At 48.1% G+C, this 144179-nt stretch overlaps 3 protein-coding genes across 3 annotated transcripts; 2 read left to right on the top strand and 1 right to left on the bottom strand.

Moving 5' to 3' along the window:
- The first annotated feature begins 1705 nt into the window (after positions 1-1705).
- Positions 1706-17641, top strand: Steap3 (STEAP3 metalloreductase). Its single transcript, XM_051147272.1, has 4 exons — positions 1706-2206; positions 4222-4749; positions 10631-10795; positions 17322-17641. The coding sequence occupies exons 1-4, from the start codon at positions 1715-1717 to the stop codon at positions 17601-17603; spliced, it is 1467 nt and encodes a 488-aa protein (XP_051003229.1). The 5' UTR covers positions 1706-1714; the 3' UTR covers positions 17604-17641.
- A 39350-nt stretch (positions 17642-56991) lies between these two features.
- On the bottom strand, positions 56992-118331 carry C6H2orf76 (chromosome 6 C2orf76 homolog). The gene is made up of 6 exons (XM_051147269.1): positions 118288-118331; positions 88077-88220; positions 79315-79365; positions 76249-76286; positions 69329-69410; positions 56992-57134 (listed from the first exon to the last, which is right to left on the bottom strand). Exons 1-6 carry the CDS (start codon positions 118322-118324, stop codon positions 57058-57060), a joined length of 429 nt encoding a protein of 142 aa, XP_051003226.1. The 5' UTR covers positions 118325-118331; the 3' UTR covers positions 56992-57057.
- Positions 118332-118546: 215 nt separating this feature from the next.
- Dbi (diazepam binding inhibitor, acyl-CoA binding protein) lies at positions 118547-126126 on the top strand. Its single transcript, XM_051147271.1, has 4 exons — positions 118547-118555; positions 119552-119669; positions 123182-123244; positions 125881-126126. Exons 1-4 carry the CDS (start codon positions 118547-118549, stop codon positions 125952-125954), a joined length of 264 nt encoding a protein of 87 aa, XP_051003228.1. The 3' UTR covers positions 125955-126126.
- The last annotated feature ends 18053 nt before the right edge of the window (positions 126127-144179 follow it).

Genomic DNA, 144179 nt, shown 5'->3' with positions numbered 1-144179 from the left:
AGATAGCAAGCAAAGACAGAAGCTCATGGGCTAACATAGTGTATGCAAAGGAAAAACAATAAAGAAGCCATGTTTCAAACATGGTAGACAGTGAGGACCGACGTGCAAGGCTGTCCTCTGATGTCCACACTTATATCCAGACTCATACACAAATGTGTACACATATGTACATCACACACACACACACACACACACACACACACACACACACACACACACACACTGAAAGGACAGTGCACAAACACCTGCACCTGTGCTAGTGGCCGGCTTTAGTGCCACAGCTAAGCGTTTTCATGCTTTCTTCTTTGCCAATTTTTATGTGCTAATTTTGTAAGCTTTCGCATAAAGCCTTCCCCAGCCTTCTGCTCTCCCCTGTTCTCCTGCCCCAGCAGTTGAGAGTAGAGATGGAAGACATACTTCCATTTATCCAGGCTACAGATGGTAGCAAATGTGGACTCCCTAGTCTGGAAGCCTTGCAGGGTCAGCAGCGGTGCTCCCAGGTGGCAGGTGGCTGGACAGAGGGTCTCTGTTGCCAAGCGGCAGAGCACTTGCCCCTGACTGCCCCTTGGCCCAACTCTGTAATCTCTAGGGCCTGAGGGGTGCCTGGCATTGGTGCAGAGAGGCTTCTACAGTCAGTGTTTGCTCAGTTTTTACTAATGACACCTGCGAGTGTAGGTGTGCCCAGCCCTATTCTACTTACTGCTGCATCATTGTAAGGAAGCACTATTATCTCTTTGTGTGTGTGTGTGTGTGCGCGCGCGCGCATGCGTGCACGTGTGTGTATATGTGTGTGTGTGCATGCATGCATGTGTGTGTGTGTGTGTACATGCATGCATGTGTGTGTGTGTGTGTGTGCATGTGTGTATGTGTAGGCCAGAGATCAATGTCAGGTGTCTTTGAGACAGAATCTCTCACTGGGTTACCTTGGCAGGCCAGTGGTTTCCATCTGTCTGCCTGGCTTTTGTACATGGATTCTGGAGATCCAAACTCAGCCCCTCATGTGTGTGCAGCAAGCGCTTTATCCACGGAGCCACCTCCCATCCCAGGCCACTGCTGTTTTACCACTCTTCTCTATAGAAAATGCGTATAACCTGTGTCACTGCAGAGGCCATTCATTGTGCTGAAATTCCTCCTTCTCAGCTGGTGAAAGGCTTCACCCCGACTCCCTCCTTTCCCCTGTCCCCTTACGGTTGCCTGACTTCCCCCATGTGTCTCCACGTGGGATATGTGCACGTGTCTGCACATGCCTGTTGGTCTCCGCCTTGTTCAATGAGACAGGGTCTCAAGGCGAACCCAAAGATCACCAATATGACCGGTCTGAGTAATCAGCTTGCTCCAGGGATCCCCTCTCTCTGCCTTCTGAGTTCTGGGCCCACTCAGCATTTATGTGGGTGCTGGGGATCCAAACTCCAGCCACTGGGCTTGCACGGAAGAGGTCTTTACATGATGCGCCATCTTGCAAGGCTTCCTCAGCAGCTAGGAGTTCCCCCACTCCACCCCCATCCTCAGCCTGTGCATATGTGACGTCATCCGGGCAGGGGCTGCTCTTCCTCATCTTGTTCCCTGTGTTTTCAAGTGGTAAACTCAGTGATGTCCACTGAATGAAGGACCAGCCAGCCATGTTTGACACAAGGTGAGGAGGTGAGGGCTCAGATACACTGGAAGCCTCCAGTGGTGACCGGGTCTCTGCATTCTCTCTCTTTCAGCCACCGCAATGTCAGGGGAGATGGACAAGCCGCTGATCAGTCACCGCCTGGTGGACAGTGATGGCAGCCTGGCCGAGGTCCCCAGTGAGGCCCCCAAAGTGGGCATCCTGGGCAGTGGGGATTTTGCCCGCTCCCTGGCCACACGCCTGGTGGGCTCCGGCTTCAGCGTGGTGGTGGGGAGCCGTAACCCCAAACGCACAGCCAGCCTCTTCCCCTCCTTAGCCCAAGTGACCTTCCAGGAGGAGGCTGTGAGCTCTCCAGAGGTCATCTTTGTAGCCATGTTCCGGGAGCACTATTCCTCGCTGTGCAGTCTTGGTGACAAGTTGGCTGGCAAGATCTTAGTGGATGTAAGCAACCCCACAGAGAAGGAGCATCTTCGGCACCACCAGTCCAATGCTGAGTACCTGGCCTCACTCTTCCCAGCTTGCACTGTGGTCAAGGCCTTCAATGTCATCTCTGCATGGGCACTGCAGGCTGGCCCAAGGGATGGGAACCGGCAGGTAGGTCTGGGGAATGGCAGCCAGTATCTATCACACCACTATAAAAAATCTCTTACACAGCAGGATGTTGAAGCTTGGAGACACTGATGATCTTAACCCAGAGCTGGCAAGTTGAGGTTTGAACCCTATTTATACAGACATGGGATCCATGTTCTTTTTGAAGTGGGAACTGGCCTTCCTCAGAGCAAGGAGGAAAAAGATGATGGCTGGTGACTTGGGAGTCAAGAAGGAGATATTTTAGGGTCAGGGACATGGCACAGTGGGCAAACATGTTCTATACAACCATTAGAACCTGACTTTCGATCTCTAGCACCCACATGAAAACTGTATGTGGTGGCTCTAATCCCAGCACTGGGGGGCAGAAATGGGGATACCTGGAGCTTGGTAGCCAAGCAGTCTAACCAGAAAAGGCAAGCTGCAGCTTGAGTGAGAGAACCTATTTCCAAAAATAACGTGGAAACAGAATAAGACAACTGACTTCACTTCTGCCCTCAGCATGCACATGCACACGCGCACAAGCACACACACACACACACACACACACACACACACACACACACACAAACTCACATGCACCCACATACGTACGCCCTCACAAACACCACACACAGCCAAAAGTAAAAAAAAAAAAAAAAAGAAAGCGGTAGAATGTCCATCAACGAAACTATCCAGGGCCCGTCTCTGGGAGAATCTAGAGGTATCTGGCTAGCCCCCAGTGCATGGCCTAGAATGTGGCAGTGCCATGGGACTTTTGGGTGGAGACTACACAGGGACGGTGGACAGGGTTTTACAGGGTGTTTTATATGGTGTCCTCATTTTCTTTCTGTTACTGTGATAGAACACTCTGTCTGAAAGCAGCGTAGGGGGCAGCGGCTTATTTTAGCTTACAGGTCACAGTCCATCACTGGAGTAAGTCAGGATAAGGACCTAGGCCTGTCCATTGTGCCACACAGCCTCTGTGCAGGGAGCTCAGCCAAGGAAGCACAGCAGAAACCACGGAGGAATGACTGCAGCTTGCTGGCTCACTCAGGCTCGAGGGTCTCCAGCTTTCTTACACAGCTCAGGACCACCTGCCCAGGAACAGCGCTGCCCACAGTGGGCTAGGCCCTCCTGCATCAATTAGCAGTTAAGACAATCCCCCATAGACACGCCCAGAGGACAATCTAATCTGGGCAGTCCCTTAATTGAGGCTCTCAGGTGACTTAATGGCCATTGTTGACAGTTGAAGCTGACTAGGACAGAGTTCTCGAGGGGACAGAGCAAAGGACTTGCTGGGGAAGTCGAAGGCCCTCAGCTGGTCTTAGAGTCAGGCTCGGGAGGCAGAGAGGACACCCAGGCTGATTTGACAATCTGCAAAGGAACCAAAGTTAAAAAAAACAAAAAACACCCCGAGGCTCTCAGACCTTAGTCTGCTCATCTGAAAGATGGGTGTAGTACTCAGTACTGACCTGCAGGCCGTGTAGGAGGTTGAGATCACTACTCGGTGCTCAGGTATTGTTGGAGACTAGATGGATCTCAGCTGTGTCAACAATGGCCCACAGGGTCCTTGGGCCCCCAGAGTCACCAGTGTATCTTCCAATGGCATTCAGGAGGCGTGGTGGACTTACAAGCTGATACACAGGCAAGGCTGGAGGCTGGGGTCTCCGTGGAACCAAGAGGTAGCATCCTCTGCACTGAAGGATGATACACCTGCAAGTAGCACGTGTGAGCTGTGGCCACTGAGCAGTTAGCCAGCTGTTCCAGAGGCAACAGGGGCTGTTGGACTGAGCATCTACCATGACAGTGATGTCATCGAGCCAGCAGGACACCCACAAGGACAGCTTTGTCTCTTCCAGTGGTGCGGAAGCCACAGAGCCTCAGGACCATCCTAGCTTGAGCATCAGAGCCATCTCATATTCCCAGTTGTGTGTCCGTCTGTGCCTCGGTTTCTTCAACTCACCGTGGAGCTTGACACGGATAGTCACCGTGGCCATGCCATACTTGCCTCTGGCCAACTGTCCCGTTCTCTCCCACAGGTGCTCATCTGCAGTGACCAGCTGGAAGCCAAGCGCATCATCTCAGAGATGGCCCGTACCATGGGTTTCACACCCCTGGACATGGGGTCCCTGTCCTCATCCCGGGAGGTAGAAGCCATACCCCTGCGCCTCCTTCCTTCCTGGAAGGTGCCCACCCTCCTGGCGCTGGGGCTCTTTGTGTGCTTCTACGCCTACAACTTCATCCGGGACGTCCTGCAGCCATTCATGCGGAAGAACGAGAGCAAGTTCTACAAGATGCCCTTGTCTGTGGTCAACACCACACTACCCTGTGTGGCTTACGTGCTGCTGTCCCTGGTGTACCTGCCTGGTGTGCTGGCAGCCGCCCTTCAGCTGAGGAGGGGGACCAAGTACCAGCGCTTCCCAGACTGGCTGGACCACTGGCTGCAGCATCGCAAGCAGATTGGGCTGCTCAGCTTCTTCTTCGCCATGCTGCACGCTCTCTACAGCTTCTGCCTGCCACTGCGCCGCTCCCATCGCTACGATCTGATCAACCTGGCTGTGAAGCAGGTACCACACACACCATCTTCCCTGGGAGCTGGCTGGGTACCAGTGTGGTTGTCCTCAGTTGTGCAGACTGAAACAAGGCAAGGCCAAGGGAGAGCAGGTTCTTGAGCACTGAGGAGGAAGACATAGCTGAGAGAGAGGTGCCAAGGTATGTGTCTGTGAGTGGGGGTGTGACTGCAGGTGATGTGTGTGCGTGTGTGTGTGTGTGTGTGTGTGTACTTGTGTGCATGTGTGTGTGTGTGTGTCCGTGTGCACATGCTGCCTATAAGTGTGGGTATGTACCTGCCATGGAACACTTGTGTATGTGTGTACGGGTGTGCTTGTGTGTGTGTGTACTTATGTGCATGTGTGTATATATACTTATGTGTGTGTGTGTGTGTCCATGTGCACATGTTGCCTATAAGTGTGGGTATGTACCTGCCATGGAACACTTGTGTATGTGTGTACGGGTGTGCTTGTGTGTGTGTGTACTTATGTGCATGTGTGTATATATACTTGTGTGTGTGTGTGTGTATCCATGTGCACATGTTGCCTATAAGTGTGGGTATGTACCTGCCATGGAACACTTGTAGAAGTCAAAGTTTGTCCTTTACTTCTAATTGTTTGAGCTAGGGTTCATTGTCATTTGCCTCTGTGTACCCTGGACTAGCTGTCACTCACGCTTCTGGACACGCACCTGTCTCTGCATCCCTTCTCTCCTCATGAGTGCAGAAACTGCACATGTGAAGCACTGCAGCACCCAGCATCATGTGGGCTCTGGGGAGCTGAAGTTAGATAGTATGGCTTGCACAGTAAGTGAATTGCCCACCAAGCCTTCTCCCAGCCACACCTTGTTTTTCAAAGCAGTCTCTCCGTGTCCTGGAACTCACCATGTAGGCCAGGCTGCCTAGACAGTGGGCCCCAAGTGTCTACCTGTCCCCACCTCCTGAGCACTGGGATGACAGACACCGCACCACCATGCCCAGCTTTTTTTTTTTTAAGATGAATGTATTTATTATGTATGCAGTGTTCTGCTTGCATGTGAGCCAGCAGGCCAGAAGAGGGCACTAGATCTCGTTATAGATGGTTGTGAGTCACCATGTGGTTGCTGGGAATTGAACTCGGAACCTCTGGAAGAGCAGCCAGTGCTCTTAACCTCTGAGCCATCTCTCTGGCCCCATGCCCAACACTTTAGACTTGGGTTCCGAGGGACTGAATCAGATCCTTGTGCCTCATGACAAGCACTACCAACTGAGTCATCTCTCAGCCTTGGGTACATTCTAAAGGTGGCAAAGGTGGCTTTGCTGCTGGGGTGGCATATGGACAGAGGTGAGCCAGACAGGTGTTATGGGCTAAGGGCAGCAAGAGCAGTTCTTTCAGGAGCAGCTGGGAGGCCAGGGAGCCAGAGGCAAGGAAGCCTGCTGAGGGCAAGCCATGGAGTCAGCAGCCAGACCTGGGCCCTGAAAGGCTGGGGAGGAGCCTCAGCATAGAGCCCCCAGGGGAAATGGAGCCAGGGGACAGTTTGGATTTGAGGAGTGAGGATCTGGCTGCTGGGTTCCAGATAGACAAGAGGGGTCAATGGCAGACAACTGGAGACGCCAAAGGAAGAAAGAGTGGCTCGTAGCCCTACTACATGCTTGGCACTGGGGACATGGAGTAGGATGAGGGAGGCTGTGGCAGGGGTAGAGAGGGCGTATTTTAAGATCAAACACACAGAAGCTGAAGGAATAGATGCTGTGGGGGGAAGCGGGGTGGGGGTGAGGTTTACAGGTAGGTCTGGGTTTTGTGTCTGTGCCCCTAGAACATGGAGTTGTCACTTGCTGAGAGGGAACAAGGTCAAGGAAATAGTTTTGGTTCATGAGGTGTTGTTGGCTTGCTTGTTTTCTCTCTTGTGTGTAGGTCTGAGGATAGTCTCAGGTGCCGTTATTTCACGTACCGTCTGCTTTTCACTGGCCTAGAATGTGACCACACAGGCTCGACTAGGTGGCCTGCAAGCTCCACGGATCAGCCTGTTTCCATCTCCCATCTCTGCATGCCTGGTGTGTGTGTGTGTGTGTGTGTGTGTGTGTGTGTGTGTGTGTGTGTGTGTGTGTGTGTGACCTCACGCTTGTATGGCAAGCACTTTACCCACTGAACCATCTCCCCAACCTATGCTCAGCTCACTCATGGATTCTGGGATTCGAACTCAGACCTCCACGCTTGCAAGGCGAGCACTTTGCCAGCTGGCACTTTTAACTGAGATGTGGTCTAACTCCACCCCTGCCCACCTCAGGCTCCTTCTTCCCTGCCAGTGGCTTCTCAGAGGCCTCCATCCTTCCATCCACAGGAACCTGGCAAGCGCCAGACTCAGGCAAAGGAGCGAGGTCCTGGGGAAAAAAAAATAAGAGTCGTGAGTTCTTCCAAAGGCGCTCACTGTGCTCCATGCACACTAGAAGAGCTGCAAAAACTCATGGTGAATTCCTCTGCCCCCTCCCCCACTCATTCCTTAAGGCAAGTGCTATACTGTACTGACCTTTACAGATGAGAAAAACCAAGGCACTGAGAGGTAATGTAACTAGACCAAAGACCCACAGCAGCATTAGGATCCTGAGCTTGCCATTCTAAACCAGAGCTGTACTGGTGCCCATATTATTTTCTACGGAAAAACAAACCAAATTATCAGCTGAGTAAATGATCTCATTCATTCATTCACCAGGCGCTTTCTCTCTATAATGCCCGATTGCCACAGAAATGAATAAGAAAGGCACATTCTTGTCCCTGGCCTCAGCTGGTGGTGGCCTCACAGAGGCCTGAAGGCCAGGGCCCCCTCTCATCCTCTACCGCTGATTAGAAGCCACCACTGCTGGTAAGGATGACTCAGCCAGCAGAGCACTGGTCAAGGCCTACCTGGTTTGAGTGCCAGCACCACATAACCTGGGGGTGTGGTGAATGCTTGGAAGAGCCACTCTCAGGAGGTAGAGGTAGAGGCAGGAAGATCAGGAATTAAAGGCCATCCTTGGCTGCTTCCTGAGTTGGAGGCCAGCCTGAGTACCTGAAACCCTGTCTCAAAACAAAATAATGAAATAGTTAATATAAATAATCAATACAAACAAAGCGATCGATACAAGTCTCAAGACCTTTTGGCTTCCGGGTCCTGATGTGTAAACTCTTGTCATCCTTAGTGTTAACGGTTTTGATGCTTTGTGCTGTTGTTGTTGTTTTAGGAATAAAACCCAGGGTCTCCCATAAGCTAGACAGGTACTCTGCCACTGAGTTACACCCCCAACCTCTTTTTTGTTTTGTTTTGTTTAATATATTGAGACCCGGTCTCACTAAGTTGCCCCTAAAGAGGCGTCAGCTGTTTTGCTAAATTCTCAAGAGGAGAGCCAGGCTGAGGGGGGCTCCTCTGAGGTGACACTCAGGGCAACGCTGGGAGGGTAACATGCTGAAGGCTGGCAGTGATGAGTGGGTTCAGCCTGGATGTGTTTAGGCAGGTGACCGGCTGATTGATCAGCTGCACCTTTGGGTCCCAGGCCTGGACACTGTTGAGGAATGTGGTATCCAGTCCCTAAAGCCTGGCCTGCAGGAAGCAGCCACCCTCGCCTGCCTACCGTTGGCTACCTCAGACAGCGCCTCCCTGTGGCCACTGCGCACACTGGCTGCTGCGCACTAGGGAGCGCATTAACATTAACGCAAACACAGGAAAGCCACCAAACATTTTCCTGAATCCCAAGACAGCGCAGGCTGGGAGGCCAAAGCCTTCAAGACCGTGTGTACTAACCGCACCATTACTATCTCTGTGTCTTATTTGCCTGTGTTGTTTGTAGAGATACGTTTCCACGTTAGTCAGAAATCAAGGTCAAAAGCAAAATTTGACCCACAGGCAGCTTTCCCTGTCAGCCTCCTTCCAAAAGCTAACCAGTGTGGGGCCACCAGAGAAGGGGTAAAACTTAGCTGACAGTGGGCTTGGGGACAGACATTCAATGAACGACTTGCCTTGGAAGCCTGAGGAGCTGAGTTTGGGAGTGATGGCCGCCGCCCGCCCTCCCTCCCAGCGCCTGGGAGGCAGAGACAGGAAGCTCCCTGGGGCTCTCTGCCTAGCAGCTTAGCCTACTTACCAACTTCCATATTTGGTAACATTCACACCCCAAAGGTATGTTCCCTGCCCTTCCCTGCTCATCTCTGCAGGGGGAGGAGGGGGAGGGGCACCAGCTTGCAAGCCACTGTTGACTACACTGCAGTCATGCAAAGCCGGACTTGTAATATTACCACCTGAGCTCAGTAAGCGGGTGAGTAATGAGTGAGCAGCAAAGCACGTGGAGATGACTTGCTCCGCTACCCCACCACCAGCCCTGAGTCAGTCTTGCCCGGGGGCTGCTAAAGCAGGGACCTGTGCCCTTTGCAAGGTCAGATCAGTCTCTTCCCCACTAGCAAACGCTGCTCTAGCTAATTTCACCATGTGGTGATTACCGGCAAAATCCCCGGATCTGTCAGGTAAAGAAACTAAGGCCCAGAGATGGCATTTCGAAATCGCACATGGCTAGTGGCCGGGAAAGAAGTGGGTCTCCCAAACTCCTGGTCCTTTTGTGGCTTTCAGAAACCAGTATGAAGAAGCCTGAGCCAAAATACTACAGAGTGGGAAACTGGGCGCACAGCTCAGTTGGTGGAGTGCTCGCTTAGCGTGCACAAAGCCCTGACTTCCACCCAGCACCACCTACAACCTGGCAGTGTGGTGCGAGCTTGACGTCAGGGCACTTACTTGGGGAAGTGGAGGCAGGAGGATCAGAGTTCAAGGGCATCCTTGGCTACATGGTGAGTTGGAGGTCAGCCTGGGCTACATGAGACCCTGTCTCAAAAACAAAAGACCAGGCCAGGCAGTGGACATTGGTGTCATTTTCTTGGTTTCTTTGATAAGCTTTGTATCCATTTTTTTGCTTAGCCCCTGGATTCATTTTTAATATTTTATGCCAGTACCAGCAGGCTTACACAAATTTTGGTTTTTTTTTTCCCTTTGCTAAAGTAGTTACACACACACACACACACACACACACACACACACACACACACACACGTACATCTGAGTCACTCTGTTAGCAGCCTGCTAAGTCCTCTTAGGCTGTATTACTTTTCTGGTGGCAGATTAAAGCCCTAGCATTCAGAGTTGAGCTAGAAATGATGACAGTCCCAATGGAAGGACCCTGATTCAAATTCTTGCCTATGCAGGTTCTGGGTCCGGGATGGGTGACGAACGAGGGGGTGACCTGAGGTTGGCAGAGCACTCCTGATGTGCCTGTGTGTCCCTGCAGCTCAGTGGGGGCACCAACTAATTGATGGCAGAGCTTTTCATTCTTTGCAGCTTAGGGTGCAGCGCACAGTAGGTACTTCCTGCGTGCTTGCTGAACTTGTTTCTGGGTTTTTTCCAAGACAGGATTTCTCTGTGTCCTGTAGCTGTCCTAAAACTCATTCTGTACCCCAGGCTGGCCTCAAACTCCCAGAGAGCCACCAACCAGCCTCTGCCTCCTGCGTGCAGGGATTAAAAACTTATTTTTATTTGCCTGTATATGTCCATGTATGGGTTTGTGCACATGAGTGCAGGCCCTGAGCATGCTGTCACTGCCACGTGGTGTCAGAGCCCCTGCAAGTGGGCTTTATAGGTGGTAATGAGCTGCCAGGCATGGGTGCTAAGGACCAATCTTGGGCCCTCTAGCAGAGCAGCAAATGTTTTTAAGTGCCAAGCCACCTCTCCAGGCACAGTTAATGGCTTTCAAGTACCGGGGTCGTACGAAGAATGCTCGCAGCACATGGGAGCTGTCCACGGGAGCATGAACATACTGTGGCTTTCTCACTCTGGTCCTTTGGTGCTTATTCACACATGCTCTAGGGTGGCAGCCTTTGCTTACAACGGTCATGGTTTTCCTTCCGTCAGGTCTTGGCCAACAAGAGCCGCCTCTGGGTTGAGGAAGAAGTCTGGCGAATGGAGATCTACCTGTCCCTGGGTGTGCTGGCCCTGGGCATGCTGTCACTGCTGGCCGTCACCTCACTTCCGTCCATTGCCAACTCACTCAACTGGAAGGAATTCAGCTTTGTGCAGGTAAAGCGCACCCCCCACTTGAGAGCCAGCCGCCGTGTGGCCCTGGTCCCCCCTGGCTTTGTACTCTATGAAATATTTCAGCGTGGTCACTGGGTCAGGTGTTGAGGACTCCCCACCTTGCAGTGTCTCCCAGTCTCTTGATCTTTCTTCAGCTTGCTCAGGGGAAAGTTAATTTTCCTGACCCCCAGGAAGTCCCTCACATAGAGGCTCTGACAAGAATGGAAGACAGAGCGTGGAACCCCAAGGCTTCACTTGCTTAGGGTCACAGCACTTCCACAGAGAGTCATTGCCGGATCCTGGTGTACACGGGAGGCAGTGAGCTGTGTCTGAGCTAGAAACTCCAGCAACACAAACCTCAGCTCAGCCTGTGCTAAGTGTGAGGCTTGCCATTGTGGTGGGAGGAAACAGTGTTTATTTCTTGGACAAATCCAGAGGAGAAACTACAAAGACTGGAGTGTCACTTACGGGTAGAATGCTTGCTAAATGTGGGCAAGACACGTGCTTCAGTCTCTGCAAAATAGAGATGATAGACAGGTAGATAGACAGACAGACAGATAATATTAGATAGATAGATAGATGATAAACGATAGAGATAGATAGATGATGGATGGATGGATAGATAGATAGATAGATAGATGGATGATAAACGATAGAGATAGATAGATGATGGATGGATGGATAGATAGATGGATTCGTGTTGATACAGGTGTATGGATGGATAGATAGACAGATGAAGGAATGCATGTACAAATTGATGGCGATAGGTAAACAGACAGACAGACAGACAGGTGATAGTTCTCCAAACAGACAGATAATAGTCCTCCAATAGATTATGAATTTACTTTTTGTTTTGTTGTTGTTGTTTTTGTTTTGGTTTGGTTTGGTTTTGGTTTTTTCGAGACAGGGTTTCTCTGTGTAGCCTTGGCCATCCTGGACTCACTTTGTAGACCAGGCTGGCCTTGAACTCGCAGCGATCAGCCTGCCTCTGCCTCCCGAGTGCTGGGATTAAAGGCGTGCGCCACCACGCCCAGCACGTTGTTGTTGGTTTTTAAAGACAGGGTTTCTCTGTGCCACCCTGGCTGTCCCGGAACTCACTCTTGTAGACCAAGCTGGCCTTGAACTCACAGAGGCCTGCCTCTGCCTCCTAATTACTGGGATTAGAGGCGTGCACCACCCGATTTACTTCCCCTAAGAAAGTCACAGTATAGCACGTCAGAGATTCTAGACAAGCAGGTATCTGTGAACACTGCCACCTTGGTTCTGTTTCTCAAGCGACAGCTGCCAACACTCAGGGAGGCAGTGCTGCCAGGAGAGGGTCTCCTTGCATTCTTCAAGGCAGTGGCCACGCCGAGCATATACCAGGTGTCACTCTAGTCCCAGGATGCAGTCAGGGTCAAGGTGAGCAGAGCTTGTAAGGGACACAGCCTACCTGGGGGATATGTGTCCAATTCCCTGGCTCCTCTCTTTCTTCTTCCTAAAGTACAGGAGGGTCAGGGCTCGAACACCAGCTCATCCCTCCGGTGGATGGAGGCTGACTCATCTTGGCTCCTGCCTGTTGTATTGTATCGGGACAGAGAACATCCGTCATCTCCACCCCCACTGTCAACCAAAATCTGTCGTAGCTTCTCTGTTCAACAAAGACTCAGAGGGACAGGGACAGAATACTGCTCTTATATAATCCAAATTAATTCTTGGTGACTGGGGACCCTTAGCGCACCTTAGACCCAAACAGTTGTGGCTGGTTTTTAATGCATGCCTGTGAATCTCAAGGGCTCTGCTTCTCCCAGAAGGCCCCTGGAGGAGGGCTCAGGCCTAAGAGGGTGGGGGGAAAAGGGATTTTCTTGATCTGCCACTAATCCTTGTTTGTCTCATACCCAAATCTCGGATTTTTCTCTTCCCGCCTCAAGTATCCTGGGTATGTGGTTTGGCCACAATTAAAACAGACTGTGGGTCGCTTCCCTTTCCAGAAGGTTCTTCCCCTTAAGCAGTTGTAGATTACATGCTCCGGCTCTGGCTGCTGGAGGAAGCCTGTGGATTTGATTTTGTTAGCAAAAGCTGGCTAGGCCTCGAGAGTCACGCTTTACTCTATATATTGAAGCAAGTGAAACGGCAGAGTGTCATTTGTGGGGATCTGATGCCTGCCTGCGCTCCAGCCTCAGAAACCGCACGCTCCCTCTCCCGAGAAAGCCATAGTTGGAAGAGAGTCTGCCAGCTCCCCACCCCCCACCCCCCACCCCCCAAGCCAGTTCCAGCACCACCCTATCTGGGTATGGGCAGTTCATGTCCCCGCCCACCCAAACCTCAATTTACAGTCCTGAAAAATGAAATAAATGTGGTCAGAGAAAACTTTTGTGAGACAGGTAAAAATTGTGCGGGGGGGGGGGGGGGGGGGGGGGCGGAGAGAAAATAGAAAGCACATTGCTATTTCTCCTTGCGGTGTCTGGTCACATCCCTACTGTTTCTGAGAAGCATCAACCATCTGTTTCTGTTTTGGTTTTGGTGATGACAGTCTCACTGTGTAACACAGGCTGGCCTCAAACTCCTGAGCTCAAGAGATTCTCCTAGCTGGGACTACAAGTGCATGTGACACACCTGCTTCTCTCTCTCTCTCTCTCTCTCTCTCTCTCTCTCTCTCTCTCTCTCTCTCTCTCTCTCTCCTGCATTATGTCTGCCTGTCCACTGGGCATGTGAATGCATCAATGCACTTCTTATTGTCAGCCTGTCAGCCAACATAAAAAATGTTTACAACGGGAGTTGGGGAATGTTCTAAAGCCACAAAGCATTTCCAGAGTGCTACAGACATCAGGCATCCCCTCTCAGATGCTGAGGGACATCCAGAAAATCCAGGTGCCCCTAAAGGTGCATGCTGCCCTCCAGTGGCAGGAACACAGGTTCCGTTCCAAGGCACCTACTGGCCTCCCTGCTCCCTAGACACTAGTGTCTTGGAGCTTCTGTCTCATCACCAGTACCTGTTCCCACCTAGGACCACCACAAGAATGTGAGTGGGACATGTGTAAAATGCAGGATTTCTGTGTTCAATAACAGCTCGGGGGGGGGGGGGTGAGTGAGGGAAGGTCGGGCCTTCTTGATTGCTGTCAAGTTCACAAGCCATGAAGAACTGTTAGATTTACAAAACTATTGGTGTTTCAGAGAGCCTGGTCCAACCCCTGGGCCTAGAATGCTTTGTTTAACTGAGCCATTAATATTGAAATATTTCAGTATTCCAATATTGGAATGCTGATCCCATTAGAAGGCCTCTTATGTCTACATTTAACCTTTTGGGGGGGGGGGCGTTGTTTGTTTTGTTTTTCTTGTTGTTTTGTTTTGTTTTCCTCAAGATAGTGTTTCTCTTTCAAGCTCAGGTTGTCCTGGAATTCACTTTGTAGACCAGGTTGGCCTTGAACTCTCAGCGATCCACCTGTCTCTGCTTCCTGAGTCCTGGAATTAAAGGCATGTGCTACCTAGTCCGGCACATTTAACTTTTTGTTTCCTGGCTGATTTTGGTGCTGCTGTTTTTTGCATTTAGCTTAGTTTGGGGCACAGGGTCTCGTTTAGTCAGGACTGTCCTCAAACTTGAGCTGTGTAGTAAAGGAACACATTACTGCCTGCCTGATGCTTCTGCCACAACCTCCCGAGTGCTGGGATGCCAGGCATGTGCCATAACACCCATTTCTGTGGTGCTGTGATGAAAGCCGGGGCTCTGTGCATGCTAAGCAAGCATTCTACCAGCTGAATTGTATTCTCAACTCTTGGTTTGTTTCCTTTTTGAGATTGGATCCCATGAAGCCCAGGCTAGCCTCAAACTGGCTATACAGCGGAGGATGACCTTGAACTTCTGATCCTCCTGCCTCTGCCTCCCAAATGCTGAGGCTACAGGCATGCACCACCATGCCCTGTTTATGTGGTCTTGGGGATGGATCCCAGGGACTTGTACATGCTAGACAAACAGTCTACTCCTGAGTTATGTCTGATAAACATTCTTAAAACAGCGATGTGAACTAATTAATGCAAGGCAAGTTAAAGTATATAAATGCAGGTTTACCGGAAGCAGACTCGGCTGCCATGGAGTGGGGCGGGGGCCGGGGAGATGCAGAAAGAGAGCGAGAGGAACCAATACGTCTGGATTATATAGCGAAGGGGCAGCGGAAGCCCTTGCCCCTGGACCAGAAAGTTCAGGGTAGAGGGCGGGGTATGCTAGCCACGCCCTGCATCAGGTAGGGATCACTGAGGGATGCTGGGAGAAAGCCAACAATATCTTCAACCCTCCAAAGTGGTTCCCAAAGTTTTCAGTTTGGGTTTGGGTTTCTTTGTTGTTTTTGTTGTTGCTGTGTTTGGTTTTTTTCCATTTGGCATTGGCTATATTGGACCTGCCCTATTCAGTTATACTCCGAGGTGCAACCTTGAAAGCCCAAGTTCTGTCCCTGAGTGACAGGAGCTTCCTCTGACCTTGCTCGATGCAGCCACTACTTGCAGCAATGACAAGGACCAACTTGACCCCACACTTGGTGAGCGATGGCCAAAGCCCTTCGTGCTGTGGTAATTGAGTGCCAGCAGGAGCCACAGCTAACGAGCTTCTGTGTAATAAAAACGGCCCCGGCTTGGGGTGGGGGGTAGGGGGTGGGGTGCGCGCGTGGGGGCGGCCGTGGGATGGGGTTATTAATAATTCCTTGACAGCCCTTTTCCTATGGTCACTGTAGGATTTTTAAAGCTTGCTTCCAAGGACAGAGAGAATTTTAGGAATAACAAATTCGCTGAAAACACTTGGCTCCCCAGCAGGACTGGAAAAACTAAAGGCTTTCTCTCTCTCTGTGAGCCCTGGCTCGAAACGACTAGCCCAAAGTTAGGGTTCCTGCCACGTGTATCATGGGACTCAGAAAACAAAGAAAAGAGGGGAAATGAGGTGCTGCTGGCTGTGGCTGGGGGACCCTGGGCCAGTGTGCTCGTCCTTCAGTCTTCAGATGCAGCGCCCCCATGGGTCAAACTCTGGAAGTACAGGGCGTATCACCAGGAGAGATATTGGACTTCCCTGGAGGTCACACCCTAAGCCGGAGTGGGTTCTTATGGTGGCTGCTTTTGCTGTGGCCCAGCATGTGGCCAGTGGTTGTTTACTGAAGGGGAGCTAGAGCTGGGTCCTCACCAATAAAACAGCCTGGGTACCGGGGCCCTGCATGGGCTCTTCAACCTCCAGCTAGAAGGGTGTGGGTGAGAGAGTTTCCAAAATTAGTGGCTTAGTTCTGACACATTCGAATCATCTGCTGAACCCTGAAAAACAACAGATGACGGAGCTCCGCCCTAAACCAGTCGGATCTGAATTTCTGAGGGTGGGTCTGATGCACTCCTGTTCCCCCCCCTTCCATCCCCCCACCCCAAGCTTTCTGCATGATTTTAACATGCAGCTTTGGTTTGAAAGCAGCTTCTTATCAACCCGTCGTCAGAAATAAAATGAGATGGAGAGAGACTGGGGTTCTCATTGTGTGTCTATGTGGGTATGTGTGGGTATGTGTGTATGTGAGTATGTGTGTGTGTGTGTGTGTGTGCATGTGGATATGTGTGTGTGTGTGTGTATGTGTGTGTGTGAGTATGTGTGTGTATGTGAGTGTGTGTGTGTGTGTGTGTGTGTGTGTGTGTGTGTGTGTTTGGTGACAGGAATCATCCTTGATCACTCCTCCACCTTATTTATTGAGGCAGGGTCTCTCAATCAAACCCAGAGCTCGTTGATGAGCCTAGTCGCCCTAGCTAGCTTGCTTAGGGTTCCTGTCTCCACCTTCTGAGGTTGGGGCTACAGATAGGCCACCATGACTTCTCAGCATTTATGTAGGTTCTGGAAACCAAGATTCTAGGCCTCAGGTTACATGGTGAGCATTTTCACCAATGATCCATCTGCCACTACATTTTGTGTCATGCATAGCCAGAGCAGTGGGCTCTGAGGGTGTGGCTCAGGGAGAGGGGTTGCCTTCCATGCACGAAGCCCTGAATCCCCTCTCCAACGGAGCACTTATGAGGTAGAGCTGGGAAGATGAGGAGGACAAGGTCATCCTCAGCTACACACTAAGGCTGGAAGAGAAGACCTGGTCAGAAGAGAGGGGCCGGATGGCCAGGGCCGGCAAGATGGCTCAGTGGTAAAGGCAGTTGCTGCCAAACCTGACAAGCTGAGGTCCATTCCTGGGACTTACAGGTGTGCGTGTGCGCGTGCATGTGCACACCACGCCCCCACCCCCAGCCCCACCCCCTGAATAAAATGTTAAAAAAAAAAAAAGGTTTAAAAGAGAAAGAGGTGGGCAGGGCATGGTGACGCACTCCTTTAATCCCAGTACTTGGGAGGCGGAGGCAGGTGGATCACTGTGAGTTCAAGGCCAGCCTGGTTTACAGAGTGAGTCCAGGACAGTCAAGGCTCACAGAGAAACCCTGTCTCGAAACAACAACAACAACAAAAAGGGGGTGGGGAGGGGGAGAAAGAGGTGGGGCTGGGTTTTGAACACCTGGCCCAATGGCCCTCCTCTCATTCCTGCCTTCTCTCTTCCCACAGTCCACGCTGGGCTTCGTGGCCCTGATGCTAAGTACACTGCACACGCTCACCTATGGCTGGACCCGTGCCTTTGAGGAAAACCACTACAAGTTCTACCTGCCACCCACGTTCACACTCACGCTGTTCCTGCCCTGTGTGATCATCCTAGCCAAGGGGCTCTTCCTCCTGCCCTGCCTCAGCCGCAGACTCACCAAGATCCGCAGGGGCTGGGAGAAAGGCAGCGCTGTCAAGTTCACACTGCCCTCGGACCACACACAGGGGGAGAAAACAAGCCATGTGTGAGGCCCAGGAAATGGAGACAGGCACAGCTTGCGGAGAGGGGGGGGAGCCCTGAGCTGAGTTCGGGTCTCTTTTCTGGACGGATGCCGCACAATGGAGTGATGGCTTAAGCATGGGTGGTTGAGATCTGAATTCCTGGGGTGCAGGCGTATGCCGTGATATTCAGAATGACACAGCACACGCGTGATATGTATTCACACATATTTCATATATAATAGGATTTGCTATTATTCTTACTTAGCTAAAAAAAAAAAAAGGTGGGTCCCTGTATTTCAACTTCTGCATTTCAAAGCAAATGCCACACCATAAACAGCAGATCCTAACCCTTGTGACATTTGCAGAGGTGGACAGTTTTGGTATAGGAGAGACAATTTTGTTGGGTTCTACCCTTTAATCCCCATCTCTATAATCCCTGTAAGCTACATGCTGAAGTTGGTGCAGAGCTGGGCTAGGAACTGCCCAGGCGTATCCTACTCCCATGTCCAGGACTGAGAAAGTGGCCCTGGTGAACAGAAGGGCCAGGTCTGGACCCTCCCACTTCCCCTGGCATGTATGAGGAGGCTCAGCAAGACGGCCCAGCCATCTGTGCAGGAGCCTCTGCACGTCTTTCCTTTCTTCAGCAAAGGGTCTGAAGCTGCCCCATCTGATCTGATCGGAGCTGAGCTGAGGAGACTGCCCCTCCTCCCTGAAAGTCTGGAGTCACCAAGGAGCCTGCAAATTGATCCTTCTGCCAAGGTGTGAAGTCACCTCCTCCCCGGAGCCATTAATGAACCTGGCCTTCAGGAGGAGTATAATTGTTTTCCCTCCATTAAGTTGGTGGTGACCCCTCCTTTAAACCACTGTGCCTTCTCGCCTTTTCCATCGCTCACTTGGACATCTCCCTGGAAAGCCTGGAGTGAGCTCTTGTCAGAGAGGCGCAGGGGGAAGGGAAGCATCAGAGTGTGCCGAGACTGACCAGCAAACCCTCCCCTTGCACATGTCCCAGGCCTGGGGGGCTTGTCTTTATGAAAGTGGTCTCTAAGGAGAATAATAGGGACCCCTTCCGGTTCGTTCTATCGCCTGTGGGCGGAGAGCCTACCTTCTGAGCACCTGGAAAGCACATTGGGCCCATGCTCCTCCACAGGGAGTTCCCCAGCTCCCCTTGCCCATGCTTTTGCCTCCCTCCCTCCTCAGTTACAATCAACCATTAAAGTCTGCAAATATTGGGTTTTTTTTTTTTTAATTCTTAAAGAGACCACATCCTCATCTTATTACAATAGTTATAATTGCCCTTTGTTGTTATTACTCTTATTAATCCTCCTGTGCCTGGTTTATTAATCAGACCTAACTATGGGTGTGTATAGGGGAAATATAACATGTGTGTGAGTGTGTGTATGTGTACACAAGTGTATATGTGTGTGTGTGCACATGCACACACATGTGTGTTTCAGTTGTATGCAGTTTCAGGAGTTCCTAAATAGACCTCTGTATTATAATTCAGAACAACTGGGAGGGTGCTTTTCTGCCAAAGCTACAAGTATTCAACTTTGCTGCTACAAAGCACAGGCCAGACTATAGCCAGGGCAAAGGGCAGGGCTTCTATCCTCCCGGCTTGGTGACATCCATCTGGGTGGAGACAGCTATTCAGCCAGTCCCCCCAAACCCCGCAGGCCTTGAGTGACCCACTACCACTACATAACAGAGACTCTATTGGCGCCCTGGGCAGGAAGCATCTTTTGAAATAGGGAAGGAAGGACTGGCCAACACACAGGAAGAGATGTCCCCCTTCCCACCAGGGAGGCAACATCGTGGTCCTTAAGTGAAAAGGGGTCAGAGCCCAGGGCAAGAACCTCCCATTTGGCCTAAGATGGTCAGAGGTGCCACACTGGAGAGTCTGGGGGCTGCTCACAGGTGAGGGCAGCCAATACCAATATTCCATGCTAGGAACAGGGCTTATGACCTGAACTGGCTCTGCCCATGGCCCCCAGAGAGGACCACCAGAGCCAAAGCAGAGATCCCGACACAACGGGCCAGGGAATTCCCTGCTGACCACAAGCAGGAAGAACGCTGCAAACAGCGAGTGGAAGCCATCAAAGGTCCCAGCTAGTGGGGATCTGCCTTCTTGTAGCAAAGGTACCCACAGGGCGGGGGGGGGGTGCAGGAGGGGGGCAAGGAAATGGTGGAACTTCCTGCCTTTCCTCCCCTACTTCTGCCACAGCTGCTTACCAGATGGGAGTGAGTGCTTATCAGTCAACACGTGGGCAGCAAGTGGGCTGTGTGTTTGGCCCTAAGCTTGCATCTGTCCCTGCTTCTTCCCTTCCTCCCTTCCAGGAGGCTGGTCACTCCCTAAGCCTGGGTTAAAGTCTTTGTGCGATGGGTCCCAGGAGTACCGCAGCCCGGTGCTCTAGAAACGGAAATGTCACAGGCAGCAGTGGACATGCAAAGCCTACGGTGGGCACGCTCTCTCTGTCTCCTCTTACAGAGCTCTCTCAGAAACGGCGACAGTACACAGGCACCGCGTGGACTCTGGGTTTTCCTTTCTGGCAATAGGGTCACAAGGGCATTGGTCCCTCTGTGGCTGGAGCCTGTGCCAACTCTGCCATACAGCAGATGGCAGGAGGGGGGTGCTGTGGAAGGCTTGCCTAGGTGAACAGCGGTCTGCCAGAGGTGGCCATTGAGGAATGGCAGGTGTGTGGAAGAGTGATAAGCCAGTGATGGAGCTGGCAAGGTCCTGACAACCAAACAGACCAGGATGTAGAAAACAACACAAGTGCCCAAGGAATGACAGTCAGGGTTGTCCTCTAGCACGCACGTGCACTCACATATACACAAAACTTTTTTTTTTTCTCCCTCGCAAGTTTCGGTAATTTCAGATGGTTTTTCTCTGCTGAATTAGATCTTCGTAGTTGGAGATGCACTGGCCATTCCAGCCCTCCCCTGGGATGCACTGGCCATTCCAGCCCTCCCCTGGGATGCACTGGCCATTCCAGCCCTCCCCTGGGATGCACTGGCCATTCCAGTCCTCCCCTGGGATGCACTGGCCATTCCAGTCCTCCCCTGGGATGCACTGGCCATTCCAGTCCTCCCCTGGGATGCACTGGCCATTCCAGTCCTCCCCTGGGATGCACTGGCCTTCCAGTCCTCCCCTGGGATGCACTGGCCGTGTGAGCCCTCCCTGTCCTCCCATGAGGTGAATAATGAACGCTGTTTACCAAGTGCTGCTTTCATTTATTGGACCAGAAACCTGGCTTGTTTCTCTAAGTTCCTGTCATAGGCAGAGCCTGGTTTTCAAAAGACTGTCTTAGACAATCATAAAAGATTTCCCCACACATCAGGCTTCTGCTTCCAGAGGTGTGTGTGTGTGTGTGTGTGTGTGTGTGTGTGTGTGTGTGTGTGTGTGTGTGTGTGTGTGTGTGTGCGCGCGCGCGCGCGCTCGCATGCACACAGCAGCTCAGGAGAACAATTTGAAGGAGGCCGTTTTCTGCTTCCACCACGCAGGCTCCAGGGATGGATCCCAGGTCTTAGAAGCAAGCACCTTTACTCATTGAGTACTTGAAAGTAACTCACTGGCCTTGAAAACATTCTGTTTAAGGCTGCTCTGAATTCTCAGGAAGCCAGGCAATTCGTGGGGCTGGAAATAGATGGGACATACAAAGGAGTAGAGTTCTGCCCAGCTACTAGCTGCTTTCTGGTGAAAAACAACCTTGTTCACACCGGCTCACTAGGAGCTCAGCATCCACATCAATAAGCCACACAGGAGACAGCACAGGAAGACCCCCTCCTCTCCCCCCTTTCCCTCCCCGCTCCCCGCACCGAAGGCTTCAAAGGCAGCACAGGTGTCTTCTGGACATGACAGAACCACTGCTCTCATAACCTACAGCATCTGCAGCTGCCTGACCAGGATGGAGCCACCCAATATGCTAGCACAGAGTGTACTCCACCTGCGGCTGAGCAGCTGTGGACAGCTGATGGCTTTTGGGGTAGGGAGAGTCAGTTTTCTCTGAGTGTAGCTGCTGGTAGGCTGCCCATGTTCTAGAGGTTGGGCCCAGCCTCGTGAATATACAGGTAGCACAAATTGAACTCAGTGGGCCTTTAAGAAAAAAAAACAAAAACAAACCCAACCAACCAAAAAACCAAACCATGAAGATGATAGGAAGTAGGAAGTGATTTGCGAGATGTTGGGGGAACCAGTTGGAGGTAGATATGATCAAAATACATTGCGTGCAACACACACACACACACACACACACACACACACACACAGAGAGAGAGAGAGAGAGAGAGAGAGAGAGAGAGAGAGACAGAGACAGAGACAGAGATAGAGACAGAGACAGAGACAGAGACAGAGACAGAGACAGAGTGTCCAAATAAAAGTCTTTAAAAGGGGGAGAGGCTAGAGAGATCACTCAGTGGTTAATAGCACTTGCTGCTCTTGTGTAGAACCCAGTTTGACTCCCAGTGCCCACACGATGGCTCACAAACCTCTGTAGCCCCCATTCTAGCAAATCTAACAGGTATGCTAATGTGCACATACATGCATAGAGGCAAATATCCAAATACATAAAGTAGATTTTAAAAATCCTAAGAAAGAAAAGAAGACTCACATCCCAATTATTGGAGTTGCAGAAGCAGAGAATTGTGGGCAGACAAATTGTGGAGAGGTGAAAACCAAGGTTTTTCTAAAGCCGGTAAGACTGGGATCTAACTGAAGCAGAGAGCAAAGAGTAAAAGTTAAAAGTAAAAGAAGTAAAAGTTAAAAGTAAAAGCAAGCCACACGCAGACCCAGCAAGCAGCTCTGAAAAGCAGCAAGAAAAGACAAATAGACAGATCACCTACAGTAGTTAGGGACACTTGCTGATCTTCCAGAGGACCCACACTGAGCAGCCCACAACCACTGTAACTTCAGCTCCAGGGGTTTCCAGCAACCTCTCCGGCCTTTCCAGACACCCGCACCCACATGCACATACAGACACAGACATACTTGCATACACATAATGAAAAATATAAATAAATATTTTAAAAATACTTAAAGAAAGAGACACACACCCTAGCTTGCTTTCTAGAGTTTATTTCCTCTTACCCTCACATTACAAAGGGAGTCGGGGCAGAAACTCAAGGCAGGACCTCCAGTGGAGGCCAGGGCTGAAACAGAGGCCACGGAGGAGGAGTGCTGCTTCCTGGTTTGTTCCCCATGGCTTGCTCAGCCCAGGGCTGGCACTGCCCACAGTAGGCACGGAGTTGCCTGCAGGCAATCTGATGGGAGCCGTCCATTAGTGGAGATTCGCTCTTCCAAGACGACTCTATCTTGTATCAAAGTGATGACAACAAGTGGCCATCACAGGACGGAGTGAGGCAGGAAGGACAGACAGAGGGAGAGCGAGGCCATCACCATACTAAGTCCCAATGGGCAAACATTACATGTGTGTTTAACGATAGAAGCTGGACATCACAATTCTACTCCCCCAAAAATGCATTAGGCTATAAAGCAAATCTTTACAAATGTTAAAAAATAAGTATCTAGAACACAGTCTCTAAATTCAATGAGAAAAACATTAGAATTCAAGAACAATGGGCTATTAAAGCTCCAAACAGTTGGGATTTAAAATACTCATGTCTAATTAGGTCATTTATCAAAGAGAAAACTGTAATAGAAACTTTTCAAAAAAATTTAATTTGATTATTATTAAATGCTTTTACCAAAGAGTTTGAGATGCAACAAAAATACTAATGAGAAGGAAACCAATAGCCCTGACAGGAATCACACACCAAATAAATACATGAAAGTAAAAAAAAAAAAAAAGAAGAAAGTTTAAATCCGAAGTACCTAGGAGGATAAACAGAACATAAGAGCAGAAATTTCTGAAGCAGGAAACAAAGACTCAGTAGAGAAAACTGTAAACCGGAACATCATTTTTTTCAATTAAACTAATCAAATAAATGAATCATTGATAAGATTGATCATGACTAGGAAGACAAAGACTCAAACAAGCCATTGAAAACTTACGAAAAGACAACAGTACAGATGAAACAGAATTTTAAAGAGACCACACGTGGGCTGGAGAGATGGCTCAGAGGTTAAGAGCACTGGCTGCTCTTCCAGAGGGTCATGAGTTCAATTCCCAGCAACCACATGGTGGCTCACAACCATCTATAATGTGATCTGATGCCCTCTTCTGGCCTGCAAGTGTACATGCAGACAGAGCACTGTATTAGTAATAATTAATAAATAAAGTTTTAAAAAAAAGAGGCCAGAAGCACAGTCTAGAGAGGCGGCTCAGTGGCTAAGAGCACCTACTGTCCTTCCAGAGGACCTGAGTTCAGTTCCCAGCATCCCTGTCAGGTGGCTCACAACCACCTGCAGCTCTGGTTCCAGAAGATCCTCTACCATGGCCTCTGTGAGCATAGTACACATACTTACACAATACACATAATTTAAAATGACAAAAATAAAATTTAAAGAGGTCACATGTTGAGATTATACAAATAAGTTTGGAAATTTGGACAGAAAGAACAAGGTTATAAGGATGTGTGTGCTCAGAGAAGCCGGAAGAGAACGTTGGATCCACCGGAACTGGAGTCACAGACTGCGCTGAGCTGCCAGGTGGCTGCTGGGAACTGAACCTAGGTCCTCGGCAAGAGCAGCCAGTGCTTTTAGCCACGGAGCCACCTCTCCAGACTCCTAAAAAGATTTTTTTAAAAAACAAACTATTCTCCAAGTTACACTATGAGACAATGAGGCATAGAAAAAGGTAATATATGATCAAAGAAAAGTGTAGTCCGCTCTTACTCCTAACATAAGGGAGAAAATCACAAGCAAAACAGGCTTAATCCTGTGATGTGACCAAGGCCATACATGTGATTAAGTTTGGCTTATTCTAGGAATACAAGCACATTTCAATGTAGACTCTATAAATACCACTGACCACCATCAGCACATGGAAATTTTGGTCATCTCAATAGAAGGAAAAAAGGAAAAAGATAAAATTTATCACGTGTTTGCTATGGTATGGATATAGTGTAAATATGTCCCCCACAGACTCCTGCATTGGAAACCTGTCTGCTGTGTGGCATTATTAAGAAGTGATGGGACCGTTTAGGAGTGACACACGTTGGGGAAGGTGACTAGGTCATCACTGAGTGTTGTCCTTGGGGGAGAATTTAACATAGCTCTCAAGGGTCTTAAGTAGCCTGTAAGAGCTGGTTGATAAAAATAAAAATGCAGCAGAAAATAAAAACAAACCAACCAGAGCCAGAGAGGCAATCCAGTTGATGTCTTAGTTAGGGCTGCTATTGCTGTGATGAGACGCCATGGCCGAAGCAACTTGAGGAAGAAAGGTTTGTTTGACTTATGTATCCTGAGTCACAGTTCACTGAGGGACGCCAAGGCAGGAGCTCAAACCATGCAGGAGCTGACGCAGAGGCCAGGAAAGGATGCTGCTTACTGGCTTGCTCCCCCTGTTTTCTTATAGAACCCAGGACCACCAGCCTAAGTAAGGGTGGCCCCACCCACAATGGGTCATTGTCCCCCCCCCCAGCATAAATCACTAATTAAGAAAATATCATGCAGGCTTGCCTACAGCCTGACCTTATGCAGGCAACATCTCAGTTGAGGTTCATTCAGACGACTCTAGCTTATGTCAAGTTGACACAAAACTACCCAGCCAATTGGGAAAGCCTCACCTTACAAGTATGAGGACCTGAATTCGTCTAAACAGAAGACACCCTTTATGCGTGCACGTACACACACACACACACACACACACACACACACACACACACACACACACCTGTTTTTGTTTTTTAAAGCCAAGCATGGTGGTGTGCACTTGTCATCTCAGTGCCAAGGAGACAAGACGATCCCTGAGGCTCACTGCCTGGGCAGCCTGGCCTACCAAGCAAGTTCCAGGTCAGTAAGAGGCCTTGTCTCTAAAAACAGGGTGAACAATACCTGAGTCCTCCTCTGGCCTCCCTATGTACACGTATGCACATGTTCTCAAATAACACAGACACATGGAACTGCACACACGCACACACGCGCACACACAGCACATACATACACACACACACATGAAAGAATAGCTTCTTCTTGGTGCCCTGTTTTCTGTCTCACATGAGATCTCTTGCTCTACACATATTCCCACAATCATGATGCTATCTACCAAAATACAGAAAGACGTCCGGTCGTGGGCCTTCAGCCTCCAAAACTGTGCACAAAACCTGTTTTCTTTACAGGTTACTGAACTTCAGGTGTTTTGTTACAGCAGCAGAAAATAAGACTAATATATATGTGTTATATATAATAATAATATAATATATATTAATGTAATATATAATTATATATATCACTCATGATGTGTGTGTGTGTGTGTGTGTGTGTGTGTGTGTGTGTGTTAAAGGAGGGGGAGAGAGAGGGAGGGAGAGAGAATTTTTTTTAGAAAAGAGAAACCCAAAGGATTTTTCTTAACCCAATACGCATCATCTATAATCACTCTAGTGCTGACACGTTTCTCACAGTGCACTTTAAAATCAAGAACCAGGGCTGGGGGTGTGGCTCAGGGACACAGCGTTGGCTTAGCATGCTCAAAGCGCTGGATCCCATCCTAGGTGTTGCCAAGATTAAATTAATGAATTAAAGAACAGGACAAGGGTGCTCAGCGTCACCACTTCTATTTCAAATCACATCCACCACAGAGATCCCAGCCAAAGCAGAAGACCAAATGAGCAAAGAGGCAAAGCCACCGGTGCCAGGGAAGATGCACCTCTCTGTCCTTCCACATGACACAGTCAGATGAATGCGAACATTCCTGTAGCCACTGCGAGGCTTTAGCCAGCCTGCTTCTTATTAACATAAAGATCTGCTGAAGCAGGGATTTGGCTCAGTCAATAGTGAGCTTGCCTCACATGCATGAAGCCCTGAGTTCTGTCTCCAGCACAGAATAAACTAGAGCTGGTGAGTCGACCCAGCTTTGGATGGAGGCATGAGGAGCAGAAGTTCAAGGTCAGCCTCCATGGCTTGGGAGTTTGAGGCCATCCTGGGCTACCTAAGTGAATGGATAGGTAGGTAGGGAGAGAGAGAGAGAGAGAGAGAGAGAGAGAGAGAGAGAGAGAGAGAGAGAGAGAGAGAGAGAGAGAGAGAGAGAGAGAGAGACTATTTAACTTTCAAGATCCTGTCTCAAGAAATTAAAAATACTGAATCCTCATATGCTAGCAACAGTGGTAAACAAAACACTTTAAAAGTGGCTTTTATGCCTGGCGTGGTAGTTAGTGCACACCTTTAATCCCAGCAGTCAGGAGGCAGAGAGGCAGGTGGATTTGTGTTTTAGGCCAGCCTTGTCTACAAAGCAAGTCCAGAATAGCCAGGGTAAAAGCAAAAACAACAACAACAACAACAAAACAAAAACAAAAACAAAAAAACAACAACAAAAACAAAAAAACAAAATAAAACAAAAACCTTTTACAATGACAACAAGAATATAAAATGCATAGAATAAAAATCTAATACATATGGGGAAAAACTATAAAGAAATTATGGAAATTTATTGAAAGCATTATATATGATCTTGGGAAGGAAAATTCCATGTTAGAAAGTCGTTATTTTCTCTAAATGTATCTATATATTCAATGAGATAAAAGCCCAATATTTAAAAAAGAAATTGTCTAGCTATCTCAATAGGTTTTATTATTATTTTATTATAGTGCTCGTCAATCCGCTGATAGAGATGCCGCCCGCTGCATTTGTCCACACGAGGGCGCACTGGAGTCAGCTGGGAAGCAAGGTGAGGGGCGTGGGAATGGGCCTTCACCACAGTGTCCACCAGAGGGAAAGGCTTGGTAAAAGAAGCAGGTTTAGGAGAGCAGCGGGCTCTGAGAATACAGGTTGTGTCTGGCTGTTGCATGGCTGTGAGGTGATTATGTGGGTGCACAGAGACAAGCAAGTGAAACCCCAGCACAGAAGTGGCACATGCTGAGGATTTTATTTCGAAAACGTAACCTGCAGCGATGGCTTGGTGAGTAAGAGTGCTTGCTTTACGAGGGCCTGAGGTCAGATCCCAGACCCACACAAAGAGCTAAGAGTGGGGGCTGGAGAGATGGCTCAGCAGCTAAGAGCATGGGTTGCTCTTCCAGAGGACCTGGGTTCAATTTCCCAGACCCACGTGGTGGTTCACAGCTGTCTGTGGGGGATCTAACACCATTTTCTGGCCTTGTTGTAGAACAGGCACCCTAGTGGTGTAGAGACATCCAGGGGAAACGCCCATACACATAAAGCAAAAATAAGTAAATTTTAAAAAATACAACCTTGCCTGTGTGCTTCTGTAACCCTAGTCCTATAGGGAGGAGGAATGGAGGATCACTGAGGCTCTGAAGCCTGGCGCCATGTACAGTGCAGGATAAAATGGGATGCCCAATGTTGTCCTCTGACCTCTGCATGTGCACACACACGCACACACACACACACACACGCACGCACACATGTGCGCGTGTGTGCCTGTGAAGCCTGGCACCATGTACAGTGCAGGATAGAATAGGATGCCCAACATTGTCCTCTGACCTCTGCGTGTGCACACACATGCACTCACACACACGTACACACATGCATGCACATGCACATACACATGCATGCATGCACACACATACATGCACGCACACATGCACACAGTGCACACACACATGCACACACACATAGTGTGTACCCTGAAAGAAAGTGGGTGACAGAGAAGCAAGGGGCCAAGGCAAGGTGTCTTGACCAAAACAAGGTGTGCCTGGCAAACACACGTAGGGTGGGTGTGGAAGCACAGGCTCTCCAGAAGCTGGAGCCATAAACGCAGAGGCTGGTGCCAACATCTAGGCAGAGAAACCGAAAGCCCAAGTCAAGTTAAGGTACTCGTGACGAATCACATGTGGAGATGCGCCCGACCAAATATCAAGATGTATTTTAAAGCTCTCCTAGTTAACACAATGTGGTGGAAGCCCAGGAATAGATAGAACAGAAAACCTAAAAACAGATCCACACAGATACAGAAACCTGATACGCCGCATTTTATTGATTCAGAGACATGCATTTTGTACATTTTAATTTCTCTTAAGTCAGAACGTTTCTTGCACCTGATAGCCTCTGCAGCACCACTGGCTAGCAGTTACTCCACTGTTACCACCCACCAGCCTTTAGGTTTTTTTCTTTAATTATACAATTATTTATTTGTTCATGCATGTGCGAATGTGTGTATGTGCGTGGGTGCACACATGCCACAGTGCACATGTGGAGGTCGGAGGCAGTCTTGTGGGAGTTGGTTCTCTCTCTCCCTGTGGGGCCCCGGTATCGAACTCAGGTCGTCAGGCTTGGCAGCACGCCTCTCCACCTGCTAAGCCATCTCGCCAGCCCCTGTATTAGTTTTTGACTCCCTTTCTTGTACTTGATTTTTCAGGCAGGAAGCGATGTAAGGAATAGTATAAAAAGAAGCCAGAGGCACAGTGGTTCTCACGTTATAGCTACCCGCTGGTAAAGATCAGGAGAGTGACACTGAGGGGGCATAAGGTGACACAAGATTGTGATCCCAGCACTTGGAAAGTCAAGGCAGAAAGATCAGGAGCTCAAGGCTATCCTCTGCCACACGGCATGTTTGGAGCCACCCAGAGGGCAGAAGTCCCCAAAAAATCAAAGAGAGGGAAAGAAAGCAACCAAGGAAGGGCAGGAAGAAGGAAATGAGAGCAGTGCTTTTACTACAACTTTTTGAATAGTTATCCACAGTATGGAGGAAATTTCCAGGGGGGAAAAAAAAAACCAACTAGCTCATCAAACTGGCTATCATCCTTCTGAATGTCTTGCATAATAATAAGAACATAAATATTGATCCATACAACTATTGGGTCACCAACAAAGACTGTATGCAGAGCCAGTGGATCCACGCATGCTCGAAGAGGGCAAAGTGGAGGGACAGGACAGAGAACTCAGTAACAAACAGGAAGAGTGGTCCCTGGACATGGGCACCTTTTGGGGATGATGGACATATGTGGGTCATATCAGCAAGAGGGACCTATAGAGGGAGAGAGAGAGAGAAAGAGAGAGAGAGAGAGAGAGAGAGAGAGAGAGAGAGAGAGAGAGAGAGAGAGAGAGAGAACTGTGGGGAGACTTGGGGTAAATATGATCAAAATACATTGTATGCATGTGTGGACTCTCCAGGAATTAATAAAAGAAGTATATTTAAAGTCAAAGTGTATCCTCCCTTCCCCCACCCTCCAAGAATGACCTGGAGATATCTAACATTCAAAGGACTAAAAGGAAAAACATCTGATGGCTAAAGTAACTGTTGATGCAGGCGAGCATTCAGTATAAAACGAGGTAACTGTTAATGACAGAGAAAGATGAACACTTGAGGCAGTCCATGGGAAAGACACTGCTCTGACCCCGTAAGCCTGCTCCTCCCTCTCCCAAACACAGTGTTCCCTTCCCTTCCCTTCCCTTCCCCTCCCTTCCCTTCCCTTCCCTTCTCTTCCCTTCCCTTCGCTTCCCAAAGCAACCCCCCACCTTTGCAATAATCGCTCCAAATCTTTTCTGTGCAGCAGGCCTCCAGTCTAATTACCGCAGTTCCGCCCTCCTTTTTCTTTCCTCCCTGCTGTTTTCTGTTTAGATCTACTGTGTCTGGAAGGTTCCTGTCTTCTGTTCCTTCACAGGCCCTTGTCACTTTAAGCACTGTTCCTAGTAGGTTGGTGAGATGGCTCGGCTGGCAAAGGCACTTGCTGCCAAGCCTGATGACCCAGGTTCCATCCTTCCAGAACCCCCACAGTGGAAAGAGAATTCACTCCCTTAGGTTGTCCTCTGACTTCCACATATATACTGTGGCACATGCGCGCACATGTGCACGCACACACACATGTATGCACACACACATAAACAAATAAATATTTTTAAACATGCATAACATTATTGTGCATAATTGCTCCAAACTGGAAAGCAACTCAAATTCAATCTATAGGAGCCTGCATGGATAAACTGTGCCATGCAGATGATGAACAACCTATAGCTGAGTGAAACTTGAAAATAACATGGGGGCGGGGGTGGCTGGAGAGATGGCTCAGTGGTTAAGAGCACCGCCTCCTCTTCCAGAGGTCCTGAGTTCAATTCCCAGCAACCACATGGTGGCTCACAACCAACTATAATGTGATCTGATACCCTCTTCTGCAGATAAATCACTCATATGCAATAAATAAAATAAATAAATCTTAAAAATAAATAAAAATAACATGAGGTGAGCAAAGGCGAGTAACAGGACACACAGTATGTCATAAGATGTCAGTTGCATAAACCTCAGAAGCTAAGCAAAGCAAAACATGCATAATTACATGACTTCTAAAGTTGTCTTTCATGTTTGCTTTTAGGCTGGGTGTGTTGGCACACACCTTTAATTCTAGCTCTCAGGAGGCTGAGGCAGGCAGATCTCTGTCCATTACAGGCCAGCCTGTTCTACAAATTGGATTCCAGGACAGCCAGGGCTGTTACACAGAGAAACTCCATCTTGAAAAACCAAGGGGGAAGGGAGCAGTGTTTCAAGAAAGTGTGAGAGCTAAAAACAAACGTAGGGTAGATTCTGTCCTTTTTGATAGTCTTTTTATAGTTAGACACAACAAGCTCAACATTAATATTTGACAGTGTGACAACATATTTAAATTACATTTATTTTTTCATTTCTTTAAATGTATTGTGTGTATGTAACGTGTGTGTGTGTGTGTGTGATGAAAACAAAATCCAGGCTAGTCTCTGTTGTTTTATTTGTTAGTTTGAGATTAAGAGTTTCATGTATCCCAGGTTGGCCTGGAACTTGCTGCGTACCTGAGACCTTGAACTTCCTCCCATACCTCCCACCTCTACCTCCCGCGTGCTAGGTTTACAGGTACGTGCACAGTGCCTGGTTTATGCTGTGCTGGGGATCAAACACAGAGCCATGCATGTTGGTGAGCACTTTACCAAATGAACTACAACCCCAGCCCCAAGGCTAGTCTTCACTTCTAGGGAGCTACCAGTGCACCAGACAGACATGATGCAAGCTGAGACAGCCTCTTCCCTCAGCCAGGAGAGACCCATGAGAGAACTCAGAGCAACTCCCCCACTCCACCAGCATTACTGGAGCAGTTAGAACCAGAGCTTGGGTCCCGGCAGTGAGGCTCAACTTGAGAACCTGTCCTCAAGAGGCCAGCTAAACAGACAGTAGTGAAAAGCAGCTACCTTGAGAAATGGACAAATGAAAAGACCCTGTGCCCTGAAACTCTAGTTTTAGGGTCCTGACCCATCCTTGTCTCACTTTCAGTCCCTCCTACAAGGTGGTATGACATGTTGTCAACACCCTGGGACCTCTCTTCCAGGAGACATGCCCCGCCTCTGGCAGGTGGCTGCTCCAAGTCTTTTCTTTCCTCCAGCAGGAGACTCCTGGGGATTTTCTAATTTCTTGGGGTCCATTGATAATCCAAGTGGCAGGCACAATGTCTCTTTAGAATGCCTTCATGCCTTCCAGGATGGTTACACATGGCTGCCCATGTCCCGGAACATTCTGGAAAGGCCATTAAGATGTAGAAAGTTGAGGAAGCTGGAGGTGTCCTGAGTAACCCTGTGGACATGCAGTCATCCTTGAGCAGAGAGAAGGCTCTCACAGCCTGCTTTACTCCCATGCAGGAATCTGTTTTCACTTTGATTTGAGGCTTTGTTGTCCTGGGCACAGCCAGGACTGGGACTGTCACTCACCTCTTTGCTGTCCTTCATCTAGGGTGAGTCAGCGCTTCCCGGGAGGGAGGTGATTCCGGGTGACATTTGCACAGCCAACTTGCTCGTTCTTGATTTCCATGCATTGACCACTTGAGGCAGAGGCTAGGGGGTAGTAATCGATCTGGGATCTAGGTGCCTCTGAGCCTGCTGCCCGGTGTGGTTCGTGTGACAGGGCCATGTAAAGTGTCAGTCTCTGGGTCTCGGTGGACAGGGTGAGCAAGCACGGAGTGCATCGCCGCCCTGTGAGAGGATCAAGGGGATGGTATGAAAGCGGAGCTTTGTCTCCGTCCCCGGGGAACAGGTGCAGCAGGAGTCAACAGCATGCTGCAGTTCTGCATAATCAGGTCCAGCAGCAATAACAAAAATAGGAAAGAAGATTAAAAAGCAATCCAGGTTTGCTGTGCTGAGGGGCTGTGAGGAAAAGCAAATCAGATGAGAGGGGTCATAACCTGAACTGCCAGTGTGTGCAGGTAAACATGCATTCATGTATGTGTGGGGATCACCTCAGATGCCATTCCACAGGCACTGTCTAGTTTAGTTTTTAATGTGTTTGCTTTTTGAGACAGGGTCTTTCACTGGCCTGCAAGCCGCAGGGTTCTTCTTGGCCCTGCCTCTTTAGTGCTGGGATTGCAAGCATGTGCCGTTGCACCTGGCTTGTATGCACAAATGTATATGGACATCTATACATACATGTATATGGGTTTATACGATGAACTCAGGTCCTCATGCTTGAAAGGCAAGGGTTCTACTGTTGGGGGATGGTCTGGTGCATTTTAATGTTAATTACTGCTTTCTGTCTGTGACCCACCTTTTACTTAATAAAAAGCCATCCCACCTGGACAAGATAAAAGAGATAGGTGGAGCTAAGAGAAAAAGAAATTCTGGGAAAAAAATAAAAATAAAAATAAAAAAGGACTGCCATGGAAAGAGAAGGAGAGAGACCTAAAGTGAAGAGAGGAAGGCTGCCATGGGTTAGATGGAGGAGAAGCACATGGCAGCGTGGATGGAGAATCTGGCTCAGATGAAGAACGTTAACAAGTATTTGGGATTATGGATAGGAGGTAGCTTAATAAAAGTTATTAAAAACAGATGACATGAGATTGAGACAGGGATCCCATGACTGCCCCACAATGGGAGGTAGTTTAAAGGATTGATATCTGCCCTGCCCTAGGTTAACTAAGGCTATTTTAAAATCTAACAAGTGTCTGTGTCTCAACTGATCGTTAGCCGGGCCTACTGGTAATACAGATAATTTTAAAAACAATATTCTACCAATCATCCCATCCCCCCAGCTGCTTTCACACTCTTCCTACCTCAGGACTTAGGTAACAATCTGTTTGCCCTTGGGAGAATTCACCTAAGTCTCGCTTGAAGAAAGTATTTCATGTTGACGCTCTCTCTTTGAGGATGTACACAGAAGAAACTGTGAAAGTCCAAGTGCCTTGGAAGGGTGCCACAAATTGTCAGCATCCCTCGGCAGCTGGGGATACAGAAAAAGTTCTGTGCAGGCTCCCTGTGCAGGCAAGGGGCCTGTGGTGAATAATACTGATCATCAACTTGACAGGAGCTAGAGTCACCTAGGGAACACACTTCTGGACATATTATGGGAGACTTTCTAGATTGGGTTAACTGAGGTGGGAAGACCCACCCTTGATGTCGGTGTCACCATCCCATGGGCTGGGGTCACCATTCACCATTAGGCCCCTATATTAGCTACCTTTCTCCTTGCTGTGACAAAGTACCTAACTGTGGTGGTCTGAACAAGAGTGGCCCTCAGCTCTATGTGGACCTCACTCCAACATCTGCTGGAACACATGAAGGGACCAGACCTATAGACTCAAAGACTAAGAATCTCCTTGACACACAGCAACAATGGGATATCCGACAGCAGTCCCAGTGAAGATCCGGTAACGATAGTGTAGGCCTCCAACCAGACCCAGGACTCGTAGCAATAAACATTTGAAAGTAAGCATATGTGGACAAAAGGCTGTACTGTGTGGTACACTACAGCTTCTGTGACAAGATTTTCTGTTTTTCCATTTGTTTTATTTTACTAGGGGGAGGAGAAGGATTTTGGTACATGACATGTAAATCATAGACATTTAATAAAAGTTAAAAAAAAAAAAAAGAGTGGTCCTCAGAGGCACATATAATGGGATGCTTGGTCCCCAGTTGGTGGAACTGTTTGAGAAGGATTAGGAGGCGTGTCACTAGGGAAGGGCTTTGAGATTTCAAAAAGCCTATGCCGTTCCTAGTTAGCTCCTTTTCCCTCCTGCTTGAGGATCAAGGTGTGAGCTCACAGCTAGGGCCCCGGCATCCCGTCTGCCTGCCTGCCGCCATGCTCCCCACCACAACAGTCATGGGTTCTAACCCTCTGGAACCATGACCCCCCAAATTAAATTCTTTTATAGGCTGCCTTGGTCATGATGCTTTATCACAGCAACAGAAAAGTAACTAAGACATTAGCCACAGTTACTTAAGGATGCAAGAGTTCGTTCTGGCTCACGCTTTGAGGGTACCATCCATCAATGATGCAGAAGCCATGGCAACAGGAGAACAAGACACCTGCTCACCTTGCAGTCAATGAGGAAGCATGGGAGAAGAATGCTGGTGCCCAGCTCACTTTCTCATGGTTTAATCAGGCTGGGACCCTAACCCATGGGATGCAGACACCCATATTTAGGGTGGGTCCTCTCACCTCAATTAACCCTGTCTAGAAACCCCTCCACACATGTGCCCAGAGGTTTGTCCCTTAGGTGACCTGGCTTCTGCCAAGTTGATGATCAATATTATTCACCCCGGGCCTCTTGCCTGCACAGGGAGGCTGCACTGAGCCTTTTCTGGCTCCTCAGCTGCTGAGAGATGCTGAGAGCATCTCTTTTGAGGCTTTGGCTGGATGCCCACGATGGCCTCAGTGACTTGTAGTCGGGGAAACACAGGAGCTAAGCCAACAGCCTGGGTGGCCACCCCTACCCTCCTATTCTGTGCTTATGTAATATGCTTGGCAGGCGAAGCCTCGTACTGCCCCCTCCCCCCGCTACAACCTCCTCTCCCCACACTCCTGGGAGCCCAGCCCAGCCTCTGCACTGGATCCAACTTCCTCCTCCCTCTGTCATCCTTCTTGCATTCTGTTTTTCCGGTCTCTCTCCTCTTTCCCGTCTTGCGTCCATCTCAACCTCGCAACATTTAAGAATCCGAACTTGAGGATCTTTCTATTGTTATATACCGTTCCAAAATCGAAACCGATACTTTGACAAATGGGACTGAAATTTGTCAGTAGGGCTCCCCCAAAAAGTCCAGCCTCAGGAGACCACAAGTTGAAATGGCCTATACCTTCATAGTGTGATGAAGGTGATTTCTTAGATGCCCTGCTAGTCCAAGAAAGGAAAGCAGATTTTTAGACACCAAACTTGAGGGAGGTGTGATGGCTCAGTGGCTAAGGGCACCGGCTTCCAAACTTGATTACCTGAGTTCAATCCCAGGGACCCACATGGTAGGAAAGAACCAATTCCCCAAAGTTGTTCTCTAATACACACACAAATACTACACATTTGTACACACACACACACACACACACAGACACACACACACACAATTTTAAAAACATCAGATTCATTTCACTCTTTAAAGCACACTGTTTCCTCCTCCCAACAGCCCCCAGGACTGACTTCAGTTGCTTGCATGCCTTCACTGTTCACAAGCAGAAGAATACACTCTGTGAACCATGTTGCTTTCACATTCTAGAAACATTCTCTCTCTCTCTCTCTCTCTCTCTCTCTCTCTCTCTCTCTCTCTCTCTCTCTCTCTCTCTCTCTCTCCACCCCAATAAAGTATTCTCCTGTTTTAAAACCCAAATGAACACATGAAGCCAGCATGATTTCTCTGGTAAAGGGTCTTGAGCCAAGGCTGTTGAGCTGACTTTGATTCCCAGGATCCACATGGTGGAAGGAGAGACCCCTCTCTTACAGTTGCCCTTTGACCACACACACACACACACACACACACACACACACACACACACACACTATGGCACAAGCATCCACATCTACATGTGCACAAAGATACATACACATATACAAAATACACAAAACATAAAAATAGTAAACAGATGAAAGTAAAATGCGGCCTGAACTCCAGCCAGCTATTGCTCTGACCACAACAGCAGTATACACTACCCATCATGGTAGTACAGAGCAGCGGGTTCTGCTTTGAGTCCACGGATAGCTCTGCATGTGTGGGGAGACTGGGCACCACAGCAGCCACAGCACTCTGTTTCCATGGCTTCCTATATCCTAAAAGAAGAGAGAAACAGGTTCACTGCTTCAGGGCTCTAACCCCTGTGCCTTTGAGATACTCTGTAGTTTTGGTACATGTTAAGTTTTTTTTTAAGTGGCCAGCTTTAAAGTTTATTCCTCTTTATTTTATGGGTATGAGTGTTTGCTTACATGTATGTATGTGTACTACATACTTGCCAGGCACCCCTGGGGGCTAGAAGAGAATTCCTTGGAACTAGCATTATCAATGGCTGTGAGCTATTTCATGGGTCTTCCACAGAAGCAGCTAACTGCAAAGCTCTCTCTCCAGCCCCTAAGTGACTTAGGTTTAAAAGACCTGAGTGTGGGGCTGGGGAGATGCTCAGCCAGGCAGTGTTTGCCTTGCAAGCATGAAGACCTGACTTCAATCCCCCAAAACTCACATTAAAAAAAAATCCTTGCACGGTGGCATCCATTTGTCATCCCAGCTCTGGGTGGACAGAGACAAAAGGACCCCTTGGCTTGCTGCCTAGCCAGTCTAGAAGAACTGGAGAGCTCCAGGTTCAGTGAGACGCTGTGCCAGAGAAAAGGCTGGAGAGCACTCGAGGAAAACACTGGATGTCAGTCTCTGACCCACACACACACAATCAAGCACACCTGCGTGCACACACACACACACACAGACACACACACACACACACACACACACACACACACAGAGAGAGAGAGAGAGAGAGAGAGAGAGAGAGAGAGAGAGAGAGAGAGAGAGAGCACTGAGTAGTCTTCAGTCTTTAGCTATCATCTCCCGCTTGTGCTCTGTACAGCTTCAGTGTGAGCTCAGTGGTGAGGCTTTTACTACCTACTTGCTCCCTTAGATGCATATCTCCACTGTTGATGGGTGGTTGAGCTGTCAAGGACTCTCCATCCACCCAAAGCTACCTTCTTGTTAATGTGGCTGTACTGCCCTTCGCAATGTCTATAGAAGAACACAAGAAACCTTCACTTTTGCTACCTAGGTATAGCAGTGGATTATTATGTGACAGCATTGGACTACATTGGTTTATTTATTTTTTTAAATACCCTTTCATAAGAAAACCTGAAATACACATGCGTGGATCAGTGTGGCTTCAAAAATAAACATACCATAGGTATTTACTTACAGAAACTCCCAGATGTCAATTTTCTAAAACACTTCATTCACAATTTCACGTGAGTGAATTTAGACTGTACCACATGAACTCTTAGCCTGTGGTGCAAGAAGAACACATAAGGAAGACCCCTGGAGCTACTGGCTAGACAGCCTAGCATAATGTGTGATCCCAGGTGACTGAGAAATTCTGCCTGCAAAAAAACAGGAAGGGCACTTCCTAAGGAATGACAGTCATAGTCAACCCGTGGCCTCTACGTGCACGTGCATATGCATGTACCCACATGAACTCTCTCTCTCTCTCTCTCTCTCTCTCTCTCTCTCTCTCTCTCTCTCTCTCTCACACACACACACACACACACACACACAGACACACACATACACAATGAATCGATCAATCAATAGAAAATGTAGATCTATTTACAAGTTCTCTTTTTAAAGTTGTGTGTGCCTGTGGTGTCTGTGTATGTGTTTGTGTGTGTGTGTGTACCGATGTTCATGTGAGTGCAGGTGCCCACAGAGGCCGGAGGCGTTAGAACCCCTGGAAGTGGCATTACAGGTGGTCATAAGAAGCCACTGCCCTTGATACTTGGAAATGGACTCGGGTCTCCTGCAAGAGCGGGACTCTCCGAGCCACCTCTCCAGCACTGTTTATGTGTTCTTACCAGATTCTCTAAAAATTGACAGTGGAGTCAAGTCCAAGCCATACACGCACAGTTTCTAGAGTTATCTGCGATGCATTCTGAAAAGAATGACAGGCTAACGATCGAGTGACACTTTATTTAACATGATGTAGTGCTGTGGTCTTGGCGCAAAGTGACCTTAACTGCTTCCAGACTCCTTTTTTATTTTTACTGCAACAAGTCACAGTGGTGAAACCAGCCCTTGATGGGGTCACACGACTCAGAAGGGGCAGCTGTAGCTGAGTGTCTCTGGGGACAGGGAACAGAGCCTCCTTAGTTAACTTGGGTGGCTGCTGCACACGCTAACCTACCTCTTTTTATGTGTCAGGGCTCTCAGTAGCTAGGGCCCTGCCTCTGTCTCTTGTATCACACCCCAGACTCCCAGCCAGCTTAAGTCTACTAATGAAATTACAACCAGGCACCTATCCCAAAGTGTGGCAGGGAGTTTGTATGCAGAAAGCGTGGCCCCCAGCATGAGGCACAGATAACGCTGCTGAGCAATTTGTGCAGCAGCTGATGCATCGGGAGATTATTGCGGGTATCTGAACCTCCTAATGTAAGTCTGGGAAAGCCCAGTAAATTCAAGAAGGATATACAATGAGTGATGGAGAGCCGTGACTCATCCATACACAGATAAAACAGATGCATACTTTTGTTAACTCCCAGTGCGTGGCCGGAAGTGGAGAAGTAGAAAAAGCATAGCCCAATAGCAGAGGCTTGACCATCATGTGTCAGGTGCCGAGTCCCATCCTCACCACGCAAAACAAATAAGTCACAGCTTTACCACCAGTGTTCTGATAAACTGGCAAGGTCACAGTTTTATGAGAGAATTCCTAGAAAGAAGCGGTATCTGCGAAAACTAACTGATGGGAAAGAGGTTGCAAGGTGGTGGGTCTGGGGTCTAATTACAATTTATCCTGGGCTATCTTTAGGCCTCTAAATAGCCATTCGTTGCCCACGTCTATCAGACCTAACATCCCGTGACTAATGGGTCAAAATTTTTTGGGTTGTATTAACAAAAGCCCCATTCTCCATCAATCAAACGGCTAAGAATCCGGAGGCCTCCAGCTAAGGCATCTCTGCTTGGCTGTAACCCACCCACATACTTAAAAACTAGCATGATTTATGACTGTCCAGTCAACATAAAAACATCACGAAATGACGTCCACACAGGAAGACAGAGTCTGGGGTGACCTAAATGTGTTCCTGAGCCCCAGTCACTCATATTTGGCTCCAGAATAAACTCTGTCTTATGCCCGTTCAGGTGAGAGCTGTTTGGCGCTCACAGTTGTTAGGGTCAGAGCCTGGCAGCACGAACACGCTACGATCAGCCACCGTCCTCCACAGGCCAACTGAGGAGACAAGTATTAGTGAAAAGTAAAGAAAGGAGAGTTAGTCATTGTAGCCACAGGAGGAAGAGAACCAGTGAACCCCCTGAGCCCAATTCTGTCTTTGGGGTCCTGACATGAGGTTTCGATCTAAACGGCAGGCAAGATCTCTGCATAGCTAAGCAGCCCTGGCCAAGCTGTGGTCCTGCCCATCACTGACCTGTCATGGACTGGGATCCTGTCTGTCCGACTTCACAAGTTGGCCTGTACTGTTTGAAATCTCTCCCTGGGAGACAAGCTCCCGCTTCTGGTGGGCATCTGTTCCCAGCAGGAGATTCCTGGGGGAGATTCTAATTCCTTAGTGTTTGCTGTGTGGGCATCTGAGGCACGGGGGGGGGGGGCACAAGAGCCTCTTTAGAACCTCTTTACTCACCGGGGCATGGTGGCACAAGCCTTCAATCCCTGCACTTGGGAGGCAGAGGCAGGTGAGTCACTGTGAGCTTAAGACCAGCTCACAGTGGTCCAGGACAGCCAGTCCAGGACAGCCAAGGCTCCACAGAGAAACTCTGTCTCAGAAAACCAAAAGAAAAAAAAAAGTTTTACTCCTGCCAGTATGGCTACACTGAGGAAGCAAAGGATAGCAGAGCTTAGTCTGCTGACTGGAGATGGTAGTGGAGTCGGGTGAGGGGTGGGGTAGGAGGGTTGAGGATAGGCAGCGGGACAGGCAATGTTTTAGGGATGTGTTTCTGGGCAATAAATAACTCACAAGGAGGAAAGGATCTGGAGAAAGACTGGGGAGCTGAGCATCTTGAGAGAGAGCTGAGAGGATTCTGAGCAGTGTGGTGACCTGATGTGTCCAGGGAAGGCAGCAGAGGCAGTGGAGGCCTGTGTTAGGCAAGGAGGGGCAAAGCAGATAGTGTGACAATCAGTGAGAGATGCAACTAGGGACAGCATGGGTCCCCACAGCAGAGAGTGCACTTTATCAGGGGGAAAACAGGCTGCACATTGAGAGGGACAGAGTCAGACTTGGATTTTGAAAAGATCCCTTTTCAAGCTGGGGAGATGGTTGCCGCACAAGCATGACCAGCTACCTGAGTGATCCCAGAAGCCGTGTTGTTGCTTTGGTTTTTTGTTTTGTTTGTTTTTGTTTTTAAGAGCAGGATATGGCGGCATTCCTTTGTAATATCAGCTCTGGAGAGGTGGAGCCATGCAGATCTCTGGGGCTTGCTGGCCAATCAGCCCTTGGTCATCTGAGGAATGACACCAGAGGTTGTCTTCTCACCTCCATACACACATGTGCACTTGCACACCCGTGAACATGCACACACATGTATATATCATACACATTTAAATATATTTATGGGGATACATGAAAATCAAAGGCAGCCCTGACACCATTTGGTAGAAGACGCTATGGCATCCTGGGCTGGCAGCCACAGGTCCTGGAAGCAGCCTCCAAGGTTACGGTGGACAGACGTCTATGCTTTCCCAAGACCTGGCAGAGTAAACGGTCCACACGCACTGCCTCTTAGTCTCCCCTGAGAGCTTGCTGACTCTCGTTGCTGGGCAAATCAAAACTGTGACGTGTGGCCTTTGCTGCCCATGGAAGGTCTACTGAGGGCCATTGAGCACCAGCCAGAGCCAGGCATGGCACCCTTCCATCCACACCGTGGCGTAAGATGTGAGGTGTTCAATGCTGGGAGTTAAGTGGTTCAAGAGGACACTGAAATGGATTATTGGGGACTAGAAGATTATCAGAAGAGTTATTAATAACATAGACAGACAGACAGATAAACGGGCAGAAACATGGCAGGGACTCCAAGGAGAGTTCAGGCACCAGCACCAGCACCAGGAAGGGAGAGGGAGAGAGAGAGAGAGAGACAGAAAGAGAGAGAGAGAGAGAGAGAGACAGAAAGAGAGAGAGCGAGAGCCCACATGGCAGAAGTGGGATCTGCTCTTCCATCTTCTGAGAGTGGGGGTGGGGAGACTTACAGCCCAGCCTTCTGACTCCCAGGCAGGAGGCAGGGAAGGGAATGGGAAGCAGGAGGGTGCCCGTCAGTGTCTGTGACATCAGTGTCTGTGACAGGACTGCAGCAAAGCAGAAGCTAGACCCCAACCTTAATTTTTAAGGTTACATTTATTGTTTCTTGTTCTGTGGGGGGAGGGGAATGCATGTGCACGCTTGCAGAAGTCAGTTCTTTCCTTCTACCATGCGGAACCCACAGATCCCATTCAGGTTGTCAGGTTTGGTGGCAAATGTCTTTATCCACTGAGCCATCTCACTGGCCATCTTCTCAACAAGTTTTTAAGTGACATAAGATCCTGTTGGTTATGAGGGGACCTGATGTTCTCAAAAGCCTCTCTAGAAAACAGTAACCCTTCTCATCTCACCCCTAAAGGATATAACTAATAGTCGGTTGGTTTTTTAAATGTATGTGTGTGTTCTTGTTTACATGTGTACAGATGTATGTGCATGTGTGCGTTCATGCATGTGGGAATCCGAGGAGAGCTCTGATGCCATCCTCAGGAATGCTGGCCAGTTCCTTTGAAACAGAGTCTCTCATTGGCCCGGAGCTCACCTACTTGTCAGTGTTGCTGGCGGTGAGCTGCAGGGATCCTCCAGTTCTCTCTGCCTCCCCAGTGCTGGGACTGCACCCACGTACATTGCATTTTGATGTAGTTCAGGGGATTAAACTCAGGTCCCTCTACTTGGAATTCAGGACCTAGAAAATGCTACCTAAGCCATTCTTCCAGTTTCCATAGTTTAAAAAAGGTAATCAATTCTTACTGTTTAAATCCCACCATCTTTAAAAAAAAAAAAAAAAAAAAGTTAAAGCATGTTTATGTCTGTGTATGCTTGTGTATGTGTTTATCTGCGTGAGTGCACTGCCCACAGAGGCCAGAAGGGGGAGTACAGGTCCCCTGAAGCTGGAGTTGCAGATACCAGTGAGCTGCTATAGGTGGGTACTAGGAACTGCAAACACAGTATGCACTTCTAACCGCTAAGCCCCTCCCACTTCTCAATATCTTCTAATAAAACTTGTTCCTCCTATCTGGAAGCATCTCCAGGTGTGGTACCCATATTAAACATCTACAGACTGGTTAAACATCTACATAGCTTGGTTGGACTGAACACGCTGGGGGAGTCACTAGACCTCTCAAAACAAAACCCTGACCCAAGCCACACTCTCAGGCCCCACTCTTGGCCCGCCTCCACTCCCTGTCATCAGCCAGCCAGGGACTTACCACAGGGACACAGCACTTGGATTTTATTCCATTTATTCCAAATTATGATGGCTAATCCAACTGACAACGCAATGGGATCTGGAACCATCTAGGAGACACACCTCTGGGGCATCTTCAAGGGTGAAACTGGGGAGCAGAGGGAAAACCCATCCTCAGAGCAGGTGGATTTGTGAAGAGGTCCATGGCATGGTGTCATAGTGCCTCCTAAATATTTATGGCTTTGCTTATACATTGGCCAGAGAAGTTTCTCTCTGCAGTGGGCAGCTGTTAGCCCAGAGACTCTGAACTGGTCATTGTGATAAGAATAAGTAACTATGGAGTGTTCAGCCCTAAAAAAGGACATCTGTGACAACCTGCCCAAGGCTCAGGAAACATCTCTGGGGAGAAATTGAAAGAATGAAGGGGGAACGGAGGAGGGCTGTGAAATGCTGTCTTCAGAACATGACGTGGCCAGGACATGGGCAGTGCACTTGTGAACTCACTGCAGCTGTGGTAGCCCACACATGGTAAGTCAGCATTCCCACAGGCGCCATTCATTGGAAACAGTAGGCTGCCAAACCTTCCTCCCCCTATAAAATCAAATCAAATCAAATCAAATCAAATCTTAAACCAAACCAAACAAAAACAACAAAACAAAAGAAGCAATTGAAGGCTGGGTGTGGTGGCACACGCCTTTAATTCCAGCACTCAGGAGGCAGAGGCAGGCAGATCAACCTGAGTTCGAGGTCAGTCTGGTCTACAAAGGGAGTCCAGGACAGCCAAGGCTACACAGAGAAACCTTGTCTTGAAAAACAAACAAACAAACAAAGAAGCAGTTAGAGAGGGAGAGAAAGATAAAGGGAAGTCATTGTGGGGGTGTCTGAGGGGAGTGGAAGGAAGAAGTCAGAGTACAGATAATCAAGATAAATTATTTACTTGTATAAAACTGTCAAAGGACACAGAAAATATTCTATTAGTAAATAAATAAAAAGAGGTCCAAAGAAAAAGCAGCGCTGCTTGCCTGCCTCTGCTTCTTGCTGGTGAGTGCATCTACCTGCTGCTGCTGCTGCCTCCACTCCATGCCACACCAGAACCCAGCATCTTCAGCCTTCCAGTGTGCAGGAAGACCAGCACCTCTCCAGGGATGCTCCAGAGGAGGTGTCCAGTGAGTATCTGCTGGGTTCTCAGCTTCTCCAGGATGTAGGAGCCATTGCTGGACTACCTAGCCTGTCATGTCTATGTTCGCTCTTGTCCTCAGTTCTAATACACTACCTAAATGTGATGTTTCTTTCTTTTTTTATTAATTTATTCAGCTTACATCTCAATTGTTATCCCATCATTTGTATCCTCCCATTCCTCCCTCCCTCCTGCTTTCACCCTATTCCCTTCCATGTGATGTTTCTTAACCTTAATGTTTGAAGTAATTGGGAAGCAAGCATGGAGTCTTATACAAGGTATAAGTCAGCCGCATGGCCCCATCTTATATGAGAATATGCAGCCTTCAGGGTGAAAAGAGAGATGCTCCCTTCTTCAGAGCAATCTCCATATTCCTGTCCAGGTATCCAGTGCCCACAAAGCTCTGGCAGTGCCCAGGGTCAAGAGGGCAGCTCCCAGCTCCCCTGCTGAGGCACTGGTTAGGGAAGCAATTTATCTTAGGACCTCACTGGGCTAAGCAATGGAGTCTGCAGTGAACCAGGAGGCATCAGGGCGAGGAACTTTCAGAAGGTGCTCACGACCTTCAGTCCTCAGCTTTGAAAAATAACCCTCAGCATATAAGCAGGGGGCATTCAGTGAAGGGTGAGCACGTCCGTGGCATTCTGAAAGGGAGGCTAGGGAGATGGCTCAGTGCACAAGCACTTGCTGTACTCCTGTGAGGGCCCCGCTTTGATCCCCAGCACCTGTGTAAAGTCAGGTATAGTGCTGCACACCTGGAACCTCAGGACAGGAACTGAGGTAGAGACAGGTGGATAACAACTTCCTGGGCAGTGAGTCTAGCCAATCAGTGACCACCAGGTTCAGGGAGAGACTATGTCCCCCAAAATAGAGGAAGGCACCCAATGATCCTCTATATACACCAGCACACAGACACACACACCTGCACTCACACCTGCACACACACGGTTGCACGTGGACACACACACTCCAGCAATAACAGAGGCACAATATGGAAGTTGTGCTGTGACTTTTAAGAGCAACCAGGTCCTGACTTTTAAATTAAATCAAATGTTAAGACACCAGCCATCCTACCATAACTTCTGAGCACTGGCAAGTGCCACACCAGTCACACGTTTAAGGATTTGACTTTGAGCTAAAGAACTCCAAGGCCAGTCACCTTCACGTGGGCCAGCCACCCACTCTAGGTCATGAATAGATGACTCAGGTTCTGCCCCCAGCTTCCGGCCCTTGGCAGACTCTGCTGCCACCTGGTGGCTGACAGAGGGCAGATGGGTACCAACTACTGTCTGGACTCCCAGTAAGGAACGCAGGCTACAAGCATCTTCTCATTGGAAGATGCAAGATCTATGGATCAGTGGCAGGGCAGTCATCAGCTGGTTCTGAGCTGCGTATCTCAAAAATTCAAACTGTAAAAACTGACCTTGCTAGACTATTCTAGGCAGAAACCATGTTTGGCCTCTCTTTGCATCCATTTGTTCTGCACCTGAACTTGAAGCAAGTTATGCCCAGAGAACAAAGGAAGTATAAATTATTCTGCTGGTTTGAAGGAGCCTACTTTCCCCTCCTGGAAAACAAAGCAAGCAGGAAAGGGGGCTATGTGAAAGGGACAGGTCACATGCTCTGGGTTGCCTGTATCCAGGTATAAGGCATCTGGTGGGAATGCAAGGGGTTCTTGGAAAAGAGTCCTTCCTGGGCCTGAGAACACCTGGGCCACCGTTGCAGAGCTGAGGGTTTGACTAGCAGACGCTGGCAAGCAGGGTGGCAGATGTGCCCACCTTCTGGGAAGTCCTGGCACCGTGAGTGCTTACCTGATGTGGGGCACAGCATTTTGTTCAGCATCTCCAGCTTTTTCTATAGGTGTATATACGTGTGTATGCATGTAATGTTCATGTGTGCGTGAGAGTGCACATTCACATGTGTGCACATCCATGTTCAATGTCAAGTGTTTTTCTCAAGCACTCTCTACCCGACTTTCTTTTTGAAAGATTTAATTTCTTTAAAAAATTTTTTTATTAATTCATTCATATCACATCTCAATTGTTATCCCATCCCTTCTATCCTCCCATTCCTCCCTCCCTCTCGCTCACTCCATACTCCCCTCCCCTATGACTGTGACTGGGGGGGACCTCCTCCCTCTGTATATGCTCATAGGGTATCAAGTCTCATCTTGGTGGTCTGCTATCCTTCCTCTGAGTGCCACCAGGCCTCCCCATCAAAGGGATGTGGTCAAATATGAGGTACCCAAGTTCGTATGAAAGCCAGTCTCTACTCTCCACTCAACTGTGGAGACTGTACTGTCCGTTGGCTAGATCTGGGTCGGGGTTCAAAGTTTACTGCACAGCACCAGCCAAGGACAATGCGTGCAGTAAACTTCGAAAGATTTAATTTTTTGTTTAGGTATGTGCACATGGATACAGGAGGCCAGAAGAGGGTGTCGAATGCCCTGGAATGAGAGTTACAGGCACTTGTGAGCCGCCTACTATGGACATGGGAAGCAGATTCATATCGTCTGTGAGAGCAGCACATGCTCTCGACGGCTGAGCCATCTCTCCAGACAGTCCACTGTACTCTCTGAAACAGCATCTTCCTTTCACTGAAACCAGAGGTCACCTATTTGGCCAAGGTGGCCGGCCAGTGAGCTGCAGGGACCTTTATATCTCTGCCTCCCCAGCGCTGCAATTACAGACATACGCCACCATGCCCAGCTTTCTTATGTGGGTGCTAAGCATGAGAACTCAGGTCTTCGTGCTTGAGTGACAAGTCCCCTAACCAACTGAACCACATCCCCAGCCCCAGCGCGTGCAAATTGGTGCAATGTTGTTAATGAAGCCTGGATGTGCTAGAATAACACGTGTGTGCTCCACGCCTTGCTAGGTCATTTTCCTGAAGCCCAGGGGCAATCCTGGGGTCAGCACACACACCCCCATTTAATGGAGCAGAAGTCCCGGGGCTTCTGCTCCCCCCCCCCCCGTGTCAGACCTTTAGGTTAGTGGTGGTGGGCGCTGGCTCTTCACGCTGCTGCCACCTGACTGCAGAGCGGGTGTTCCCGCCTTTGCCTCACGCTTGTCTAAAGCAAACACAGTAAGACAAACAGCTCACCCCCAACCTGAAGTGCACCATTTGCCTTCTGTAATTTGTATAATTTTAAATGTCACCACAAGTTCACTTCTAGGTCACTTCTACACAAGGTACTTTGTGTGTACAGTTCTAGAGGCCACTGTTGAGCTCTACCCAGTTTTCCAGGGTCAGTTCAAAGGGAAGCAGATGACAATCTGGGACGCTTCCCTTTCCTATGGTGGATAATCAGAATAGTGTTTTGTTTTCTGGCTAAGCGGGGGAAGAGTCCTTGCAAGGCACAGAATCGCCTCTGGGCATACAGGGAACCTCCAGGCAGAGAAATACATCTGATACCCAGAGATGCAGATACAGCCGCTCTGGGAGGGGATGGACACCAACCGCGGTTCTCTGTCTCTCTTTTGTAGACGCCTCATGTAGCCCAGGCTGACCTTGTGATAAAGGGTGACTCTGAACTTCTGCTCCCCCAGCCTCCATCTCCCAAGGGCTGACGTATTGGCAGGCACCACCATAGGAAGTGTACCCTGGCTTCCTGCATACTGGGCAAGCAGCCTAGCAGCTCAGCCGCCATGGCACCAGCCCTTCACACATCTAATCATATTTTCTCAACTCCTTTTGAAATTCGTAAGCACTCAGGAACACTGGGCCTTTTTTTTTTTTTTCCAGAACCCAGTCTATACAAGTTTATGAAGCTGATTATATTAATGTATTCCCTATATACAGAGCCACTGAATTTATTTTGCTATAATATGAGTGTCGGGGACTTGCCAAGCTTTGTTTTAAAATCGAAACACAATCTCCGAGTCATTCACTCATGGAAGAAAGAGTTGATGTCAAAGGGCTGGTCTCCTAGGACTGCTAAGCCTCCTCAGCTTTGGCTGAATGTGGTGTGTGTGTGTGTGTGTGTGTGTGTGTATGCCACAGAGTGTATGTGAAGGTCAGAGGATGAGGACATTGTGTAGAAATCAGTTCTCTCTTTCTACCACGTAGGACTTGGTGATCAAACGCAGGCCCTCAGGTTTGGCCACACACACCTTTATCAATGGAGTCATCTCACTGGGCAACCTGTTTTTTCCTAAAACAAACATTTACTTTATGTATATGTGTGTATGTATGTGCCTACGTGACTGTATGTGCACCACATGCATACAGGAGCCTATAGAGGTCAGAAGAGGGTATCGAATCACTTGGACCTGGAGTTGTGGACCATCGTGAGTCACCGTGTGGGTGCCGGGGACTGAGCCCAGGTGAGCCAGCTCTCCAGCTCATCATCTGCTTTTCTCAAGTGAGTTCTGGGAATCTCCACTCAGGTCCTCGCTCTTGTGTTACAGGCACATTACCCACTGAACCTCCCTCTGCCTTTACTTATTTCAAGAGTCATCCGGCAGCATCTGGGACCCAAAGCGGATTTTCTGCATCTTCAGTCTGGCTGCCAATAAATGTCACTATTGTCTGAGAACTCACTCAGAGCAGCGGAGAACAGATGTACCAAACACAATGTGAGCACTGTGACACGCATCCCGGATGCCTCTCTTACACCATTGTACATTGTATGATCCCTCACTGACTAACGACCACGAAAAAGAGATGAGTCGCCAAAGGCCATTTATCTAAACTCTTATGTGCATGTTTTCAGCCAAATGCGAGTTTGGGAACAGAGGCTGATCTCAGGTCTGAGTCACTGAATAAGTGTCTCAGATGGGAAGAAATGACAAGTCACGCTGTCTCCTCCACACCTGCACTGCCCAGAGGTGCTGGAAATGCCAAAGCAAGGGAAGAGGAGAGCCAGGGTCTCATATGGTGGGGTCACTGTGAGGTAAGGGGACGTTGAAGACCTAGGTCACTTGTCCTGATGGCGGAGTTCAAGTCACTGCTAAATCAACTAAGGGACCATTTTCCTCTTTAGTTAACACTCCTAAGTGGACTCCTCAGGAGTTTCTGAGAATAGCGTGAGGTGAAACAGTCAGTGAACAGTAGCCACGAGCTGAGCTTGTCCCCTCAGAATGTATACCCAACGAGAAAAGAACAACAGAAGTCCAGGTTCCTGGGGGTCAGAGAGATGGTCCAGCCAGTACCCCAGGACCCATGTAAAGCTAGTGGCTGTATAGTCTGTCCACAGCCCAGCAATCATGCAGTGAAATGGAATACAAAGACAGGAGCATTTTCCAGAAGCGTGCAGGCCAGCCAGCTCAGCACCAGAACTAGCAAGCAACAGGGACCCTCTCAAAATATGGTGGACAGTGAGCACTGACACCAGAGATTTTCCTCTGACCTCCACAGATGCACACACATTCATATCTATGAACACACGCATACATAAAAATAAGAAAGAAATAAAAATTTTTAAAGGACAAAGTACCTTGAGTTCAAAGCACGAGCTACATAAAAGGGCCTCTAGGGAAGAGGAGGCAGGTAGATTTCCCAGGACTCCATGGGCAGTCTAGGCATTAAGTTCTGTGGGTCAGCCTGGTTGAAAGCCGCCCACTGGTGCAAGGTGGACAACACTCCTATCCTGTCCCCTGAGGGCCCGTTGCTGCTATTTTCATAACATCTCTGAAAGTGAAGGTGGAAGTCAGAACCAATGTGTATATTTGTATACGTGCAGATGCACATGCCACAGTTTTGCGTGTGGAGCTCAGAGGACAACTTGGAGGAGTTAGTTTTCTCCTTCCGCCATGTGGGTCCTGGAGACCAAACTCAGGAAAGCAAGCTCGGCAGCGAGCGCCTTTACCTGTTGAGCTATCTCGCTGGCCCCGAAGTGTACATCCTGTTGACCCAGACAACTCAGTTCTTGCAATGTAAACAAAATAAAACTCTCTAATCAGATTTAATGCCCTGGCAAGTGGCTCAGTATCTAGGAGGGCCAGAGGTCTTTATTCCAAATTTCACTACAAGAACCGTGATGGGTGTGATGAGAGCTTACTTTGGGTCAGGCCCCAGCTAATAAGGGACCTTCAGGCAGAGTCTCATTTGACACTCATTTGTATACATGTATATCGCCCAAGTTATGTCTTGTTACTGTGACAACTCTGCAATGTGGCCTGTGTTATTTTCTCCATGGGGAAGGCAAGATCCACTGATGCTCCTTCCCAGCTCTGCTGTGGGGCTGAACGGCTGATATCTGACTGCAGCACCTGAAACAAAACGAGACCTCTCAGCCTTATGGTTACTCTCCTTGGATGCTGAGATGGCTCAATGGGTGCTTGCTGCCAAGCGTGAGGACCTGAGTCGGATCCATTAGTCTCACATGGTGGAAGCAGAGAAGTCCCAAGAGTTGTCCTCCGATTTGCACACATGTGCCACCACACACACACACACACACACACACACAGAGAGAGAGAGAGAGAGAGAGAGAGAGAGAGAGAGAGAGAGAGAGAGAGAGAAGAGAGAAAAGGGGGAGAGAGAAAATATATATATATATATATATATATATATATATATATATATATATATATGGATATGGATATGTACAAAATGACAAAAATATATGTATGCTTCTCCTACCTCAGCCTCCTAAGTTCTTAGGACTATAGACACATGCAGTGTACCTACATTATGCCTATATACTTAAATTATATGTGCAGAAAATGTCTCAAAATATGTACAAAAAGGTAATTGAAGAACTTACCTTAGAATTAGGGCATTTAGGAGCCAGGCATGTGACCCATGAGACCTTCTGTTTCGTCCCCTGCAGCAGTATTACCTGGGTATGATGACATATGCCCAGAACCCTAGCACTTGGGAGGTAAGGGCAGGAAGATCAGGAGTTCGAGTTCATCCTTGGCTACAAAAGAAGTTTAAGGCTAGCCTAGGCTACAGCATATATCATTTATATTATCTCCAAGATGGTTTTCTTTCTTTCTTTCTTTCTCTCTTTTTTTTTTTTTTTTGGTTTTTCGAGACAGGGTTTGTCTGTGTAGCCTTGGCTGTCCTAGACTCACTTTGTAAACCAGGCTGACCTCCAACTCACAGAGATCCTCCTGCCTCTGCCTCCCAAGTGCTGAGATTGGCTATTACCTCCAAGATGGTTTCTAAAAAGTAAATGTTACTTGTAAAAATTAAATACATAAAATAAGATAAACACTAAAATATTAATACAGGGAAGAACAATTCAGATGGAAATAATACACCAGAATGTTCGTATGTTTATGGCATTTACCTGATGGGCTTTTTCTTCCATTTCTCTTTTCTTTCTTTCTTTTTTATCTTATTTTATTTTTTTATTAATTTATTCTTGTTACATCTCATTGTTTATTCTCTTTCCTTTCTTGCTATTTTAAGATTGGCTATAAATGTGTTAGGTTTGTTTTTGCTGAATTTGAATGCAGATATATTCTGGTAAAATTAAGCCTTCTAGATAAGACTTTTTGTGCCTTTGCAACCCAATCCTAGCTTCCACCTGTGTGTCCTTCAGTGCGCATGTGTGTTGCATAAGTTGTCTTGTTGCTGTGACTAAATTCCCAGCAAAAGCAGCTTAGGGGAGGAAGTGGGTTTGGGGGGCTACGTTTTCAAGGGTGCAGTCCGTCTTGGTGGGGAAGGCAGGGCGGCAGTAGCATAGGCGGCTGGTCACATGGCACCCACAGTCAGGAAACAGAGAGGTGAGTGCTATGCTCAGCTCTCTTTCTCCTTTTTACTCAGTCCAGCGCTCAGCTAGTGTGGACCTTCTCATCATAATTAGCCTAAGCTAGAAACTCAGCCACGCCCAGAGGTTTGTCTCCTAGGTGATTCTAGAACCAAAGTGAAAATGAGCGTTGTGCATCATATGAATCACCGTATGTGCATGCACACGACTTGTGGGAGCCAGCTCTCTCCCTCCCCTGTGTGGTCCCAAGGATTTGACTCAGGCCAGCAGGCTTGGCAGCACCTTTGCGCATCACCAGGCCTTATCTCATGGGCCCAATGTGCTTCTTAACAACTGTATCGCATTTGTGAGAGACCTCTGTGATTTCATCCATCATTATGTCTCAGAGTCCATGACACTAAATGGCATGATGTCCTCATTGCTCATCAACTGGAATCTAGAACTCAGAGGCACGCAGGTTACCCAGCCTTTCTATTACTATCTGTTGGGCTGGTTGCAGTCTCCCATTTTAACACTCCAGTGAATTGCTTTCTTAGAGATTTCTCAGGAAAAGACTCCAAGGATTGGAACTTCTGGGTCCCTATACTTCGCAGTTGTTTTAGCAGACACTCCCCCAAATGCTTCATTTAAAATGGCTGTGCAAGATTTACACTCCTATCAGCAGTACAGGCAGAACCACAGGCAGGGCACTGACAAACCTTTCTCTTTTTTTGTCAATCTGTTAATGGAAAGTGATATCTTGTTATTTTAACTCCAATTTCCTTGAAAAACAGGATGTGTAGCCTCTTATTTGTCATACATACTTGTGTGTTCCTTTTATTCTCTCCCCCCCCCCCCATGTGTGTGGGTGAAGACCAATAGCAGCAATCAGTTCTCTGCTTCCACCTTGTCAGTCCTGCGGATCACATTCGGGTCTTCAGGCTCAGCACCTAGTCCTTCAACTGCTGAGCATCTTGCTGCCTTCCCAGCGCGCCCCCCGCCCCGCCCCCGTTTTCCTTTTATACAATCTTTGTAAAATTTCATTGTATGGTTATCTTCTTGTCATTGATTTGCAAGAGTCCTTATAATATTCTAGAAACCAATCCTTCATTTTATATGTGCAAGTAGACTCTTCCAGTCATTGTGATGTTAAGGCTCACTTTTTAATTGTATGTATGCATGTATGCTTGTGTGTGGGTTTGTGCACAAGTGCAGTACCCACAGAGGCCAGAGGGGGGCGTGAGATTCCCTGGAGATGGAGTTGCCAAGTGAACTCCTAGAGGAGGGTGCTGAGAACTGAGGTCTTCGGTCAGAGCAGTATGCGCCCTTAGCTGCTGAGCCATCTCCCCAGCCACTGTGATTTTTTTTAAACCTAGTGTTCCGTGTTTGTGTGTCAGACTTGATGAACGTCAGAAGCCACATGTGAAGGTCTTCTCTATCCCAAGGTCATGAATGTTATCCAAACTTTCTTCTAAAAAGCTCATTGTTTCCCCCTGTTTATTTCAGTAGCTGGAATCAAGTCCCTGTCCCCTGCAACCCCTGGAACCTGCACTTTCTGCTAAAGCCCCAAAGACTCCCATGACACACTGCTTACAAGCTTGCTAGTGCCTCTTGAAAACAAACAAAACTCACAAAGCAACCGGACAACAACAAAGACAAGACTCTGTCAGGGAATAAAGTACTCGCTGTACAAGCCTCAGGGTCTCACTTCGATCCCTGAACTCTTGTGAAATAGGGGAGCACTGACAAATGACTCCACAAAGCCGTCCCCTCACTGCCTTGTGCACACTGTGGCACCACATGCCCAACAACAGCAGCAGCAGCAACAGCAACCTTTCCCTAAGAAAAACTGTCTTCAGTTCTTGAAGACATTGCTCAACCAGGGAATTAGAAAAACAAAAGCAAAAATAAAACCTCATAGAACTGCTCACCCCCGTGTCCGTGTTCCTGTGGCCGTTTGTCCTGTCATTCTAGTAAAAGCGTGTCTATCCATCCTTCCCACTAGCTGAGGCAAAAATTGTCTGAGGCCATGTGTGTATTCAGCACTTTGCTTAATGAACGAATGAATAAAACAAACAATCTTTGTTTTAAAAAAGAACTCTATTAAACCATTCGGCAACGCGGAGCGCTTCCGACCATGCTAATCAGACTCTTCGCCTCCTTTAAAGAAGAAGCATTGGGCCTGTCTCAGCACTCCATCCCCACAGTGAAGCCAGTTTGCCCTGTTGGCAAAGTAAGAGGCCAGCAGTGGAAGTCCAGAGGCAGCTAACCCTTCTATACAGTCCGAGCAGACATGTGCTAGCTGGGAGAGCCCCTCAGCATGGCCACTGGAACCAGGAAGTTATGCTGCTTTGGAAGAACGTGTCTTCCAGGAGGCAGACTGCATCTCCACCATTGTCTCCTGGAAGCACACATATCCAGCTACCTGGTCTCTCCAACAAATGAATTCAGCTGCTACACTTTGCTATAATAAATGCCAGGAAATGGCCCAGAAAAAAAAAAAAAAAAGCTAACAGTGTTATTTGCGTGATCTGATGCTAAAAACAGAAGCAAAGCAACCCTCTTGCAGCAGGAGATCTCCCTAAAAGGACCACTAACCAATGCCTTGGGGGGTGCACGTCTCACACCCAGGGGTAAGCGATGGCCTTGACTATCCCCTAAGAGCCTCAAGCAATCTCTGGCAGCCAAAGACAGTAGCAGTTTCTCTAAAGAGAATTTAAAACAAAAGCCCGCAATGAAACAGTGTGCTCTCTTGGTTGTATCTTTATTTTTTCCCCATTTCTCTCTCTCTCTCTCTCTCTCTCTCTCTCTCTCTCTCTCTCTCTCTCTCTCTCTCTGTGTGTGTGTGTGTGTCTGTGTGTCTGTGTGTGTGCATGTGTGTTTTACATGTGTGGCAGGGCGGTACCTCCAGCATGTGCAGAAGTCAGAAGAGAATCCTGGGCGTCACACTCTCACACTCTGATTTACTCCTTTGAGAAGGGAGAGAGCACACCCCAGTAACACTCTTGTCTCTGCCCTCTACAGCCCTGGGGTCATAGTAGCAAATCTAGCCTCACCCTGCTTTTCACATGGGTGGGTGGGATTTGAACTTAGTTCCTCATGCTTGTGCAGCAACTGTTCTTAACATCTCTCTAGATCTGGATATATCTTTTTAAAGAATCCAAAACGTTAAGCCACCACATAGTCCCTAATTTTAGAAAGCAAATGATATTTATTTATTGTTGAGATGGAGTCTCACGTAACAGAGGCTGGTCCTGAACATCCTATGAAGTCAAGGGTGACCTTGAACTCCTGCTTATTTCACTTTTACTTCTCAAGTGCTGGGGTCACCACACACAGGCCGGGGTGACAGACATGTGCTACCACACAGGCCGGGGTGACAGGCATGTGCTACCCGCACAGGTCAGGGTGACAGACATGTTGTACCACACAGGCCGGGGTGACAGACATGTGCTACCACACAGGCCAGGGTGACAGACATGTGCTACCACACAGGCCAGGGTGACAGACATGTGCTACCACACAGGCCAGGGTGACAGACATGTTGTACCACACAGGCCGGGGTGACAGACATGTGCTACCACACAGGCCAGGGTGACAGACATGTGCTACCACACAGGCCAGGGTGACAGACATGTTGTACCACACAGGCCGGGGTGACAGACATGTGCTACCACACAGGCTGGGGTGAAAGGCATGTGCTACCACACAGGGAGGGGGTGACAGACATGTGCTACCACACAGGCCGGGGTGACAGACATGTGCTACCACACAGGCTGGGGTGACAGACATGTGCTACCACACAGGTAGGGGGTGACAGACATGTGCTACCACACAGGCCGGGGTGACAGACATGTGCTACCACACAGGCCGGGGTGACAGACATGTGCTACCACACAGGTAGGGGGTGACAGACATGTGCTCCCACACAGGCCGGGGTGACAGGCATGTGCTCCCACACAGGCCGGGGTGACAGGCATGTGCTACCACACAGGTAGGGGGTGACAGACATGTGCTACCACACAGGCCGGGGTGACAGACATGTGCTACCATACAGGCCGGGGTGACAGGCATGTGCTACCACACAGGTAGGGGGTGACAGACATGTGCTACCACACAGGCCAGGGTGACAGACATGTGCTACCACACAGGCCAGGGTGACAGACATGTGCTACCGCACAGGCCGTGGTGACAGGCACGTGCCACCACACAGGCTGGGGTGACAGGTATGTGCTACTGCACAGGCTGGGGTGACAGGTATGTGCTACTGCACAAGCAGGGATGACAGGCATTGCTACCGCACAGGCTGGGGTGACAGGCATGTGTTACCACACAGGCCGGGGTGACAAGCACGTGCCACCACACAGGCCAGGGTGACAGGCATGTGCCACCACATAGGCCGGGGTGACAGGCTCGTGCTACCGCACAGGCCGGGTGACAGGCATGTGCTACCGCACAGGCCGGGGTGACAGGCATGTGCTCCCACACAGGTAGGGGGTGACAGACATGTGCTATCACACAGGCCCGGGTGACAGGCATGTGCTACCACACAGGCCGGGGTGACAGGCATTGCTACCACACAGGCTGGGTGACAGACATGTGCTACCACACAGGCCGGGGTGACAGGCATGTGCTACCACACAGGTAGGGGGTGACAGGCATGTGCTCCCACACAGGCCGGGGTGACGGACATGTGCTCCCACACAGGCCGGGGTGACAGGCATGTGCTACCACACAGGCCAGGTTGACAGACATGTGCTCCCACACTGGCCGGGGTGACAGGCATGTGCTCCCACACAGGTAGGGGGTGACAGACATGTGCTCCCACACTGGCCGGGGTGACAGACATGTGCTCCCACACAGGCCGGGGTGACAGGCACATTCCACCACACAGGCCGGGTGACAGACATGTGCTACCACACAGGGTTTATTCACTGCAGGAGAGGGAACTTAGGGCTTTGCGTGTGCTAAGCAAGCATACCCACTGAGCTGTGTTTCCGAGCCCTAACAAGTGACGCCTTTTAAACACTTATTTTTAAAAATCAAGTGTTTTGCTCATTTTATAATAAGAAAGGAAAGAAGAAAAGTGAGGAAGGAAGAAAAAGAAGGAAGGGCAGGTGAGAAAAAGGAGGGAGTAAGGCAGAGAGAGAAATGAATGGCAGAAAGGGACAGAGAGAGAAAGCAGGGCAAGGAGTTTTTAAAAAGAGATTTATTTGACAATTTAGAAGAAAAAGTTACTTGCGCAATGAAGGTATGCAAAGGTGTCCTCCAGACACCTTCACCAGGACGAGATGGGATTAGCTTTGTATCTCTTATAATCTTCTTCACAGAAGAATGCAATTTCAGTTTCACTGGCTGAAAATAAGAAAAACAGAAAAGGGGAGAAAAGAGATTTTAATGTGAAACTAGATTTTAAGCAACTATGGAAATCCATATTACATTGGTTTGCTATCATAGCTTTTTAAAATGAAAAGATAAATTGTTGGTTGGACTGCATAATAACTTTTTTATCAAACCAATTAGAAGTTTTAGTGTGGTTATAGGAGACCAAACTCAAATAATTTATTTTAGGAAAAAAAAAAAAAAAAAAAAAAAAGAATAACTCAGGCTGGCACGATGGCTCAGTGGGCAAAGGAGCTTGCAGCCAAGCCTGGCAGCCTAAGTTCGATCCCAGAGTTCACATGGTGGAAAGAGAGAACTGACCCTCTCATGCTGTTCTCTGACTTACACACACACACACACACACACACACACACACTTTAAACACTTAAAAACAATAACTCCTAAGATTAAAATCAAGAGGTAACACAAGAGTGAAGATTCTCAAGAAATACTAACATTCCTTATTTCTACTCCTGGAAAATAAAAAGCCCCGATCTCTCTCAAACAGGCTAGCCAATTCCAGAAAGGAAGGGTCTCCCTCCGCCTCCCGAAATTAGCCTGTAGGTATAATAATTTAATACTTAGAGGATCAGTAGAATATTTTACAGATCACTTTACATTCTCCCTCATGACCCATCAAAATATGTGTCTGAAGAAGTTAATTTTTGGCCCTGCTCATGACTAATTCATGAGGCTTCGGCAATATGCAAAGTGAAAGGCACAAATTGGCTTCTGTACAATACCTTCAAATGCCTCTAATTATTCACAGGGGAAATGGCTCAGCTAAAGGACCCACAGAGGTGCAGGGCGGCCACAGTGCTTTCAACCTAGCAGGTCAAGGACTCCGTCTTCTAAAACAATAAGTCAGCAGCATTATTAATTCAGATCTGATGGCGAGCCTTCCCATTATTAAACATGTGGTTCTTCAAGGGTGTTGGCGCCCACAAGTTCCACATACTTTTTTTTTTTTTTTAAATTAAACCCAGAGTTAATACAGTCTGCTCAGCTTTCACAGAAGGCAAAAGGGCCCTTCCAAAGCTCAACAAGAAAACAGACATGATTATTCGTAATGAATACTGAATACTCAATTAACATAGGCGCTCCAAAGAGACAAGTAAAACTCTTCAACCCAAATAAATAGGATGAAGAGTGCGGAGGATTACCGCTGCTCTGTGGCAGGCAACTCTAATCTCATCATTAGATTTTATCACAAAAGAATGAAATTCAAGAGATTAGTGTGACATTTCATTAGGAATGTTTGTGTTGTTTGCAAGAATATCATATGTAGTATCTCTCTACCATAAGCTGCTCTAGAGAAAACAAATATTGAGAGAAGAAAAAACCATATGGCCATATCCATAGATCCTCGGTCCAGACCTACTGCGTCCTCGGGATTAAGTTTAGTCCAAGTGGTGGATAATTTGATTGGGAACCCTCATCACATTGAGCCTGGGTGGGGGACACCTCAGAGAGAAACTGAGACTCAAAGGGGCTGGGAACGGAGACTCCCTAGGCAAACAGTGACCTGGTGTGGTGCAGCTTTGCAGCTTGGCAAGTAGTCACATCTCAAAGAAAGGCCAAGAGGCTCTACACCGACCATTGGCTGCTTGAAAAAAGGGGGCTACAGGGGCTGTGGAGACGGCTCAGTGGGTATGAGCACTTGCTCTGTAAGCATAAGGACATGAGTTCGAATCCCATGCATCCACATAAAAGCTGAGCATGGGTGTGTGAGCTGGTTACCCCATCACTGGGGAGTGGAGACAGGAGGGTCCTGAGAGTAGATTCACCAGCCAGCCTAGCTGGAACAGTCAAACAAAGAGTCACGGAGCTCTGGTTCAGCGAGAGACCCTGTCTCAAGGTAAAAAAGCCAGAGAGTAGTAGAGGAAGACACCAGATGTCCTGCTAGTCCAAGGTAAGGTATTTGGAGCACCCGTCCGTTGTAAAATGAAACAAAGCTCTTTTCTGCAGGAAAGTGTACTCAGAGGTAGAGCTACGCCACCGATTCCTCCCTCTCGCCCTTCTCTTCTTTTGGACAGGGTCTCTAGCCCAGGGTGGCTCTGAACTCCTTATGTAGCCAAAGATGACCATGGACTTCTGATCCTGCTGCCTCTACCTCCCCAGCTCCTGGAAAGCATGTCTGCACCATCAGCCCAGTTTATGCTGTATGGGGGCTGGATCTCAGGGTTCTGTGTGTTCTGTGTATACTCTCTGTCCGCCAGGCTATGTCTCCAGCCCTCCAGCTCTGTGTCTAGTACAGAAAGCAAAGGCACATGCTCTTAATAATCACAGGGCAGGGCTCTGTCTTCATGTGCCATTCCATAGAGAACGTGCGGTCTTTGTCCTCCTGGCGCTTGGCTCACATGACTGAGTGGTCCTCACCCCTTGCACTGCCTGCCTTTGACACTCACGTGCAGCCCCTCAGAATAACTGGACAGAAAGCAAACACTGACCAGGAACTTTGGTGGTGAGGCCTTAGTAACTCGGAATTTATGGCTTTTGTTTGCCTCTGTTTGTTCTGAAGCAGGGTCTCACTATGTGGACCAGGCTGCGCTCAGCCCACAGAGATTGTTATGCAAGCATATAGTGTGCTGGTTTTCTGTTTGTTTAGCTTGGGTGTCGGAGGAAAGGTTGTGCTGTACAATGAAGGCTGATGGTCTGGAGCTCATGTCTACCACCCCTGACCCCCGTTTCCCCAGCACCAAGACTGGAGGTGTGCACGACCACAGCTAGCTGAAACTCAGTGTTTATAAAGTGTGGATAGATACCAAGGCTCAGAATAAAATCACTAAAGTGCGGATTATATTCTCAGCTCACTGCCTCCCAGTCTCTCTGGAAAACTAGGCCAACAAATGGGTTCATTTTAATGCTTTATTATTATTATTATTATTATTATTATTATTATTATTATTATTATTATTATTATTACTATTTAAAGTTCAACCATAACAAATCAGAAAGCACACACTACAAACTATTCTGACTATTAAAAGATAAAACATAATGGACTGTGGCTCAGTAGTTAAGAGTATTTTCTCTGAAGAAAGAGGACCTAAATTTGTTTGTGTGGTCACACATGCCTACAGGCCCAGCTCTGTGAGAGGTGGAGGCAGGAGGCTCCCTGGAACTTGGTGGCCACCACCCTAGCTGCAGGTCTCAAAGACGTTAGGTGGAACTCCATAACAGAACATCCTAACACCCTCCTCTGGCCTCTGTGAACATCCACCCCCTCCAGACATGTACACTACACACATACACACATACAGAGTAAAGCATGAGACAAATTTAACCTCCATGTCGTGACATACACCTGAAATCCCAGCACTCGGGAGGCAGGAGCAGGCGAATCATTGTGAGTTCGAGGCTAGCCTGGTCTACAAAGTGAGTCCAGGATAGTCAAGGCTACACTGAGAAAACCTGTCTCGAAAAACAAAAAAACTGGGTATATGTTGAAAACATTTTAGAAAATGAGTTTATGTACTTAAATTATTTAACAATTTAAATAGAAATTACGATGATTCTCTCTCTCCCTCTCTCCCCTTCCGCCTCCCCACCCCACCCCTTTTCTCTTGTTTGTTTTTCAAGTCAAGGTTTCTTGGCTATCCTGGACTCCCTTTGTAGACCAGGCTGGCCTAGAACTCACAGAGATCCTCCTGCCTCAGCCTCCTCCAGTTCTGGGATTACAGGTCTGCACAACCAGGCCTGGATAGCTGATTTTCTTTTTGAAACAAAGTTTCCTGTAGGCCAGGTTTTTTCCTATGTAGATGAGAATTGACTCTGAACTTCTTACCCTGCCTCCCCCACCTCCTAAATGCTGGGGTGACAGGCACGCACCACACTGGGGAAGAAGCCAAGGGAGCTCCAGCCCTGCCCACAAACATCATCGTTCTCTCCACTAGTCCCCCTTCAACTCTCATTTTCCAAGTTTGATTTCTTTAAGCGCAGCAGAGAAGAGCCCACAGGAAGGGGCAGCCGGCTTTGAAGTAAATGTGCTTTGAGCGCAGTCCAGTCAGGCACAGAGGGTCTCGGTGAGGGAATCTGAAGACCGTGAGATCCCAAACCAGGCAAGTGTCTTCATGTCACTATCAAATGAAATCAAGGAGAGCCCCCCAAATATCAAGAGGCGGTGGAGCATCTTAATACTGGCATGCCAGAGTAACATCTAGACTTACAAATTTTGTAACACTTCGAAGCAGATTTCACACAGGCACACACAAACACACACGAGCACGCATGTGCATGCACATACCTCTTTAATGAGAGACTGATGATTACCTGAATTAAGAGAAAGCAAGACTAATCTATTCTAACTTTGAATAACAATTTAATTAATCCCCTGACCTATGAAAACAAACTTATCAGGTATCAACAAAGGCACACTACAAGCTCTCTATCTATATTCCTGACTTAGGTTGTGACTTGTGCAGTCTGAGGAAAACTGACGTGTGTGTGCTGGCTTTGTGACACAATCAGGACAGACTGTCAAGTGATGATAACAGCATAAAAAAAAAACCAACCAAACAAAACCCAGTTCTCAGAGCAAACTGAGGTCCAAAGACAAAGTTTCACCCCCTTTTCTGTCCCAGGAAAATAACCTAGCCTTCCTTTTGTATGCATGTCAATGTGTGTAGATATGTATGTGTGGATGTGCATATAGCAGCCAGAAGTCAACCTTATATGTTATGTGTCAGACACCACACACCTGGTTTTGTTTCTGAGATTTAGTTCTTTTCATTTTATGTAGATGGGCGTTTGCCTGCATGTCTGTCTGTACATCACATGTGTACAGTACCTGTGGCCACTAGAAACAGGTGTCAGATGCCCTGAAACAGAGTCACAGACGGTTGTGAGCCACCATGTGAGTGTTGGGAACTGAACCTGGGTCCTCTGGCAGAGTAGTGTTCTTAACTCTTGAGCCATCTCTTCAGTCCCCACCTGGTTGTTTTTGAGGCAGGGTCTCTCCTTGTCCCAGAGCCCACCAAGTAGACCAGGCTCGCTGGCCAGCAAGCCCTAGGGACCTCTCTATCTTCTCCTTCCCATTGCTGGGATTGTAAGTGTGCACCATCACACCTAGCTCTTTTATATGGATCTGGGGGGGGGGGGACAGGGAGATCCCAACTTAGATCTATAAACTCTGCAGAGTAGAACTCAGAGGTGCGCTCACTTCTAAATGTTTATCGACAGAGTCTGGAATGCAGGGAGGAGGTCTAGACTACTGGGCTCTCTCTGTCATGCCCGTTTTGAATGCCTGTATTGGGTTGGCTATGTAAATCAGCCAACAGAGAAGTTTTCAAACGACATGTCAAAAACAGCACATAATGATACATCTGAACTTCCATAGATCAGGCACAGGCCTGCATGGAGTTGGAAAGGTAAAAACATCTATGCAGTGGATGCAATCCAGCCATGAAAAGAACAGAATCCTAGCATAAGTAGCTGCATGCATGGGACCGGATGGCATTAGGATAAGGACATACACCAGCCATACATACAACCAGGACATGCATACACCAGCCAGTGGCTCAGTGAGTAAAGTGCTCAGTGCAGTGTGTTGGATCTCTAGCACCTATGCAGAAAGCCAGGCATGGATGTCCATGTCTGCAACCCTAATACTGAGGAGCAGGAGGCAGTGACAGGAGGATCTTTGGAGCTCATGGGCCAGTCAGCCTAGTTGAGTTCCAAGGTCAGTGAGACTTTGTCTCAAGAAATCAGGTGGAAAACAATTGAGAAAGATAATCAATGCTGCTCTCTGACCTTCACATGAATAGGCACACACATGAACTTATACCCCACTGTGGTAGTTTCAATAAAAGCAGCCCCCAGCAGGGCTCTGCTCAAACTATTACACAAACCAAGGACAATACAATAGTAAACATCGAACCCCTACTCTGTTCTACCCAATGGACAGGACATTCTCCACAGTTATGTGGAGAGTGGGGACTGACTCTGACATGAACTCTGGTGCTCCATATTTGACCACCTCCCCTTGGTGGGGAGGCCTGATGGCACTCAAAGAAAGAATAAGCAGGCTGCCAAGATGAGACTTGATAGCCTATGACCATATAGTGAGGGAGGAGGTCCCCCTCGGTCATAGACCTAGGGGAGGGGAATAGGGTGAAAGCGGGAGGGAGGGAGGAATGAGAGGATACAAGTGATGGGAAAACAATTGAGTTGCAATCTGAATAAATCAATAAAATAGAAATTTTAAAAAGTGGCCCCCAGAGGCTCAGAGGGAGTGGCACTGTCAGGAGTTGTGGCCTTGATGGAGTGGGCGTGGCCTTGATGGAGTGGGCGTGGCCTTGATGGAGGAAGTACACCCCAGGGGTTGGGCTCTGAGGTCTCAGAAGCTCAAGCCAGGCCCAGTGGTTCACTCCTCTTCCTGCTCTCTGGAGATCTGGATATAGAATTCTCAGCTATCTCTCCAGTACCATGTCTGCCCACAGGCCGCCATGCATGACAATAGACTAAGCCTCTGAACTGTGAGCCAGGCCCAATTGATGCTTTTCTTTACAAGGGTTACTGTGGTCATGGTGTCTTATCATAGCAATGGAAACCCTAAGACAGCCATGCACACAAACATATATAAATTCTATACACTTTTTTTTGTTTTTGTTTTTTTGAGACAGGGTTTCTCTGTGTAGCCTTGACTGTCCTAGACTCACTTTGTAGACCAGGCTGACCTTGAACTCACAGCAATCCACCTGCCTCTGCCTCCTAAGTGCTGGGATTAAAGGCGTGCACCACCACGCCTGGCTCTATACATATTTTTAAAAACTGTTTTCATGGAATGGCTCATGGCTTGCAGGAGTCAGGGTATGTTGTAATTTGAAATGGCTAAAAGGAAGGCTTAGGCATGTTTCCAACATAAAGAAGTGATAAATGTCTAAGTGACAGACTTCATCGTTGTATATGTATGTGTGTAATGTGTGTATATATGTGTGTGTGTTTGTGTATCAAATTATGATAGCATACTCCACAGAGTGCACAAATATCTTTACTTATGAATACATAAAACATATACAATCCTTATGTGTCAAAACGTGATACTTTAAAATAACAACAACAACAAAATGGCAGGGGTAGAGCTCGGTAGTGCATTGCCCGCCAGGGTGTGCAAGGCCCAGCGTTTAATCCCTAGCACTGCTTGACAGAAAGGAAAACATAAACAAAACCTGAAAAGACAAACAGTGACACTAATCAAGGAGGATGGGCTGAGGACAGCGCAGAGTGTAAAGTGATGCCTTCCAAGCTTGAGGATCTGCCTTTTCAAATTCCATTCCAGAGGCTACAAAAAAAAAAAAAAAAAAAAAGAAAGAAAGAAAGAAAGAAAGAAAGAAAGAAAAAAGACAGGCATAGTGGTCACTGCTTTAATCCCAGTGCTATGGAGGCAGGGACAAGTAGTCTTCCAGGACCCACTGGTACCCAACTTAGTGTCCTTGATGACTATCGGGCTAATGAGACCCTGTCTCAAAAAGACAAGGTGCACAGCTCCTGAAGAATGACAGTGGAAAGCCAGGGATGGTGGCGCATACCTTTAATCCCAGCACTCAGGAGGCAGAGGCAGAGGCAGAGGCAGGTGGATCTCTGTGAGTTCGAGGTTAGCCTGGCCTACAAAGTGAGTTCCGGACAGCCAAGGCTACACAGAGAAACTTTGTCTCGAAAAACCAAAAAAAAAAAAGGGGGGGGGAAGAAGAATGATAGTGGAAGCTGTCCTCTGGCCTCCACACTCACATGCACACATATGCACACTTATATGTGCATGCACGCATGCGTGCACACACACACACACACACACACACGAGTCTGTAGGGGTTCATTATGAATCTGTTTTGGAATTCCAGCCAACAGTACTGAGTCTGTCACTGTTACAATGTTAATGTGAAGCCACATCGTGACACTGTCAGGAAAAGAAAACATGTCTGTCCCAAGATATTGCTCCCCAGGAAAGGATCAGGAAAGGGCCTCGAACCTTAAGGAACTGCAAACCCCACACTGTGAAGCAGTGGGAGCCAGAAACTTCCACAGAGTTTCTGTGCGTCAGATGTGATGGAGAGGTTCTGGGTGGAGGCAGAGGGCAGGAGGCTGATGGCAGAAGTGACACATAAAATGAAAACCAACCCCAGGGGAGTTGTGGGATTATTACAGAACAGAGGTTGGCAAAAGCCCCTCCCTCAGAGAAGCAGAGCTGGTGCGGCCCACTGTCACCGGCTTCAACATCTGTACAGTAAAACACCTGCTCTATGACAGTCACTAAGCCAGGAAGTCCTCCTCAAAGCAGGACAGATTCAAAGGGCACAGATTCAGCAGTAGCACAGAACAAAGTGAAATAAGAAAAACTATCATTGCAAAAACTTAGGTGCACTTTTCTTTCTGAGGTGAATTAGTTCATGAAACTTTAATTATCAAGAACAACCAACCGTTAACTCATTTAAGGTAAATATCGTGGTGAAATTCCCTCTCCCTTCCTGGAAGTAAATAGTATGCTTCTTTTTTATGTGTGCTGTGTAGGTGCATGTGCTATCTGCACACAGTGCACACAGAGGCCTGAGGACAGTGGCAGTGGCCATTCTCCATCTTATTTCCTTGAGAGGGCTGCTCACTTAACCTGGCAGCCAGGAGCCCCCGTGAGCTCTGTCTCTGTCCCCCACAGCTCTGGGGTTATAGGTGAACGTGGGCAGCCATGCCCAGCTTTTCCCATGGGTGCTGGGATCCGCCCTCAGGTCCTCATGCCTGAGCAACCAAACGCTCTTACCCACAGAGTAAATTCCCAACCCTGAAGCAAATCATTTTTATACAAGTCCACAAACCAAAAGGGTGCCACGGTCAGGTGTGTAATATTCCACAGGGTCCCAGGAAGGAGGAAAGGCCGCAGAGGGACCCGGTCTTGCTCCCCCTCCCCGCCCCCACCAGCCTTTCTTTCCCAACTCCTGCACAAAGTCAGAAGGTACGTTCATCACGCTGGTGTTATTCCCATGGCAACTGGCTGTGATAGCAGAGTGACAGCTCCTCAGTGAGATCAAGGAGGGAAAAGGGAGCGAGGGCTGACTTTGAGTTTGTCTCTTAAACCTCTCCGAAGCCTAGCCAGACGCAGGCGGAAAGGAAAATTCCCTAGAAAAATCACACTTGACAACTCCACTCCCACTTGTAATTTCCTGTTGCTCTCGGGGGACCTTACGTCCTCCCCCAACTATAAGCAAGGCTTGCTCCCCAGAGGACAGAACACGGCTCTAGGAAGCCGAGGAAATTGTTTCTAGGAGGGTCCCACATGCTGCCTTGCCAGGTCTAGAGGGCATTTTGGAGATCCCTGGATCACTCCAGGCTCAGAGGTGAGCCCACAAAAAGGATCCAATCTGAATCAAAGTCTGATCAAATCATTTAAACAAGAATGGGTAAAGTGTTTGTTCTGTAAGCATCAAGACCTGAGTCCCATCCTCAAAAATCTACATTTTAAAAACGCTGGATGTAGCAGCACTCTCTCCCGCCATCCAGAGAGCAGACACAGGCAGGTTTCTGGGGCTCATTGGCTAGCTGGCTTAGCCTACTTGGTGAGGTCTAGGTTCAGTGGGAGAACTGGTCTCAAAAATAACATCAAGATTGAGTGAGGCAGACACCTGACATGAACCGCTGGCCTCCACACAACAAATGTCAAGTTGACACAAAACTGGCCAATGCAGTCTGGTTACCACTGTCAGGGTCGCATTTATCACCTTTCCCCCTCTCTAGCATCTCCTCTGAGGTCATGAGCTCACGTTTTTCTGAGATGGTAAGATGGCTCAACCGGTACGGGCACTAGTTGACAAGCCTGAAGTCCTAAGCTCCATTCCCTGGGACCCACATAATTGGGAGGAGAGAACCACTTCCTCAGGCTGTCGTCTCATCTCCATATGCTTTCCTGGTGCACACCACTGCAACACACACACATACACACACACACACAAACGTACACGCACGCACGCACATACACATGCATACACACACGTAAAACATGCATCCTTTTTTTCTTTTTTCAAGACAGAGTCTCACTGTACAGCTCTGGCTGTCCTGGAGCTCGCTATGTAGACCATGATGGTCTTGAACTCATGCAGCCTTCCAAGTTCTGGGATTAAAGGCGTATATCAGTGCACCCAGCAGATAAAAAAGATTTTAAAATTATTTTAGCACTGTAACATTAATCCATCTGGAATTTCTTTTTAAATAAAGACTGAGTTGAAGATTACAAATGTGTTTCCTGGAAACTCACATAGTTTTTGGCTAATTCATTTCTTCCCTATTTTTCCGAGAGATGTCAACTTTATTATCTTTTTCCAGTTTGCACTGGATTTTACACTGCTTTTCACTGAGCTACTTGTCCATTCCCACACAATGCTGGTCTATCACGCTCACGTCAGCTTAGGCTTTTAAAGCAAGCCAGGCTTCCTCCAGGCTCTAGAAGTCTCAATTAGAGAAGAGCCACCTGCCACAGAAGCAGCATGGGTACACCACGTGTCAAGTTAAAAAGTCACTGACACTGAGGAACCACGCAGTACCTATCTGATGGAAGGCTTTTTCCAAGTAGCAGAGACACTAGTTATTACTTATTTATTTATAGGCAGGCTCTCATCAGGTAGTCTAGATTGGTCTGTGCTCATAATGCAGCTCAGGTTGACCTGAACCTTGTCCTCCAGCCTCGGCCTCCCCTGGGCCAGGATAAAGGCACGCATCACCATGCCCAGAAAGGAAGCCATTAAATAGTCCCAAATTTAATTTTACTTCTAGGGAACTTGCTCCTGGATGAAGTTACAGAAAATAATACAAGCACTAGAGAATACAATTCCTGTGCGCGATTCATAGAGACAGAAAAATTGTTTTTAATTTCAAACAGCAAGAAATCTACTGTATCCATAATATGAGCAGACAGTAACTGTAGCAAGTTTATAGACTTAACAAAGAGATGCAACTTATGACTTTATAATCTGCCATTTATTTATTAGAGAGAGAGAGAGCGTAAGTACCCATGCAGATGCAAGAGTCTGTGTGTACAGAAGCCGGAAGAGGATGTCGGTTGTCCTGTTTGCCACCTTATTCCCTTGAGACAGTGGCTCACTGAACCTGCAGCGAGGCTGGCAGCCAGCAAGCCCTAGAGAGCCTCCTGTCTCCTCCTCCCGCACTGTGGTGGTTACAGGTGCATACACGGCCACACCAGCTGTTTTACAGGGCTGCTGGGAATCAAGGCCAGGCCTCATGCTTGCATAGCACGGCCACCTACCCACGGAGCCATCTTCCAGCCCCTTAACCTATTATTTTAAATCCTAGTGCAGTGGAAAGATGTGAATTCCTTGTCAGTAAAAGTCAGTCGCAAAGCCTTACGGCTCCCCAGAACAGCCTTCTCTGTCTGTGTCTCTCACCTCCTGTACGTGGGGACTTATGGAGGCAGTGTGCACTGTGACACCACCTTCCTCCCTGACCATAGAGGTGTGTCACAGGTAGTGTGTGCCTTCTGCTCAGGACTCCTTCACTGTCTGTGTCTCTCACCTCCTGTACGCAGGGACTTATGGAGGCAGTGTGCACTGTGACACCACCTTGCTCCCTGACCATAGAGGTGTGTCACAGGCAGCGTGTGCCTTCTGCTCAGGACTCCTACTAATATTCACACACACCCTCTTTAGTGAAGGCAGAAGTGGAATAACAGTGACATCTAATGGCCAGGAGACACAACATTTCTTTCAAATAGCACTGAATGTACACTCTGGGTTGAAAGGCTAGATCAGGTAATTTTCCACTGCGCACACCAGCCTTAGTTTACATTTCAGAGCTTGGCTAGCCCTCGGAGTCTTGAGTGACTTATCAGAAGTTACGCTGCGAGCTGTACAAACAAGATCTCATTTCATTACCCACATTAGTTCCACTAGGTCCATTTCTCTCCAATAGTGCTGATAACAGTCGGCGCTTATTGTGCTAATAGCCCGTCGATCATTTGAAATGACCCTCACCAGAGTTCCCAGAAAACCTGAGAACTATTTGCATTCTGCACATATGCAGAGCAAATGCCAGTGCCCTCAGTCAAATGCTCGGAACACACAGCATTTTCAGCACAGGGGCATTTACTTTGCCGAGAATTTTCCAGAGTCCAGGAGGCCTGGCACACAGGCCGGGAAGCCCAGTGCCCCTCCGTCCACCCGGGCCCTTCTCACCTATTCCTGAGTCCTTCAGCGTTCTGTCTTCTTTCAGCAGGAGTGTATCGTCGTCCTCCAAGCCCAACACAAGCTCATTTGTCTAAAAAGAAAGGGTCCCACTGGATCAGAACACTCGGGCAAACATCCTGAAGACCCCCGAGTGTGGCTTGGAGGGGCTAGGGAAACAGTTCATTCAGTTAAACCAGGGTTACAATGCAGGGTCCCCCAGGGCCCAGCTCTGTGCACTCAACCCTGCCAGCTTCTCCAAGCCTTGTGACCTTGCAGGTAGAGAAAGGGAAACCGGTGCAGCAGGAGGATGTGCGATGCTCCATCTTTGCACTGACTAAGCCCTCTGTGTCTGCTGTCACCAGGTCACATAGTCACCACAAGGCACATGGCTCACCAGAGGTGGAACTGAAGACACACTCTTGACAATGGGACAACTGAGAGCAACAGCCTGGCTTTAAGTGGTCCAGAGAGCACACAGTTAAAAAGCGTGCCCAAGCCGACAAGGGTTTCAGCCCATGTCTCATGAACTGTCGAATCTCCATGGTTTGGAGTGGTGGTGGAGGCTTGTTCAAATCTAGGTGGACCAGGGGAAACCATCTGGAGTTGCTGTCTTCCCCTGAACAGCACCTGGAAGTGACCGGATTGGGCACACCATGTCACCTGCCAGTCAGAACTCAGAAGGTTAGTAGTCTATTCTGGTTCCATGTATGCATGTGCATGTGAGTGTGTGAGTATGTGTGGAATAGAGGCCAAGGGTCAATGTTACGTGTCTTCCTCGATCCCTGCTCCACCTTATTTTTTGTGACGGGGTCTTTCACTGAACCTGGAACTCACTGATGGGCTGGACTAGCTGACCACGAGTCCGGGGGATCTGCTTGCCTCTGCTCCCCAGCACCGATTACAGTGACTGCCACCACACCTGCCTCCTTATGTGAGTTTTAGGGCCTGAACCGTGGTCCTCATACTAGCAAGGCAAACCCTTTATTAACTAAACCATTCCCAATCCCAGTGTACCCCCTAGTTCTAGAATATATCTGAGGCAGACTCAACAGAAATGTCCGATGCCCAAACAGAAGCCCCACATGCCAGAGGCCATGTTCCATGGTTCATGGATTTCACTCACTACAGACAGAGTGCCTGAACTCCAGCACACACTCTCTGAGATAAAATGAACGTTTTATTAAAAGTGCTTTTAGAACACAGAGTCTAAATACAAGTCTCCAAACACATGAACAGTGAAAACTGGAAAGCCTCCTATTCCCTATGTCCAGCTACACTGTCCTCCACAGAGCCTGTGCCTGCCCACGTGTTCCTCCTGACACCATTGCTGCATGTGTCACACATGTGGAGATGTGCCTGTGAACTCTGCTGTGCACACAGAAGTGTATGGTTGGTATGTGCTGTCTTATGCACTCTTATTTTTTTTCTCTCTCTCTTAAAAAATATGGCTTATAAGGCGGGAGAGAAGGCTCACCAAGTAAGAAAATTTTCTGTGCAAGCATGAGGCCTTGAGTTCAAATCCCCAGTCTTCTCAAAAAGCTGAAGGTACCTGTGACTTCAATGCTGTATGGAGTGGAGACAGGAGTCACTCAGGCTCACTCCCTGCCAGCCTGATTCTAGGCTCAGTGAGAGACCCCACCTCAAGGGAGTATGGCACGGTGTGACAGAGCAGGACAGCAACATCCTCCTCTGGCTCTGCACATACACACACAGGGGAGGGAGGTGCTGAGTGCCAGCATTCATGGCTCAGCTTCTTGGTTATGAATGTCACGCTCTCCCCCTCAGGATGGACTATGCCCTAGAACTGTGTTTTAAGTCTATAAAATATAAATAAGTTGTTTTTGTCAGGTATTTCTGTCACAGCAGAGAGAAAAGTAACTAATAAAAATGTAAAACAAAACCATACCTTGACTTCCCTACTGTTTAGAAATCAGAATGAAAACATTCTTCAGATGAAGCCCATGGTCAAACTGTGCTAGAACATTCTGGACCCATGAAAGAAATATAAAAGGCCACATTGTAGCCTCAGACATGTCTGAGCCCAATATTTTGAGACACTGTCAAATTTTCACATGCACTAAGTGTCACCAAGTCCCTAACCTGAAACCGACTGACACCTCTGCCACGTGTTCTTGTCATCTGTGACACATTTATCTAAAACCTCGAGTTTACACTGTACCAAGGACTTGGAATAAGAAGGGTCCGTGAGATGACTGAAGGCAAAGTCACCTGAAACTAAGCCTGACGACCCGAGTTTGATCCTGGAACCCACATAGCGGAAGGCGAGAATCCTAAAAACTGCTCTCTGACCTCCACATATGCACCATGGCATGCACGCACCCACATATACATGCAATACATGCATGAAAATGCAATGAGGATTTTAAACATTATGAAATTCTTATGACCCAGCCATCACATTAGGTGCTAGAGTTATAAAGAGGCATGAATAAGGTATGGTCCCTCGGGGCTGGGATGTAGTCTAGTCGGTGAAGTGTGCACCACACAAGTGTGAGGACCTGAGTTCAACAACTGGGCATGGTGGTGCATGCCTGCAATCCCAGTGCCGGCAGTGTGCAGAAAGAATGATCTCGGACATCAGCCAGCCAGGGTAGACGAATCCCAAGGCCAGGGTCAGTGAGAGATCCTGCCTAGGAGATAAGGTGGAAGCCAGGCTTGGTGGTGCACACCTTTAACCCCAGCACTCTCAAGGCAGAGGCAGGCGGACCTCTGTGAGTTTGAGGGCAGGCTGGTCTACATTGTGAGTTCCAGGCCAGCCAGGTCTCCATAGTGGGACCCCGTCTCAAAAAACAACAACACACGTACATGCATGTACACACCTGTCTCTCTCCACACATGTACAGATTCACATGTACACACAGACACATACGTACTCACACAAAAGGGTGGCTCTTATCCTTGAGCAGCTCACATAAAAGTGAGCTGACAGTGTGAGTGAGGAGTCTGTGCGAGGCCTCTGAAGCTCGAGAGAAAAGCTGTGCCCCATCCCATCTGCGAAGCACACTGTTGGTGGCACTGCTGCCCTGCCCTGCCCTGCTCAGTGCACTTTCAGTTTCAAGTTCCCAAAGCCCCTGGGCAGACTGGGAAGCCAGGACAGGCAAAAACCCATACAGAGTGAAAGGGTTAAAGAGAAACAGCCTGTTTCAAGAAAAAGGGTTAATCTTGAGCAAACTGAGCTGCCAGCAGAGCAGCCTTGGGTTATGAGGTCACCACCATTAGCTTTTCCAGTAGCCAGCAAAAGCCTTGGATATCTAAAGGCTTAGTGCTTCAGTTGTGGTAAATTTGGTCATTTGAAAAGAAATTGTGACCAAACCACTAAAAGCCTCACAGCTCAAAATGGCCTGTATGTTAATGCTGAGAAATACGGTATGTGCCACTGGAGCCTCAAACAAGCCATTTCTAGCAGTACTGGCTTGTTGGCAAGAATGTCTAAGCTTCTCAGGGTTTGTGGTGAAAGAGGTCATTTGACTAGTGAATGCAGGTGCAAGAGGGACATACATATGAGGTAACGTCTTGCCGTTAGGAAACAGCTTTGGAGTCCTAGCTCGAGGCTCAGCAGCAAAACGTATGAGTCCTTCCAGACAAGAGCAGGTAACTAAGAGTGACCAGGTCATAGAAGAAACTATTGATCCAAGGAGTGTTTGGTTCATTGATAATCCTTTCAAGAAAGCAACAAGTCTCATTCATATTAGAGAAAAAAAATCATTTTTTAAACAAAAAGAGGAGAGTGTATAGTGGAAAGTTCTGGTGTCTTTAAAAACTCAGTTATGTTATGTAAACATGTTTTTGCTTTAATCTCAAGTGTGGGATATGGGAATGCCTTAGTTTGTCCACGGCTGATAATTGCCTCTTGCAGCTCAGACAGGGGCGTGGTCCTTGGCAGCTGGAGTTAGTGGAATTCTGAGGACTCTAGGGGAGTATAAATAGCAGAGCCCAGAGAGAGAGGGGGCTTCAAGGAGAAAGATGGAGCAAAGAAGGCTGCTGACTCTTCCTGCTGCAGGTGCCAAACTGCTAGATATCCTGACAACCCAGCAACCCCAACCATCCGGAACTAAGTCTAAAGAGATCCACGCCTCCTTTCCCTTCTAAACTTTCTCTCCTACCTAGGATTGGAGGTTTGAAGGGAGGTAGAAGCTTAAGGAACATCAAATAAAGTAGAGTTTAAAAACAGCACCTACTCATCAGGAACCTCACTCCTCAGCTCCCCTACCCATCACACACCTCACCCATCTAAAACCCTACCTAGCAGCCAACCCCCCACACACATACCCATCAGCTACCCCCCCACACACATACCCATCAGCTACCCCCCCACACACATACCCATCAGCTACCCCCCCACATATACCCATCAGCTACCCCCAACACACATATACCCATCAGCTACACCCCCCACATACCCATCAGCTACCCCCACACACGCACATACCCATCAGCTACCCCCACACACACATACCCATCAGCTACCCCCCAACACACACATACCCATCAGCTACCCCCCTCACACAGATACCCATCAGCTACCCCCCTCACACACATACCCATCAGCTACCCCCCCCAACACACACATACCCATCAGCTACCACCCTCACACACATACCCATCAGCTACCCCCCAACACACACATACCCATCAGCTACCCCCCACACACACATACCCATCAGCTACCCCCCTCACACACATACCCATCAGCTACCCCCCTCACACACATACCCATCAGCTACCCCCCTCACACACATACCCATCAGCTACCCCCCCACACACATACCCATCAGCTACCCCCCTCACACACATACCCATCAGCTACCCCCCCACACACATATCCATCAGCTACCCCCCAACACACACATACCCATCAGCTACCCCCCTCACACACATACCCATCAGCTACCCCCCCCACACATACCCATCAGCTACCCCCCCACACATACCCATCAGCTACCCCCCACACACACATACCCATCAGCTACCCCCCTCACACACATACCCATCAGCTACCCCCCTCACACACATACCCATCAGCTACCCCCCTCACACACATACCCATCAGCTACCCCCCCACACACATATCCATCAGCTACCCCCCTCACACACATACCATCAGCTACCCCCCCACACACATATCCATCAGCTACCCCCCAACACACATATCCATCAGCTACCCCCCAACACACATACCCATCACTACCCACCCCCCCCACACATACCCATCAGCTACCCCCCTCACACACATACCCATCAGCTACCCCCCCACCACATATCCATCACTACAGCTACCCCCCAACACACACATACCCATCAGCTACCCCCCTCACACACATACCCATCAGCTACCCCCCTCACACACATACCCATCAGCTACCCCTCCCCACACATATCCATCAGCTACCCCCCTCACACACATACCCATCAGCTACCCCCCTCACACATATACCCATCAGCTACCCCTCCCCACACACATACCCATCAGCTACCCCCACACACACATACCCATCAGCTACCCCCCCATCACACCCCCCCACACACACACATACCCATCAGCTACCCCACACACACACATACCCATCAGCTACCCCCCCACACACACATACCCATCAGCTACCCCCCCCACACACATACCCATCAGCTACCCCCCCCCCACACACATACCCATCAGCTACCCCCCACACACATACCCATCAGCTACCCCCCCCCACACACACATACCCATCAGCTACCCCCCCCACACACACATACCCATCAGCTACCCCCCCACACACATACCCATCAGCTACCCCCCACACACATACTCATCAGCTACCCCCCTCACACACATACCCATCAGCTACCCCCCCACACACACATACCCATCAGCTACCCCCCCCTCACACACATACCCATCAGCTACCCCCCCACACACATATCCATCAGCTACACCCCCCACACCCACCTACCCCCCCACATACCCATCAGCTACCCCCCCACACACATACCCATCAGCTACCCCCCCCCCACACCTACCATCAGCTACCCCCCCACACACACATACCCATCAGCTACCCCCACACACACATACCCATCAGCTACCCCCACACACATACTCATCAGCTACCCCCCCACACACATACCCATCAGCTCCCCCCCACACACACATACCCATCAGCTACCCCCCCCTCACACACATACCCATCAGCTACCCCCCCACACACATATCCATCAGCTACACCCCCCACATACCCATCAGCTACCCCTCCCCACACACATACCCATCAGCTACCCCCACACACACATACCCATCAGCTACCCCCCACACACATACTCATCAGCTACCCCCCCCACACACATACCATCAGCTACCCCCCCCACCACACATCCATCCTACCCACACACACATACCCATCAGCTACCCCCCCACACACACATACCCATCAGCTACCCCCACACACACATACTCATCAGCTACCCCCCCCACACACATACCCATCAGCTACCCCCCCCACACACACATACCCATCAGCTACCCCCACACACACATACCCATCAGCTACCCCCCACCACCACTACCCAGCACCCCCCCACACACACATACCCATCAGCTACCCCCACACACACATACCCATCAGCTACCCCCCCACACACATATACCCATCAGCTACCCCCCCCACACACACATACCCATCAGCTACCCCCCACCACACACATATCCATCAGCTACCCCCCACACACATACTCATCAGCTACCCCCTCACACACATACCCATCAGCTACCCTCCCCACACACATACCCATCAGCTACCCCCACACACACATACCCATCAGCTACCCCCCACACACACACATACCCATCAGCTACCCCCCCACACACATACCCATCAGCTACCCCCCCCACACACACATACCCATCAGCTACCCCCCACACACACACATACCTTTGCTTTGTGAGCTTGGTGAAGAATCTTGAGTGTATCTGAAAGAAAAAGAAAACAAGCTCTTTCTTCACACTGATCTATCCAAAACCTGTTGTAATTATTAGATGAAGTATCCTATTTAAAAATCTGCTCTGCTGTGAAAGATAATACATTTTAGCAAATTATTCAACGTGTAGGAGACCAGAGGTGGAGCTCAGTGGTGGAGTGCTCGCCTGGAATATGAAGGTCCTGGCAGGAGGAAGAAGGGGAGAGGAGAGAAAGGAACAGAGAGGGAGAGAGGAAGAGGGAGCCAGAGAGACACACAAAGATGCTTTTAATGTATAAGTGTCCAACCTTTTGACATTGGGCGCGATGAAACTGTCATAAGGTCATATGAACAAAGTTCATAATCAGGGGCCATTAAATTACAAAAAACAAATCACAAAACCCGCCATAATGTTTTACGTAAGTGCCACTTTTGTATTGGGCCTCATGAGGCCTGTGGGTCAGACATGGCTACGTGCGTTCAGAGTTTAGGCCCTTGGCATGTAACAGTGGAATACCAGACGTCTGAAGCACAAACACTTAACAGCATCTTATCTTCCAGGGCCACTAAAAGTTAAGAGTGAACAATTAAAAAGAATAAAAAGAATACAATCCACATATAAACCTTAAACTAAGACACAAGTGAACAGCTAGATGGCAGTAAACATCTTTAATCTCTGCATTCAGGAAGCAGAGGCAGGCAGAGCTCTGCAAGTTCCAGGCCAGCCTGGTCAACAGAGCAAATTTTGGCCAGGTCTGCATGGTGAGACTCTGTCTTTAAGGTAAAAAATGCACAAATGAAAAAAAAAGTGTTTTATAAAGATCACTAAGCTGCTGATAAGTGGTGGCACACGCCTTTAATCCCAGCACTTGGGAGGCAGAGGCAGGTGGATTGCTGTGAGTTTGAGGCCAGGCTGGTCTACAAAGCAAGTCCAGGACAGCCAAGGCTACACAGAGAAACCTTGTCTTGAAAAAGCAAAAATAAATAAATAAAATAAAAATACATACATACATACATATATATATATACATACATATGTCACTAAGCCTTTAGGGCAGTTACAAGGCCTCCAGGTCAAATGATCCGGCCAAAAAAGTGCCATTAGGCTTACGGCCGTGTGAGCAAGTCAGTCCCCAAAAAAACCCCACCAACATCTGCTACTTCTGTGTGTAAATGCATGTACACATGTGAACAGGTACATGTATGCATGTGCACACACATGGAGGCCAGAGGTTGACGTCTTCCCCTATTGCTCTCCACACAGTGGTTAGAAACAGTCTTTCATTGGACCTGGAATTCACATACTCTGCTTAGCTGACTTGCCAGTGAGTCCCCAAGACGAGGCATAGCATCTGCAGACAGTACAGAAGCCAGGATTACTGCGTGCCCAACTGCATGGTGGCTGGGCCCCTGGGACGAATGGTTGAATCAACAGAGGTAGATGCTAATTAAATGGGAGGAGGGCCTCAGAAGTCACCAGCACTGGTGGCTGTAACAGCACAGAACCAATGGCCGCACAAGGGATAAGTACCAGGTGACCCAGGCAGACATACCAAGCCTTTCCTAAGCGAGACAAAGCCACCAACTGCTACACAGCCAGACCCAGCCAAAGAGCCTCTCCGTGCCTGTCAGCATCCACTGCTTCTGCAATTCCTTCTTACTTTTCTGTCAGTTCACCTGAATATGCAAAGATGCTATGATGCAACAGAGCTAACGAGACAGAGTAACCTAGATGGCGTGTTTTCTACCCCAGTGAGTCTCTGATGGTTACACTGTCTTAATTTATCCTGTTGTATGTACGTATGGGTACACAGAGTGTATGTGTGACTGTCCTTCCTCGGGGGCCATCCACCCTGCTACTTACTTACTTCGTGAGAGAGGGCGTCTCCCTGGCCTCGGGCCTCACTGATTACACTAGGCTGGTCTGGCCAGTAAGCACCCCAGCACACCTGTCTCTACCTGTTCAGCTCCAGGATTATTAACATGTGCCTTTGCGGCCAGCATGTTTCACCTGACTTTGGGGGACTGAGTGAACTCAGGTCCCCACAGTTATTCCACAAGCACCAAATGAGCCATCACCATCTCCCCAGCTCTGCTTTCATTATTTTCATTATTAATATTATTCAATATTGAATATTAATATTATTCAATATTGAATATTAATATTATTCAATATTGTCAATATTTTATCTTTAGAAAGAGCTGACGGTGCATGCATTTGCCTACACACACACACACACACACACACACACACACACACACACACACTACAATATGCAAAAATGGGAAACCATATGTAATTTGCAGGTGGATTCAAGCTTTAAGACGCCGAGATTCTATTCAAGGCATTCTCGTTCAAAAGCTGTGAAAGCCACAATTGAGAAGTTCCATATTTACCTCAATCACGCTTTTTATTCCTTTCTCTGCCTCAAAATTGAGCATGTAAATGCTTCAGGTCTCAGAAATCAAAGTACTTTCCGCCCATTGCCTCTGCACTTGCCTGAGCCTCTGCGACCTCACAATTAGACTCTGCGTATTAAAATGCAGGCACACGGAGATTGTGATTTGAAAGACTGTAGGTCATTGGCTGCCCTATCAGATGAGAACGGAATGAAAAGGCACTCTGGAAAGTGACTTAAGGTTATAAAAAATTTTACACTTCCAAATGTCTGCACTAATTAGCAGGAATATTTATTGGGTGCGTTGTAACTTTCAAGCAGGGTTTCAAATCCAAGTTTGCTGACTGCCACTCCACTGGGGATGAAGAACTAGACGGGCTTATAACAAACAATGACACAGAGCCTCTGGCTTTAGTGCTGTGTTTTTACTTTTTATTGCATTTCATTTATGTAGCAGTGCTGCGATCAAACTGGAGTCTTGCCCATGGCACACACATGGTCCCCCCTAAGCTACAGCCCCTGCCCCTCCTCCATAGTGATTTTAATTTATAGTAAATTAATATTTGAACATCACATTTAAATTCACGTCAACAAAAATAAGGCAAAAGTATATATGTTTTAAAAAATAAAAAAGTTGGTTACCATATTTGTAATTTCTGAGTGGTGGTGGCAGGCTGGTCCTCAAAGGGATATCTACAAGAGAAAATGACAATTTTTCATTACAAAATATTGAAATAGGGTGCAGAGTCTTTCAGTTCTGCTCTCAAAGACCTGAAGGACAGATTCTTTTTACTTTTCCTTTCCTAAAACAGGGTCTCATGTAGCCCAGGATGTCTATGAACTCTCAATGTGTAGCCCAGGCTGTCCATGAACTCCATGTGTGGCTAATAATGACCTTGAACTTGTGATGCTCTGGCCTTTGCCCTGAGTGCTGGGATTATAGGTGTGTTACCATGCCTGGTTTACATGGTACTAGAGTGGAAGTCAGGCACACTCCCAACTGAGCTACATCCCCAACTACAGATTAAGCTAATTTGAGAAATTAGACAAAATGAGGCTAAGGCAGCATTGAAACCCAAGGGCCATCTGCTATGCCAAACCTATGCCTGAGCTGCGGAGTGGTAGCCACTGACCTGACAAGTCAGTGAGACTATTGAAAGGATGCTTCCTAGGGGTGGGGAGAGCTTCAGCCAGAAAAGTACCCACTGCATGACCAGATTCGGATGCCCAGGACCCACAGAAAATGCCAGTGAATAGTGGTATGCTTCTGTGATCCCAGCACTGGGGGAGGGATAGATCCAGGAAGACCCCTGCAGCCAAGCAGCCATCCAAGCCCAATAAGTGAGGTTCAGGTTCAGTGAGAAACCTTTCTCAAAAAATGAGGGCGGAGAATGATCAAGGAAAGACATTGGACACTCTTCACCTCAGGCCTCCACACAAGTGTGTGTTGACTTAAATGTACATCTGAACACGCATGTGCGTACACCCATACCAACAAGTGTGGTGAGAATTTTGGTTTCTTTAAAATCCAGTTATGTTGGGAATATGTTTTTGTTTTAATCCCAGGTGTGGGGTACGGGGTTGCTTCAGATTGACTGCAGCAGCTGACTATGATTTGCCTCGAGCTCTAGAAGGGGCATGATTTTGCCAGCTGAAGGTGGTTTATGTTTGAAATTCTGAGGACTTGTTAAATACAGTCTACTCTGCATAAGAAAACACTCCTCAACTGTAAAAGAAAAGGAAGAGGCATTCTGTAGGGTAAGATTTTCCAGATCTACATGTCAAGGGCAAAGGATAGAGGGGGAACATCACTGTAGGAGACCTAAGCAATAGAGGGTAAAGTGAGAGTGTTTATTTTGGGGCAAACAAGATGGTTCATGAATAAAGGTGCTTGCTGCACAAATCTAGTGACATCAGTTCAATTCCTAGAACCAGCATGAGAACAGAAAGAGAAAAAACTCCACAAAGTTGCCCTTAGATCTCCACGTGCACATCTTGGGACACAGACACACACACACACACACACACACACACACACACACACACACACGTTAATAAAAAGTACATGTGTTGGTATTTGCTTGTACTTCCATGGGGTGCTCTGCTCAGATGGGGACAAGAGAGGAGAAATCTCCATTGTATTCCAATAGCGGGAATGCATTAGGTACAACAGGGAACTAAAGAGAGCTGTAGATGTAGCTCAGTGGTAGAGCACCTGATGACACACATGAGGCCCTAGGTTCAATATTCCGCTCTGGGAAAAACAAAAGAAAGCCAAACAAAGAAACAAACAGAACCTCATACATCTGAATTAGAAATGTGTTTAAAGTGCATTTGTCTTTTGGAGGGCCGAGAGGACACAAATTAGATGTATTCATTATAGTGCGTACCACCAGCTATCCCTAGGAGGAGGACAGTGAGCAGTTACCAAGGCCCCACTCATGACAGTGCACGTCCAGTGGTAAATCACGCAGTAAGGTCCTGGTCACGGCCAGGGCTGTGGCCTTCAGTGTTGCTCTCACCACCAGCTGCATATGAGATTTGCTAAGCCTGGCACAAATGGGTCAGGCCCACAGCTGACTGGTGAGTATGTACATGTGTACACTCTGTGTGTGTAAGACGTGGGGACATGTGTGGTATATGCATGTATACATGTCCCTATGCATACAGGTGCACAAGGCACGTGTGCCGCCATGTGTGTAGGGGCCAGAAGTTGATGTCAAGTATCTTCCTCAACAGCCACCTTAGTGTTAGAGACAGGGTCTCCCAGTGAACTGAACTTGGAGCATGCTGATTCAGCTAGACTGGCTGGCCGGTGAGCCTCAGGAATCTATCTCTGCCTTCCCTGCACTGGCACGTGGCACTGTGCCCAGATTTTTTTATAGGTACTGGGGATCCACATTCAGGTCCTCACACTCATAGGGCAAGCACTCTACAGACTGGGCCACCTTTCTCGGGCTCTGGTGATTTTTACACACAGACAATGTAGTCTCCACCCAGATCCCAGCAGCATGCTTCACAGAACTAGACCCAACACCTACACTCCTACAGAGGCACAAAAGCCCCAGAACAACCAAAGCTTTGTTGGGTGAAAAGAAAAACACTGGAGGCATCACACTGCCTGTGTTCAAAACATACTCAAAGACAGAAACACAAAAAACACACTACAAAGCTACAGAAATACAAAAAACATAGTACAAATCTACGGTAATACAAAAACACACTCAAAGCTATAGAAACACAAAACACACACACACTACAAAACCACGGTAATACAAACAAGGGAGCAGGATGAGTCAGCTGGAGGAAGCTCGCCTAGCATGGATGAGGCCCTGGGTATCCAACTGAGCACTGCATAGACTGGGCATGGTGACACAAGTCTATAATCCTAGTTCCTGGGAAGTTGAGGCAGGGGGATTAGACATTTAAGGTCATCTTTGACTACAAAGAAAGGTTTGAGTCCAACCCGGGCTACGTGAGATCCTGTAAATCAATTCTATTTTTCTCAAGATTTATTTTTATTATTACTAAGTACGTGTGGGGGGAGGGAGACTACAGAGGCCTGGGAGCCAGATCCCCTGGAGCTTGACATGGGTACTGGGAACCAATCTTCCTGCCAGCCAGGGGAGGAGGAGTCAGAAGAGAAAGAGATTGAGCCTATGCAGAGGTCCAGGAGAGCTGAGCCGAGAGAAAGCCATAAAGCCCAAGTATCCTGGGGGTTTATGCTGGGAGAAAGCCAGACTAGTTTAGAGGATTAAAAATTGAGTAATAACTGCTCAGTATTATGCTGTAAAGCTTATTAAACAAAGAATATACTAGAGTCTCGATTATTTTGGTGGGAGCGGGGTAAGAGTGAAACAGAGAAACACAATTAAAAAAAAAATAACTCTAACAACTTGGTCCCTAGTTGGTGGCACTGTTTGAGGAGGCTACAGAACCTTTAGGAAGGGAGCGTGGACCCTGACAGCAAGCACCAGCCCGCTGAGCCATCTCGCTGGCCTAACCTGGTTTCCTGAGTCGGTTCCTTCATTAGTCTGGAACTCATTAAGTCAGCTAGGCTGGCAGCCAGTGAGCCCAGAGTCCTGCTCTGCCTCCCCACCACTGAGATTACAACTGTGCGTCACCATGCACAGCCTACCTCAGTGCCAGGGATTGAACTCAGATCCTCACGCTTGCACAGCCAGCCCCGTAGCAAGCGAACCTCCGTCACTACTTAATTTCTTTGTCCCCATACTTAACTTCCGCTCCACACTTCCTCATTTCCTCGTTCTTCCTTGTGTCACTTTTAAAATGGGAAAACTACCAGATCTAGCTCTAAAAGGAGGCTAAAAGGAAGAAATGAGACGATCCGGCTAAGACTTTTGTTCAGTTTTGGTGTTCACTGGTGTCTTGCCTGCATGTATGTCTGGCCCCACTAGATTCTCAGGGTTCTCTAGGACCTCGAGCCAGATGACAGGCTTGCACACAGAGCCCACAACTCAAAGGACTCCATACCCTAAAGCTCACTTTTTTTGACACCAAGTCTCCTGTGACACAGCATGCCTCAAACTCCCTAAGTAGCTGAATTCATGAGACTCCTGCCTCCACCTCCTGAGTGCTGGGATTACAGGTGTCACCATCATGCCCAGTTCATGCAGAGTTTTAAGATGGAACCCGGGGCCTTGAGCACGCCAGGTCAGCACTCTATGAGCTAAATGACATCATGACACCCCCAAAGTTCACTTTCATAGCTACACTTCCCCACATACTCAACAGAAACAGGCACTAGTTATGTCATTACTGTGGCAGGTGAAAGGTCAAGCAGGCAGGCCTGAGCATCTCGCTATGACAGGCACCACTGTGCTGCTGAGGACAGTGGTAACCAATGGTTACCATGAACGAATCATTCTGTGGTAGCTGGGAAGCAAAGAACAGAGTGACCCAGGGAAACCACAACTTCCTGTGCCACCATAGCAACTTGAAAATCACATCTTGTTTGTAAGGACTTTAAGAGGGACCTATTCTGCCTATACCAAGAACATCTCAGCTCTGGCTGCACTGATACTGAGAGACACGAGAACCTTCCACACAGCTGAAATCTTGAAAACATGGGTCAGTGAGAAGGCTCAGCAGCAGGTAGAAGCACCTGCCACCGAGCTTGACACCTGTGTTTAATCCCTGGGACTTACACGTGGTAGAAGGGAAGAACGGCCTTCCCCTACACACACACACACACACACACACACACACACACACACACACACACACACACACACACACACAAAATGGTACACATATGTGCATGCATAACCACAAGCTTGTTGTCATGCACATGAACACATACAGACACAGAGAAAATGAATAACATGTAACAAAAATGATTACATAATTTGGAAATAACTCTGTAGCAATCTGTTGCTCAAAATCAGAACATGTTGAGGAATGACTTTCCAAAAGCAGGCCACTCTGTAATTAGCACGAAGGGTTGCCAGAACATGCCACTCCAATATATGCCCAGCTGGCACAAGCATTGTCTGGAGCTAGAAGATGATGTCTGATGCTCCCTGTTTGCCTAAGACAGAGCCTGAGCGCAGAGCAACCTTAGAAGACCGCTGTGCCCCTCATCGCCAGCAGGGGGCAGCAGAGTGCACCACATTGCAAAGCTTTGGCACCCAGGCCTTCTCTGCTCTCTCTGTTCACAAGCATCCACCACTAAGGACCTGACGTCCTCTTCCTTGTCCAGCACTTTTCTGAGAACTTTTGCTCTTGGGTATGCAACGTATATGGTGGGCACTTAGCAATAAAAGGCTGCTGGTTTTTCTCTTGTTCACCTGTCCTTTCAACTGAGAACTTACAGGGCTGGGGCTGGGGAGATGGCTCCGTGGGGAAGCACTTGCTTGTCCCTGCCAAGCATGTGTGGGACCTGAGTGATCCCCAGAGCCCACAGGAAGCCTGGCACAGTAGTGCACGTCTGCAATCCCAGAGCTACGGGCAGATGAGAGGCAGAGGCAGGAGAAGCACCGGAAGCTCACAGAGCAGGAAACACAAGACACCCTGTCTCAAACGAAATGGACAGTGAGGACTGACACAGGGCTGTCCTCTGACCACCATATGTGCTCTGTGACACATGAGCTCACGCACACACGCACACACACACGCACACACGCACACACACGCACACACGCCCCATACACATACAATTTTAAGAACTTAAGAGTGAGGAAAGGTTACTTTTTCTTCCCTATAACATTATCTCTTAGTATGAGATATCAGTATCTCCCTAATAATTAAAAACATGGCAATAAATAGCCAGGTGTGGTGGCACTTACCTTTAATCCCAGCACTTGGGAAGCAGAGGCAGGCAGATCTCTTTTTTTAGAAACAAAATTTTATATTCTGTAAGTCAGAAGTTACTTTATGAATGACTGTGGCCTTTAAAATGCTTTAAATAACCACAGCCAAGGAAACCTGTTAACAAACCCATTTACTTATAAATAAAACCCACTTATCTACCACTCAGAAAGAGAGCCCAAGGAATTAAAGATGTGTAGTTGATACATGAAAAGAATTTACTCACAGCTGGACAGATGGCTCAGCAGTTAAGACCACGGGTCTTGCAGAAGACCAAAATTCAGCTCCCAGAACCTGAAGGCTGCTTCCCAACTGTCCAGCACCTCAATTCCAGAGAATCTGGTGCCCTCTTCTGGCCTGCACAACATGCCGCACACACACGTACAGGCAGACACACTAAAATAAATTTTTAAAATTTAAAAAATGTACCCAAAATGCCTATAAAACTAGGAAGAAAGCAGGTCAATGCCTTGAAAAAAAACACAATAAATTTATAATTATATTTATTATTTATTGTGTATCAGTGTAGACACATGTGCCAGTTCCTTCCTTCCACCTTGTGGGTCCTCAGCTCAAACTGGGGTCACCAGGCTTGCTGTCAAGAGCTTTTCTTGGTTAAGCTATCTCAGTGGCCTGAGAACTACACTTTACCTCAGTTTAAGTGAGGCGAGGGAGGGCCGGGCTTAGGTAAGGAGAGAGCGCGTGGCTGGACACTCCTGGGCCATTTTCCCATGGAATGGAACGGGTCCGGGTTGTGAAACCAGTGGTCAGCATGCGTGTAACCTCAACGTCATGGTGCTCATTGCAACATGGCTGTCATATGTAACAGGCATGCACACATGTACACATACATACACATCTACAACGTTCACGCTCAAGAACAGCCTAATCAAGTTGAAAAAGGGTAGAAAAAAAATCTCATAATAATTTTGCTGTTTTTGAAACTATTTGTGTATGTGTGTGTGTGTGTGTGTGTGTGTGTGTGTGTGTGTGTGTGTGTGTGTCTCCTTGTCTGTGTACACACCACATGCATCAGCACCCACAGAGGCCAAAAGGGAGCCTCGGGTCTCCTGGACCTCTACTGATAAGAACACCAGGTCCTCCCCAGAGCAGCAAGCTCTCTCAGCCACCAAGCCACTGAAGCTGCTCCTTAGGGAGCTATGGTCTTGTACTGGGCTCATCTTTCCACCATCCTGGGGCACACACGACCCTCAGGGCACAGGTTAGACACACAGGCCTGAAACCTGGAAAGTATCTTAGCCACGCCTATCCTGACGTCGCTTGGCTTTGAAGAGAGAGGAAAGTGAGGGTGAGTTTAGTACGCGCCATTATTTACCACATTAAGTGGCTGATGTGTCTACACTATCTGACCCAAAGTTAGGGTGGCAAAGAGACAGACACAACATGAGCACAGAAACATCCAGCTTTAAAAAAAAATAAACACCTAGCTTTATCACCTTGTTTAGTCACGCCCACACAGGCCCAAGTGGCTTTCAAGTCCCTGAAAAGTAACCCAGGAAACCTTCATGATTACGACACACACACACTGTGGCACAAGCAATACGTATGAAAAATGTAAAGCCTGTCACTGAGCACAGTCATAAAAGCTCCCCTGACTTTCTCCGCTCCCTGTCACCACCACCACACTCCCCAGTAAGACTCCCATGTGCCAGGGAGATGACAGTGTCAGCTGCACTTTACTCTCTTGCCACTCAGGCTCCAAAGACATAAACTCACTACAGGTAAACTTTCTCTCTCTCTCTCTCTCTCTCTCTCTCTCTCTCTCTCTCTCTCTCTCTCTCTCTCTCTCTCTCTCTCTCTCTCTCTCTCTCTGTGTGTGTGTGTGTGTGTGTGTATACATGCTTATGTATGCCCATGTGTGTGTGTGTAGACCAGAGGTCAACAGTGGAGTCTTCCCCAGTCTCTGGGATTAGAGGTGTAGTCACCACACCCAGCTCTACTTTATTTTTTAAGACAGGCTCTCTCACTGAACCTGGAGCTCACCAGTTCTGTTAGACAGGTGTAGGAGCAGGGGCAGCCCGGAGTGAACAAAAGCCTGGGTAAATGAATATTTTGACTTGAGCAAGGCCTGTTAAGGCCTCCAGGGCCAATTAGTCCATGGTAAGCTGGCAAAGCCATTACCCACATGGGCTAGGCTCCAGAGGGGATGGCCAAGCTTGGGCAGCTGAGTGTGAGTGCTTCGGGATGGCTGTGGACTGCAGACTGCAGCTTCCTCCTCCAGGAAGCTTATGGCCTGGGGCAGCTTGTTACACAGATCTCCCACAGAGACTAGCTAAGCTGCACGGCCATCCTGTGCTGCACCTCATGCACATGGCTGAGGTTCCGGACAGCAGAGGTATCTGTCAGAGAGCCCCACCTGATCCCAGCCTCACCATCCGTGTGTCTGTGTATCTGTCCTTTCTTCATCCCCTTGCTACTCCTAGGCTGGGTTGCGGGACCCACGCAGCATAGAATGCAGCAGAGAGGGTGGACAGTGAACCCCAGGTATACTTTGTCTCGCGAGTGGGGTCACAGGTGCACACTTCCGCTCCTTTACTTGGTTCTGGGGGCCACACACACGTCCTCCTCATGCTTCTGTGACAAGTACTTGACAGTCCCCTCCCCTGTCCTAGCTAGTAATAAACCCTGGTGAGTGTTCACACTACTCGCTGACAAACAGGAGCAGCTGATGACAGCCCCAGGACACAGGCCAGCCCAGGACATGGGCCAGCACAGCCCTGCTAGCACCAGCTCCGAAAGTGCCTCTGGGATGGGGGAAGAATGGCTTTGGTGCTTTTATTGATTTGTTTTGTTTTTGAAACATAAATACTGATATGTAGCGAACGCATAAAACTCACTACATAGCCTAGGCTGGCCTAAAACTTGCTAGATAGCCCAAGCTAGCTTTCAAACCATGGTTATCCTGGCTCTATGGCCTGAGTGCTGGGAATACAGATGTGCACCACTAGGCCCAGCCTAATTTTGTACTTTTCAAAGACTACTATTAACATCATAGTCAGATGTTTGTCACTGTCAAAGCACAAATGAAACAAAGCAACTCTGATTTCTCGTACCTTGCTTTAGAAATAGTATAAACTCCTCCACAGTTTGATCCAGATTGATTCCATGATATACTACAGGTTTGAAATTCCGATGTTCAAACGAACGGATGAGGCGCACTGTGATGGTTGCTTCCGCAGCAGCCATGGGCGGGATACCTGTGGTAAGACATGGATAAAGTGGGTAAAGACATTGCTGCAAGTGTGAGCAGTTGGACTGCAGAGCCTCGGCATCTATGCAAAAGCTGGGCACACGTGGTGGCCTCCTGCAATCCCAGCACTTGGGAGTTAGAGTCACAAAACTCCTGGGCAATCTGGCTGGCAAGACTAGCCAGAACTGGGGCCTCAATAAATGAAGGAAAGAGTGACCAAGAAAGACACCCAATGCCAACCTCAGGCCTCCTCCACATGTATACACGTGCACCCAAACACACATGCACACACACCACACATAGACATAGACATACACACACACATTAAAATAAATAGAATTCAAATAAAAGTTATTTCTTAGGCAACAGTCTGTCTTCAGGCCAGATATTAAGTGTATGGCCGGTGTGCTACTTTTATGCATTTCAGTTTGTCTGAAATAGTCCGTAACACACATGCATTTGGCCTAGGAAGTCTTTCTGAATAATCAAGTGCTTGTCCAGCTATTTTACAAGTTTGGGGGAGATATAGCACATTAATCAGGAAGAGTCAGCAGTTTACTATTCAAATGCATCAAATAATTTATAATTAAAATGAACATATTAGCTATAATGAAACAGCTTCCATAAAACCTGAAATAGATCTTCACCATAAAAACCTAATCTTGTCTTTTGATAATTCTAATATTGGTTATTACAGCTTTTCTTATTAACTCCTTTACCATTCTTCTGAGATGAACACAGTCCTAAAGCCTACCAAGCGACAGTTCAAAAACGTTCACATAATAAAAGAGTTCAACACACAGAGACACTTAATAAGGAGCAACTCTTGAGAAAAAGACTCTGCTAGAAAGCAGTATTGAAGCTCAGTTGGTGGATCACTTGCCATGCAGGGGTGAGGACCTGAGTTCAAGTCCCCAGTGCCCCCATAAAGCCAGACATGGTGGTGCACCTCTAACGCTCATGCTCTGGCGGTGGAGGTGGAGGCAGCATCCCTGGGACAAACTGACAGCTAGATTATGCAGACCATCATCCTAACGGTATTCAACAGAATCACACTTCTCAGGGATCAGACACCTCTTTGTCAAAAGTCCTGAGTTATGTCCACGTAAATGTCCCGCAGGTGACTAAAGCAAGGGTGCAGAGCCAGCTATCTCTGCCTTTGCTCTGTGCTCGTTAGGACTCTGACCTTTGATTCCGGCTACTCTACATGTCAATCACTTAGGGACCTTTGTCCATACCATAGAAGAAGGCTGGGTGATCTGGAACTCTGATCTCTCTCTGGCCCCCCCTTATCCTCCCCCCCAGAGCTGAGATACCAAGAGAAGGACAACAGACTGTTTAGGATTTCTGGAGCACTGAGATCAGCAGATTGCCACTACTAGCTTTCATAACCTGGTGCCCTTCTGACCCCGAGGAATCTGGAAGTCACTATCCCCGTGTCCCCCAAGCCCCGCTTCTTTCGCTGGCCTATGATGAAGGGCTTGCACTTGAACCTGGGAGTGGATGCTTGTTTGGGGTGCTAGCCTACATCTTCTTGCCTTTGCTGACATTCTGGTCCCTTGTTTGTTTCATGTTTTGGGTATAGATAGTGTCTCACAGTAGCCCATGACTGGCCTCGACCTTACCACAGAGCTGAGGATGACCCTGAATGACCAATCCTCCTGCCTCTCCCTCCTGAGTGTTGCACTTACAGATGTGCACCACACACCTGGCTTATGCAGTGCTGGGGATGGAACCCAGGGCTTTGGCAGGCTAGACAAGCCTTCCATCAACTGAGCCGCACATCCCCTCCGCTAGCATTCTAAATTAGTCTTTTTTGTTTTGTTTTGTTTTGTTTTTTGTTTCTGCCCCAAGAATTTGTAATTGAGTCCCTGGAGTTCTTTCCTGGTAGCATGCACGCGACTTGAGTTTGCTAGCAAGGTTAACGGGGAAAGAGACTTTAGCTCATAAACTTGCATTTAGAAAGCTGACCAGACAGCTGGGCGAAAGCAACACTGGCTCCTTAGTCCCACTCTTTCTACAAAGTAAAGGAACGTCTGAAACACAGTCAGACAGAAGCACCACAAAAGCAGGTATGCGCTTTTCTAGTCTTAAGGTAGGAAAGGCTCCAAGCAAATAGAAAGCGGGAACATTAAAAAAAAAAAAAAAAAAAAAAAGTAGGTATAACAATTAAAACTTTAAATAAAGACCAATAGCCTAATAAAAATATGGGTAACAGTCATTAACAGGGGATTGTCTAGATTGGCCATGAGGCCTCATATAGCCCAGGCTGGTCTCTAATGAACTACACAGCTAAGGACAAGCCTAACTCCCTGAGCACTGTGCCTCTGCCCCCTAAGTAACTGGGATCACAGGTGTGTGCCCCACACCCTGCGTTGCCTACATGTTTTAAGTCAATGATGTAAATTCAAACTAATTTACCTTTAGTTCTAACTAAAGAACTGTAATAGAAATATGGGAAAATCAACTTTGTCATTACATCTATAAAAATTAAAGAACAAAACATTCTCAAAGGCCTCATCAGTATTAAGCAAAAACATGAGGGAACACACATTTTTATAGGTTGTTAATAAGAACACAAATGGCACAGTTTTGGGGAGGTGAGTGAAGAAATCTATAACAATTTTAAGTTTGGGGCTGGGGAGATGACTCAGTCACTAATGAACTTGCCATGCAAGCCTGGACCTGAGTTCAGAAAGCTGTGTGTGGCAGAGCTGCCAGAAATGCCCCTGCTGGGGAAGCAGGCCGATCACAGGGGTTTGCTGGTGGGCCAGCCTCACTAACTGGCCAGCTCCAGATTTAGTGAGAGATCCTGTCTTAAAAATAAGGACAAGAAGGGGCTGGAGAGATGGCTCAGAGGTTAAGAGCACTGTCTGTTCTTCCAGAGGTCCTGAGTTCAATTCCCAGCAACCACATGGTGGCTCACAACTATCTACAATGGGATCTAATGCCCTCTTCTGGAGTGCAGGTGTACATTGCAGGCTGAACACTGTATATGTAATAAATAAATAAATCTTTAAAAAAAAAAATAAGGACAAGATTGACTGAAAAAGATACCAGACATTGACTCGGGCAACCATACTTCCATGTGTCCATGCGTCCACACGCATGGACACACCCACACACAACACACAAACACACGAAGATTTAATTTGCTCTGCTGTTCATACGGCAATATATCTTCCAAGAGTTAACCCCAGCAAGAAAATCACATTAAATATTTTAATCCATAATTCACAGTAATACTTCAATTTTTTTAAAAAAGAATTGTGTGCGTGTGTTTGCTTACATGCGTAAGTGCAACCACCTGCGAGCCTGGTGCCTGTAGAGGCCAGATGAGAGTGTCAGCTTCTCCTGAAACTAGAGTTATAGACAGTTGTGAGCTGCCATACAGGTGCTGGGAATTTAACCCAGCCAGGTCTTCTGGAAGTGCTGCCAGGGCTTTTAACCACTTAGCTATCTATCTGTCCCAGTAATACTTTTGAAATTATCATTTAAGATTTTTTTTTTAAGTGTCTTGTGCATGCAGTGCCTGTAGAGTCCAGAAGAGGGCACTGGATCCACTGGAACCAGAGTTACGAGTGGTTTTGAGTCATTTACACAGGTGAGAACCCAAACTCTGAAAGAGCAAGAAGCACTCTAAATCACTGAGCCATCTCTGCAGCCTGCACTACCATACAAGTGTGTTTGACTTTTAGACAGGGTCTCACCATGCAGACTGTGTAGACGAGGCTGGCCTCAGCCTCTGAAGAAGGCAATGCCACATCCAGCTGGGAATGACCTATCGAAGGAAGCCACATTTTGATAGATCCCAAAGGACTTAAACTGAGGAGGGGGCGGGGCAAGCAGAGCTAATGGGTCCCTTTGTCCTTGTTAAAATGAAATCACAGAAATAAAGAGGTCAGTGTTACCAGGCCAAGCAAGGAAGGGGCAGCTGGCAAAGGAGGCGTAAGGGATCTTGTGATCAAATATTCTAAATCTCTTTTGCATGATGGGGCAGTCTCAAAGCCTGATGTATCCTAGGCCAGCGATCTTCTACTGAGCTGCTCCCCACCCAGCCCTGAATGTCCTGCTTACATTCCTCATGAGTGAATACACAGGTGCATGCGTGTTGGATGCATGTGTAGAGATCAGAGGACAATCTCACATGTTCCCTGGGTGCTGTGACGGCTTGAATAGGGATTCACCACACGCACTTCCACCCCACCCTGTCCCAGGCTCATAGATCATGGTCACTAGGAAGTGGCACTATCGAGAGGCGTCGCCTTGTTGGGGGAACTGTGTCACTGGGGTGGGCTTTGGGGTTTCAAATGCTCAAGCCAGGCCCAGTGTCTCTCTTCCTGCTGCCTGCAGATCCCGATGTAGAACCCTCAGCTCCTTCTCCAGCACCATGTCTGCCTGCGTGCCGCCATGCTTCCTGCCATGACGACATTGGACCAAACCTCCGACTGTGAGCAAGTCCCAATTAAATGCTTTCTTTTAGAGTTGCTGTGGTCATGGTCTCTTCACAGCAACAGGACACTGACCAAGACAGGTGCCTTCTACTTTTTGTTTGGGATACTGATTCTCATTGGCCTGGAATCCTATCAAACAGGCCACATCAGCAGGCCGGTGAGCTTCCAGGGTCTACCAGATCCCTGGAGTGTCTGTGAGTACAGCACCACTCCCAGCTTTGTAACATGGGCCCCGAGGATCCAAACTCGGGCCCTCGTGGCCATAAGGCAAGTGCTTTACTGACTGAGCCATCTCTTCAGTCCATATTTTCATTCTTACTAAATGTATTTGTGTGTGTGTGTGTGTGTGCGCGCGCGCGCGCGCGCATGCGCACTGTGCCATGGTACTCATGTGCACATCAGACGACAGCTCAGAGGAGTCAGTTCTCTCTCTCCACCACTCAAACTGGGGTTTGCAGCGAGCATCTTTACCCATTATGTTGTCCCTCCAGACCACACTCTGGTTCTTGACTGCAATTTTATTCAGACTTATCTACAAATATGATAAAATGAATAAAATAAATGCATGCACACATAGACATGCACATCCAGACATATTCACACAAGTGGATGTAAAGCTAATGAAATCTGAACTGAAACCATGGATTGTGCTAATAGCAGTTGTCTGGCTATGAAAATAGACTACATTCAAGTCAGGCACCACAGCAGTGACAATGGATGAGAGATAGTAAAACTACAACTATCTCAAAATAAAAGTTTCTAAAAATTATCAAGACAAGCCTGATGAAGGGACCACACTGAACATCAGAGGACTAAAGCCTTTAGGTAGGAGACTAGCAGAGACCTTGCAATGGAGACACCAGTGCCGCCACTGGCTGACAGCGCCTAAATGCACCAGCCAGACATGATGACTGCATCAAGCCCAGACCCTCCAGTGACTCTGCTTCCGCAGGGTGTGAAGCCGAGTTTAGTGACACCAGCCAAGGTCAGACGCTAAGGAAGGCCACTGGAAGAGGGACCTGGTGTCCTCAGCAAACTCACAAGAAATGAAGAAGGAGCCTAGGGACCGAGGCAAGGCTCAGCTGGTGTAGTGCTCATGTGAAAATGTGAGGACCTGAGTTCGGCTCCTCGGGACACATAAAGCTGGGCTTGGTAGGGAATGTCTGTAACCCCAGCACTTCTGTGAAGAGGTGGAGAGTAGAGACGGGAGGATCGCAGGAGCCTGCAAGCCAGAGGGACCAGCAAGGAACTCTGTACCAATGACAAGGTAGAAGGGGCTGGGGAGATGGGTCAGCAGTTAAGAGCACATGATGCTCTTTCAGAGGAGCTGCGTTCGATTCCCAGCCATGGTAGGCAGCTCACAACCACCTGAAATTCCAGCTCCAAGGGGCCCATCACCCTCGTCTGGCTTCCATGGGCACCTGCACTCAGGTACACAAATCCCTACACTGAAGCAGGTATACACATAAACTAGAAATAATACAATAATGGGGCCAGAGAGAGAGCACTTTTGATACTTTCAAAGGACCAGAGCTTCGTTCCTAACACCCACACTAGATGGCTTGCAAACCCCTGTAACTCCAGCTTGAGGAGACCCAGTACCCTCTCCTGTTCTACTCGGGCACCTACTTGTACACATGTGGCATACAGAGACACAGGCCCTAAACAAAATATTTCAAATAGTAAAATAAACAAAATGTGGAAGGTGGGGACCAACACCCGAAGTTGTCCTCTGACCTCCACTTGCACATCATGGCAACTATGCATGCAGCTGCATTCATACACATGAGCATGTGTATGCACGTGCGAGCGCGCATGCACACACACACACACACACACACACACACACACCATACACACAAAGAAAAACTGCAGTAAAAGCAGCAGTCATGTATCTAGACACGGACTGTGTCCTTTGAGGTTGCAGAAACATGGCCCCCAGTGTAGCAGTGTGCAGGGGTGGAGATGGAACTCGGTGCTGAGCATGAAGGGGCCCCTGGGCTCAATTCCCAGCATCATGCGGTTCTATTCCAACTACACCCTGAACCCAACTACACCCTGAACCACAGCAGATACGTCCAAACAGCACTCAGGGGTTGGTGCAGCAGAGTCAGGTCACATGCCTGGAGGGAGTCTGAACCTGTCTGGGTGGCACTGGAAGCCTCCTCCACGCAGCCCAGCCTCAGAGTCCCCACCATCGTAATCCACTTCCCATGCGCACTGCCAGCTACAGTGGCAGCTCAGGGCTTCCCACGCTGTCACCACGCATATGTGCCTCACGTTCCACTGTCAGTCCCCTCACCCTCCAACACTGGGACTCCTCAAGAAGCAGGTCAGAGACTCCCTACATGATGCAGGCCAGCGTCCATGCCAGTGCTTCTCCCTCAGGCTGAGCTCTGGCCCTGGCTCTCCTGGTGAAGCGTTCCTACAGGAAAGCACCCTGCTTGCTTTATTCCTTCTAGAGCCATCAGCTTGGGGAGGGATGCTGCTGGTGACAGGCAGGGCTGAGGACAACCTAGCCGAGCAGTCTTGCAGTGATGCCGTAGGGCTGCAGGGAAGGTATGACAGCTGAGAGCACTACAGCGCATGCCTAGCATGCATACGGCTGGGGTCCCTAAGAGATATCAGAGAGGGAGGGAGGCTAGGCGGGGAAGAGGGAAGGAGTAAAGAAGGGAGGGAAGGAGGGAGAAAGGGAGGAAGGGAGGGGTGCAGGAAGGAAGGACATATAGGAGGGAAGGAGAAAAGATAGGAGGGGAGAGACAGAGGGAAGGAAAGAAGGAAGGAGATGTAAAGAAAACCTTGTTTCCCAACAGCAACAACATTTTAAAACCCGAATTAATGCTTAAATATCTATAAAATGTAACATTTAACAGCTACCCAATATGACAGGCAGTTCAGCCTGTCCTATTGAACTTAGACTGGGCCATCAGGTAGGGCTTTGAAAAGTGAGAGTGCCCGGGGCTTAGGAAGGGCTGTAAAGCTCCACATCTATAAAACCTGTTCCGGCTGGTGCCTGGTGGAGCACCCGGTTCCTTGGTGGCTACATGACTGCAGCCCAGATACTCAGGACCCACAACGGCCCTCCCTGGGAACCAACGGCCACACTGGCCCAGGCTCCAGCATGCTTAGGGGCTTAGAGCCACCAGAGCTGGGAGGCTTACAGACTCCAGTTCCCAGAGTGACAGAAATTCAGAAATTCAGGAACCAAGGAAAGCAGCGACCCGCTGCCCTGACACTCCGGGACTGCGCAACTTCCCAAGCTGGCGCCTCTCCACTTGGCAGTGTTCCCAGGGGAACAGCGAGGAGGCCAGCAAGGCTGGCTCCTGAGGCGAGAGGCAGCATCGCACATGAAACCTGTGAGCCTGACGCCCCCACAAACATGAAAAACACATGTTCACAACACATTGGGTTGTGGGCTTTACACTGATCTTTATCAGCTCAAGAAAAAAAACATGTTGCCAGTGGTCGTGGCGCAGGCCTTTAATCCCAGCACTTGGGAGGCAGAGGCAAGTGGATCGCTGTGAGTTCGAGGCCAGCCTGGTCTACAAAGTGAGTCCAGGATAGCCAAGGCTACACAGAGAAACCCTGTCTCGAAAAACCAAAAAAAAAAAAAAAAAAAAAAAAAAAAAAAAAAAAAAAAGAAGAAGAAGAAAAGAAAAGAAAAGAAAGAAAGAAAGAAAGAAAACATGTTGATACAGTTGATTCTGGCTATTCATGGTAGTCTGTGTCTATGAAGTGGGCTGTCAACAATGAATTACAACTTGTGATCCATTGCTAAGACAAACATGGGGTCAGGTTCCTAGAAGTCTCTGGTCCTGGCAGTTTTGTCAATTGATCTAGACATAAACTGTCATGTTCTGTCACATATGTTTGCTTTCAACATTGAATTCACAGACACCGACACTGGCTGTCTCCCACACCTGTTTGCTCTGTGGGGTAGACGCGGCCTTCTCACACTTAGGAACCCTCAGAGAGTCAGAGCTACACCTAGGGGAATGATATGCAACAAAAGACAGGGCCATGGAGGTGGCTCTGCCAGTTAAAGGCGCTTGCTGTGAAAGTCTGATGACCCACTTCAACCCTGGAACCCTGTGAAGTTAAAAGGGGGAAACTGGTTCCACAGAGTTGTTCTCTGGGCCACTACATGCTCACTGTGACACACGTATGTCCCCCCACCCACACATGAGAATACTACCTTTTTTTTTTTTAAAGATTTATTTATTTATTATGTATACAGTGTTCTGCCTACATGTACACCTGCAGGCCAGAAGAGGGCATTGAATCACATTATAGATGGTTGTGAGCCACCATGTGGTTGCTGGGAATTGAACTCAGGACCTCTAGAAGAGCAGACAATGTTCCTAACCACTGAGCCATCTCTCCAGACCTTTTTTTTGTTCTGTTTGTTTTTCAAGACAGGGTTTCTCTGTGCAGCCTTGGCTGTCCTGACTTACTTGGTAGACCAGGCTGGCCTTGAACTCACAGTGATCCACCAACCTCTGGTCCCCAAGTGCTGGGATTAAAGGTGTGCACCACCACGCCCAACTCAAGAGAATAGTAACTTTTTAAACACTAAAAACAAAACAAAAAGTAAAAGATGGAGACGAGGAAATGAGTCAGTTGTAAAGCACTTGCCTCCTAAGCATGAGAGACTGACCGTGGACCACTGGAATCTACCTAGGAAGGCAGCACAGGGCCTGATGGCTCAGCAAGTCCAAGTTTTTACACTGGGCATGACAGCCTCAATCTGGGTTCATGACCCCACAGAGTAAAAGGAAAAAACGACTCCAGCAGGTTGTCTTCTGACCCCCATCACGCATGCCCACCACATACACATACATATAATTAAAAAAAAAAAAAGTTGGGGCTGGGGAGCTATCTCAAGGCATGCTGCCAAACCTACTGATCTGAGTTTGATCCTTGGGACCCATAGTGAAAGAAAAGAACTGATCTCCTCAAGTGTCCTTGGTCCTCTGCACATGAGCTATGGCATATGCACATACTCATATAAAAAACAAATAAGGTAATTTTAAAAATTAATGAGTCAATTTAGAAGCTAGTCTTTAAAAGAACAAAAGAACTGAAGAAGGACAGAAGACGAAAAGCCAGTCCATGGCACATGCTTGCAATCCCAGGAGCAAGATGGTAGGCAGAGACAGCAGACCAAAGCTCAAAGCCGAGCCAGCTAAGCCTACTTGGCAAAGTACCGGGCTATTAAGAGACCTTGCCTCAAACAAAAAGAGGAAAGTACTTGAGGAGTGACATTCAAGATTGCCCTTTGACCTCCAAATACACACACACACACACACACACACACACACACACACACACACTATAAACTAGATGCCTGGTTAGCACAGGATGTGAATGAGAAGACAAAAGTGTCACTCAGTCAGCCCTGACTGCACTTGGGAGCACTCCTGGCTTACACTTTTGCTGCTCTGTGAAAGCCTACAATGAGCAGAGGAAGCACTCAGGCATCGCGTTCCCTTTGGGGAATCAGCAAAGACAAGTGAGGACACGGATCTGCAAACAGCCTGGGACTGTCCACCTGGACAAACAGCACCCTGGCCTTCTGCTGTCTGCCTGCTCTAACTTTGAGCCAGGGTGTTTCCATGCAGCCCAGGCTGGTCTTAAATCTGGGCTCTAGTGAGCCTCTGCCCAGCTCCCCAAGTGCAATGCCTATGCTAGCACTGCCTTCCGGGGTCTAGAGCAAGCATATTTCTAACTTCTAAGATGACAAAATGCAGAAATACAGAATGGAAGAAACTCTTGGGCAGCTAGCTATTCATCAACAGAAGATCAGTATCTAGAATACACACACACACACACACACACACACACACACACACATATATATGCAAAATATTAGACACCAGAAGAATAAGTAAACAGGAAATTGAACTAAACATGTGCCTCAAAATAAGAGATACAAGTGACCAATAAATATTTAACATGTGAAAAGATGTTCAATGTCTTTAGCCATCAAGGAAATAAAAATCAAATTCCATTGAGAGTACATCTCTACCCCCTCAGGGTGGCTGCAATTGTACACACACACATCACACTACCACACACACCACATATAGCAAACCACATCAAACATATCACACCACACACATACATAACACACACACGCCACATACAAAAAAGCACAGCATAGCAGACACACACATACCCAACCACCCCAGAGCACGCACGCGTGCGCGCGCACACACACACACACACACACACACACACACACACACACACACCACTACAACCTCCCATCCCCCAACACTGGTGGCGATGTAAAGACATTACAGGTCCAGCCACTATGGAAATCAGAATGAAGGGTTCCCAAACAAACCCCAAAATACCTTACAATTTGACATCTGACCCAGCTATCCCAGTGCTAGGGAACAACGTGAGAGAAGTGCAGTCACCATACAAGCCCTCACACACCATGCTTACTGCAGCACCATCCCCAACAGTGAATTACAGAATCAGCTGTGCGTGCGTGCGTGCGTGCGTGCGTGCGTGCGTGCGTGCGTGCGTGCGTGTGACTTAGTCTGCAGGAATATGGGTGCAATGCGAGATACTACATTAAACAAAATCAAGCCCGTCTTGGAAAGACAAAAATGTTTTCTCTCATGCAGAATCTACGTGGGAAAAGAACAAGGAACAGAGCAGAAGGGAGACTGCTCAGGAAGGCGAGGAAGAGAAGGGAGAACGCGGGTGCGGGTGAGAAGGAGGAACGGGGCAAATGTAATCAAAGCATTATACAGTGAGATACCTAAATGAATGTCCTCATGCAGCCTATTATTCTAGTCAATCTTTTAAAGGGGAAAAAAAAAAACTATCAGAAGGTCTAAGTGTAGGAAAATCATTCAAACAAAACCAGCAGGGCAAGACCTTAGATAGCTCCTCGCAGGACCAGGACCGTGCCCCAGCTGCCCCCTACCATACTACAGGCAGGTGTCAGACAGCTTCCTTGTTTAAGCTTTTCCGTTTTACTCTCCCTCTTCAAGCTGGCTTACAAAGCAGTGGGTTTCAGAATGGGATCTTCACACTTCATATCAGCACGCTGCTTTTGCGCATCCTCCTTCGCCTCCTTCCTCCCTCGCAGGCAACTCCCTCTTCCGCTTCCACGGTCTAGTATTCTCTTACTGCCCTTCGTCCTTCTCCTCCCTTAAGCTCTCTTCCTCCACTCCTATGGTCCCCTTCCTACCCCCCCCCCCCCCCGCCCCCGGTCAGGCGCGCGCGCGCGCGCGCACACACACACACAGTCAGCATTTGAGAGAAAGCACGCACTATTTGAATCCCTGACTCTGACATATTTTAACATAGTGACCTCCAGTTCCATCAGCTGCCTGCAAAGTGATAATTTTGTTCTCTTCGGAGTTAAGTATTAGACCTCACTGCATATCCGTTACCCCTCCGCCTATCCACAGACATCTAGGCTGCTTCTGATTCTTAGCTACTGTGAATAGCAGCAAACAACATGGGTGGGCAGCACCCCTGTGGCACGTGGGTCACAGGCTCTTGCCGGGCCAAATGACCCTTTCACAGAACATACAGATGTTTACGTTACCATTCATAACAGGAAGAAAATTACAGTTATGAAGTACCAATGAAAATAACTGTGTGGTTGGGGTCACCACAACACGAGGAGCTGTATTAAAGGGTCTCAGCATTAGGAAGGCTGAGAACCACTGCTCTAGAGTCTTTCGTGTGTGCTTTCAAGATAGTATAGCTGGGTGATTCCTGGTTTTAGTTGAGAAGTCGCCATACTGATTGCCACGGTGGCTGCTCGTTACGTTCCCACACTAGAAGCAAGTAATGGTTGTCTTCCTTCCCCCATCCCCCACCCCCTCGCTAGCATCCTCACTAGCAGTGACCATCAGTTATCTTCTTGAGGATAGCCATTGTGACTAAAGTGAGATGGAATCTCAGCTATCTTTCTATCCTACGAGTCCCAGGAATTGAACTCATGTCCTGAAGCTTGGCAGCAAGTGTCTTGACGTGCTGAGCCATCTCGATGCCCCTGTGAGATGGAATCTCAACGCAACTTTGATGTACATTTCCCTGATGGCTAAGGATAGTGGCTATTTTTTCTTTTTCTTTCTTTTTTTTTTTTTTAAGATTTATTCATTATATATACAGTGCTCTGCCTGAATATACACCTGCAGGCCAGAAGAGGGCATTAGATCATATTATAGATGGTTGTGAGCCACCATGTGGTTGCTGGGAATTGAACTCAGGACCTCTGGAGGAACAACCAGTGCTCTTAATTGCTGAGCCATCTCTCCAGCCCAAGCTATTTTTTTTTTTTTCAAATGTGTATTGGCCACATGTGTCTACTCTTTTGAGCACTGTCTTTTCAGTTCTTTACATTTATTAACTGGATGATCTGCTTTCTCTGTTATTTTTTCCAGTTATTTGTATATTCTACACACCAGTCTCCTGTCTGCTGTTGGTAAGCACTGTTGCTATTTTCTTTGTTGTGCTTCTGAGTTTACCTAACTCCACCTGTCAACTCTTAGGATTATTCCCTGCATTTCTGGACTCTTTCTCAGATGCCTACACTTGTATCATCTTTTTTAAGTGCACTGCTAGAAGAGGTCAGAGGCATCAGATCCCCCTGGAACTGGACTTACAAGCTTTTATGAGCTGCCAGACATGAGTGCTGAGAACTGAACTCAGGTCCTCTGCAAGAGGGGTGCATGCCCTTCACTGACCCCCAGCCCAGCCCCTGCCTCTACCTCGAGGTGTTTCCCTCCAATAGTCTCTGTTTCAGGTCTTACAGTGAGCCTTGCGCAAGGTGAGAGCTGTGTGTTTGGCTTCACTGTCTTGCCTGCGGAGATCCAGCACATTTGCTGAAGAAGCTGCGCAAAGCATGGTTTTGACACCTCTGTCAAAATTAAGTGGCTGTGGCCATGTGGATTTATTTCTGGGTCCTTGATTCTATTTCATTTTTCTATGTCTGCTTTTGTGTATGGTTTGAATTTGAACAGGCACCTGAATGAAATTATTTTAAAAACCTGAACCATTTTAGAGTTACATTTATTCCCTCAACTTGAGTATTACAAAACTCAAAATTTCCACAGATGACATTTGCTTTAAAGGTCTTAACTGTATTGAGAAAGTACAGCTTTCCAAAAAGTATGGTTTAACTACAAACAAACAAAAACAAAAAACACATGTATATTGCTTTAAATGCTAAGCTTCCTCTATATTTAGAAATCAGAATTATAAGTATAAAAGCTTACTGCTTTAATTTAAGTTATTTTATTTATTTGGGGGTGGGTGGGTGTATATGGAGGTCAGAGGACAGCCAGCAAGAGTTCATCTCTCTTTTTTTAATTATTAATTTGTTCACTTTACATCCCAATTGTAGCTCCCTTCCTCATCACCTCCCAATCCCATGCTCCCTCATACCCCCTCTCCCCCTCCCCTAGTCCTCAGCAAGGGGAGCCCTCCTCCCCTGACATCTGACCTCAGCCTATCAAGTCTCATCTGTGCTACCTGTAACCTCTTTCTCTGTGGCCTGGCAAAGCTGCCCTACCAGGGGGAAGTGACCAAAGTGTGGGGGCCAGAGTCCATGTCAGAAGTAGTCCCTACTCCCCATATTGTGGGACCCACAGGGAGACTGTGCTGCCTGTCTACCACATCTGAGCAGAGGGTCTAGGTCCACATCATAAATGGTCCTTGGTTGATATTTCAGTCTCTGTATTGTAGTGTAGTTATCCTGTATTACGTGGCTAGTATTTGCTTATGAATGAGAATCTACCATGTGTGTCTTTCTGGGTCTGGGTTACCTCACTTGGGATGATCTTTTTTAGTTCCATCCATTTGCCTCCAGATTTCAAGATTTCCTTGTTTTTAATAGCTGAGTAGTATTCCATTGTGTAAATGTACCAGTTTCTTTATCCATTCTTTGTTTGAGGGACATCTAGGTTGTTTCCAGATTCTGGCTTTTTACAAATAAAGCTGCTATGAACAAGGCTGAGCAAGTGTCCTTGTAGTATGGTGGAGCCTTTCGGGTATATGGCCACAAGTGGTATGGCTGGGTCTTGAGGTAGAATTACTCCCAATTTTCTGAAAAAGTGCCAGTTTGATTTCCAAAGTGGTTGTACAAGTTTGCACACCCACCAGCAACGTAGGAGTGTTCCCCTTTCTCCACACCCTCAACAGCATGTGCTGTCACTTGAGGTTTTTTTTCTTAACCATTCTGACAGAGATGGAATTTCTGAATCGTTTTGATTTGCATTTCCCTGATGACTAGGGATGTTGAGCATTTAAGTGTTTCTCAGCTATTAGCAATTCCTCTATTAAGAATTTTGGTTAGCTCTGTACCTCACTTTTTAATTGGATTATCTGGTTTGGTGGTTGTTAATTTCTTGAGTTGGTGTGGATCTTTTCCCAGTCTGTAGGCTGGGTCATTTTGTTCTGTTGACAGTGTCCTTTGCCTTCCAGAAGCTTCTCAGTTTCATGAGGTCCCATTTGTTAATTGTTGCTCTTAGAGCCTGAGCTGTTGGTGTTCTGTTCAGGAAGTTGTCTCTTGTGCCAATGAGCTCAAGGCTCTTCCCCACTTTTTCTTCTAACAAATTTAGTGTGTCTGGTTTTATGTTGAGGTCTTTAATCCACTTGGACTTTAGTTTTGTGCAGGGTGATAAATAAGGGTGTCTTTGTGTTTTTCTACACGAAGCCATCCAGTTAGACCAGCACCACTTGCTGAAGATGCTATCTTTTTTCCACTGTACGATTTTGGCTTCTTTGCCAAAATCAAGGGTCCATAGGTGTGTGGGTTTCTTTCTGGGTGAGTCCATTCTCTCTCACACCTCGAATAAGGGATGGAATCGAGATCACCAGCCGTCTTAGCAGCAAGTGCTTTTATCAGCTAAGCCATCTCACTAGCCTCATTTTCTTTAATAAATTTGCCTTGTATGTGCAATGCTGTGATGGCTCCTTGTTTTATTTATTCATTAGTCGTATGTGCATGTATTGGGAGATGGGTGCCACACTGCACAAGTTGGAGGTAAGAAGACAACTTGTGGGATGGGTTTCTGGCACGGAGCTCACGTAGTCAGGCTTGCACAACAAGTGCTTTCAGTGGCTGAGTCATCTCAGCTGCCAGAGAGTTAACTGTGATTGGTAGTTTGATTATGAAACACTCAGAAGAGTAGCAGCACACCTCTTAAGTTTGTCTACGAGGCCTGTGCAAAGACCATTAGATCACAAGGACTCAAAGCTAAGGAAAGGATTAGATGAACTCAGAGGACAATGGCACAGTGGGAGGCAGTGAGAGGTGGTAGGCAGGGACTGGTAGGAAGAAGCAGACCACGGGGGAGCTTGTCCTCTGAGGTTATAGTTGCCTTGGCCTTTCCTATATCCTCTCTTCTCCACTTCCTGTGCCATATGATATGAGCCACTCAGTTATATCCTTGTCGGAAGAGACCGAGGCCTCTGCTGCGCCCTCCCTACATGAGTGGACCAAGCCCTCTGCTCTGCCCTCCCTACATGAGTGGACCGAGCCCTCTGCTGTGCCCTCCCTGCATGAGTGGACTGAGCCCTCTGCTGTGCTCTCCTTGGATGAATGGACCAAGCCCTCTGCTGTGCCCTCCCTGGATGAGTGGACTGAGCCCTCTGCTGTGCCCTCCCTGCATGAATGGACTGAGCCCTCTGCTGTGCCCTCCCTGCATGAATGGACTGAGGCCTCTGCTGTGCCCTCCCTGCATGAATGGACTGAGCCCTCTGCTGTGCCCTCCCTGCATGAATGGACTGAGCCCTCTGCTGTGCCCTCCCTGCATGAATGGACTGAGCCCTCTGCTGTGCCCTCCCTGGATGAGTGGACTGAGCCCTCTGCTGTGCCCTCCCTGGATGAGTGGACTGAGCCCTCTGCTGTGCCCTCCCTGCATGAATGGACTGAGCCCTCTGCTGTGCCCTCCCTGCATGAATGGACTGAGCCCTCTGCTGTGCCCTCCCTGCATGAATGGACTGAGGCCTCTGCTGTGCCCTCCCTGCATGAATGGACTGAGCCCTCTGAAACTGTGAGCCCCAATCAACCTTTCCCCTTGAACTTGTTCTCTTGGGTATTTTGGTCACAACAATAACTAAAAGCAACAAAACGAGCACAGATGGCCAGGTATAAAAGGTGACATATGGGCTGGGGAGGTGGCTCGTTGGTGAAGTGCATGTCACACAAGCATGAGGCCTTCAGTTCAATGCCTGGGACCTGAGCAGTGGAAATAGACAGTTGAGTCCTTCAAGTTGTGCTTTGACCTCCACACATACTGTGGTACATGTCCCCTTCCACATACATACACAAAGTAATACACAAGGACATAGAATCTAAAAGCCAATAATATTAACTGATAATATAAAACTAAGGACTTAAAAACTAGAACCAGGTAACAATCAAACAAACATTTTAAAAGTTCCTGACCTTTTTCTTAGTTTGCTTACACATTGCAAAAGAAAGTGTGATTATCCTAGAAAGATAGGTGTGATTATATTTCATTGACAAAACTGTTAAGATACTTCTAACATTATTCAAGAATGCTTGTAGCTAGAGAGATGTCTTTGTCGTAGTTCTATTGCTGTGAAGAGACGCCATGAGCACAGCAGCTTTTTTTTTTTTTTTTTCTTTCCTTTTTTTTTTTGTTTTTTGTTTTTTGTTTTTTTGTTTTTTCAAGACAGGGTTTCTCTGTGTAGCCTTGGCCGTCCTAGACCTGGCTTTGTAGGTCAGGCTGGCCTCGAACTCACAGTGACCGGCCTGCCTCTAGCTCCCAAGTGCTGGAATTAAAGGCGTGCACCACCACTGCCCAGCTGAGCACAGCAGCTCTTAAGAAGGAAAGCATTTAACTGGGGCCGGCTTACAGCTTCAGAGGTCCAGCCCATTGCCATCACGGCAGCAAGCATGGTAGCAGAGAGCATGGCATGGCGGCAGGCAGGTGTGGTGCTGGAGAAGGAGCTGAGAACTGCATCACGAGCCTGAGAGGGAGAAAGAGAAAGAGAGAGAAAAGGAGGGAGGGGATCCTGGCATGGGCTTTTGAAACCTCAAAGTCCACCTTCGGTGACACACATCTTCCAACAAGGCCACACATTCTAACTCTTCTCACAGCGCCAGTCCCTTGTGGCTAAGCATTCAAATATCCTGCTTCCTGCCTGAGGGTAAAGGACGAAACCTCTGAAACTGTGCGACAGCCCCAGTAAAGTGCTTTCCTTTATAAGAGCTGCCGTGGTCATGGTGTCTCTCCACAGCAGTAGAACGCTGACTAAGACATAATGAAAAAACCACAGGTTTACTCTGGCTCACAGACCAAACATTCTCAGTCAGCCAACCATCCGTAGCCGGCTGCTTCAGGCCTATGCGAGTAAAGATAGTGGAAACGTGGCAGAGTGGAACCACTCACGTCAGGGTCAGGGAGCTAAAGACCGAGAGAGACAAATGCTTACACCAGCATCCAAAGACTTCCCACAGGCCCCACTGCTCAAAGGATCCTCACCTCGAACAGACCAGCTCCAGGACCATGGCTCTAACACAAGGGTTCTCAATGTGCGGGTCACCAGCTTTTGAAGGTCAAATGACCCTTTCACAGGGGTCACTTAAGGCCATCAGAAAACACTGATATTTACATTATGATTCATAACATTATCAACATTACAGTTATGACATAGCAACAAAAATAATGTTATGGTTGGGGGTCACCACAGCATGAGGAAGTGTATTAAAGGGTTGCAGCATTAGGAAGGTTGAGAAGCACTGCTTTAACATATGGGCTTTCAAGGGATGCCCATGGGGTCTGGTGAGATGGCGCAGTGGGTAAGAGTGCTTGCTGCTCTTCCAGGGGACCAGAGTTCAGTTCCCAGCACCCAGCTGGGCAGCTCACAATCACCTGTAACTAGAGCTTCAGGGGAACACTAATGTCCCTTGTGGTCTCACTTTCATAATACTCAAGTATACAAAACTTCTCTCTCTCTCTCTCTCTCTCTCTCTCTCTCTCTCTCTCTCTCTCTCTCTCTCTCAAATCTTTTAATGAAATCCTAAACATTCAAAAGGAAACTGGCCCTTGGCCTAGTGGGTAGAGTCATTAGCCAGTCCAACACACTGCTGACTCCCACAGCTGCATGTACCACGGGAAGGGGCGTCCAAAGATGCTGGTGTTGCCCTGCCCACAGTGGCAGCGGGGGCCTCTCCAGTCAGAAGGAGCTACCCATGGAGAAATGCTAGCAAGAAAAACTCCAGGCCATCTGTCATCAGTAGGTGGCCAGGATTTAAAGCAAATGGCCCAACTCTGGATGTGCTAACAGTCTACTGCATAAAACAAGCTGATGGCTGCTGAATCACAAGCAGTAATTTTGCCATCCCTGACTGTGCTGGGATCTCAGTTCTGTCAGCAAAATTTGAGGGTTACTTCACCACTCTGGGGATGGTTAACATTATCTGCCAACCAGACAGGAGCTAGCATCACGTAGGAAACAAACCTATGTGTAGTCTATGGTGGAGTTTTGAGACTGGATTAACAGAAGTAGGAAGATGCAGCCTGGACGTGGGCAGCACATCCATGGGCTGCGGTCCTGGACTGAACAGAGAAGAGAAAGCAAGCTGAGCACCAGTGCGGTGGTTTAAATAGGAATGGCCCCCACAGGCTCATGTGTTTGAATGCATGGCACTACTAGGAGGTGGGGTCTTGTTGGAGGAAGTGTGCCACGAGGGGGCGGGCTCTGAGGTCTACCTTGGACCAAGATGTAGTGCCTGCATGCTGCCACGCTTCCTGCCATGGTGACAATGGACTACACCTCTGAACTGTAAGCCAGCCCCAAGTAAATGGTCATAGTATCTCTTCACAGCAATGAAACCCTAAGACAGCCAGCATCCATCTCTGTCTGCGGATGCCATGTGACCAGCTGCTCACTCTCCTGCACTGAGTCAAAATAAACCCTTCCTTCCTTAAATTGCTTTGTCAGGTGTCCCATCACAGTCACAATGCACATCAACTTAAGCCCCTGAGTGCCTAGTCTCTATGACCATCAAGGGAAAACAGCTGGTTCTTCAGCCTCTCACCACCAGAAAGGAAAGCAGGTGCACTGTTGGATTTTTGTTGTTGTTCTGGGTTTTGGTTGGTTGGTTTGGCTTTGAGATGGTGGCTTACTATGTAGTCCCAACTGGCCTTGAACTCGAAGGCCAACTCGAAGGTATTGAAGATAGGTTCTTTGGCTCAGGGGGAGGAATGCCTCCAAAATTTGCATTTTGAAGCCTAATGACCTAATCACCTCAAGGGAGGTGACTGGGTCAATCCGGCAAAGCCTCATGAATGAGACCAGAGCCTTGTAAAAAGAGGTTCAAGGAGCTGGAAAGACGGCTCAGTGGAGAAAGAATTTGCCATGTGAGAGTGAGACTGGAGTTTAGGTCCCCATAAGCCACACAAATGATGGCAGGCATGATGGCCATCTGTAATTTCCCCACTTGGAAGGCAGAAACCAAGGACCCCTGGAGCAAGAGAGCTGGCTGACCAGGCCAACTGGGTTCGCTGAGAGACCCTACCACAATAAACAAGGTGCAGAGTACCATGGAAGGCATGCAGTGTCAGCCTCAGGTCTCTTCATGCACACACACACACATATATGCACACACACACACATATATGCACACACACACATATGCACACACACACACATATATGCACACACACACATATATGCACACATACACACATATATGCACACACACACATATATGCACACACACATATATGCACACACACACATATATGCACACACACACATATATGCACACACACACATATGCACACACACACACATATATGCACACACACACATATGCACACACACACACATATATGCACACACACATATATGCACACACACACACATATATGCACACACACACACATATATGCACACACACACATATATGCACACACACACATATGCACACACACATATATGCACACATACACACATATATGCACACACACATATATGCACACACACACATATATGCACACATACACACATATATGCACATACACACATATATGCACACACACGTATACACACATATATACTGTGGAAGGAGAGGCCTCAAAGAGCTGCCTTGTCCTTTCTGGCATGTGAGGGCACTGCCCAAAGTACGTATGAAGCAGAAATCCAGGACTCACCAGACAGCAGACCTGGCCTCTGGCGATTTATCATAGCAACTGGACCCTAATCCAACAAGACTGATACCCTCCCAAGAAGAGTTCTTTATAAACAGTCACTTGATGCTACCACATAAAGACAGAATTAAATAGTCCATCTATAAACCAAATGCCAGGGTCCACAAGAACCTGGAAGATAGACGCAAAGTAGATTCTCCTTCAAAGGCCTTGTTCCAGTTGGCTTTTCCTGCCAACCTGACAGAGCTTACAGTCACCTCAGAAGGGAGTCTCAGTTGAGGGATGGCTAGATCAGTGAGCATGGGGTGGGGCTGTCCTGGAGGGCCCAGGCCACTCCTGGGCTGTATAAGAAAGCTAGCTAAGCATGGGCTGGCGAGGGAGCCAGCGAGCAGCATCCTCCATCCTTTCTGCTTCATAGCCCTGCTTGAGTTTCTGCCCTGACTTTACATAATGATGAACTGTGGCCTGTGAGCTGCAATGAACTACTCTGCTCCCCTAGGTTGCTTTCAGTCAATGTTTTTCTAACAGCAGCAAAAGGAAAACTAGAACAAGCTGATATCCTGTTTCATAAAGCGTGGGGCTCCAGAGCACTGAGACAGCAGATTTCTGTTGTTCTATGCCATTCTGCCTGCAGCAGTTTTCTTCTAAGAAACAGAGAAAATGCCAAATTGTAAAGAGAAGAGGACTCCAGGCCAGAATGAGCAGCAGACATGAACTGCAAGGCCTTCAACAGCCCCAGGTGTGTGTGCACAGAGGCTGGAGGACAACCCCAGGTGCGTGTGCACAGAGGCTGAAGGACAACCCCAGGTGCGTGTGCACAGAGGCTGGAGGACAACCCCAGGTGCGTGTGCACAGAGGCTGGAGGACAACCCCAGGTGCGTGTGCACAGAGGCTGGAGGACAACCCCAGGTGCGTGTGCACAGAGGCTGGAGGACAACCCCAGGTGCGTGTGCACAGAGGCTGGAGGACAACCCCAGGTGCGTGTGCACAGAGGCTGGAGGACAACCCCAGGTGCGTGTGCACAGAGGCTGGAGGACAACCCCAGGTGCGTGTGCACATGCACCCGCACATGTGTGAGGATGCTGGAGGACAACCCCAGGTGCGTGTGCACAGAGGCTGGAGGACAACCCCAGGTGCGTGTGCACACGCACCTGCACATGTGTGAGGATGCTGGAGGACAACCAGCACAGCCATCCCTACACACAGACACTTAAAAGGTTTTTAAAAATAATTTTTTGTTGTTGATTTAAATAAATGACACCTGAGCCAGGGAGATGGCTCAATAGGAAAAGCAGCTACCTGAGTGTGAAGACCTGAGTTCAATCCCCAGCACTACATAAAAGCTGGCCATTGTACCAAGTGCTAGCAATGGGGATTCTAGGCCAGGCAATCTAGCCAGAAAGTTTGGCTCTAGGTTGAGACATACACACAAGTATTTTTAAAGTGTGTGTGTGTGTGTGTGTGTGTGTGTGTGTGTGTGTGTGTGTGTTGAATGCACATGTAGAGGTCACTGGACACGTGTCTCCTTCTGGTTCTCTCCCTCCACCATGTGGGTCATAGGGATAGAATTCAGGTCCAGGCTGCTGGGCTTGGCAGCAAGTGCCCTTACCCAGTGAGCCACCTCTTCTGATTCAAATCTGACGTCACAGAAACAGGAGCACAAGATCTGACCTCTGACTTTAAGGGCCTGTTCAGCTTCTGCACTAGAGACTACCCTTGTGATGTGACGACAGCTACTCAGATTGCTGAACCCAAAAACAAGGCTTCAGACACCTCACCCTGTAGTCATCCTTGCTCTACAGATGAGGAAAAAAGAATGTGGAAGTTAGGGTCACTTGTAAGTTTGGTCCCCATATCAGGAGGCTCGAAAACTTCTGTCACCCTAGCTCCAACACTCTCTTCTTGCCCCCACAGGCACCCAACGTACATGTGCACATAAACGCATAGACATCAGAACCACATGCCAAAAAGTCTGCAGGTTTTAGACAAAGCACCAGCAAAAGGGAACCCTGGCAAGTTAAAAAGCTTTAGGCAGCGATAGCTCTGCTCCAGGAGAGACCACAAGACTGTGACCCTACTTCTACCTAGACCAGAAACATCAGAGAGATGTTAGGAGCCCCATCCTCACCAGGCTTTAATGCAGTGCCCCAACACCTATGAGAGGCAGTAGGGATCTGAGCCACAGGGCATCCTACTTTCATCTTCCCCATGGCAATGAGGCCACCTAGGGATCTACAACTTCTACCCCTGTCACTGGTTACAAGTATTCCTTCCTCTCCACAGAGAGTTGTGTAAGGGAGACCCACTGGAGGGCCAGCACTGTCCCTCCATCCAAGGCCACCTCAACATCCATGGAAGACAGGTCATATACTGTAGCAAGGCATTCCCGTTCCTGCCAGCAAGGTGGCTGCAGAGGCCCAGGGAGAGCCAGACCCCCTACTTCAGCTCAGCTCTTATTAAGAACAGAACACTCCCCTCCATCTCATAATAAGTCAGTGGGCCTCTTCTGTCAGAGTGGGGATAGCAAAGACAGACACTAAGGGCTATAGACACGCCTCAGTCAATGAAGCCTTGCAAGCACAAGGATCTTCAATGAGGATGTACAAACCCAGATCCCATGTTTAAAAATGTGGTAGCAAGCACTTGTAATTCCAGCGCCAAGGAGGCAGAGATAAGCAGACCCCGGGGTCCACTGGCCAGCCAGCCTAGCCTATCCAGTGAGAGAGCCCGTCTGAAGAACAAAGTGTGACCTTAAGGTACATAGCAGGGAAAAGCCCTTTCCCTTTAATATCGATGACCTCAGTTCAATTCCCAGAGCCCATGTGAAAAGCCGGATGTGTAGGCTCACAGCTGTAATCCCAGCATCCTAGAGTGAGGTAAGAGGCAGAAGAACCACCTAGAAGAACCTTGAGGGCCAGCTAGCATGGAGAATGCAGAGCAGCTAAAAAAGAGACACTGCCTTAAGAAGATGGGAGTAGAAAACTCACCCCTGAAAGCTGTCCTTTCAACAGTCGTGTACACACACACACACACACACACACACACACACACACACACACACTTTAAGTAATAAAATGGAGCCAGACAGATGGTTCAGTGATTGAGAGAACTCTCTGCCCTTCCAGTGGACCTGGTTTTGAGTCTCAGAAGCCACATCAGACAGCTCACCGCCACCTGTAATTCTAGTTCCACCGTGAACTGCTATCCTTTCTGTTGTCCGTGGGCATCTGCACACACACACACACACACACACACACACACACACACACACACACACAGCACACACTCCTAGAGACACACATACATACACACAGTTAAAAAATAATTTTAAAAGAATGTGAAGAATAATGAAATTAATAAAAGATAAATGGTGCCTGAAGAACAGCAGCTGAGCTTGTCCTCTGGCCTTCACACATACATGCACGCACGCACACACACACACACACACACACACAAATACTTGTGTACACATAAAGACACTAAAGACAGGATACATATTGGAGGATGAGTTAGAACATCTGTTCCTTTCCTTTCTCCCAGTAAGTCAAGGACATGCCCCTATAGTCTTCCACCCCTAAGCCCTCTTGGCATCTGGCGTCTGATGCTGCCACCACTGGACACCACCACCCATGCTGCCTGAGTACAGAAGAGGTGAGGATGGGAGAAATTTATGCCAAGGCTGTGCCTCACACATTCTTCTCTCATGCCCGCCTTGGAGCAGTTCCTCTCAAAACCTGAAAGAACAGAATGGCGAAGGCGAGGACCGGTCAGAATTCTAGCTGCCAGGCCGGTCAGAACTCCAGCTGCCAGGCCTCCTCTGACCGCCGTGTGGGAGAGTCATGCTTGCCTTCCTACCCCATTGCCTGCCTGGGCTCTTCTCTGTCACCCTCCACCTTCTCTACCCACTCCAGTCCCTTCCCAATCCCCTTTAAAATATACTATTCCCCTCCCGGCTCTGCTGGAGCCTGGCCAGAGGAGTCACGCTCCAAGAAACCAGGAACCAGGTACAGAGTGTTAACTGCCACTGTGGGAACGCCCTTGCCTCCCATGAACGCTCTCTTGAAGCATTAGCTTATTCTTAATTCTTTTCTTAATGATTATGTTACTTTTAGAAATTAGAGGTTTCCTTTATAACAAGAAACTTAATCTTAAACCACTCTTCACACCCAATGGGCAGGAAAATTTTTCACCTGTTCATGTGTCCAGCCCATCTGGCCTAAGCTAACAGTAAGGGAAACCTGTGGATACAGACACACAGAAATCAACCTCAAAGCCATGGGAAACTCTGCCTGCTAGCTAGCTTACACAGTGCCAGAAGGTGTGATGCAAACTGCTACAGGTGACAAGGCCTCATGGTCTTATCCAGGCTTGGATCCTGCACACTACAGTATTGACCTGCCTGGAATGGGCCCAACAGTGGCATGCTGATTATAGGAGTAACCAACCATGTTCTGATTTGCTATGAGGCCTGCTCCAAAGTAGGAATTTCATACCTGGCAACCCTGGTCAATGGGGCTAAGATGAAGGCAGGGGAAAGCTGTGGGCAGTCAGAACAATACCTCACAGCCTCACATCCATGAGAGCAAGCTGCAACACCGACAACTGCTGTTGGCTGGCTGAGTCAGTCTGCCTGACAACTTGGCTGGGTCAGGTCCCCCATCCTCCCTAAGCCCTCTGCTTCCGAAGCTGGGAGTGTTACCAGGAGATTGCACAGGCCTCTGGCCAGAGTTCATCTTCTTTGTTCCAGCCCACGGTCTCGTAATCAGTTCTAATAAATTCAGTTGGTTTCCAAGTTGGCAGCAAATTAAAAGGAACTTTTTAAAGTTTTTTGCTCTTTTTGTAGGTGTGTGTGTGTGTGATATGCCTTTGGGTGTGGGAGTGTGGGAGGAAGGGGGGGGGAGAGAGAGAGAGAGAGAGAGAGAGAGAGAGAGAGGGGCCAGACACTGACATTGGGCATTTTCTACAGTCGTTCTCCACCTTATTTTCTGAGACAGTCTCTCACTGAACCCAGAGCTCACCAATTGGCTAGGACGGCCACCTAGCAGTCTCCTGGGATCTGTGTGTATCAGTCTCCCCACTGCAGAAAATAAATTTTAACAATTATGTGGGGAGTGGAAATTTTAATTCAGGTCTCTACGTTTGCAGAGCAGACACTTTACCAATTGACCCATCCCGCAAGGCTTTTTTGTTTCTTTCTGAGACAACACTTTAGTGTGGAGCCCAGGCTGCCCTCAAACTCCCACAGATGCTCCTGCTTTAGTTCCCTAGTCCTGGGATCACAGTGTGGGCCATTAAGTCCAGCCAGAAGCAAATCTTACAGAGGAAAAGGCATTTCACTCAGTCAATACGTATTTGTTGAGTTCCTAAGAAGAACAAGCACTAAGAGACATGGCAGTGGCCAGTGCATAGTGACCTCTATTCTCCTTAGCTTAGGTATAGGAGAAAATAGACAGAAGTAAAATTATAACAAGTCAGGGCTCCTCATGAGAACAGAAACAGAGCTGAGGACCTGTGACTTCTCAGGATTATGAAAAGCAATGACCTATTCTAGTTTTGTAGAAATTTGTAATTCAAAAATTTTCACATGACTTACCCCATATATACTGATCAGCTTAGTTTATTTATTGTATGTGTGTGCACGACCTGTGTGTATGTGTGCAAGCTCATGCATGTCACAGCATGTAAGTGGCAGTCAGAGGACAATTTCGTGGACTTGGTTCTCTCTTCCCACCTGTATATGGGTTCTGAGGATTGGACTCAAGTTGTCAGGATTGCACAGTAAGTGTTCTCCCACCTTAGCCATTGTAAATGCTGTTTTTATTTCCTCAGATGAGGAGATAGGATGAGAGGTGATCCCAAGCCTTTCTAAACTCTCGCTGTCTGGTTCAACTCAGGTGTTATAGCCTAAATGCCTCTCCAAGCTGACTGATTCAAACTGGCTTCTCTTGACTTCTGACTGAACCGTTCTGCCTGGCCTCAAACTAATTCTGGTAATGTTTTAATCTTCTGGATCCTTCTCATTCTCTGGCTCCTTCTGTCTTCACCTGTGTGCAGCCTGTTCTCTCTGCAAGCTATCTCTGTAAAACTGTCCCAGTAATCAACTGGGGGGGGCACAAACTGCCCCAGTATTCAACTGGGGGGGGGGCACAAACTGTCCCAGTAATCAACTGGGGGGGGCACAAACTGCCCCAGTAATCAACTGGGGGGGGGGCACAAACTGTCCCAGTATTCAACTGGGGGGGGGCACAAAAACCCCATCTCTCTCTCTCCCTGTACTGCTCTTAAGTGGCCTCTCTTTCCTGCCCTGTCCTTTTAAGAGTTGAGTGCATCCTATCTGACTCATTAAGCCAAATCTTTCTCTGACTTGTCACTTTGTCTATCCCTCAATTAGATGTCACTTTCACACATGGCTGCTTCCTTCTGTAAACTAACCTCACCTTCAATATTTGGGGCTAAAGGCGTGTCCTGGGGACATGTCTGCATTCCAGCGGAATCGCAAAGATCTAGAAGGTCTCTGGATGTGATCCCTTACTAGAACAGCCATTTTGCTGGACTAAAATTCCTCTACAAGCCAACTTTCCAGGCCCTGAAGCTTATTATTAAAAATAAAATTCCAAAGGCTGGGAAAGCTCAGTCAGTAAAGTGCTTGCGACACACGCATGAAAATCTTTGAGTTCAGTTTCCATAAGCCACACAAAACAACCAGGCATGGTGGCATGTGCTTATAATCCCAGTGCTGGGGAGACAAACAGAAGGATCCCAAGGCTCACTGGCCCAGGCAGTCTAGCCTACCTACCTGGTAAGTTCCCAGGACAATGGGAGACACTGTCTCAAATACAAATGGAAGGCACTAATAGAGGGACTGAGCAGCATGCTCTCAGTTACACTGAAACGCAACTTTTGGGAGAAGTGTTCTTCCTCCTCCTCTGGCTCAAGGTGACTTAGCTCCCAAGGATCTACAACCCGTCAGCATGTCCTTCACCCACTTCAGATAATTTCTGTATCCTCATCTGGAACCACTACATGAAATTAAGGGAAACTTATTCCTACAACCAGCCAGCAACTAAGTCCTGAACTACCCATAGGCTGTGGGGATAATGGCAACACTCCCACCGATCCGGTCTGCATCTGAGTCCAGTCAAAGCTCCACAGTGCCAATTCATCTTTCAGAAATGACATGCAAGGGGCTGGAGAGATGGCTCAGCAGTTAAGAGCACTGTCTGCTCTTCCAGAGGTCCTGAGTTCAATTCCCAGCAACCACATGGCGGCTCACAACCATCTATACCCTCTAATGCCCTCTTCTGGGAGGCAGGTGTACATGCAGATAGAGCACTCACATACATAAAATAAATAAAATCTTTTAAAAAAAAAAAGAAAGAAAAAAGAAATGACATGCAAAATTACAGTGAAGAATACAAGCTGTTCATCTGAGCCTTAAGTGTGTGTGTGTGTGTGTGTGTGTGTGTGTGTGTGTGTGTGTGTGTGTGTAAGGGGGGTGCCTCTAAATCGCCACTATAAAGAAATCTGCATTCTTTATACTTTATAGGCAATTTCTACAAATTTAACTCCACAAAGATTGTGTTATTTTTGCCTTCTGAGCAAAGTGGTTCACAAGCTGACAAATCTGTATGTGCTCCCTTCATCCACAAAACCTAACTGATGCTATTGGTGTCATCTGAAAGCTTGGGCTTGAAGTGTTCTATTTTGCAGGGCTGGGAATCGAACCCAGGACCTCAAATATACGAGGCAGACATTCTATAGCACTAACAGCCCCAGCCCTCGCTTTGTAAACTACCAATGGCTGTGATGAGGTGGAGGGTGGAAAGGATGGCAATCTGTGGTCCAGGCCTCTTGCCACATGTAAAGAAGCGAAGAGGGACAATCTCCCCTTCGTAATCACCCCCAGAGAATTTCCTATCACCCCTCTCTTTAACTGCTGTATCCAATGCCAGAGAGTTCTCCTTCAGTCCACTCCATCCACGTGTACTGCGTCCCTACCTCCTGCTCCCACAGAGCTAAGACTTCCATTACAATCTCACATAAGACACCTTTGCATTCTGTCATCTTTGCTGGAAATCCCCCGATGACTTCCATCTCCATCGGAATGGCTGCCTGCATGCCCAGAGTGACCAACCTCTGCCATCATGTGGTCACCCTAGCTCTTTCTCAGTCCTCCAGCCTTGTCCCTTTTTGCTCCCCTCACTGTGCGCCCCTTTCACCCTGGAATTGAGTGCCCTCTCTGAACTCTGAACCCGCTGGCCACTCCTATACGTGTTCTCCCTGACCCTCTGGGCTTTCTCACTGTTTCTCTGACCTCCAAGCCTACCTTAAAAGGCATGGCTTTTCCTCCATCTCCTCTCCTCAGTGGGTGTCAGCACTTTCAGCTTGTCTGCCTTTCTTTTTATCTCAAATTTTAATAAAATTGTCCTCAAGCTTCCTTCTGAGTCAGTTTTAAATCACTTTATTAGTTTGACTAAAAACTCAAAGGGAACCTCAATTTCCACAAGAACCCGTTGCTTACTCCTCTCTGCTATAATGCTCCTTCCCTGACTTGCAGGGCTCACTCAAACAGCATTTCCCTCACCCCCAACACGCACACACCAGTTACATCTTCCAACTAAAAAAATTTGTTTTTTTTTTTTTTGTTTGTTTTCTTTTTTTTTTGGTTTGTTTTTTGTTTTTTTGAGATAGGGTTTCTCTGTGTAGCCTTGACTATCCTGGGCTTGATCTGTAAACTAGACTGGTCTTGAACTCACAACGATCCGCCTGCCTCTGTCTCCCAAGTGCTGTGATTAAAGGCGTGTGCCACCACCGGCCGCTTTCCAACTCTTTACTTTTTAAAAAGTCTATAATTCACTATGTCAACTATTAACCCACTATAAGACGCTCCAAGGTTGCAGAGATTTATCTCTTTGCACACTGCCGCGAAGGTCTAGAAGTCTACACTCATCAGGGCAAGTATTTAAAAGACATTCAAGAAGTTATTCACTTAACAAAGGCTTGTCGGGCACCTCTTCTCAGGTAAGTTTGTTATTAGCGCACTGTCTCTGCCTTTATAAAACACAGGACTGCGTTAGAGGTGCGGGATTTAAAATTATAGACAATGTGACGAGTCAAAGAATGTGCCAGAAGCTCAGAAGAAAAAGCTTGGTCATGAGCTCGGTCCAGCGGGGCCACCGCTGCGCTGTGCACTTGGCATTTTTCCCTGGATTCCTGTGTAGGGCTCCGGACATCCTGTTTCCTAGGCTGAGAAGTTACAAGACCAGAGATGCAACTTCCGGCCTCTTCCTAACCGGCATGAGACTTCAAGGCAAAGAATCCTACTGACTTCTACTCTCTTCCTGCACCACCCCATTTCACGCAAGCTCAGTTCCCTCCCAGCTCCTGCCCAACTGCCCTCACCCCAAGTGCCCCCACCCCCCATCCCGCGCGCCAAGAAACCCGTGGTGCTTCCCACCTGCTCCCGGCGTGCCCCGCGGCTCCTCCCCGCGCATGCGCGGTAAATGCCCTCGCGTCCGGGAAGGGCTGGAGCTGACTAGGATGGACACGCCCCCGAAAGCAGATCCGACTTCTGATTGGCTGTCGGCGCTCGCCCGAGCTCGGTTGGAGAGCTGGGGCTGTGCTTTTAAAGTCGCTAGGCTGTGCGCTCTGGACCTTGATTGCTGCTGGCTCTTGGCCTTCTGCCGTGCTTTCGGGATCCAAGTCACCTCGCCAGTATGTCTCAGGTACTGCGCGTGCCCTGCCGGGCTGCGAAGATACAGTGGGTTTGGGAGCATCAGCCCGCAGGGATCCCGCGGGGTCTTTTTCCTCGGATACTCTGCAGCTGCTCTGGGATCCGAGCCCAGCTCATAGCCTGGGGAGAGTAACTTTTTTTCCTTGCAGATTTCTGAAACTGCCACCCACGCCGGAACTGCTAGAGAGTTGCGGGTGGGCTGGATCCCTGGGTGAAGCAGGCAGAGAATCCTCGAAAGAAAGATGAGGCAAAAGAGAGATGAAGGACAGGAAAGAGTGAATTCCATACTGGGAAGGACCGGAGTGGGATAGAGGGGGCCCTGGCTGGGATAGAGGGGCACTCATGGAGGCCCTGGCTGGGATAGAGGGGCACTCATGGAGGCCCTGGCTGGGGAGCCGGGAGGTCCGGGGGAAAGTAATTAGTCTTGTGCCTGGCGTGCCCCTGTGCAGAAGAGATGCAAGTAGGCGAAGTGGCCCAGAAGCCTTTTCCTTCCCTCAATGGAGACCCCTGTCCGGACCGAACCCTGTAGGGCTATCTCTGGCTCCTCCCACTTGGCCTCTCCCTAATCTGGGCACTGGGACAGAGGTCAAAGCTAAAACTTCAGGCCTCAGTGTGGAAGGGACCAGCCGGACCCTGGATTCCACTGCATTCCTGTCCTGAACCCTGATCGACTTTTTCTGATCACACCACGCTACCCCTCGCTGCCTGGTCAATACCCGCAGGTCATAGGTCAGCGCTTTGCTGGATCTGGGCCAGTGGTGGTCAGGCAGTTAACTTGGGCACGAAAAACTTCAAGGGCATGCACTTGCAGCGAGAGCCAAGTCTATTCCCAGCCCTTGACACAGTAAGACAGGTGGGCCTTTAGGGGGCGGAGTCTTGTCGAGAAGAGAGAGTTTTGGGGAGTGGAGTGCTGCTTTCCCACCCATCCCCCGGACCCTGCCCACACAGATATCCTCCACCCCGGTTTTTCCCTCTCCCTTTCACTTAGGCTGAATTTGACAAAGCTGCTGAGGAGGTGAAGCAACTCAAGACCCAGCCAACGGACGAGGAGATGCTGTTCATCTACAGCCACTTCAAACAAGCCACCGTGGGCGACGTAAACACAGGTATGCCCAGCTTCCCTTCGGAGCCGGCCAAGTCGGCTCGGCAGCGCCAGGCATCTGAGAACCTCACTTTCCAACTGCCCGAGGCACTGTTGGTTCAGGCAGGGCATGATGACAGAGTACTGGTACCTAGACTTTAAGCTGGGAGATAACTCACCAGTAAAGACCATCTTCCTAAATTCTTAGTGACCCTGGGAACGGATTCAGCCTGGTTTTTAGAAGGCCTTTACGGATTATCTCAGCATCTAGTATGAAGGATACGAAAGCCCCAGGGAGGAAGTTTACTGTGGCTCAGCAGTAGCTTGGTTGAATATACTGTTTCCATCTGAAATGTACCCCCTCAGCCTCACACCAAGTATGGCCTTCCAGTTCCCCTGGAGCTGGAGTGGTAGGCCAAGGGGATCAGAGATCCAAGAGCTTATAAGCATCCAGGAAGGAGAAAAGAGGCAGGATGCTACCAGGGAGGCGTGGGTGCTTTCTGCTCAGTACTGTTTTCTTAGGGCCTGGCCTTCAGCCAAGCTAGAGGTACTTGCTGGTACATGAGCAGCAATAGACTGGCTTGGAACCCACCCCTGCCTGATCAGGGAATTGCTGTCTGTTTCTTGGCTCTACTGGTTAAATACAACAAAGAGTAGCCATGTGTGACTATATGGGTTTTAGCTGAAAATGGTTAATCCTAAGGAATGCCAATAGCCCAGTCTATAGCTGCGTGAGCCGCGCTTCAGGGGCAGGTGGCTTTCTTAATTAGATGGACTAAGTGGCTAACAGGGAAAGGCTCTGGCTGCCATGCCTGACTACCTAAGGGACCCACTTAGTGAAAGGAGAGAACTGCCTTCCAAAAGTTGTGCTCTGGATCCACACCTGCACAGTGCCATGCACCTCGATATATAAATTAACTGAATGTTAACAAATATACTTTTCCTCTGGAGAGCTGGGGGTTCCTCTGTAGGCATCGTCTTCCTGTAAGGTTCCTGGGACTTTTTCTCAGACTCAGTGACCCTAGCTGTACCGTCTGCAGTTTGTGCTCTTAGCAGTGAAATTGTCCCCAAGGAAGGCTAGTGGGAGAGCTTCCCAAACACAGATGCTCTGGAAGTAGCCTGGTCCTCAGGAAAAAAAAAGTCTACAAATCAACAAAAAGGGAGTCCAGCGATGTGTGAGAATGGGGCCAGTTTATAAGGACAAGTCACAGGCAAGGACGCCTGATAACAGGAACGCAACAAGGAGAGAGGCCAGGCTGCTAAGAAGGGGGAGAGGCAGAGAGTGTAACAGCAGTTCTTTTCAAGATTTTTTTTGGGGGGGGGGTTGTTGTGATTGTTGTAATTTCATGGCCATTGGTTGTATTGCTTGCGTGTATATCTGTATGAGAGCATCAGATGCCATGGGACTAAAGTTATAGACAGTTGTGAGCCGCCATGTGCTGGAAATTGAACCTGGGCCCTCTGGGAAAGCAGCCAGTGCTCTTAACTGATGAGCCATCTCTCCAGCCTCGTTTTTTTTTTTTTTTTCCAGAGTTTTTGGATTCTGAACCACATGAGTGGATGTTGTTTGTTTAGTCTGATTAAAGTACAGGTTTGGTTTGCTTTAGTTTGAGGATTTTTTTTGGTCATCACTCCAGTCCCCCATTTTAAGACAGAGTCCCATGTAGCCTAGGTTGGCCCAAGTTCACTATGTAGCCAAAAATATGGCATTGAATTTCTGTCCTTACAAATGTGAGTCACCATGCCTGGTTTATCAGGCGCTGGGCGTGGGACGCAGGGTCTGGGGCATGCAATGCAGGCACTCTGCCAAAGCAACCACATCCCTTTTTTAAATTTAATATTTTTCTAATTTTGAGATAGAATCTCACTAAGCTACCCAGTCTGGCTTTAAGCTGTCTCTGTAGGCCTTGACCTTCGTATCCTCCTGCCCCAGCTATGGAGTGGGTGGTACCATAGGTGTGCACTGCCACACCTGCTTTCTTCTGTTGTTCTTATTGTTTGTTTTTTGAGACAGGGTTTCTCTGTGTAGCATTGCCTGTCCTAGACTTGCTTTGTAGACCAGGCTGGCCTCGACCTCACAGCAATCCACCTGCCTCTGCCTCCCAAGTGCTAGGATTAACGGTGTGGTGTGCCGCTGCCACCACCATGCCTACTTTCTTCGTGTGTGTGTGTGTGTGTGTGTGTGTGTGTGTGTGTGTGTGTGTGTGTGTGTGTGTGTAGACACACTTTTTGAGGGGAGGCGTGGGAAGGGGAGAAAAGTTCTCATGTAGCCTGGACTGGCATAAAACGTACAATGTAGCCAAGATGATCTTGAATTCCTGGTCCTCCTGCCTCTACTTCCTGAGTGCTGGGATTACAGGTGTGTGCCGCCATTCTCTGTTTGTATATACGAGGCTCAGCAGGACCAGGCTCTGTACATGCTCTGGAAGCTGCCAAAATCATCCCTAGCCCCAAAAGAGTGGTTTTTGTTTTGTTTTGTTTTGTTTTTTAAGTAAACGTTAGATTTTAAGCATTTTACTTTACAGTTCAAAAAAAAAAAGAAAACTAAAAACATTTTTTATTCTGATTTCTCTCAATTTTAAATTTGGGTTGCTATAAGCCCATCTGGGTTTCATACCATAGAACCCGCTGTGCAAGACATTGGGAGTTCTTAAAAGTTGTGGTAAGGGGGCCAGGCGTGGTGGCACACGCCTTTAATCCCAGCACTCAGGAGGTAGAGGCAGTCGGATCACTGTGAGTTCAAGGCCAGCCTGGTCTCCAAAGTGAGTCCAGCCCAGCCAAGGCTACACAGAAACCCTGTCTTGGGGGAAAAAAAAAATTGTGGAAGGGCCAGGTGTGCCGGCACCTGCCTTTAATCCCAGCACTCTGGAAGCAGAGACGGGTGGATTGATCTAAGTTTGAGGCCAGCATGGTGTGCAAAGTAAGTCCAGGACAGCCAAGGATACACAGAGAAGCCCTGCCTTGGGGGGAAAAAAAAAGTTGTGGTAAGGATGCTAAAGTGTAGCTCTCCACAGGTGATGGCTCGGGTAGGGGCGCAGGTGAGGAAGGATTGAGTTTTCTTTTGGGCACTGGCCACTAGGAGTTTGACTACCCTCCAGCGAGTGTATGGACAACACAAATTGGACTTGGTTTTTGGTTGTTTTGTTTTGTTGTCGCTTTTGGGGGGGGGGGGTGCGGTGGAGGAGGGCCAAAAAGGAGAGGGGGAACCAGAGAGGACTGGGAATCGAGTGTGATCGGGGTTTGTGATGTGACATTCTCAAATAATCAATAAAAAACATTATTTAAAGAAATGTCTTGGCACCAGGTGGTGGTGGCATACACCTTTAGTCCCAGCACTTGGGAGACAAAGGCAAGAGAATCTCTGTGAGTTCGAGGCCAGTCGGGTCTACAGAGCGAGTTCCAGAACAGCCTGGGCTACACAGAGAAACCCTGTCTTTAAAAAAATAAAACAAAACTTGACTTTCACAGGAAGACATTGATCACGTTCTCCATTAGAACTCATAGCAAATCTCTACTGTTGTCCTTCCCTTGTTGCAGAGCGGCCTGGGCTGTTGGACCTCAAAGGCAAGGCCAAGTGGGACTCATGGAATAAGCTAAAAGGTAACGTGGTCCGATCGGCTTCTCTCCTCTGGGAGGCTGGGCATGGAAGACTCCATTCTGAAGCGGGGAGGGCAGAGTTTAGGAAGCACACATGGGAAGCCAGCCCAGCCAACCCTCAATGCGGAAAATCAGGCCACTTCTTTCTTTTCCCTCAGAATGTTGCTGGTGCCGTTTCTAAGAGCTCTTGTCTCTTGGCAGAGGTGTTGTCTAGCGGGAAAGGACTGAGAAATAGGTCAGAGAGGGTACCGTTGCCATGGTCTTTGGATGTGTTCAGAGTCCTGTTCATACCTCTGTCTCCCCAACAAGGCCAGGCATTGACCTTTTACCCAAGTAGCCATTCCCCAATTCCCTTTCAGCCAGAAGGGCACATGAGAGAAGAGGATGAGGTAATGCATGGCCTGTGAATGGAACTATTATTTGCTAAAGCACAGTCATCCAAGAAGTGTCCGGGCTCCACTGAGTCACGTGTTCCCATGGCAGCAAGCCCCAAAAGTTGGCACCAAAGCTGTTGGCAGCTGTCGTACCCTTGCTAGCCAGTTGCTGAATAAGCCTTCTGTCCTCTCACAAGGGAGAAAGCCATGAACTCGGGAAGGGCCCCAGCACACTAAAATGTACTGCTAGGGGGCCATGCAAGTCTGGCCATCCATTGTCCACACCATTCTCAGGCCCCCTGGGCATCTAATACATCCCAACAAGCTCGCTCGTTACCCTGGGGGAATCTAGGAACCAAGTATGGCTGTCCCCTTGGGGCGTATTCGTTGTCCCTTGTGCCATGACAAGGAGACAAAGATTTGCCTCATTCGTCTCCAAGAGCCAGCTTCTTTTATTCAGTCTTCAGCTCTTCTCCCAGCTTCTGAGGAGGGAGAAAGGTGGCTAGCTTGACTTTTTCACAGCCAACAGTACAACTGAGGGAGGTAAGAATCCAAAACAGATAGCCCACAGGTTGAAGCCAAACATGAGATTCTCAGCACCAGAGAAACCACTGCAGGGACACTTGCCTGCCTGTCTAGCAGGCTGAGGTCCACACTGCCTGCTGCCCTACTTTTATGGATGACCCATCATGTAAGAGCTTAGTGCATTGCAAAGCAGAACCCATGCCCTGGGAGTGCCTTGAGTCCAGTCCTCAGGTCATCTCTGAGCTAAAAGAGAGCTAGCTGTACTATACATGTAAGAAACAACCTCCAAATATTAAACTAGTATCACAGCAGGTGTGTCTGGCCTGTGACCCAGCATGTGTATAGATCATGTCATAATGTCAAAAGCTTGGATATCTGGGGCTAGGGAGATTGCTCAGCCAACAAGGCGCCTGCCATGCAAGCACAAGGACCCGAGTTCAGATTCCCCAGTGCCTATATAAAAAAGCCAGGCACGGCAGAAGGCACCTGTAACCACAATGCTGGAAGGGGCCGAGACAGGCAGGTCGATCCTCTGAGCTCATTGTCCAGTCCATGAGTTCAAGGTTCGGTGAGATACCTCATCCCATAAAATAACGCGGAGGGTCCAGTGAGACAGCCCAGTGGGTAAAGCTGCTTGCCACCAAGCCTGACAACTTGAGTTTGATCCCCAGAGCTCCCATGATGGGGATCTCTGACCTCTACCCATGCTGTAGTGTGTATATGCCCCCTCTCCCTGTCTTACTTACTGTTCTGGTGCTGTGAAAAGACACCATGACCAAGGCAATTCTGTTTACTTACTATTTTAGAGGGTTAGTCCATGATCATAATGGCAGAAAGCAGACAGACATAATGGTAGAACGATAGCTGAAAACTTTACATCCTGATCCACAGGCTGTGTGTGTGTGTATACGTATACATACATACATACATACATGCATACATACATGTGAATGAGAAGGGGGGGAGGGAGAGAGCCTGAGCCTGAGATGGGCTTTAGAAACCTTAAAGCCTGCCTCCAGTAATATGCTTCCTCCAATAAGGCCACGCCTCTTAATCCTTCTCAAACAGTTCCACTAACTGGGGAGCAAGCATTCAAATACATGAGCCTGTTGGGGCCATTCTCATTCAAATCACCACACACACCCTTGGAAAATAAACCCATACGTTTTTAAGTAGATAAGGCGGGCTGGAGAGATGGTTAATGGATTTAGAGCACTTGCTGCTCTTACAGAGGACTTGGATTTGGTTCCCAGAACCCACAACAAGTGTCTTAGAACTACCTATCAATCCAGTTCTAAGAGATCTGACACCTTCATCTCACTTCAGCAGGCACCTGCACACATTTGGTGCACATGCATATATTCAGGCACGAATGCATGCTAATTAACAAGTAAGGAGTAAAAGCCTTTTTTTTTTTTTTTTTTTTTTAAGTAAATAAAGTAGAGAACAATGAAGACCCTTGACACATACCTCTGGCCTCCCCATTGCACACAGCACATTGCTGGCAAGCGCGCAGACACATACATATTACGGTAACTCTGGCCTCCCCATGGCACACGGGCACAGTGGTGGCAAGCGCGCAGACACATACATACGTAGTACATCCACTGTAAAGGCACGCACACACAAGTTTTTTAAAAGCAAAGGGTGGAACACGCACATACACACACACACACACCGAGCCCAATGCCTTTCTAGTGTACTGCCTCCTTGACGTATACAACTATCCATTCCTTCCAGGGACTTCCAAGGAGAGTGCCATGAAAGCCTATGTGGAAAAAGTAGAAGAGCTAAAGAAGAAATACGGAATATAAAAGACCGGATTTGGCTGCCAGCCACACGTGTGACCTGAGAAGACAGAATGCCTTGGTTTTTTTCTAATGTAGATGATACGGCTCTGATAAGTTAGGGCCAGAATTAATCATTGATCCTCCTCCCTGTGTAGTTTTTACCTGAAATCATTAAAAGTACATTTGTTACTCTATATCTTTAATTGTCTGGGTTCATATATGTATATTTTTGTGACATTTAAATGTCTTGATTTTCCATGTGTAGGGGTGGGTTCGAGTGCAACAGCACACACGTGTAGGGTAGAGGGAAACTTGCCAGAGTTGGCTTGTTTCTCCCCCCTACCGCGTAGGTCCCAGGGATGAACTCAGGTTGTCAGGCGTTTTTACCACTGAAACCTCTCCCCAGCCCATCATCATCCCTTTCTCTAATCTCTCATCTGTGCTGCCTCCTAAAGATGTGATTTGGGCTGGGGATGTAGCTGAGTTTGGTAGCATACTTGCCTGGCATGCATAAACCTGTGGGTTCAACTCTCCGGCATTGCATTAAAAAACAAAACAAAACAGTTATGGTTGTGCACAGGTGTAATCTCAGCACTCAGGAGGTAGAGGCAGGCACATCAGAAGTTCAAGGCCATCTCTTGGTGACAGAGTAAGTTTAAGACCAGCCTGAACTACATGAGACCCTGTGTCAAAAGTCAAAGTCAGTGAGGATGGTTCTTAAAGCGCCTCTGACAGCTTTCTCTGTACCTGGTTGGAATGTGAGGGGACGGCCACACTTGTTCCTGCATGTGCGCAGCTGTGGTGAGGGACTGGGTTCAAGCAGTGCTGTTCCTTCCTCCTGCTCCCACCCACCTCAGATGAGTGAGCTGCCTGGGACCTGGGCCTACAGACACTGTAAAAGCCCCATCTCGGGCTGCCCTCGGGTTCCAAGGAAGGCAGCGTTTGAGCTTTGTCTGCATCCAGAACAATTGAGCAAGAGTGGGAGCACCCTTGGGAACAGTATGCAACTGGCCTGCGGTCTCCCAGGGTTCCTTTCGAAGCTAGGCCAACGTAGGTGCAGGAAAGCCATTCACCAATGAGCCAAGGACTTCCTCAGTGGGAAGAAGAGAGAGCTGAGCTTGGGGAGGCCACAGAAAAGCAAGAGTGGACTTGGGCAGAAGAACTGCTGGTCCGAAAAAGAAAAGAGACAGCAGGCCAAGACAGGCTACAGGGGGCTGCCGGCTGCAGCCCTGAACGTGGGGTGTTGGTTTTCCCACTGCGTGGGTGAGGATGTTGAAGCTGAAAGGAACTCAAGAACTTCTCTTCTCCAGAGCCCTGTCCGTAGCCACTGTTCTCGCTCCCAGAACAACGGTAGTAAAGCCTGAGAGTAGCTCGCCCATGCTCCCTCAGCTGGTAGGTAAATGGAGAAACAGCTGTCAAATGCAGGTCGTTGTCCTGGTTCCAAGCTGAAGCCAGGCAGAGAGGCGGGAAGTGTGCGAGCAGCTGCCTTCACGGCTGGGTGTGGTACCCTCTGTATCACAGGACAGGCTTAGAAGTGCGCGACTCTGCTCTGGGCAGTAGAAAGTAAGGATAGTACCCCACGTTCAGGCCTGCAGCAGGTCCCCACCGTGTTCTAGGTACAAGGAAATAGATTTTTAAAAGGTGCCATCTGAGGGCTAAGGACATGACCCTGTCTATAGGTCCTGAGTTCAATGCCCAGCACTCATAAAAAGCTGGGTCTGGCAACATACACAGAGAGGCAGAAGCAGGTAAATCCCTGGGGCTCTCTAGGAAACCAGCCTAGCCGACCTGGTGAGGTTGAGGCCAGTGAGAGCCTGTCTTTTAAACAAGACAGACAAGGAAGGTGGCCCAGCAGTTAACACTTGCTGCTCTTGCCCGGGACCCACCCAGGATGCCTCCCAACTGCCTGTAACTCCAGTTCCAGAGGATCCAATACACTCTTCTGGCTTATGTAGGATTCCTTATGCCTCTATCTACCGTCCAACCACCCCCCAACCCTAGGTAGGAGAGAAAGAAGTTTAGAAGGGACAGGACATGTAGACCTCTTTAGAATTAGTTCTGGCTGGTTCTTTGGGAAAGTACCAATCTCAGATATCAGGATATCTAGCCATCAAGCAACAACAAATGCGGCAGGACAAAAAAGCAGCCTGTCTTCCTCTGTCTGTCTGTCTGTCTCCTCAAAGTCCCTTTCCTCTCTCTGGGCTTTGGTATTTATACTCTCCCAAAGACCTCAGAACTGCACGAACTCCACCTGGCAAAGACCACCCCCCTCTCCAAGCCTCAAAAGGCTGTTCCTGGTGGTGGACAAATTAAAGCAGCCCAATATCCCACACTTGGGATTAAAACAAAACCATGTTTATATAAAATAACTGAGTTTTAAAGGAAACCAAAACTTCCACTACACCACTCCAAAAGTAAATCAGCTTGAAAGAGAGAGACAGAGGGAAGAGAGAGGAGAGAGAGGGAAGTGAAAAGAGCGAGGGAGGGAGGGAGGGAAAGAGGGAGAGAGGGAGGGAGGGAAGGGAGAGAGAGAGGGCACAGCAAGAGTCAGGCACTATGATGCACACCTGCAGCCCCAGTTGCCTGGGAGGCTGAGCATCACACACTAGAGATGAGCCTGTAGGAGGCTCACCATGTGGCCGGCCTGGCCATACAGATAGCACAGAGATCACCAAGCTTTTCACCATGGTTAGTGGGTGGAAATCAAATTATATATCTCTCCCTTTGAAGAGACAAGCCTGTGTATTTTAACACTCCAGCCACATTGGCTCCCCTAGAGCCTCATCTTGAACCTGTTTGTCTCAGTCTATAGCTCTAGTCTTCCACAGACCTCACATCTGCACTGTTTACCTTGAGCCCGCTTCCTTAACCTTTATGGAAGACTAACCTATCTTTACAGAAGACGTCACTTATAAGACACAGGAGTTATGATGTAGTCATGTCCTAAGCTTTGTTGTGCACATGAGACTGTGTTAGTTACCACCAGAAAACTTTTCTCCAAACTGTGCTGTGCTTAAATATGCCTAAAATAAATGCAGCAAAGTCCAATGGAGGGAGGCAGTGAATCTTCATGAGTCGGCGAGGCTTCCAGCACCACGAAGATGCCCCCTACCTTTTAACTACCATCACTAGCACCCCCTTGCTCTATAGTCGTGGGAATCCTGGAGGCTTTAGGCAGGGAGCTAGTGACCCCTCAGCTGGTAACACAGCGTGAGTGGCTTAGGAACACCGGACAGCCTTGTGACTTGCCTGTGGCCTGGGAGGCAGCTGGACCTTCAGGGCACCATGGCCTCTCCTTTCCCAGTAAGGAAGCCCTCAGGTCTGACTGCCTCCTCACCACGTGACACGTGGCGTTAGGCCTTTGGGGGCCACTGTTGCCATGGCCTCCTATGAGTGGCTTTGTTTACTGATAGGGCTCTTGTTCACTGTCTTCATTTCAGTTTTTTCATATTACCCCCACGGTCCTTTGGTGTGGGGAGTGTACCTCCTTACAGTGAACTTGTGCTTGGGGAACCCTTTCCATCTGTTCTTGCACAGATGTCTGTGGACACTGAATACTAAACTGGATGCAACACTTATCTTTTTCACAAACACCCCTGTGGGTTAATTTGTGAGTCATACACACCAAAAGACTAACAATAATAAAATAGAAAATATAATCAGATACTAGTTAGCTGAAAATATGAGTTGCTTACCTGTGGAGTTTTCCACCCCAACCCTACCCCGTGATGGACAGGGCCAGGAGTCAGAAGTGCTCCGACTCTTATATTTTGAGACAGGATCTCATGGTGAGCCTGGCATTTTACCTTGGTGACCTGGCATTTTACCTTTACCCACAAAGTTCCCAGAATCCACCTGTGTCGGCTTCACAGCGCTGCCACACAGGCCTTGTGTGGACTCTCGTGCCGTCACACATGCCGTCACAGTGAACGCTTTCCTCACTGAGCCTTTTTTTCAAATGTTTTAAAACTTGCTTATTTATGGTATGTGCGCACATGCGGATCCGTGTGTATCCAGGCATGCAGTACACTTTGGCCACGTGGGCATCAGAGGAATCACTTGTGCCCGTTGCCACCTTTCACCTTGTTTGGGACAGCGTTTCTTTTGTTCTTTCTTTGCTACGTCTGCCACACTAGGTGGCCCTAAGGCTTCTGGGGACTTTCTGCCTCCCATCTCTTTGTGGGAGTGCTTTGATTACAGATGGGCTTTTGTGTTCGTTCTAGAGTCAAACACAGGTCCTCACACTTACACAGTAAGCATTTTTACCTACTCCCTAGCTCCCCTACAATAAGAGAAGCACCCCACTACACCTTCTCCCTCGTACATTTTTCCTTTATTTGAGATGGTCTCACCTTGTAGCCTAGGCTGGCCTCGAACTCAGAATCTTCCTGTCCCAGCCTCCCAAGTCCCTGGATTACAGGTGCACCCCACCAATGCCCCATTAGATTTATTTACCAAAATAATGATGAGGGGGCACTGTGGCACCTGGGGGATAGCATGGGGATTGCTATGGTCATTATCCAAATAAGATTAAGGCATAAGTGGTATAAATGCATTGGAAGGCCATGCTTGTTTCCTTGTGTCATGTTCCCTCCCGTGACCACTAGCCATCCCTCCGCTCTGCGTCTCCACTGACAGTCAAAGGACAACCTCTTGTGATCACAGAGGCTGTTCCTTTCAAAGAGGTATCCATTCCTGAAAACACACTTGCAAAAGCAGTTCTATCCCCACCTGGAGGGGGCGCAGGTGAGCACGCTTTTATTTTATTTTTTTAAATACATTTTATTAATTTATTCATATTACATCTCAATTCTTACCCCGTCCCTTGTATCCTCCCATTCCTCCCTCCCTCCCATTTTCCCCTTACTCCCTTCCCCTATGACTGTGACTGAGGGGGACCTCTTCCCCCTGTATATGCTCATAGGGTATCAAGTCTCTTCTTGGTAGCCTGCTATCCTTCCTCTGAGTGCCACCAGGTCTCCCCATGCAGGGGACGTGGTCAAATATGAGGCACCAGAGTACGTGTGAAAGTCAGACCCCACTCTCCACTCAACTGTGGAGAATGTCCTGTCCATTGGCTAGATCTGGGTAGGGGTTCGAAGTTTACTGCATGTATTGTCCTTGGCTGGTGCCATAATTTGAGCAGGACCCCTGGGCCCAGATCCGCCCATCCTAATATTCTTCTTGTAGGTTTCTAGGACCCTCTGGATCCTTCTATTTCCCCATTCTCCCATACTTCTCTCACCTAGAGTCCCAATAGGATGTCCTCCCCTCTGTCCCACTTTCCTGATAAGTGAAGACATTCATGGGACATGCCCCTTGGGCTAGTGTCCAGATATAAGTGAGTATATACCATTTGACTCTTTCTGCTTCTGGGTTAACTCACTCATTATGATCACTTCTAGTTCAATCCATTTGTCCACAAATTTCAGGAATTCCTTGTTTTTAATAGCTCAGTAGTATTCCCTAGTGTAAATGTACCACAATTTCTTTATCCATTCTTCTACTGAGGGACACTTAGGCTATTTCCATGATCTGGCTATTATGAATAAGGCTGCTCTGAACATGGTTGAGCAAATCTTCTTGTTGTGTGCTGGAGCATCTTCTGGGTATATTCCAAGGAGTGGAATAGCTGGGTCTTGAGGAAGCCCTATTTCCAATTTTCTGATATAGCTCCAGATAGATTTCCAAAGTGGTTGTACTAGCTTGCATTCCCACCAGCAATGAAGGAGTGTTCCTCTCTCCCCACATCCTCGCCAGCATGTGGTGTCACTTGAGTTTTTGATCTTAGCCATTCTGATGGGTGTAAGACGGAATCTCAGAGTTGTTTTGATTTGCATTTCCCTGATGACTAAGGAGGTTGAGCATTTCTTTAAGTGTTTCTCAGCCATTCGATATTCCTCTGTTGAGAATTCTCTGTTTAGTTCTGAGCCCCATTTCTTAATTGGGTTATTTGGTTTGGTGGTGTTTAATTTCTTGATTTCTTTATATATTTTGGATATTAGGCCTTTGTCAGATGTAGGGTTGGTGAAGATCTTTCCCCAGTCTGTAGGCTGTCACTTTGTTCTCTTGACAGTGTCTCCAGCCTTACAGAAGCTTCTCAGCCTCATGAGGTCCCATTTATTAATTGTTGACCTTAATTCCTGGGCTGTTGGTGTTCTGTTCAGGAAGTTGTCTCCTGTGCCAGTGTGTTCCAGTCTCTTCTCCACTTTTTCTTCTGACTTAGTGTCTCTGGTTTTATGTTGAGGTCTTTGATCCACTTGGATTTGAGTTTTGTGCATGGTGACAAATATGGGTCCAATTGCATTTTTTTACACGTAGACATCCAGTTAGACCAGCACCATTTGTTGAAGATGCTATCTTTTTTCCATTTAATAGATTTGGCTTCTTTGTAAAAAATCAAGTGACCATATGTGTGTGGATTCATATCTGGGTCTTCGATTCGATTCCACTGATCAACCAGCCTATTTCTGTGCCAGTACCATACTGTTTTAATTACTGTTGCTTTATAGCACAGCTTGAGATCAGGTATGGAGAATCCTCTGGAGGATCTTTTGTTGTACAAGATTGTTTTAGTTATTCTAGGTTTTTTGTTTTTCCATATGAATTTGAGAATTGAACTTTCAATGTCCTTAAAAAATGGTGTAGGTATTTTGATAGGGATTGCATTGAATCTGTAAATTGCTTTTGGTAGGATGGCCATTTTTACTATGTTAATTCTCCCGATCCACAAGCAAGGAAGATCATTCCATCTTCTAATGTCATCTTCAATCTCTTTCTTCAGAGTTTTGAAATTTTTTTCAAACAAGTCCTTCACTTGCTTGGTTAGAGTAATTCCAAAATATTTTATATTGCTTGTGGCTAACGTGAAGGGTGTAGTTTTCCTAATTTCTTCCTCTGCATGATTGTCATTTGTATATAGGAAGGCTAATGACTTTTTTGAGTTAATTTTGTATCCAACCAATTTGCTGAAGGTGTTTATCAGCTTTAGGAGTTCTCCGGTGAAGTTTTGGGGGTCACTTATGTACACTATCATATCATCTGCAAATAGGGATAATTTGATTTCCTCCTTTCCCATTTGGATACCGTTGATCTCCTTTTGTTGTCTTATTGTGAGCACGTTTTAAAAAACTTACTTTTTAAGGATTTCCCCAGGCTGAGCCAGGTTTGTCAGCCACCTGCCTACGCAACCTCAAAACACACAGACTTGAGAGCAGTCCTACTGGTTCCTCAGGAACATTTGCCTGGCGTTCTGAGGTGTCAGCAGTAGCTTCCCCTCAGGGGCTCTTCTGGGCTTCCTCGGTTGCACGGTCCTGGCCTGGGTGCCACAGCACTGTGCCTCACTCTGGCAGCGCTCCTTAGCAAGCAAATATGGGTCGTTCAAAGATGTTCTCCCTACACCAAAGTGGTCCCAAGATCCAGAAGTCCGGGGACAAGCATCTTGAAGAAACATGGACGCGTCCATGGGCGGCAAGTCAGGGGTCTTCAGCTGGGCAACCCCCGCCCCGTTAATGAGACATGGGGTCACCTCAGAGAACATCAGTTTCTTCAGCAATAAAGTGGAGCTGAGGGTTTGGGGGAGGAGAGAGATCAGTAGGTAGGCACTTGTTGTGCAAGCACAAGGACCTGAGTTCAAGTCCCCGAAAGCCACATAAAGCTGAGGCAGTAGCTCACTTCTGCAATCCCAGTGCTCAGACAGGAAAACGGGAGCAGAGGCCTGGAGGGTCTCCAGCCAGCTAGCCTAAAGTACACAATGAATAGGAGGCTCTGTCCCCAAAATGATGAAAAACTGCCAATGAGGCTGTCCTCTGACCTCAACATGTTCTCTCTCTCTCTCTCTCTCTCTCTCTCTTTCTCACACACACACACACACACACACACACACCACATTACACACATACGCCCCACACACATACCCCACACACATACCCCACACACATTACACACACACCACACACACATTACACACACCCCACACATTACACACACACACCACACATTACACACACCACACACACACCACACCACACCACAACACACCACCACACCACACACACACCACACACACACCACACACCCACACCCACACACACATTACACACACCACACACATTACACACACACCCCACACACATTACACACACCCCACACATTACACACACACACCACACACACATTACACACACCACACACATTACACACACACCTTACCCACACACCCCCACACATTACACACACACACACCACACATTACACACACACACACCACACATTACACACACACCCCCCACACACATTACACATATACACCCCTCACACACATTATACACACCACACACACACAAACATTACACTCACACATTATATACACACCATACACATATATGCACACACACACAGCCCATACACACCTCATACACATTACACCCACACACACCTCACACACGTTACATACACATACCTCACACACATCTCACACACACACACACACACACACACACACATACAATTTTTAAAATAAGAGTAAATATTTTTAAAATGGTGCTAAGCTAGTTAGTGTCCCATGAAAGTCACAGAAGGACAAAGAGAAGCTCCTGGGGTGGCTGGGTGACTAAGGTCCAGTTGGAGTATTGTAAATAAATGACTTAAACAGCCGGGTGGTTATAGGTAAATTCCAGGTATTGACGTTGAGGATGAGCCCAGAGAGGTCACCGGTGAGGCAGACTTTCCCAGAGTTTTGCTTTTGGGCTCTGTCAGGCCATGCTAACTACGATCGTGGACACACCTTAAATTACTTCATTGATTTTTTTTTTTTTTTTTGAGTGGGGGTGGCATTTGGGAACCGCAATTGTGTGTAGATAACTGAGCCAATGGACATAGGCATGGATGAGGAGAAGATTTCTGTGGGGTCTTCACAGGTAGCGAAGGTATTGAGATGAGATTCACCTGGATTTAAGGTAGAGGCTTAGTGCAGCAATCAGAGAAGTGGGGGGGGGGGGTAGGGGAGTGAGGCGGGAAAGCGAGAGGGAGAGGGAGGGGGAGGGTAGTAGACCGTATGAACATGGGGACAGATTAGAGTAGCGCACCTCCAGGGCATCCACAGTGAGCGCACACATGAGCTGAGAAAACGGGAGACAGAATGTGCTAAACTAACCTGCCATGTAGGGTCAGCCCCAGCTAATCCCAGCCTGACAGCCACCAGCAGCTGGACACCTGTGAGCTGGAGACAGGTGGAGCAGTGTGATGCTAATGAGTGTGCCTTCAGAGGTGGCCATACAGCAGCTGTTTGTATCATCATACGGTGACGGTTTGTCAGGGCCACACAATCCAGAATCACACGAGAGTCTCAACGAAGGGTTGTCTATACTGGAGCTGGGCCTGTCCGAGGAGGTGTATATTGATTAGTCTAGTTGAGCTAGGAAGACTGGTAGGTGGAACCATTCTGTAGGCGGGGAAACTGCATTGTCCAAGAGTAGAGATATGAGCTGAGTGCAAGCATTCATTGTTGCAATCTGCCCTTTACTGTGCATGCAATGTGACTCTCTGCCTCCTTGACTTCCCCTCAGTGGTGGATTGTAGCCTGGAATTGTGACCCAAAGAAAACCCTTCTCCTGTAAGTTGCTTCTGTCAGGTGTTTTATCACAGCAACAGGAAAAATAAACACAAGCACCATTGCCCTAATGCTTGGTGCAGATGGTCAACATTTCTGAAGTCTGCATCCCTTCCTGCACTCACTCATAATGATTCCTCTTTTGTCCCCGCCCCCCCCCTCCTCTCAGGGTGTTATAGGAACCTTGGACAGTGGGGAGGGGCTTCGGGGTGAAGTGAAGGCATTGATGTTGGCAGTGCTTTATTTGCATCTAGGTGCCAGCTGTGCTGTGTGACAGCCTGTCCGCTGTGGGGGGTCTCCATGCCACATGCCCAGAGGCAGGCACAGAGACAGGGATGGAGCGTGTCCCACTCCTGCTATCTCAGGATGAGATTTTAAATATCAAGTTTGAGGTTTCTGGCCTTTGAAATGCCCCACCTCGCCAGTCCCATGCTAGTTCCCCTAGTGGTACAGTTCCACGTGCTCCACACTTCCAGTTGCTTGTGCCACTGTGAGGTCAGTTCCTGTCACCTCTTGTCTATGGTAGAGGGTGCATCTCGTGAGTCTTGTAAGACTTAGATGGCTGGTGATGTCTGTACAGTTCCCATCACCACAGCCAGGAATGAAGACTCCAAAACGGGTAGTCCTGTGCGATTCCCCACCACTCCTCCTCTTCCAGTGACCCTTCACTTCTCTGTGGTTGTCGGAAATTTATCACTCTTGCCTTCCGTGTTGCAGTAAAGCAGTGGCAGCAACCCTAGCCACTTGGGGCACTTCCTAGCCTTGCAGTGACACTGTTGTTTTATAGAGTGTTCGCTCCAGCCTGGTGTGGACAGAGCTCTGCTCAACTCCTGCCAACATCCAGCGTCTCCATCAACAGGATTCTAAACAGGGACCTGTTTGTCATCGTTGTTGTCATTAATAAATGAAAAAGTCTTGCAAATAGATTGGTTGGTTGTTTGGGGTTTTGAGACAGAGTCCAGTATAGCCCAGGCTGGCCTGCAACTCACTGTGTAGCTGAGGATGACTTTGACTTTCTAATCCTGACTGAGTGCGGGGACTGTGGGCACGCACCACCAATGCTCAGTTTATTCATCGCTGGGGACTAAACCCAGGGCTTAGTGCATGCCGGACAAGCACTCTACTGACTGGGACACCGCGCCCCCCAGCCCCTCCTGCCTCATGCTAATGTATTAAACGTTAACCTATCTTTGCTAACGAGTGTCATTTTAAGAGTGATTTCATTTTTAAAGCTTAGCAGACAAGAATAGTCTTTTGCTACTCTGGGCTTCCTTGAAAGTGAAAGTTGCCTTCTTTACGGGGGGTGGGGGGCTCTCTCTCACTCTCCTTAACTGCTGAACACCCCTTCCTGTTGGATTTCAAAGTTCTCCCTACAGACTCTCAGGTCCAGCCCTGCTCTCACAGCCTAGCTGTGCAGCAGCAAGCCAGATGTTCTCCAGTCACCAAGGCCGTGTGTGTGTGTGTGCGTGTGTGTGTGTGTGTGTGTGTGAGAGAGAGAGAGAGAGAGAGAGAGAGAGAGATGAGAGAGAGAGAGAGAGAGAGAGAGGAGGCGAGAGGAGAGAGAGAGAGAAACAGAGCAGAGGGAGGGGGAGAGAGAAGGAGTGTGTGTGTGTGAGAGAGAGAGAGAGAGAGAGAAAGAAGGAGGAGGAGGAAGCGAGAGAGAAAGGGGAGAGAGAGAGAGAGAGAGAGAGAGAGAGAGAGAGAGAGTTGCCAAGCACCCTCTGGGCAGTGGGAGTGTGGAGTGGGCGTCCCTACCACCCACTCAGGGCCAGATGTGGCAGAGTCTGTAAACAACAACAAAAAATAAATAAATAAAAATAAAAAAAGAAAGAAAGAAAAATCAAAATGGTCAGCATTTGAGGAAGCAGGCCTTCCAGGCACATCACCAGAACTTAGCTCTGTAGAGAAGAGCCGGAAGGGCTCATGTGGGCAGATGGTGACTCACCTGGGAACATTCAGAGCTCTGAGGAGAGAAAGCCTTGTTCCAGCAGAGCCACAGGTGGCGTTAGGAGCTGCCAAAGAGACTGAGCCAGGGCCAGAACAAAAAGCCTCGCTTTAGCTGCTGCAGGCTTTGTTTCTGATCAGTGGGGTCCTCCTGTGTTTCCCTCCCCTGAGCTGGGGTTACTAACATACACCACCACACACAGGCTTTGCTTTGTTTTTGTTGTTGTTTTGGTTTGGTTTTTGGACGGTGTCTCTCTATATAGCTGACTGTCCCGGAACTCGATTTGTAGATTTGGTTAATCCCTGCCTCTGCCCTCTGGGATTAGAGGCATGTGCCATACAACTCCTGGGGCACTTCCCACACAGGAGAGCCACACAGGCTCTGAAGGCTCAGACTCAGGTCCTCGGGCAAAGCACTTCAGCAGCAGGGCCATCTCCGCAGCCCCTTCTGAGACCGTTTTATTACAAAATGTTTCACACGCCCAGAAAAGCAGAAATAAGTCTGCAGTGAGCAGCACTCCGGCCACCCAGTAGATTGTTATCTCTTTGTCGTGGGCACTTTATCATACACCAACTCTTTGTCCCACTGCCCCTTCCAGCAAGCTGAATGTGCTTTAATGCATTTCAAAGTGATTTGTGAACATCAGTACCCTTCCCCAGAATCGTAAGCATGTACAATATTAATTAGGGCTTGTATTTGTATACACAGCTATTACTCCTTTGGGACAAAATTTACGTACAACATGTTGAAGACGTGGTTGACATACGGCCCTATTAGGAACTGGCGATGCTTTAGGGGTGTGGGGCCTAACGGAAATATAGCTGTTGGGCCATTTTTAGATATGCCTCTGAAGAGGCTACTGAGATCCCAGCTCCTACCCTCTCCTCTTCCTGCCACTCCTTTTCCCTCCCCTCCTTTCTTTTCTTCTCCTCTGCTCTCTTTCCTCTCCTCTATGATGTGCCCAAAAAACCAAGACTAAACAACCATGAATGGAAACTTCTGACATTGTGAGCCAAAATCCCTCTGATTGTGGCAGTGAAGGGAAGAGAGAAAATAAGAAACAGAGATAGGAAACCATCAAAACTTCACTTTTAAGGGAGTTTGGAATGACTTTTATATATTAAAAACAAAAACAAAACAAAATTCTTGCCAGGTGTGGTGGTGCATGCCTTTAATCCCAGCACTTGGGAGGCAGAGGCAGAGGCAGGCAGATCGCTGTAAGTTTGAGCCCAGCCTGGTCTACAAAGGGAGTCTAGGACAGCCAAGACTACACAGAGAAACACTGTCTCAAAACAAACAAACAAACAAACAAATAAAACCCTTTAAAGGAAGCATTGGCGCGCCCTCTGGAGGTCATAGGAAGAACTACAACACCATCTAAAGATTCCTGTCCAGTGCAACACGCCTACTCAAATTCCCATAACTAGACTAACGTACAGAACCTCTTCTTTTGTCAGCTGGAAAAGGTGCTGTGAGAACAGATTCCTGCTGAGTCCTGAGCTTTTCAGGCAAATCCTAATCCTAATCTGAGACTCCATCTCTGCCTCTCTGGTTCACCTTTTCCTGCTCCACCCCAATCCTGCAGCAAGCTTTAGCACTCTTGAAGGCTGTTCCCAATTCCCCCTCACTCCGGAAGACCCCTCTCCTACCCTATGCACTGTAAGTGTTCCGGCTCTGAGGGGAAAAGCTTTCCCAATGGAGGCATTGCAACTCTGAGAGGGCAGGTACAGTTCCGGGGGTCGGGTGGCGGGGGGAGGTTTCCCCAGTGCAAGTGTTACAGCTCTGAAGAGAAAGGCATCCTGGAAGTCAGGAGCCAAGGAACGCCACAAAGTCACACCACACAAGAAACCTCACACGAGAGACTTATTGGGAGAGGAAAACTCAGGAGCGTGGCTGCCTCTGCTCGGGCAAGAAGCAGCAGAAAGGCTTTATAGACGCCTTCTTTGGGGATGGAGCTTTCCAAGGTGGCCTGCACTTGGTGGGATTTTGTGGTCTGATCTTGGGCTTTTCTTTTCTTTTTTCCTGTAGGGCAGAGGTGGATGTTGTGGCAGTTAGTCTGGGGTTGGGGCCAGGCCACTTTCACCTTGAGAGGTTTACACACACCCATACTTTGCTATTACTGAGCTCTAAATACCAAAGTGCAATTAGCACAGAGGACCACTCCATCCTTAAAGAACCAGCCAGCTTAAGGCCCTTAGAGACAACAGCCTGCACCCTCAGACTTCAGACACAAATCCCTAGAAAATATATGTTGGATGGGTGGATGGATGGAAGGGTGGGTGGGTGGATATATGTATGTATGTATGTATGATGGATGGATGGAGGTGTATGTATGTATTATGTATGTATGCATGCATAGATGGATGGGTGGGTGGGTGGGAGGATGGATGGATAGGTGGGTGGATGTATGGATGTATGGATGTATGGATGGATGGATGGATGGATGGGTGGATGGATGGATGGATGGATGGATGGATGAATGGATGGATGGATGGATGGATGGATGGATGGATGGATGGATGGATGGATGGATGGATGGATGGGTGGATGGATGGATGGATGGATGGGTGGATGGATGTATGGATGGATAGATGGGTAGATGGGTGGATAGGTGAATGGATGGATGGATGAGTGGATGGATGGATGGACGGATGAGTGGATAGATGGATGGATTCCACCTCTTTCTTTCCTTCCTCAGTTCTGTTTCTTTCAAAGGACACCTGCTCCTGACTTAAGAACCCCAGAATAGTGACATGGTTCAGTTAGTAGAATGCCTGTCTAAGTGTGTGTTCTCCTGAATAATTACATGAAACTTCATATGCTGGTCTGGGAATCAGAAACTAAAGCTCACTGCCTGCTTTTATAAATAAGGCTTTATTAGCACATAGACATACATACCCTCGCGTGCTACCTATGGCTGCTCTGGCGCCACGACAGCAGTGATACATAGTTAGAACAGAGATCTAAAAGGAAGCGTGAGGGCGGAGGATGTGGCTCAGTTGGTAGGGTGCTGGCCTAGCACGTATGAAGCTGTGGGTCTCGCCCTTAGCGCCACATAAACTGGATATGGTGCCATGAGACACCTACACTCCCAGCACCGGGGAGGTGAGGACAGGAGAACCAGAAGCCTCGGAACAAAAGAGAATCGGGTTAGCATGTAGTTCACTGGCAGAACACTTGAATGTAGTCCTGGTTCTGTCATCAGCACCAGAGAAAACAAAGAACGAAACTTGGAAGACTAAGAACAAACAGTCACTGTGTTCCAGAGTGTAAAGAGAACACAGCAAGGTGGCGCAGTGGATAAAGGGTCCTGCTCCCAAGCCTGACTCACCCAAACCAGTCCCTCAGACCCACACAGCAAAAGGGGAGAACTGACCCCTTGTGTGTACCCCCACACTCACACACAAGAAATAAATGTTCTACATATATGTACCCCCAACAAGAAATAAGGCCAGAAGCAAGCCCCCAGCATCTTAGGATGATTAAGTCTCGGAAAGAAAACCATTAGGGTATCTGTGGAAAGGGATTGGGGGGGGGGGTGCTAAACCGGTTTCCCCTTTCCTGCGTCTGGCCACCCAGCTGGGCCTAAGGGAAGTCTGAAGATCGCTACTGAGAATAGGATGGAGGATTCAGGCCTGACAGCTCCAAGGTCCAAGATGGTGGGGTACAGAGCTTCCTGGGGAGCCAGCCTAGTCTGGTGAAGAGGTTGGAAAAGGACTCTGAGGAGAAGCTGCTGCGGGAACGCGAAGCCAGGGCTAAGAGCTCGGCACCTGGCTGCAAACAGGCCCCTCCCTGTCAGCCAGCTGTCCCGCCCTCTAAGGCTTCGGGTTTAATCCTGACTACAGAGGCTGCTTCCAGGATCTGCGGAGGAGTGGGAAAGCCCCGTGTGTCACCCTCTGCTCCTGCCCCTCTTGCTAAGGAGAGGTGAGGGAGAAAGGGTTCTGACTCTGTTAAAGCTATTTCTAGAAATCCCTCTTAAACCAAAGGATGCCAGAGTGCCATTGTTGGTCTAGTCCTCCACCGTACGTCATAGGTACCTACTCTCAGCAAGCCTGAGGGCCCTCCAGCCAGCATGACCCGCGCTGCGCTTTGGACCCTTGGCCACTAGAGGGCTCGCGTTCTTCTTGGTTACCCAGTCGTTTCACCATCTTCCAAGTACCGTTCTATCATTTGATCTAATTTGTGAACATGCATGTCCAACATCACCCAAGCGTTCACTATCCCCATGTGCGTGCATAGTAAAGTCAAAGGGAGTCATTCCTTAATGTGTTACACAGAGTAGAGATGACCTCTGAGCTTCTGGACTCTGGGCGCGCCTCTCCGCCACTAACGGTGAACTATTAGCGATTGTCTATTGCTGTGTCCGATGGTTTCATTTCACGGTGACCAAGTACCAAGACCAACAAATGAGGACGACTTCGTTTGGGCTCATGGTATCAGAGATCTCAGTAATCAAGGCAGAGAGTGAGGACAGAACACAACAGTTCACATTATGGCGACAGAGAGCAGAGGAAAATAAAATAAAATAAAATAAAATAAAATAAAATAAAATAAAGGAAGGAGCCAGTGCAAGATACAGCACCCAATGTCATATTTCCTGTCTCACCGCTTACTAACAGTGCCACTATCAGTGTATCAACCCATTTAGGTCAGAGTTCTCAAGATCCAGTGACTCCCCTGAAGCCTATCTGTGGGCTCCCAAATCCCGACAGAAGCCTATGAGGGACATTCCATAGTCAAACCATAGCAGCTCTCTGCGCGTGCGCGCGGTCTTCGGTGTTCAGTCACATGGATACGGCAGGTCACAGGCAGGTCACGTGGACAGGTGAGGTTTCCTCAGGACTCTCCTGATATTAGCAGTGTTAAGTCATTTGTCTGGGAAATCCTTAGGCTAGGGCAAACCTGGACAAGTGGCCCCCTCAGCTCACACCTGAGGGACTTCTGGCCAGGTCTGTCTGACAGCATAACTTCCATCCTTTCCACCACGAAACGGTGGCTTTCCCAAGTTGGCAACTAGAACGGCCTCATTTGTAAGGTGCCGTGGCTAATCTCAACTGTCAATGTGATAAACACTGTAATCACCTGGGAAATGCGTTTCTGGACATGCTTGTTTCTGGTTATCTTGCTTTGGTCAACTGAGGTAGGACGATCTGCCCACTGTGGTGACACAATTCCTTGGGCTGAGATCCAGGGCGCTGTAAAAAGAGGGAAGCAAACAGAGTGTTAACCTCTCTTTGCTGCTACCAGGACTGTAGGGCAGCTATTATGACAAGTACTTTACAAATATATTTCTATGTATATATGCATATATATATATATATATATATATATATATATATATATATATATATATATATATATATATGCACGTCCAATTCCCAGTATGACCAAATTCAACATTGTTATGTCGTTAATGAGAAAAAAAAAGGCCAAGGCAGAAAGAGCTTTGTGGGTTACCTGGGTCACACATGGACTTCACAGTAGAACACTTTCACTGTTCTTGGTCCACTGCTCTACCCCCAGAGCGTGTCCGTGTGGCCCAAACCCACAGGCTGAGCTGTACCTGGGAAGCTGGTCAAAGGCATATTCTCTAGTCTCAGCCCAGCCCTTTGGAACCCAACACAGTGGGACTGGGTCTGCCTATGTGGGGTTTTGTTGTTTTTAAGATACACTATTTTTACTCACATGTGTGTGCACTTGGGTTTGTACACATGTGCAGGTGACCATGGAGGGCAGAGGTGTTAGATCCTCTGGATCAAGAATCACTTGTAGCCATCCAATGTGGGTCCTGGGAACTGGAGTCAGGTCCCCTGCAAGAGCAGTGATCTCTCATAACCACCGAGCCATCTCTCCAGCTTCTGATCTGGGTTTGAATAGCCCTCCTAGGAGTTTTGTTGAACTCTCAGGTTTGAAGACCTGTAGTGAGAATTTTGGAATTTAGGTTTCTTTAAAAAAATATAAATATTATAATGTGCTTTTGTTTTAATCCCAGATGTGGATTCCAGCAGCAAATTTGGTGGAATTTCTGGTCTGCTGAAATCCTGCTGACTACACCAGGGACTGATATCCTTAAGGTTTCATTGTAGTGTTTTTTAATATCCTTTTCTGATAGTTTCTGTTAGTTGGGTTGTGAGGGAGGTAGGCTATAATAAATTTAATAAGTTCATAATAAAATATAACTGATAAGAAAATTGAGCCTACAGAGAAGGTGGAAGAAAGACAACCCCCTAAAGTAGCCAATAGCTAACGCCAGCCACATTGTGCCCTCTCTGGGTCTCTATCTCGCAGCCACTCAACATGAGCATGGAGGCAAAGCTCTGTGCTGCTGCTCTCGGCAGCCTGGGGAGTTGCCGTAATCTTTTACAAACCTTCCTTCAGATAAAGCTGGGTGCTTGGCTTTGATGAAGAAAAGGGTTTCAGAATGAGCTAAGTATAAAGCAGAGCTGGAGTTTATTAAAAAATGAAAGAAAAAAATAGAAAGAAGGGCGTCAGAGACGGCTCAGTTAGTAAAGTGTTTGCTGCACACATATCTACAAGTACCTGAGTTAGTATCTGAGGCATCTGCTGCTGCTGTTGCTGCTGCTGCTGCTGCTGCTGCTGCTGCTGCTGCTGCTGCATGAGGGAAAAGGAGACAAGGGGCTTGTGGCTAACCAGCCTAGCCAATCAGCAAGCTCACTGGGGTTTGCGGCTAACC

Source organism: Acomys russatus, chromosome 6 (assembly GCF_903995435.1).
Source record: "Acomys russatus chromosome 6, mAcoRus1.1, whole genome shotgun sequence".
Lineage (NCBI taxonomy): Eukaryota > Metazoa > Chordata > Mammalia > Rodentia > Muridae > Acomys > Acomys russatus.
This window is presented reverse-complemented; position numbering and strand designations above follow the sequence as displayed.

Coding starts and splice junctions, on each gene's coding strand:
- Dbi (XM_051147271.1), top strand. Junction 119,670..123,181: donor CGTGGGCGACGTAAACACAG/GTATGCCCAGCT, acceptor CCCTTGTTGCAG/AGCGGCCTGGGCTGTTGGAC. Junction 123,245..125,880: donor CTCATGGAATAAGCTAAAAG/GTAACGTGGTCC, acceptor CATTCCTTCCAG/GGACTTCCAAGGAGAGTGCC.
- C6H2orf76 (XM_051147269.1), bottom strand. CDS start 118,324: ATGCGCGGGGAGGAGCCGCGGGGCACGCCGGGAGCAG. Junction 76,287..79,314: donor ACTCAGAAATTACAAATATG/GTAACCAACTTT, acceptor TTTTTCTTTCAG/ATACACTCAAGATTCTTCAC. Junction 57,135..69,328: donor GCTGAAGGACTCAGGAATAG/GTGAGAAGGGCC, acceptor TCTTATTTTCAG/CCAGTGAAACTGAAATTGCA.
- Steap3 (XM_051147272.1), top strand. CDS start 1,715: ATGTCAGGGGAGATGGACAAGCCGCTGATCAGTCACCGCCTGGTGGAC. Junction 4,750..10,630: donor TCAACCTGGCTGTGAAGCAG/GTACCACACACA, acceptor TCCTTCCGTCAG/GTCTTGGCCAACAAGAGCCG. Junction 10,796..17,321: donor AGGAATTCAGCTTTGTGCAG/GTAAAGCGCACC, acceptor CTCTTCCCACAG/TCCACGCTGGGCTTCGTGGC.